Source organism: Ostrea edulis, chromosome 5 (assembly GCF_947568905.1).
Source record: "Ostrea edulis chromosome 5, xbOstEdul1.1, whole genome shotgun sequence".
Classification (NCBI taxonomy): domain Eukaryota; kingdom Metazoa; phylum Mollusca; class Bivalvia; order Ostreida; family Ostreidae; genus Ostrea; species Ostrea edulis.
In genome coordinates, this window is record NC_079168.1 from 4,417,908 (window position 1) to 4,562,086 (window position 144,179).

Sequence of the window (144,179 nt, forward strand, 5' to 3'; positions counted from 1 at the left end):
ATAAACATTCTAATGAACATACTCTCCATCAAAGTTTGGAGAAATTACAAAAGCTTTCAATTATAGTCTCAAAAGTATTCAGTTTTCCTTTGGAGACATAGGGAATGGAGGTCAGGACAATGCTAAATTCTTGCTCTGTACTGGTACATGTATAGTTAAAAATCCTACTCTTTGGATATGTAGCATTTACTCAGTGTAAAAGACTAAAGTTTTCATGAGTGTATTTTTTTATGCTTGTTACCTCGTTAAAACCACTTTTAAAATATCTTGTACGTACGACTTAGTGTATGTCGTTTGTACCACTTATTATCTCGTTATAACGACTTAGTATCTCGTTTTTACGACTTATTATCTCGTTATTACGACTTAGAATCTCGTTATTACAACATATTATCCCGTTATTACGACTTAGTATTTCGTTAATACGACATATCATCTCGTTATTACGACATAGTATATCGTAATAACGACTTATTATGTCGTTCGTGCGACTTAGTGTTTCTCGTACGTACTAGTTAGTATCGCATTCGTACGAGTTATTATCTCGTCATTACAACTTAGCATCTCGTTATTTCCACTTATCATGTCGTTCGTGCGACTTATTATCTCGTAAATACAACTTATTATCTCGCCATAACGACTTATTATGTCGTACGTACGACTTAGTATATGTCGTTTAGACGACTTAGTATCTCGTAATTCCGACTTATTATCTCGTACGTTCGACTTAGTATCTCGTAATTCCGACTTATTATCTCGTACGTTCGACTTAGTATCTCGTTCGTACGACTTAGTATCTCGTTCGTACGACTTAGTATCTCATACGTACGACATGGAAAAACTTATATCAATTGGCAGCAATACGCTTCCGTACTAAATACATACCGATGCAATGAATAATTTTACTGTAGTCATTGGAGTAATATTGTTGGTATTTTGTTCTCTGACCACAAATAATGACTGCAATATTTTCGTCAATTTCAGGATACTTCGATGATTCTAAAAGAGATCGGAAAAAAACCCACCTTAAAATAATTTGATTTTGAAAGTACACATGATTTTGTACCAGTTAATGTTGAATTGAAAGATAATACTGACCGTCAATAATGGATGTGAATGCATTCTTTAATTCTCTGAAGCCTTGTCCTCTGATGCTTGCAGACGTGTCTAGTATAAAAATAACACAAGGTCCTCTTCCTGCCTGATGTTTTAGTTGTATGTCTGAAATTATACTACCGATATAAATATTATCTTTTTTACACATCACGATTCTTCTAACTTATATTGATTTGCTTTCAAGTGCAAGTCAAGTAATTTGATCAAAAGTAAAAAAAAAAAAAAAAAAAAAAAAAAAAAAAAAAAAAAAAAAGATCGTTGTTGATCCGCCTATGTATTTTGTTACACCAGGTTCTGCACGGGGTATTTGCTAGCTGATATATTTTTGTTAGAGAGAACGTTCGGGTACATACATGTATATATTGTTGTTACCTTGGCCTGTTACACATTCGTCTTTCTTTTTAAGCAGGAACCAATCAACAGCAGGGAGAACCTTGTTCATTCATGAACCTTTCAATTGCATTGTTCGTTTAATTGGAATGACAGATAAACAAGTTATACTTACGAAGTCTTTTTACCTCCTTGGCTTCGGCATACCAATACAACTCCTCTTGACTTGTTGGGCATAGCCCACATTTGCATTTTAGATCATAAGTTACGCCATCAGATGCTGCAAGGTGTCGGTCCATTGCAGACAAGACGTTTATGATTTCTCAACGACATGAAATATTATACGAATCTAATTAAAACTTGGTTTTGATTTGCAATGTCTTAAGGAAGTAATTTCCACACGCGTCTATCAATAGAATACAGCAGGAAGTCTAATTTCTAAATGCGTTTTATCTGTTTATCGTACAAGCATTTAGAAAAGTACAACTTATCTTACAAAACACTGTTTTCCCCTAAAATAACTCTTAGGGCCTACAAGTTTACTGATATTTTGGATTTCAAACACTCCGGTTGAGCATCACTGAAGAAACATTGTTTGTCGAAATGCGCATCTGGTGCATCAACATTGGTACCGTATAAGTTTTACATTTAATAAAGCAAAAGTAATCGTACATCAAACTTTTAAAGTAATACAACTTATCATACAATAAATATTTAGAGAAGTACAACTAATCGTGCAACAAACAATTAGAAAAGTACAACCTCTTATAGATTTACAAATTGCAATGATAGCCATTTCCCCATTCATGAATGAAATGTGCATATATCGAACTGTGATCAATCTCACAACTCCTATAAGCAATACAAAATAGAGAGTTCGACAAACACAACCTCTTGATATACCAGAGGTGGGATCAGGTGTCTAGGAGGATCAAGCATTCCCTGTCGACCGGTCACACCCGCCATGAGCCCTATATCTTGATAAGGTAAACGGGGTTATCCATCGTCAAAATTAGTGTTGCAAGAACGGTCTAAAAATCGGTACGATACACGTCAGATAGCATTTGACCCAATGATATTGTACTGGCAAACGAGATTGTTACAATTACCATAAAATATGCGAAATACTGACTTTGAACAAGACCGTTTAAAGGCCTGCACCATCAACGTGTTTGTCAGTAGCCTGTCTCGATTTAAAAATAGACCATACGCAGAACACACTCTTACGTATTGAATCAGGTGAAAGATATAAACACCATATACAGGTGATAATGGATTATTACTACATAAATATGGGAAGTTGACGATGGAGAAGCTGAAAATTTCCCATTTGTCATAAAGTTGAGTTGTTTGTTTGCCGTTAATTTTATTTCTTTTCAATAAAATATCTAATTACGAAGTAGATATGGAAGACTTTCTTTTATTTCGAATTTACAAGGAAATACATGTAACTAGTAGATATATGAATGAAATGATTATTGTTCAAACATGTAGATAAAACGTCCTCGATATTTCTGAATATCGACTTGAAGGCCAGTTCCAATATGAAACCCCTATTGCGGCCCATCCTACTCTTGGGGCCACATTCTGAAGAATATTGATATGACTAATCATGGCCCTGTTTTTCTTGAGATGAGTTTTGCTATATATCCCCTTGTGAAACTTTGGTCCTCTGCACCCTACTTTCGGGATTCACAATTTGAAGAAACTAAATTCTGTACTTCTTGGGAATGCTTGCATAGATTGTAAAAAAAAAAATATTCTGACCCACCCTAGCTCCAGAAGCCAAGATTTGGACTTTGAATCTAAATTATGACAAGAAACCTTTAGGCAAATTTCCACTTGTCTGGCCCAGTAGTTCTTGATAAGGTTTTCAAATCCCCCACCCTATTTTTGTGTTTTCGTGGATATCCCCACTTTAAAGGGAGCATAACTTTATTTGAACAAACTTGGATCCTCTTCACTCAATGATTTGCGCCAAGTTTGATTAACATTGGCACAAAGGTTCTGTGAAGATGGAAAAGTGAAAAGCCTACGAACAGACAGACGGAAGTCAGACAACGTGTGATCAGATAAGCTCACCTGAGCTGAAAACTCTTTTAGTTCAAGATGAAATGAGGTGGAACAATAACTCTTTTAAGTTGAATATTATGTGAAAATAAATGCCTAATACCCAAGGCATTCGACATTTAAAAACATAGGGAGAGTCTTGTATCCACAAACACCTATGTTCAGAAACAAAAATTATGGATTCTACTATTATTCGACTAATTTGTTGTAGAGGGGTTGTTTTTGTAATAATATTTCTTGAAAAAAAAAATTCTGAAATTATCATAAAATGGACAGACTAACAAAACGTGAAATTTATTTTCTATATCTGCTTTTGAACTCCTTTTACAAATTCTCTCATTTATTGGAACATTATACTATCTACCTTGTTCAACCATCTATGTGATACTGATATACATTGTACGTATGCATTTGGAATTGCTTTTGTTAAATACAACCGTAACTTAATTCCATCATTTACATATTTGTATAAGTAACATTTTGATGAATTTTCAAAAAATGCATTCATTTCTTGTAAAACCACGTCATTCAGTCTTTGTTTTATTTGTAATAAGAAGTGTTTTTCGTTTATATAATGGGAATCCCATATATTTCTAAATCCTAAGGAGAATATCAAACCTTATACATGCAAGGTGAAGATAACGAACAGTGATCAATCTCATAATTCCTACAAGCAATACAAAGTAGATAGTTGGGCAAACACGGACCCCTGGACACACCAGAGGTGGGATCAGGTGCCTAGGAGGAGTAAGCATCCCCTGTTGACCGGTCACACGCCGTGAGCCCTATATCCTGATCAGGTAAACGGAGTATTGCTACACAAATATGAGAAGTTGACGACGGAGAAGCTGAAATCATCCCGTTTGTCATACAGTTGAGTTGTTAGTTTGCCGTTAATATCTACTTTCAATAAAATATCTAAGTATGAAGCAGAAGTGGACGACTCTGTGGTGTCCTTTATTTCGAGCTCACAGGGATATATCAAATCGACATATGAATGAAAGCTATCATTGTTAATAGACAAAACGTCATCGATATATCTAAAAGTCGAATTGAAGGTCACAGCGAGAGATTTTTTCTTCTCACGTAGAAGTTTTTGAATAAATTCTGCTTCATGTGAATATAAAAACATGTCAGCTAACAAAGGAGCACAATTCGTGCCCATGGGAATTCCAACAGACTGTTGGAAGACCTGATCACCAAAGACCACAAAGATATTGTCAATCAGGAACTCTAGCATATTTTTTATTTCAACTTCAGAGTACTTGTGCGTGGAATCGGAGTGGTGTTTAACAAAGTAAGTTTTTGAATGACTGATCACTAGATATGAAGATTTCCGTTTTCCGTTTTTGTTGAAGAAGCAACTGTCTATGATATCAAAAAGTCTAGTCTTTAATTTATCGTGAGGAATGGTCGTGTATAGTGTTGAAAAGTCATAGGTTTTAATGCTATTGATTTGGGACAAATTCTGTGATTTCAAGTTTACTAAAAGTTCTTTAGAATTTTTTAGAATCCACATTTGATTAACACCACTTCTGGCATATGTTGTTGCACAGTAAGTTTGAAGTTTCTCCTTCACAGCTGTTAACATTTTCGTGAGGAGCAAAGATAGGGGCTTGGTAGAGCACTTACTGGATCCAGCAATGTATCTTTGTTTGTAAGAGGTTTTATGTAGTTTAGGAATCCAGTATAGGTACGGTAACTCATATTCATTCGACCCATTGACTGGAATATTAAATGTGTCTAAAACTGAAGCATGATTTTGAAGAATTTCATCTTTTGAAAGGGCAGTTGGAGTATAAGTATGATTACCAAAAGTGGAATTAATGCCAAGTTCGTTTAAAATACAGTTGTAATAATGAGCCTTACAAACAAAGACAATGTTGTTACTAGCTTTGTCAGCTGGAACCAAAACATATTCCTCATGTAACCTAATAGTATCTAATTCTTTTATCACTTCTGGTTTACTAAACACAGAAGGATAGATGGTACGTACTTTTGTTTTCATGTTTCTAATGCGGGATTTTAATATCCCTCTTATGCTTTTAACACATTCTGACAATGTATCAAGTTCTTCTTTTTCATATTCAACCCATCGTCTGGCATAATCTTCCACAGAACTCATAATAGAGATGAAGTTCTGTCGCCAATTAAGAGGTCCTCATTTTCAACAATATCAACATCACCAGTAATGACATGTCCAGCTGGACTATAGTTGAAAGAAGATGAAGAACAAGAACATGTTGGTGGATTACGTATAAGATGTTCTATATCTAATCACTGCAAAGTTTGTTTATAATTAAAAAGTTTGGATGCAATAGTAGAAGTATAGCTGTAGGAAATACAGGGTGTAGACTTGAACTTGAAATAAGTTGGAATACACGACTGAACCCTTTTATGACGAAGAATGTTGCTTATGTTGACGGCATCTATTCCTTTGTTTGTAAATTTGAGCTTAAGGAACTGACGGTATGATTTGGAAGGAATAACATCTGACATCCAACAGGTGAAAACTTCTGAATTACACATTTCTAACATTTCATGATATACACAATTCAAACTGCATTTATCTGAGTTTTTCAATTTCAACCAGTATTTAACCAGTAAAACCTATAATTTTACCATTTATTTTTTGAAAATCAGTATCAGTGGCATGTGGCATTATGCGGGGTTGGTATTATAACGGGGGTGTTAACATGCGAGGAAATATGTTCTTTAAGATTTTTAGGCACAAGTGGGGGTGGCATTATAACGGGAGAGGGGCAATATATAGACTACAGTGTAGTTGAAAATGAGGACCTCAAATCACTTATTCTAAAAGGTCCAAAATACAGAGAACCTCGGTCTTTCAATTGGCGACCGAATTGCATCTCTATTATGAATTCTGACGAAGATTATGCCAGAGAATGGGCTAAATATGAAAAGAAGAACTTGATACATTGTCAGAATGGATAAAAAGTGTAAGAGGAATATTATAATCCTGCGTTAGACACATCAAAACAAAAGAGCGTACCATTTATCCTTCTGTGTCTAGTAAGCCAGAGGTGATAAAAGAATTAGATAGTTTCATGAGAAATATCTTTTGACTCCAGCTGACAAAGCTTTATCTACAGTGTATTTGTAATACCTTTATTTACAGTGTATTTATAATACCTTTATTTACAGTGTATTTGTAATATCTTTATCTACAGTGTATTTGTAATATCTTTATCTACACTGTATTTGTAATATCTTTATCTACACTGTATTTGTAATATTTTTATCTACAGTGTATTTGTATATCTTGATCTACAGTGTATTTGTAATATCTACAGTGTATTTATAATATATCTATCTACAGTGTATTTGTAATAACTTTATCTACAGTGCATTAGTAACACCTTTATCTACAGTGTATTTGTAATAACTTTATCTACAGTGTATTCGTAATATTTTTATCTACACTGTATTTGTAATACCTTTATCTACAGTGTATTTGTATACAGATTTGAGAAAGATGAATATGCTATCCAGTGACGTGTCAGTGATTGTATACAGAAAGATGAAGATATTATCTAGTGACGTGTCAGTGACTGTATACAGAAAGATGAAGATATTATCCAGTGACGTGTCAGTGAATGTATACAGAAAGATGAAGATATTATCCAGTGACGTGTCAGTGAATGTATACAGAAAGATGAAGATATTATCCAGTGACGTGTCAGTGACTGTATACAGAAAGATGAAGATATTACCCAGTGACGTGTCAGTGACTGTATACAGAAAGATGAAGATATTACCCAGTGACGTGTCAGTGACTGTATACAGAAAGATGAAGATATTACCCAGTGACGTGTCAGTGACTGTATACAGAAAGATGAAGATATTATCTAGTGACGTGTCAGTGAATGTATACAGAAAGATGAAGATATTACCCAGTGACGTGTCAGTGACTGTATACAGAAAGATGAAGATATTACCCAGTGACGTGTCAGTGAATGTATACAGAAAGATGAAGATATTACCCAGTGACGTGTCAGTGACTGTATACAGAAAGATGAAGATATTACCCAGTGACGTGTCAGTGACTGTATACAGAAAGATACAGATGTTAGCGGCAGATTTGATGCATTGTGTAATGTTTAGAAACACTGAGTTATGCCGTCTGTCGTCATCTTCATGTCAGGATATTTAACAAATCTAATAAAAATCACATCTTTAGATCGACTCATATATACCACTATGTGCATCCCAAGTCAAAAGATCTGTGATCCACCACATTTCCCACACGGAATACGACGGATCGCAAAAGGTTGGGAAGATAGAGCGGATCTTACACTCTGCACACCATCGATCTTCTCGTTTCAGTAGATTAACTCTGGGTTATGAAATTGTTCAAAAACGCTGTTTGTCATCAATAAATTAAGGCCCAGAACACGCGACTGCCACCGTGGGTCTGCTTCAGAATGGTGTTTGACTGAGAGGTAGTCTTTTCAATCTCCACACAAAAGTATATGAACTCACGCTGTTCTGTCAAAATCCATTGTGGCGACAGGATTTGTTTTTCCAATTACTTCCAGGAAATGCAGCGTCCAATTCCTCCGTTACCCAGTCCTTAATACCCTAACACCCATCCACCCTCCAAAAACAATTCAATCCCACCACCAACTTTAAAATTGGAGACCAAAACATACAAACAATATCGCTATCTAGGGATAATACTTAATGAAATATTGAAAATTCCAGGAAGCAGTGGATATGCCATCGAAGGCAGGTGGGTGAGCACCCAGTTTGACCATTTCTAAAATACATCCATTCAAAGAAATGGGTTTTAAAACTTTTGAATCGTTATCTAACTCTTGTATTATACCTATACTGGATTATTGTTCTGGAGTATGTGGATATAAAAAAATCCCCATGTATTGATAACACCCAAAATCGTGCATCACGTTATTTCTTAGGACTGCACAGATTTAACCTCTTCTTGCTTTAGATGGCGAAGTCGGGTGGATCCCATCTACTCAACAGCGTTGGCTAAATATGTTCAGAAAGTGGAACAGATTGATAAGGATGGAAGATTAACGTCTGTCCAAAGAAGCATTCTACTAGGGTTATGATAGTCGGGGATCTTGGTGCTCAAAAATTGAAGGTTTGTGAGAAAATCTCGATATTAATTATAAATCAAATGCGTTTCTCAACCAGTTATCTATAAATATTACAGAAATGGAAAGTTTGCTACACGATTATAATGAATGCGTCTGGAAGGGTGGATCAACAGCTTTCCCAAAACAAAGAACATATATCACACTGAACACGAAATCTATTCTTGAACACTCCCTTTTCGCATTGAAACTGGTCGCTTCCGAAATGAGCCAATACGTGACCGACTTTTTGTCTTTGTACAATTCTGTGTGTAGAAGACGAAAAACACGTCCTTTTGGATCTTATTTAAAAACCTGCGAGAAAATTTCTGCTATTTGTTTAACGCAGAACAGTTTAATTATCAGTAATGACCATTTGTTAAATTGATTAATGGTTAATGGTTATCCTCTACCCACAGCCAGATTGGCTAATTCAGCCTACCTGTGAAGAAAACTCGTATATTCATAAATAACAAATTGCATCTGAATGTAAATTGAAATTAGAATTTATATCCATGCATTATCCGTACTGAGAATCCCATTGCATGCATTGATATTTCAAACATATAAGGTCACATGGGCCGGGGGCAAAAATGCATAATTCACTTTTATTTATGAACTTGTAATGATGCGCATGTCACTATAATAAATAATTACTTCAATCATTTATTTATTTACATTTGCAATTACATTAATCGATTTACGCAAACTCAATACATTGCAATAAACAATCTTTGAGGTTTAACTATTTTTGAAACGCAGAATTGTTTAACATAATTTTTGAAAAAGGGGTAATTTCATCCCAATGAATAGGAAGTGCTGGTGAACTCCATTATGTATAGTACAATATGTGAAGTGCTTTATCTAATACAAAAAAGGGCTATTTGCAGAGCAAAAACTGCTAAATAGAAAACATATTACACTAGGTACCGTAAATTCATTTCTAAAGACTACATATCTATTTAAAGACTGAAAGTAAAATATACTCATTTTATACGATCCATGTACAATTTAGACGTCATAAACCTCAATATTTTTGTAAGTCTTCGTTTAATTAATGAGAAATACAGGTGTAGAAATATCGATGAATTAATGAAGTCGTCATGAAGCTAAATACAAAATAATATTGAAATAAATATCAAAATATACTGATTTTTCCTTCCTGTCAAATGGTGGGTTCAACCCCCTAAAAGTAACCCCAAAACGGCGCGTTTGACAATTGCGCATCAACATTAAAGGGCAGGTTACTCGGTATTATTTACAAGCTGGCCGTGGTTTGGGAAACTTAAACCTAGGAAAGATCTAGAGAATTAGCAGCTGTCTAGGTAAGTACATTTAACATTTGTAGAGTGTAAATGTAGTATGCAAAGCAATATAACCGACCTTTGTACAACAGAAAACAATATCTAAACTCTTTTCTTAAAAGTTTATTTTAGTTTGTTATTTATAGAACGCTATCAATCAACGTCCGACAACTCTAGAATAACAAATTAATTGCCTTGGGTGCGGATCTTTAAATTAGTCTTTAGATAAAACATATTGAGTTGGTGGTATCCATTAAAAATAAAACACGATTCTGTTAGTGTAGCTTATACTGTGTTTATGTAATAATGATAATAACGTGTTCCGTATAAGCCAGAATGGGTTCACTGCAATGTGTAGATCCACGGGCACTGGAAGTTAATGTAAATATATATTATGTGCATGTATAATATGTATTTTTATATATGCACATACTATATATTTACATTAACTTCCAGTGCCCGTGTGTAGATCAGATAACTTCAGAGAACTAGGACGTACTCGATGTGCAGTGTTAGAATTAAGGTCGTACAGCCGTGGCAGTGAGGGTTCTTCACCATGACAACGCCGGGCGTGACACGGGTTTTTAAGGTTTAACCAAAATGCTCGTGACTTTCGTTTACTGGGCACTTGACATACTAATATAAATACACTGAACTTGCTCACACAGTTTACGGTTTATATGTGTAACCAAGTGATATACTTAAAAGAAATGAACTACACTTTTGAGCTGTTCATGGTCAATATGAACCCTGCCTTTTGTTAGTTTATATTTTATTGTCTGTGTAACTTTATGACTAGTTCCACATGTAGTGACTGTTTAACACTCCCATACAGCAGCGAGTAATTCTAAGATATGACATCACACGTACTTTAATCATGTGCCCCAGATTCCTATTTACTTGAGGGTATTTTATACTTCATGTACCTCAGTTTAGCAGAATTGTGGCGCTTCGTCTCGGCCGATAACATCTTCATATATTGAGTGAAATATATATGGAGAGAGAGAGAGAGAGAGAGAGAGAGAGAGAGATATACATGTCGGTATAGGCCTATGTTCTCGAATGAGCATATTGAAAATACTAGAAAGAGGAGATGACTGTGGATGTTCTTTTAACGTGCCAACGCCTGCCGCGACACGTCCCGTTTTTAAAGTCATGTCCTATTGACCCACGACTCTCTTTTCTAAATACCTTATTAGCTATCACCTCTAAAGACTTGTGTTTACATCTTAGCTTTGACGTAATCATTGCAAGAGCGGGGCTCGAACTCACAACCTCCTGTTCACATAAAGCGAACACTCTACCACTGAGGTACCGCGATCCCCTGGGGTTAACTTGTCTTGGTGGTGATAAAAGTGGTATTCTACCTATTTTTAAAACTACTAGTAGACCTATAGTCATACTACTTGAAATACTTGTATATTATGTGTAGGTTTTATCTACATATTACAGTTTGCTTTAGTAACTTAACATTTACAATAGCGGATCAAGCGCCGGGCGCACGCCTCTTACAAATATGATCAATTTCTTTAAGAATGTCCAAATGCATGTACCTGTTCAAAATATACCAATAAAGGTCTTATTTTGTCAGAGCACAGTTTGAGGGGACTTCGCCCCATGGGCTATACTACCAGGGCTTCGCCTGGACCCACTGGGGGCCTTAAGCAATACAAGCTGTAACTGACGGTAAATAAATTAAAGAATAAAAGAACAAATATTTAATAATTTTTTTATTAAATACATTCAACTTAATAGAATCAGAGTGAATCTGAAGCAATAAACCCGTCCTGTCAGTAATTTCCGATGTGCATTGACCTCGAAGGTCGTGCCATTTCGGAAAAACGCGAAAGAGAGGCGCTGAGCACTGTCAGATCACAGGCACCTGAAGTATGGATTATTACTCTCCCCCCCCCCCCTTTTCATAATTTTGTAAGCTTTAGAGATTGGCCTTCTACCGGTATAATAAAATGAACTCCAATCTCTAAAGCTTACAAAAAGCATGAAACGATTACATGAATCGAAAGAGGGATGAGATAGACTGGGAATTCACACATTTCAGAGAAATTGTTTCCACAACCAAAAAAAAAAAAAAAAATATGAAAAAGGGGTGTGGTAATAATCCATACTTCAGGTGTCTGTGGTCAGATTTGTAAACAATTTAACATGACAATTTTATAGAAAATAAATAAATGTTTATTCGGTGTATACATACATACATACAAACACACACATATATAAATACCAAGGATAACCCATGAAAGCATATATTTCCAATGGGGTCCTTTGATGCACGGATGTTTGCGCTAGGGGATCATTTATGTGGGAGGATACCGGAGGAAACCCACGTGTTCGAGCGGGCGACCGCCATACCCTCTCACTTACAACCACTGCCGATCACGGGTATCAAACTCGGGTTGCAGCGGTGAGAAACGAGAGTGCTACCTCTGCGCTACCCGGACACCCATGTCTGTGTATATATGACGCAGTGGCGGTTTATTCGAAACGCTCATTGGTATGCTCTCAAACAACATTCCCTTGTTTATTCTACTGAATTTTTCCTACTATGCTGGTTCACTATCAAAATTTCATTGAGTTGCACATTTGCGTAATCATTGCTTTCTTACACTTAGGGCCTATAGTGATTCTTGTCATTCATGAAACGGTGAAATATTTTAAACAAACGAAACGTGTAGTTACTCACGTCAGTTTCCATCTTTATGTAATATGACGTAGATTTAGGTCTCAGCAACCCGATTATGTTCGGCAATCATCGATGGTTCCCATATGTCCGTGTATACGACGCAATGGCGGTTTATACGAAACCAGCATATAGTAGGAATAATTCAGCAGAATAAACAAGGAAATGTTGTTTGAGAGCATACCTAGCGTTTCGTATAAACCGCCATTGCGTCATATACATGGACATGGGAACGCAGATTGCCGAACACAATCGGGTCGCTGATACCGAGGCTGCATTCAAGATCGTAGCGGCTACGTAGGGCTCGGTAGCGCTACGATCTTGAACGATGTGCTAGGCTATAGGCCCATATATATATATATATATATAAAACGTGATACTTATATACCACATGTATTATCAAAAACTGAAGAAGAAAATTATCTGACAAACAGATGTACAGCTTGAACACTGGATAACGGTACCGTAGTAAAAGCGAGAAAATATGATATTTTTCCCGCGATACAACATAGACTTCTACGTCGTGACGTACTTTTATATTGTGACGTCATATAGGGTGATGTGAACTGAGGTACAGTCATAGGACATAATTATTCGCCACTTTCAAAATGGCTGCCATGAAACGCACGTCCACTTGGTGAAGTTTGAAAGTTGTTTGCTGTGGATAGAATTAAAATCTTACCTCAGTATTTGGTCAGATTTCCTTTCATCCTGATTACCTCCTTTAGTCGCCCTGGTATAGAATTATAAAGGTTCTGTACATAGTTTAATGGAATGTTTTCCCACACAGTCCGAATTTCCGCTATAAGATCTTGTCGAGAGTTTATAAAATGGACACGGGTTTCTAGTGTTCTTTTCAAATGTAACCATATGTTCTCTATTATATTTAAATCTGGTGACTGTGCTGGCCATGTTGTTGTATTAATATTGTTGTCAGCTACATAATCTTTAATAATTTTGGCTCGATGAACAGGGGCATTGTCGTCCATGAAAATGTAGTTGTTCTCCGGGAAATGCCTGGCTATTACTGGCCATATATTATCATCAATTATTTGTAAATATCTTTGAGCATTAATGTTACCTAGGATATCAGTCAAAGTGCCCATACCTTGAAAACAAATGCATCCCCAGATCATAACACTTAACTTTCGTCGCGGAGCAGGACACGCTAGTTGGGGGTTATACTTTTCATCCGCTTTTCGCCACACGTATACCTTGTTGTTATCCCCAATAACAATCTGACTCTCATCACTGAAAATCCATTTACACCATTCTTGCTGAACTGTCCAATCTTTCCTCTCCTTGCACCATTTTACACGTTCTTTTTTATTCACTTCACGAACTGCCACTTTCTTCTTTGCAACCCTCCGTACATATCCTAATTTTTTTATTTTTCTTTCAACAGTTTTTGTACAAAATTGATGATTCCTATTTTCATTAATAATGCCTGTTATGTCTTTGTAAGTACGTCTCCGATTTTCTTTGATGACCCTTGAAAGTTTGTTAGAATCCCTCTGCGTGAATAGACACTTACGGCCCCTTCCCGTGCGATTTTTCACATCAGAATGCTGTTTGAATTTCTTAATAACACTTCGCACGGTAGATCTGGGTATTCCTAAAGTCTTTGATAAGTTAGAAACATTTCCGTTCACTTTGTGTGAATTAACTACGAGATTTCTGACTTCAATGCTCAGCTCTTTCCCTTTACGACCCATTTCAATCAACAATGTTTACTAAGTTTATGATCAATAGCAGACGAAAAAATGTATGTGTACACGTCATCAATTTTAGTAGCTTGACCCTGTTGTAAAAATATGAAGGGGAAATTTGTTGTCTATTTATAGCACGGGGGTCTATTTTCGGTTCCTAATCGCAAATACAACGCCATTTGCGCACAGGGTGGCGAATAATTATGTCCCATGACTGTACATCTTGTGATTTTAGTTGTACACTTTACTCTAGGGGCCTACTGTGGTAAGCCTAATTCTTATCATGTTTTAAAATGGGATGTTTTTCAATGACTCAGGTAAGCAAACTATTTGATTTATTTTACACTTTTTGTTGCAGTAAAATGCCGGAAATCAAGTTGAAATCAGACAGTGAAGATGATGACACCCACTTACGGGTTATGGATATTGATGGCTACTTTATCCCCACCTTCCCTCTCCCGGATCACGAGAAACACTTCCGGTCTATGGCGGGCTGGAGAGCCAGATCTGATGACGTAATGATCAGTGCTTATCCCAAAGCTGGTAGTATATCACAACAAAACTTAAACAGGCATGTTGATAAATCTTATTGTTCGAAATGGAATAAACAGGAATTTATCTGCTCCGTATCTAGGTACTCATTGGGTATGGGAAGTCGTAGGCATGTTGTCCCGCCAGAAAGCTGAACGTATACCGGAAATAAAAGAAACCGTCATGATGGAAGGGATATCAGAAGAAACCTTTGACAACATAGCTTCACCCAGAATCATGAACACACACATTTACTTTAAGTATCTGCCCAAAGATTTCTTCGACAAGAAGTGTAAAATTGTTTATGTCATCCGTAACCCGAAAGACATCGCCGTTTCATTTTACAATCACCACAAGAAGCTGCTAGAATACGAATTTAATGGACCCTGGGAAGGCTATGTCAAACGGTTTATTCAAGGAAAAAGTGAGTTTTGTAAATTTTGCAGCTTTTCTTCTAAACGACAAAGCATACAGACCCTTTGTACAAATTTTACATTAAGGTGGATCAATCCTCATATGACTTATCAATATTAATGGTTAAAAGTGGAAAAACTGTATTAATTTCCACTCAATATAGTTTAATTTAATCAATAACCAAAGAAAAGGTGTATGTTGCCACCTTTTTAAAGATGTCAGACATACAAAAACAGAAGTATAGATCTATATCAACATAAAAAATCACACATTTTCGTTAAACAGAATAATGAAAATTAATTTTTTTTAAAAACTTGCTGAAATGACAAATTTCAAATGTCAACAGTTTAAGAAAACTGCTAATCCATAGATATATTGTAACAGGTTTCTCTTTCCCTTAAGTAATAACAGGAACACCTGTTTGGGTTCTCGACAAGACGTTTATTCAGGAGTTACCATGCAATGCACGAATTGTCCAATGATGAAACCCTATAACAACAATGTTTAACAATTTTAAGTAATATGCTATATAAAACATGAATACTATAATTTCACATAATTACTGATGTACAACCAATATACGATTATAGCATTACATGGGTGATCTCTATCAAGGGAGATAACTCTATACCTGTATACATCACATATTAAATCTCCCAAGTCCTATAGACTTTAACTTCATCATAAAACTTTACAATAATTATCATTATAATATGTATTAACATTATTAATTATTGAATTAAATAAAAACCATATGGTGAGCATACCATTCTATGGGAATAGGCTCGAGTGAACAATATTTACAGATGACACCAAACAGGTCTGATCTATAAATTAATTATGATATCTACAATATCTTGTAAGTCATAAAACATACTTTTACTTTAAAATAATATCACAGTGAGACGAATCATATACATTACTATCACAGATATTTACATTATATAAGTCTCACTCTCACTGATCATTTATTCCAGAAATGTGGCAACAAAAGGAATTTTATGCAAAATTACAGATTTAACATTTAGTAAAGGAATTATAGAATAGTTTAGCATTAGTAATAAATTATTAACTTACCATTCAAGAGGAAAAATGTCGGTCTATGTCTAATTGTCAAAATATGTCAGATCTACTGAAATCAACTCTCTTCTTCAAAAACTGAATAAAGACTGACCACAAAGAACAGAACTCTTGGAGGGAAAATCTCCAAGACCAATCCAATGACATAAGACAAACTAAAACACCAATGAAATTAAAAGACACAAGGGACATTTGGCCAAAATATAATTATATACCCCAGGCCATTACACTGGGAAAGTGACCAAATTTATATGCTTGACTGCATGTTTAAATTACATTACCTTGCCTAAGCATTTTATTCAATGAACCGATTCTTTATACATATACCCATCATATTATACAATATACATGTATAATATGAGTCTGTCACAATATGAAAATTAATTGTGGATATTAGGGAAATCATTGTATCATAAACATGCAGTAGGGGAAATTCCAGCATAGGGGTTATTGCCCTTGACAACAGTTTTAAAATTATAAATAATTGATTATTTATGGAAAATAAAAACTTTTTCAGTATCAGAAGTTTACCAATTTTTTTATTTTATTCAGTAAATGAAATTCCTCTGAAAGATATATTTCTATCATGCGCAAAAATTGAATTTAATAAAGATTTTGCAAAAACCTATGACATCACATGAGGATTAATCAACCTTAATTGAATTTAAATTATCTTAATAATTTATATTTCTTGTGAAATTGACATTGCTTTCACCTAAGACAATGAATACATGCTGTCGCGGGTTGAGATTTTTTTTCTGCAGAGCTTGCTACCTTCATCACCCGATGAAATAACAAAGAAAGCATTTTATTGTTTAAATAAAGCTCTAATTCAAAACATAACTGGTGTGTATGAAAAATGAGTTGAATTTAATTTTCAAATTTCAGAAGTGTCCTCTAGTAAACTACTGTGTGTTGTAGTCCCTGACACGTTCCACTTTACCATTTTCTCGTTCGCTCACCGTTCGTTCAGCGTGCACTCTCCGTTAACGTTTTGCCACCGTTGATACCATACGCTGTTTGTTTAGTATGTTTACTACATCTATCCCGACCCCTTTTAGGGTGTTTGTTAATTACATGTACCCCAAACGATTTTGAGACTATGTATCATGTACAACTGTAAATTCAGGATGTCACTGCCATGTTAGTCACTGCACCAGTCTACAGCCTTTTATATCTATTGTTAAGATCTATCTTTTTTTTTTTTCATGCCTGGTTGTAATAAATAAAGTACAATGCAAGAAAAACATCCGACACTTTCCGAATAAATTGTACATCTTGCATTTACCATGTCACCGTTCACTTTGCGCTCGCATTTACGCTCCGGTCGCGTTCTGCGTTCGATCACCGTTCATAAACTGCCCACCAATGCAAATTGCGTTCAGCGTTCACTCACTGTTCGCTCTGCATGCGTTCACCGTTTGTTCATTCAAGTGGGAAAGTAGAACGTTTCAGGGACTGTATATGGCATGATAAGTCATTTGGCCGATATTGTACAGTTGCTACGTACAGTATGATGCAAGAAGTATTCGTACAAAATGGCGGCGTGTTTACATTCGCGACGGAATTAGGTCAGAATAAAAATGTTGGTATGCCGTTTCTAAAATTAATAAAACAAACTAAACTTATCTAATACTTCGTCAAATGTCCTTTCAATCTTATAACACTCAATAATCTTCGAGGAATCGATCGATATAGGCTTCTAACATAGTCTACCGTGATCCCTGTCCAGATGTCCTGAATCTCTCGGAAGAGGTCATCCCTACTCCTGATCCTCCCAACTCGTGTCAGAAGCTTTCTTTTTAGTAGCAACCACATATTCTCGATGATATTGAGATCTGGACTCAGTGCTGGCCAACTCATGGTGGTAACATTGTTTCTGTGAAGAAATTCCTGGGTGCTTCTAGCCCGGTGTACCGGAGCGTTGTCCTGCTGAAATATGTAATTTTCAGCGGGGAAATGACGGACTATAACTGGCCACAAGTTCTCATCAATGATCTCCTGATATTTCTCAGCGTTTATATTGCCATTCACAGACGTGATAGTTCCCACAACTTCCCATGTCACACACACCCCCCCCCCCCCCCCACACCCCCCCCCCCCCCCCCCCCCCCATCATCACTTCATAAGGTGACGGGTGGTTTCGTCCCAATTACATATTCGCACCTAGTGGATTCGCACCTTTACCTGTACGCCCCAAGTGGATTCGTCCCGAGTGGTTTCGCCCCCATTGAGTATGTAACAACAGTGGTCGGAACGATTGATTAGTGCATACTCTCCGTTAACGACGAGCAATTGAATTGAATTGAAATTAGGGGATGAATGCTATATATTAATTTACCGACGCCCAAGGTATGTTCATTTTGATCATTATACCAACAATTTTTGGATGTTTATATATGGCAACAGTGGTTGGAACGATTCATCAGAGCATACTCTCTTTTAACGATGAGCAATTGCATTGAAATTAATGAATGTTATACAGTATATCAATTTACCGACTTCCAAACTATGTCCATTTCTATCATTATACCAAGAATTTTTGCCATGGCAAGTTGCATTCATTGTGGAAAATCAGTAAGTAACTAGTTCTAATTGTAACGGGGACCGTTACATATGTTCCCCAAACCTTCCCCAAATAAAATGTGATGTCCTTGTGAATCTATAGCAAAAAATCATTTTATTTTAGCCTTTAATTACGTGTAGTACGTTTAATATGGTCATTTCAGTACCAAGAAATGAAAGAAAGCGTTGCACGTGCATACACGCGCACGCGTGTATGATTCCGAATTTCTGTTGATGTCGTTCAATAGGCATTTGTATCATATACCCACAGTATGAATTTCATAACATTTCCACCAAATATAAGGAAGTTATAGCGATTTTAAAATCGTCCAATCAGAATTCAGCACACGTGCATGCACGTGCTGAGCAGTAATTCTAACCACAGCAATTTGTAAGGAGTACCAAGACACATCTAAAACCTTAATATCAATAGAATTTCATGAAAAACAAAAACGTTATCGTCCTTTAAAAATCGAACATTTGAAAAACGTCGCACGCGCATGCGCGTGTGTGTTGGCATTTTTTGTTACACCAATATATAGATACACATATTGTCTACGTATGCTGTGAATATCAACTCATTTGCTTCATAAATAAGATAGTTACAAACGTTTTAGTACTATCCAATCAAAATGAAGCGCACGTGCATGCGCGTGCAAATTGGTAATTTTGACCATGCAAATCAGTTAAGGGTCTCAATATCTACCTATGATATGAATATCAAGCCATTTCAATGAACAACAAAAAAGTTAGACTGATTCCAAAGTTAGTGTACAAATTTTGTAATGCATGTGCACGCGCATGCGTGCGCGTGCAGACAAAATTACTATCATTTTTCATATCTACAAATGACATACTACCATCCTATTTAGGTTTCATATCGATCCCCTTAATATTCTGATTTTCCAATTTTTGTACCAAAATTGCAGTGCACGTGCGCGCGCGTGCATGCATGTGCAGACAAAATGACTATCACCATGCACATCTACAAACGCTATACTATCATCCTGGAAAGTTTCATATCGATCCCTTTTGTAGTTTCTGAGAACACTACCGGACAAAAAAGTACCGGAGAAAAAGAATAATAATAATAATAATAATAAGAAACAGAGTAAAAACAATATGTTCCCAAACTTTGTTTGGGGAACATAAAAATTATCATATGAAACAGAATTAGCATTATGTAGATAAAATTAGTGTGTCTGTTATGTGATTTTATTAATCTTAGATATATTTATATAAATCTCTAAATGAAAAATTCAATTTATAGCATAAACTTAAAGCAGCAATATTTATTTGAAAGTAGTTGATCATTTTAAGAAAGTGAATTTTGGGATATGTTAAATCGTTATAATTTTAAGATATGTTATTTTATTGGGGCGAAACCACTCGATTAGTACATCGGGGCGAAACCACTCGACTATATGGCAATGTTCTACCTTATGTTACCTGCATTGAAATAGGGACGAAACCACTTGGTGCGAATCCACTAGGTGCGAATATGTAATTGGGACGAAACCACCCGCATTCCTTCATAACATGGCTTACTTTGTCGTGGTGTCACTAAATCAGGCCGCCATCCCTCACCCTTATTGCGCCACACATACACACGGGAATCATGTCCTATCATGATTTTAGATTCGTCCGAAAAAATAACTCTGTTCCAATAGTTTTCTACTGTCAATCGTCTCTTTTCCCTGCACCAAGACAATCTTTTTTTCCGGTTAACTTCCTTCACAACCACTTTCTTCTTAGACACTCGCCTCGAGAAACCATGTTTATTCGAGATGAAGTTGCACGGTACGTTTGGCAACAGGTTGGTCCACATTTTCATTCAATTTGTTCGTAATGTCTAGCAAACTTTGCCTTCTGTTCGTCTTGACCAACCTTTCCAATCGTCGGTAATGGCGATCTGTCACTTTTGGAGGCCGGCCGCTTCGTTTAGTGTTTTCCGCTGAACCTCTCTGTTCAATACGTTTTTTCACGCTTGAAATCGTCGTATGAGGAATTCCTAACAGCTCTGACACTTTCCGAATAGAATTTCCCTGGTCTAAGAGATTCCATATAACATTCTTTACATCGCTTGATAACTCTTTCCCCTTTCTATTCATCTCGCTTTCACTTAATATATATTTCGGAAATATAGCAGACGATAACAATTCAATTCAATTCAATTCTTTATTGGCACTAAAGCACATTATATAAGAATGTGTTGTTAGCCATACATAGATACACATATATATTGATACATTACAAAATATCAAACTGTTGAAAACTTATTTCTAACATTAAAACAGTCTCTGATGTATAGACAGGTTTGTTTTGTAGATACAAGGTTATGTGGATTTAGTAAAGAAAATAAGGTATTAATATCTAGTAGTTTTGAATGCATTTTTCTAATATGTTCATACACAGGACAATCAAGTAAAAAATGTTTTTCATCTTCAACAATAGTTTGACAATGAAAACAAAACCATGTGACACATGGGATGCCACATGACAAAACAATGTTATAAATAACTAATGGAATCCCGACGCTATTTAAAAACTATTTCATACTCCGTAAATCTATTGGCTGCAAGCGCGAATGTAAACACGCCGCCATTTTGTACGAATACTTATTGCATCATACTGTACTAGCTGCAATAATGTAGCCCTCTCTGATTTTTTTTTTTTTTTTTTTTTTTTTTTTTTTTTTTTTAGGAGAGAGCTACAACTCCTTAGGATCTCCGTAATGGTGCAAATGCGGGAGTGATTCACTCCCGCAACATTTGCGCTCATTCTAAACATTTCCTGACTTTCTTTACGTAAATAAAATGATATTCTATGTTTCTTAGTCAATATATAAATTTACAACCTGCAACTTAGGATTTGTGAGGCTCTATTCTACCGTTTTCAACAATTTCGATAAATTCCAATTTCTCAATTCATGTTTGTGCGCCATGTTTGATGTACTGAAGTATAAAGTCATTTGCATATGCCATATAAGGTAGTATTTACATGAATGGAAAAGTATGGAGGCGAAAGCTATTTCGTTGGTATTGAAAAGGTTTGAATTTAATATCAAGTTTTAACCGAACAGCAGAGTGTAAATTCTTTCTGCAACAATATGATTTTCCTTTCTTTGTCGAAGTGGCTCGAGTAACTACATTTTCGCGCTGATTGTCAATGCTTAGGTTTTTCATTAGATCCACCTACGAGATCTCGCGATAACAAGCATGGCGGAGCAGACGAAGAATTTTGCATGCTGTACATTGTATTTAATGAAAAACACCTTTATTAGACATGCCCGAGCACAAAGTTGGTACTCCTTTCGGTGTAAACAACATTTGGGACTAATACACAGAGTTTATTATCGGTTATTCATAAAATTATTTTGCACCATTACGGAGATCCTATGGAATTGTAGTCCTATCCCGAAAACGTCAGAATTAAAAAAAAAAATTGGATAGGGCTACATTATTACAGCTACATACTGTACATGTATCGTATTGACATGTATTGTGATTTTACTCTGACATGAATTTAGTTTAGTCTGTGTTTGTTTTGAATAGTGGATTACGGTTCCTGGTTTGACTACACTCTGGAGATGGAGAGGTTTATTAAGGAGAACCCCGGATACCCCATTCATGTCGTGTTATACGAGGACATGAAAGAGGTGAGCTTCCTTAATTCATGTTGTGTTATATGGGATTATATTTACATTTGCCAATGTATTTCCTTATATGACAATACTAATGAAACTGACATTCAATTTTGTATAACATGAAGTTGGTTACGTGATCAGTCTTTTCTTGCGTATGAATACAATCAATCACCGCTTCAAAAGTAAAGTACTTTCACCTGGTTTCTTGCTTATGCAATGCAGATGGGGATTTAGGGCCCTTCCTCTTTTCGCCACAAATTAAACAAAAAAAGAAATAGTTCGATTAAAAGTCAAAAGCTGAGTATTTTGGCTAATACTCTACTGTTACACCCCCCCCCCCCTTCCTCCTTTCGGAAACTGCAATTACATCATAACAAAAACAGAAGTAAAAAATAAAGTATCAGAATATTTATCCAGAGTTTATTTTGTAAACAGACAAGAATTTAATCAATTAATGAAACAGTAACATTAAACGAACCGGTTAGCTGTTTTATTTTAAATACTGCCTGCAACTAAGTACTAGAACAACTAGGCCTAAACTGCAACATGGCGAATTCATATGATGGCTTTGATATTGGAAGCGAAGTATTAGATCTATCATGTCTCTAGGGATTTATGATGATGATAACCTGTTGTTTCCAGGCAATAGCCATCACGGCCATGACTTGGCATGAGCGAGGCTGGTTGAGGCTCGAAAAATGATGTCCATATCAGGCCACCGCTTCGAGTCTTCATTAAAATCCTACAACAGAAATCTCTCAAGTGAACAAAAACTGTCAGTTCGTATTTGTTTTCTCTTACACACCCTGGAGGTAAAAAAGCAGCTTACCTGCACTCCGTCTAAATACAATGCATGTTCTAAATGGCTACAACTATGAGTCCTAACGATGAACATGCCGTTGTTCTCTACCAAAACTTGCACAATCCTGACCATGAGCTTAACATTAACTTGATCCATCTATCCTCCTTCAATGCCCTCAGATCCTTTGAATTTCTGTCGAAATCTGTTTTCAACTTCAAGTAGGTCAATGTCACAGTTTCTCCATCGCTGATCGCGACCAAATCACATCACGGATGTAGTTTACTCCGCTCTATTTGTCTTCAATGCAGTTGACTTTACGCTCTAAAGTACCGTTATTTTACACCTGTTTCGTTTTTTTAACCTTCTAAATTAAATATTTATATCTTATATTCTGTTAGATGTATTGTTCCTAATTATTTGTTTGATAAAAATATAATGAACTATAGTTCGTGTTGTAATATCGTTATTTCGATCATCTACTACATATGCATGGAAGCTCGGTAAGAACATATATCAAAATAGAAATGTAAGAAATGAAATATAATTTTTGAGCGTTATTGGGATATGACATAAAGTTGGTACGTGATCAAATCTACTATAACACCCTTCGGGTGTTATAGGATTTGATCACGTGACCAACTTTATGTCATATCAGCCCAATGACACTCTAAAATGATATCTTAATTAATGAAAGGGGTGAGATTCCTTAATTCATGTCATGTTATATGAGGACATAAAAGAGGTGAGCTTCCTTAATTGATGTGTTACAATGTATGCGAGGACGTGACGGGGGTGAGATTTCTTATATCACTCAAGAGATGTCAACTATTTACGGAAGAGAATTCAAGTGAATGTGAAAATTTATTCTTCAATGATCTTCCATATGAACTTGGGAATGCATTGTATGACTCGTCTGTAGGTAAAATGTCATAAGTTTATACCTACCCATTGCGCTTTGGGTCTTAGCATTGAGAGTTCTTAGAATGCATCTGTTTAAAACATCTCATCTGAAAGACCCAGGATTTTCCTAATGTCCGTGACTCTCCTAATAACCCGTGACTGACTTTTAATGACTCATGGCTCTCACTTCTAATGACCCGTGACTCTCACTTCTAATGACTTGTGACTCTCACTTTTAATGACCCATGAGTCTTACTTCTAACGACCTGGTGACTCTCACTCTTAATGACCCGTGACTCTTACTTTTAATGACCTGTGACATATTTCTAATGACCCGTGATTCTCACTTCTAATGACCCGTGACTCTCACTTCTAATGACCCGTGACTCTCACTTCTAATAACACGTTACTCTCATTTCTAATGACCCGTGACTCTCATTTCTAATGACCCGTGATTCACTTCTAATGACCCGTGACTCTCACTTCTAATGACACATGACTCTCACTTCTAATGACACATGACTCACTTCTAATGACACGTGACTCTCACTTCTAATTACCCGTGACTCTCACTTTTAATGACACGTGACTCTCACTTTTAATGACCCATGAGTCTTACTTCTAACGACCTCGTGACTCTCACTCTTAATGACCCGGTGACTCTTACTTTTAATGACCTGTGACATACTTCTAATGACCCGTGATTCTCACTTCTAATGACATGTGACTCACTTCTAATGACCCGTGACTCTCACATCTAATGACCTGTGACTCACTTCTGATGACACGTGACTCTCATTTCTTATGACCCATGACTCACTTCTAATGACCTGTGACTCTCACTTCTAATGACCCGTGACTATCACTTCTAATGACCCGTGATTCACTTCTAATGACCCGTGACTCTCATTTCTAATGACCCGTGATTCACTTCTAATGACCCGTGACTCTCACTTCTAATGACACATGACTCACTTCTAATGACACGTGACTCTCACTTCTAATTACCCGTGACTCTCACTTTTAATGACACGTGACTCTCACATCTAATGACCCGTGACTCACTTCTTATGACCCGTAATTCTTACTTCTGATGACGCGTGACTCACTTCTAATGACCCGTGACTCTCACTTTGAATGACACATGACTCTCACATCTAATGACCCGTGACACACCTCTAATGCTGGGCTCTTGATCAAGTGAGTCACTATTTATTATGTCAAACGTCTTATGTTTTATGTGGCCAGCGGGGATCAAAATATTAACGGTAATGCTTTGTTGAATTTACCTAGAGATATTGTCGGAGACAAACTTCCAACCAATTGTCACAAGAAACGTGCACGTTTGTTATCCTCGACTTTGAATCTTCTATTTTTTCATCTGGAACAATCGCTTTATTAGAAATAATTATTTATTTGATAAAAATAGCATGCTTTTAATTAAATTCATAACATCATGTGAAAAAAATTTTAAAGGTGTAGCGTAAATCAATTTCGAACTTTGAAAATTTTTGGGTTTTATTTATTTTCTATTTCTCTTTTTATTTGGTTTTCCATGCAGGACAGCTTAAGGGAGATTAAAAGATTAGCAGACTTTCTGAAGGTGGATGTGAGTGACGAGATGGTCAGAAAAATTGACAGTCTGTGTCATTTTGACAAAATGAAAAAAGAGAAAAATGTGAATGAAGATCCATCAGAATGGAGAGACAACAACCCAGGGATGTACAGGAAAGGTAAGAAATAAAGAAAGAAGTCAGAAAAGGTAAGAACTCGGGAAAGGTAAGAAGTCAGGAAAGGCAAGAAGTCAGGATAGGTAAGAAGTCAGGAAAGGTATGAAATCAGGAAAGGTAAGAAATCAGGAAAGGTAAGAAGAAAAAAAAAAGAAGTTAGGAAAGGTAAGATGTAAATAAAGGTAAGAAGAAAGGTGAGTCAATACAAGGATGATTTTAGAATGAATAAAATCCCAGTGATTTTAAAAGACCAGGGGACTTTGAACATTATTAAGATTACACATTTGTTTTACAAAAATGTAGCTGTGAGAAGCTTGATCTTCGACCAGACGCCATACTAACTTTGTTCCGACTTACATGTACAGGTCTACAAACGTGACCAAGACGGAGAAAAACAGCGTCAACAGCTTAGGCCTACTTAAGGATAGCTGAGGGCGTGTTGTACTGTTCGGCTTTGTAGAAAACACGTTCACCATTTTAATATCCTTCTTCTGAAATGTAAATTCATAGAAGATAAATTCAAATTATACCCTAGAGAAAAAGATATTCGAAGTTGTGAGGAGTGATGCAAGACCCCAAGCATAAAATAGTTTTGGTTATTAGAGCAATCTGATATAGACTATGATAATAATATATCCACTCATTCCCATGATTCTCTGTAATCCCCTGTTTGTATATATTAGAAACGAACAGATCTAACATCTCTTTTTGATCGGGATTAAGAAATAAAGATTGCGTTTTCGTGTATATTGCAGATTAACCTCCTCGGTCTCGAAATGTTTTATAATTCAAACAACATTTCGAAACGGAGGAGGTTATCCTGCAATATACATAAAAACAAGAACTTTATTTCTATTCTACTATAATCCCGAAATATACAGTCAGCCGGTCGTTTACCTATACAGCTACGAATTAGGTCACCGTGACGTCATGACATTTTCCAAAACGGGCTGTTCTTGGTCTTGCGTTGTCCTGCTTGATGCGTACATGTAATTATTAGGAAAGTCAGAACATGTATACACTCCCACTTTTCTTTTGTTATGAAATTGTTATCTTTTATCAAAAAATTGCGCAATATACCAATTACAATACATGTATATATTTTTCAATCCATAAAATCATATCTTTTTTTAGGACAAGTTGCAGACTGGAAGAATTGGTTCACCATCGCCCAAAATGACATGTTTAATACAATTTACAAGGAAAAAATGGCGAGTTCGAAAGTTGAAATAAGATTTTCTCTCTAAATACACAAACATACTAAAATATGCAGTTTTTGCCCTATGGATGTTCAAATGAATGTTTATTTGAAGATTACAGTACTATAGTAGATGAAAACAGATCTCAGAATATCATTGAAATTAATATTTTTAGAAATATCTACTTTTGCTTCAGAGTTAAGCTAGTACAGCAAAAGACCTAAATTTTCAATGAAATATGAACCAGGGGGACAAATGAAAGAGTTACTGAGATTACAGAAATGAGACACATGATCTCCTGAAATAGAAATTTTTGACAAAGTCTCAAGTCTGTTACATGATCAGAAACAAGAAGTAGTCTGCTTTTCTGCAAAAGAAATATGATTTCCTGTCAAAGAATAGTTTTATTTGTATTTTAAATATGGATTGTGTCAGATATTAGAATAATTTGAATCCGAAGTGGTTCTGTAGAATCTGTGGTGAACAATCCAAACCGAATGCACCAGGGTAAAACGTGTATCTACTCTTTGCATTTGATACAATCAACTGATGTCGAGGTATAATTGTATATGTATATAAGTGAATAAGCAAACGAGAAGTGGGGAAACTTATAACATCACTCAGGAAGTTGTTCTCATTTTGTAACTCATATTCGATAAATGAATATATTTCAGTAGCAATATTTCTTCAAGAATTGTTTGATGGGCTAAAACTGTATTTGGAATGTGTATTCTTTAGGTACTCAGTGAATGACGTGTACATTATGTACATATAGAACTAGTTGTAATGACGTTATGGTACACTGACGACGCTATGGTACACTGACTGTTAGAATGACATTCTCTCACCAGAGGGCGCGTTACGCAAGCTTCACATACACCTCTATCAATGCTTGGAATCACGTGACAATATAATCACATGATATAAACATTCATTCTCGGTAGGTGATACATCAGGCTCTTTTTATAGCCCACTGGCACTTTGATAAGTACATATTTACCATTTAGCTGTTTGTCCTTTATTTTACAATTTTACAAGTATTTTTACAGCCTTTCTTACTTTCGATTCAATGTTTACATTAAATCTCCACCACGTGAATGTTCTGCATTCATACGCATATTACGAAGTAGTTCCAATTTTAGGATTAGAAAACGGCGATTTTAAACAATTTACAGTAAGCATCAATTTAATTGCACCAAAACATTTCATAATATGACTAAATATTTAGTCGAAAACATAAAAGTTGGATATTAGAAACTTTTACAAGATTTCTGTAAAAAGCCGTTGACAGAGGTGTAGTGCGAAGAGCGCACGGAACTCTGGGTAGAGAATGTTACAATGACCTCATGGTACAATGATCACGTTATGATACACTGAAGAAGTTATAGTACACTGACGTTATGGTACACTGATGACGTTATGGTACACTGATGACGTTATGTATTCAGGTTACGGAGATCCCTCTTAATTTATTTGAATAATTCTTTTTACTAAACGTTCCGATACACTGACGAAGTTATGGTTCACCGACAACGTTCCGATACACTGACGACGGTAGAATACACTGATAGCCCTCATGCCTTGAAAACATTATGGTACATGTACACATTATGCAATATTAAGAATATAAATTATACATTTCTATGCAGACTTGAACGTCTTCCTAATCTATGATAATCAATATTTTATGCATTTTTGTACATTGTATAGAGAACAAGTATTATATTATTAAAGTTATATATTGTAGTCGTATACAAGAGGAGGTTGTGATGAAATATTTCAATAAATGATACATGTATGTAGACATCTTCAGTGTGTTCCATTTTATTATTTTGGCCGTAACCATTGGTAACTGCAGCTCAACATAAGAACACTTGCTGATGGATAGGTCCTGCCAATTGTTTACGCTTTTGACACTGCTAGAGAGATGACGAGGTGAAAAGTCAATATAATTAATAGGATTCCGAGTCAACTGTACAAACACACATGTAACTCAATGCATTTCTCGGGGGTAAGTCCTAGATAAACAGTATTCCCAAAGTTCACGGTTCTGGTTTTTCTGGTATTTGTAGTCCACATTCTCAATTGTTTTCTTTAATCTATCAAGATGTGAGCGGATTGCTCGCCGTTGTACACGTTTTGAGAAATAAGGTGTGTGATCTGTCCGACGAGACACATTCATAAAGAAACCCAGACACCTTCTGGGGTGGATAGACCTTACTGTCAGCACTTTTCATGTTCCATAATTTGTTTTCTTCAAACCGCATCGTTATAAAAATGATTCGATATATACCTGTTGAAAGTTAAAAACTTACTTTGACCTTTTCTATAAATGTACTAGTAGGTCCGATGGAAGCGCCCGTCAGGAGTCTTCACTGATTTTGTGTCCGATGGAAGCGCCTGTCAGGAGTCTTCACTGATTTTGTGTCCGATGGAAGCGCCCGTCAGGAGTCTTCACTGATTTTGTGTCCGATGGAAGCGCCTGTCAGGAGTCTTCACTGATTTTGTGACAGTGCTTTCCCTGGGGGGTCCTTCTAACCGCCGAAATGCTAATTCTTTTAAAATACAGATATTTCTCGCTATACTTTTTAAAATATATTTCTTCATATATACAAATCGTTTTACGCTTTTTGTAATCTTTGGCGATTGGCCTTCTACTGGTGCATTTTCTATGATCTGAAAATTGTGAGAGAAAAAAGTGCATTTTATTATACCGGTAGGCCAATCTCTAAAGCTTACAAAAAGAAGGAAACGATTTAATAAATCGAAATTGGGATGAGATAAACAGGGAATTCACACATTTCGGCGATATCGCCGCCAAAAAAAAATTATGAAGGGGGGGGGGGAAGCAATACTCCAGGTGCTTGTGGGGAATACCTTACTTTTCTGATATTTTTCTCTTACCAAAATTATTTTTTTCAGTTCTTACATATTTAAAAAATAAGGTTTAAAATCTTACAATGTATATAATTACTATACTTTGTAGATCGGCCTGCTTAGCTGATGTGTTGAGATCACCAACCTACTAATGCATGGGTTCGATACAAGATTGTTCTAAGACACCCCCCCCCCTTTTTTTTTTTTTTTACTGTGTTCATGTATACAACTTACTGTAATTATACATCATCGTCGGAAACACACAGTTGATTACGCTCGAACGTTCCTCTCTCCATCACAGAGGAACGAAGCGTGATGAACCGTGGGTTTCCGACGATGGTAATACACTAGAGCTGACTTACATATTTTTTTTTACAACAACTGGGAACTATCAAAATATGCAAACTCTAAACCAGACATGGTAATACACTCCCAATAATTTTTGTAGAAACGAGATACAATGCAAGTGAATTGTACATGAAATGCGAGAGAAAATTTATATATAATTTTTGAGAAAAGTTGCGCATGTCTTTCTGAAGACTTTCATTCAAATGAACAAGTCATTTACAATTGACAGCAAAATTCATCAACTTTCATGTGGCCTGATCAACACCATAAACAGCGGATTGTTTCACATGGCCTGATCAACACCATAAACAGTGGATTGTTTCACGTGGCCTGATCAACACAATAAACAGTGGATTGTTTCACGTGGCCTGATCAACACCATAAACAGTGGATTGTTTCACGTGGCCTGATCAACACAGTGTAATGAAAATCATAAAGATGCATGTATATTTAATGTATTTCTGTTCATACAAATCTTCGAATTCAATGAACTAACAGTCCAAACACAGGAATTGTTGTCTTTCTTTAATATTTCATGTCAATTATATTTAATTTACATATTATATAAAATCAATAACAATGTTTATATACACTAGCTCTTTCCATTCATCATGATTGGTGAAAAGTGCAAAACATAACAGGAGGCTGATGGGCCACATCACTTACATGTACCGGTGACGGAGTCACCGTGGCCCTGCTGTTCTGCTATTGTGATTTTGAACAGGTTTTTTTTTTGCAATCTTTATTCTCATGAAAAATGTTGACTGCATATTGTGGCCTAACCTAGCTCCATAGGGTCCCAACATAACCATGATACATAATATTATGAACAAGGTCACTGGGTACATGAAAAAAATTTAAGGTATGAAATATAAGGTCTTGCCACAAGGAATCTATACATAAGATATGAGAGTCCTACCTAAAAAAAAAGTTCAGAAGATATTGTTTAGGGAACTTTTCATTTTTGTACAATGTAGGTAAAAAAAACTCTGGTACCAAAATGGAAGGTGTTGTCACAAGGAATGTATACATGAATTATGAAAGACGCATCAATCCCCCTTCAAAACTAATCTGCAAACTCGGTTAAAGTTTTGGAATTTGGGTTAAACTCCCAGGTCACAAGGTTAAACATCATAGCATCAAATGAAGTTTCTTGCCATTAATAAGGAAATTATATACAAAATATGAAAGCCCTAAATACTTCAGAAAATATTGCCTAGGTTACATTTTCTTTAAAAGTAGGTCAAAATCAAACTTCACAGTCACAAGGTAAATAACTTTGGTACAAAATAAAGGCCTTGTCAAAAGGAATACACATATGAAATATGAGAACTCTATCAATTGCAATTCAAAATTATCAAGGATCAAGCTTCTGACAGATGGGATGAATACAATAAGCATCCATACGATAAGCATGATACTTTGTGGCAAATTTGGCTGATATAAACCATATGGTTCTGGAGAAGAAGTCAAAAATGTTAAAAGTTTGCAATCAGATGCTGGACAAAAGTGATCAGAGAAGTTCACTTAAGCTGAAAGCTCATAGGAGCTAAAAATATCTTTAGCATGAGCAATCCCCTTTGCTACACAAGGATCTAACATACCAATCCGATCACTTGAGCGCGACCTTTTTGTCACCCAATGAAACTGCTGCTGGTTGTTTGGAGGACTGGTGTATCTTACCAAAATTTTCATGTGCGAAATCTTTTTAACAACACAATAGAGATGAAAAGATCAGAATTTCACTATTTGGTAGAGACATCCTTACTCGTCCAAGATTTGATGATGACATCGTACATTGTAACTATGAACACAGACTCTCAACAGACATCCATTAATCCCAGTAGGTCACTGAGTGACTGAGGCGATATGAAGATGTCAACTGAATGTGCAAACAAAAAGTAAAAACAAATCTTCAATATTTGCAGTCATGTGATTGGCTGGTGAAGTCTCATAAATATCCATTGCCTTGGATCATTAGAATGTGACCTTCAATGTGATGTCGTTAAATGCTTGCAAAGTGAGTATGTGAAATGTAATTAGAGTTAGACTGATGATTCCCTGGCCCGCTTCAGTCTACACATTACGCCCTGTAGTTAACAGCTGTCATGATGAGCTTCAGATATTTCTGGTTCTGTGTATCTACTTCTTCCCCAGACTGCCCGCTCTCATACCTGTGAAACAAACAGAACTCGCATTAAAACACCCTGTATAATCTCGACTGCCCGCTCTCCTACCTGTGAAACAAACAGAACTCGCATTAAAACACCCTGTATAATCTCGACTGCCCGCTCTCCTACCTGTGAAACAGAACTCACATTAAAACACCCTGTATAATCTCGACTGCCCGCTCTCCTACCTGTGAAACAGAACTCACATTAAAACACCCTGTATAATCTCGACTGCCCACTCTCCTACCTGTGAAACGAACAAAACTCACATTAAAACACCCTGTATAATTTCGACTGCCCGCTCTCATACCTGTGAAACAAACAGAACTCACATTAAAACACCCTGTATAATCTCGACTGCCCAGTCTCATACCTTAATCTCAATCAGAATTAAGTAATGTTCTAGACTAAATGATTTTTGGTCACAAGAACTTGCAAAATACCTGTGAATAAATAAATATTATATTCTATATTATTACAAGCTTTACTTCAGAAATGAACATCACTTTTGAGCTGTTCATGGTCCATATAAACGGATTTGGATTTGAGGCATATTCTGTGATTCACAGAGAATTTGCCTCAAATCCAAATCTTTCATATTGACATGAACAGCACAAAAGTGATGTTCATTTCTTATATCTATATTCATTTACTTAATCACCATTTGTTTACATTGCTTGTATAAGTTAGGAAATATTTTGTTGCATAAAACGAACTCCTAAGATCCACCTATGTCACAGTCGTATTGTGACGTACGTCAAACATAGACATGACGTGACAGTTCGTCTCACCCTGCCTTTTATCAACATTGCACGGTGCTCTGTATTTTGGAGCTAAGAGACCACAAGATTGGGATGATAATCCATGTAAGTTCACAATCTTAATCCAGGGTGCGACTTTGCAAGATCTTTGTAACACATGTTGCATTTTTTCAAATCATTACGCTCTCTCACTCGCGTGTTTTAAGCTAGTTCATAATCCGTTCATAGTCAATAAATATGAACGGATTTTGTCGCATGCTGAAATTGGTTGGTTCATAGAAGAAAATGCGATTTGTAATATAAATATAGGCATTTGAAGTAGATCCTGATTGAAAGGGAAAAACCAATTTACATATTATCGAACTTCTAATGTGAAGGTCTGAACATGGGCTTATGTTCTTAAGTTTATGTTCAATGGAATGATTCATTGATGGCCTACAATCCATGTTTGCGTTTGGTGGACTCCCCCTTGCTGGCAACCCCCCCAACCCCCGGAGAAATACTTCAAATCCACATTACAGTGTACATCCTCACTGCATGCAGACATTACGGTATGTTTAATCTACACTAAATAAGGATGCATGCTTACATATTTTTAAAATATTGTAAATTGTACCATTTTGGTTCCAGACGAGTTGATTTTTATAGGATTGTGTCATACATGTATATTCTTAGATAAAACTGTATAGTAGTATTACTCATATTATGGCCAACGTGCCAATAAAGTGAATAAATCTGAACCTTTGAACCAATGAGTTTACATTTAATTAATAGCACATCACTTTAACAAATTATAGTATTGTTCTTACTGTCAGAGAAAATTTAAAAAAATATTTTTTTCCGTATATCTATGTAAACTTTAAAACTTCTTGTGAAATGGAAATCCGTATCAATTGGGACTCAGTACGGATTTCCATTTCACAACCTAAATGACTCCATATTATGTCCCAAACTGACTGTGTAATGAATTTATCCCACTGAAGACCTTTAGAAAATTTGTTAAGATTTCAGTGACATCTTTGATAAACATCATTCAATTATTAAATTGAATTACATAAACATGTGTCACATTGAAAATCATATAATCACAATATCAAAACATCACAGTTAAAAATTTGAACACTAACATTGAATACACAAATCATGTACATGTATGTTGAAACTGAATGCTGACACACAGTGAAAGCTACGTTAGCCCTCAGACTACCCTGCACGGAGATGGTACATTTATATTGAAATTTTGGGGTGTCATATGATTCGTAAGTGACGTCACATTTGCTGAACTCACTGAATGGAGACGGTGTATTGAAAATTTTGGGGCGTCAATGACATGTGATTTGTTAGTGACGTCACAGTTGTCAAACTAATACACCTTCTGTACAGAGATGTAATATAAAAAATTTCAGGGTGTCATGTGATTAGCTAATTGATCATCCAATCAATTATCTACAAAATTGTCTGAAGCGGGACAACGAGATATAAAACATGTTGGATAGACCTAAAACTGTGTATTTAGAACGTCGTCAAAAACCTATCTAGACAACCATGACAATAATCGGTAGCGAATCTAAAGCTGTATACAATATAATACATGTAAAGGACTTACACGAAAAAGAAGCGGGTACACACATAATCCGACTCCGGAGACACCCAGATACTGCCAGACTTCTTCAGGGATGGATGTGTGATCACTACAACAGAATAGCATTCCTGTAAATACGACCGGTATTACTATCATACAATTACATTCATACAACAGATAATATAATAATTGTAAAAAGATATCCCTAAAACAATTTACCATTGATTTTATCATATCATCGAGGTTACTGTTACCTAGTTTCAAGTTATGACCTTAATGGTCTTATCATATCAAATTCAACTTATCGCTGAAAGTTGCATGCCATGCTGCTGGGGGAAAAAAACCAAAATGGTGGCATGATATACCTTGTGAATAGTTTGTTCACAGATGGACAATTTTTTATTTTAATCAAATATATAAATTAATTTAAAACGTCAAACACTTGTGGGCTTATGTATGGAATGACACGTACAGCATACTGTGATAATTTTCTGGCGGGGGCATAACGACTGTCACACTTCCTTCTTGTGATTCTGAGTATCTGACCCACATAATGATGAAGGCATAGACCAGGAATATCATTATAATGGCTACAGGCTTTCAAGTGACATTTTGCAAAAAATAAGGGCCATTTTAAGGACAAAATTATCAAAAAATAAGGGCCTTTTTAAGACAAAAATAACGGTTAAATTTACAAATCAATAGGAAAGAAAAAATTGTTTTACTCACCATTTGCAAGAGCAATAATACAAAAACTAATTACCCACTCAGAAGATCATACCAGTGGTCATCAACAGCCATATTCGGCATTCAGCACAAACCCTGTTATAATTCAGGTGGACTCCCATGACTCCCAATCAATGCCGAATATAGCTGATAACCATCAAGATGTCTTCTACATTTAATCAACATATTCATTTTCTGAAAGTATACTAAGACTAAATTTAATAAATTCCAACACTTACTTTATGTCAAATTTATTTAAAACTTTCAAAATTTGAAAATGTAGGAATTTCAACAAAAAATTAGGGCTTTTTTAGGATTCTAAAGCTCAAAGAAGGAAAATAAGGGCTGTTGTAGAAAAATAAGGAAAATAAGGGCCCGCTTGAAAGCCTGTGGCTACGAGAGTGTGTTAAGGCAGGTCATACTCCATCAATGCACGTAAACTGCACAATCTTTAAGATCTGTCCTACACACAGAGAGGGAGCTGCTAACTTTTTTATTTTGGTTGTTTACATGAGAACATTTTGTATAATAACAACATGACAAACAAGCGCTTCCATACGACGTCATTTCATGGCTGTTATAAATAAATCATGAATGCACCTTAATAGAAAATGAAAAAGGAACGCACTACCCCAGGATTTAGAAAGTGATACAACTGGCGATAATGACTGTAAAACACCCATCGTTTATCAAAGTGTTGTTAGATTTCTACCACTTTCAGCAAGAAATGATAATCACACATCTAAACACGAAACCATCTAGCCCGTGTTTCACATTTTACACCGATGTTCTACATTTTTCTTTCAAAGTTTTTGTGACAGACAATTGTAACAGTAATTGCCATGTAAATTAGTTTATGACCTTACACTTGGTGTATAAAAAGGCTCTAAAAGTATATGGTGTAATGTATTACTTTTGCAGTTTTATTTCAGTGTGTGACAGAGAAAAATCGGATCGACATGCTATGTGGAAATGTTTTCCCGTTAAACAATATCATCAAGAAATGAAATCAACGTACCTTCATAATATCATTAAATTCTCAGTGTTTCACATATATATGCCATATATCCCATGACATATATTTCAGATAATCCACATTTTGTCAATATTTACATGGCACAGTTAACAAATTCTTTATATATGTCATCGTCACTCGATGTATACTTGTGATGTCAATTTATTTTCATATTGATCAGACACAAATTACACAACAGCAGTATAACATTTCATATTTCTTTGGATCTTAGTAGCTGTATGGTTTATTTTATGCATGAATAAAACTTACGTGAAAATAAAATGGGAATTAGATATATATTATATAATATACTAAATATATATATATTTAGTGATATACTTATTTCCATTGTGACGTCACATTGTTTAGTGGATTTTATCCCAGCAAAGATTTTCATAACCTGCCTTGACGTACCTGTGTAAGAACATGGTTCTGATGGAATAGAGTTACCTTCACACAGATCATCATAACCTACCTTAACGTACCTGTGTAAGAACATGGTTCTGATGGAATAGAGTTACCTTCACACAGATCATCATAACCTACCTTTACGTACCTGTGTAAGAACATAGTTCTGATGGAATAGAGTTACCTTCACACAGATCATCATAGCCTACCTTAACGTACCTGTGTAAGAACATGGTTCTGATGGACTAGATCATTCAGTTACCTTCACACAGATCATCATAGCCTACCTTGACATACCTGTGTAAGAACATGATTCTGATGGAATAGAGTTACCTTCACACAGATCATCATAACCTACCTTGACGTACCTGTGTAAGAACATGGTTCTGATGGAATAGAGTTACCTTCACACAGATCATCATAACCTACCTTAACATACCTGTGTAAGAACATGGTTCTGATGGAATAGAGTTACCTTCACACAGATCATCATAGCCTACCTTAACGTACCTGTGTAAGAACATGGTTCTGATGGACTAGAGTTACCTTCACACAGATCATCATAACCTACCTTAACATACCTGTGTAAGAACATGGTTCTGATGGACTAGATCATTCAGTTACCTTCACACAGATCATCATAACCTACCTTGACGTACCTGTGTAAGAACATGGTTCTGATGAACTAGAGCTACCTTCACACAGATCATCATAGCCTACCTTAACGTACCTGTGTAAGAACATGGTTCTGATGGACTAGATAATTCAGTTACCTTCACACAGTGCAATGCATGTCATGCTGACTCCGTGATCGAGGAAACGTGCCTGGGACTGAAAAACACAGGAGTATGATTACTCATTACAACAAATATCTACACAGTCACATCTGATCAAAAAGTACCCCCCCCCCCCCCCCCCCCCCCACCCAATCATTTGATATTTTACACAGCCACATTAACAAAAGTTTTTTTTTAAATCATCGACAGCATTAACTACACCAGGAATGCATTTTGTGAACACAGAAGGGCTCACGTGAAATTGGTAGATATTTGTCAATAGGAAAAATGACACCAGTGGAGGACCAGTTTATTTGCAGTCCTGAGACACCTTAAGGATGACTTTGTTGCTGCAGTCAATATTGTATAACCCCTATAACTTACCAATCGATTCTGTGGAGTTTTTTTGTAGCCATAGCCCATCCTGGAATATCCAAATGATGTCGATGAGTTAGGGCTCAGATAAATTCCTTTTCCATAGGCGGCTCCATTTACCTGAGAAACAGACATACATCTTAAAAATGCTGATCCTGGAGTTACCATTACATCTGCTGTATTTGTATTCAATACAATTCCTCATAAGCACGCATATCTATTGCCACTCATACACGATTCTTTTGTTGACTATCAACGATTCTTGTACTGATTTTTATCCTTCAATATCATATGTCATATCAGCCCTCGGGGCCACTCGGGTTGATATGACATATGATATGGATTTTAGCATGTGATATTCTCTATGCATCGTACTACATTATAATTATGAATTGTATGCTGCTATCTGGTTATGTATCACACATAACGGATCTGATCATACAACTGAATATCATACTGCTGTCAGACAAAGTATGATCAGAAAAGTTCACATATTAAACTTTCAGCTCAGAAAGATAGGCTATATAAAATACTATACACACCTGCAGTTTTGTTCCGGAAGCTACTATCAAACCTTCTCTGATGATGCAATGCCAGTTCTCAATACCAGATCCACTGCAATTCAAATCAGACACTCATAACTACATGATATTATTGATATTAAAGGACATAGACTTATGATGATTGTGCTAGCTCTGTGGTTGCTCTCACTGGTCCAAATACTAATACTATTTATGTTCAATGTGTGTTCCGACTCACTGAAAGGCGAATGTGCTCCCATGCTGTTTTTTCAGATCTCTGAAGACCTTCTCCTTTGCTGGAGGACTGTTCAGCAACAAATACTGATGAGGGGTTCTCATGAACTCCAAACGCTACAAAATAAGTCAGGTAGAATCTGATGAGGGGTTCTCATGAACTCCAAACACTACAAAATAAGTCAGGTAGAATCTGATGAGGGGTTCTCATGAACTCCAAACACTACAAAATAAGTCAGGTAGAATCCCTGGGATTAACGTGCACAAAAATACAAATTTTATATGTACCAGTACCACAGTATTACTATTTACTAATGACTGATTCATTAAAAGGCTTTAGATCTTCACTACAACACTAATACAACCGTATACAGTAAAACACACTTATAATGAACATGCTTATAACGAATTCATGTTCACTGCAAAGTGATATTTATTCCCCTATCAGAGGAAAATAACTAAAACTGTATTGGATATTGCAAAGTTTGGTTATAACAAACTCTTTTTCTTTGGCCCCGGGGGATTCACTAAAACTGTGTTTAACTGTATAATGAAGTTTAATTAAAACAAACTGTTTTTCTTTGGCCCTGGAGGTTCACTATAACCATGTTTTACTGTACAATGAACTTTGGTTATAATAAACTTTTTTCGCTGGCCCTGCCGGTTCACTATAACTGTATTTTAATGTATAATGAAGTTTCGATATAACAAACTGTTTCACTGGCCCTGGAGGTTCACTATATCCATGTTTTACTGTAACAGTATCAATATTTCCTAGAAACTGATTCATTATAAGTTTTACATTAACACTAACATAGCATGGGTTTCTTACACAGAGCTGTGACATACATGTACTAATTCAAAACAAACTCACCCTCTCCTTTGGTAGCTTTACAATATGAGATCTGTTACTTGAAATCACCCTGCAATATTTGGGAATTTTTATAACATAAGTTCATAGTAGGGGTGAAACGATACAGCACCTTCTCGATTCGATTTTCGATACTTTAGTCTCAATTCGATGATTTTCGATTCGATACAATAGCATGTACCAAATTCTTTATAATGCTAAGATTTTTTTATGTTTCGTTGTATTTTTTGCTCTCTGAAATAAATTCTACATAATATAAAACCGTTTAACATACAGCAACACTCTTATCACTTGTCCTAAAGCCAAAATGTTGCCATCCCCAGGATTTATACATTGGGGGTGCATTTTTCAACTCGACTGCGTCCATTTTGATACAGTAAAGTTTACTCGTATGTTGATTGGGCAATTTTCAATTCCATTGGCTAATCAGAAACTGTGTTATCAAGAGCAATGTGTGGTATGATTTTAGAACCATATTGAACCGAAACAGACCCCGAATAAATCGAACATCGAATCGAGACCACTACATCGCGATTCGTCCGCATCGCGATGCATCGTTTCACCCCTAGTTCATAGTGTTTCAATATTCAATTTTCAATATTTCAATATTTCAAAACATTGTAAAATGATCTTTAATATATCTGCCTAGTATAGAATGAAAAATTATTGTTTTCACCGATTCAGAGATTGTGGAAAAAATTATGCATGTTTTGACGACCTGATTTGATAATTGAAGAATGGATGGATTATTTAAATTTCTGAATATTTCAATACCCCCAAAACAACCAGAGTCTATTAATGTACAGTATACTTCATGTATTTTCACTCAGGCACCAAGATTACCACTAATTCATCAAACTAAAGGATTTTAACATGAATAGTAAGACTAAGAACACTATTTCATAAAACTAAGGACTTTAACATGAATAACAAGATTAACACTAATCCTACCACTGAAGTAATGGATAAGCCAGTTTGTCCTGTTCATCCAAACTCTTCTTAATCTTTGAGGAGTCGGTTTTCACCAGTTGTTCAGTCGGTGGGATGCACTGCAGGATCTTTTTTACTTTGTCGTAATTTTTTTCCTGAAAAATAATCCTTGTGTACGTAAACAACTTGACTGCGGTGATTAGTGGTTTATTGCAAAGTGGACATTTTTGTAGGAAATTAAATTTTGTCCATTATATGCTTTTCCTATCATCCAAATAATAATTCTGACAGGAGTACATAAAACACCTGAGGTGTGAAAATTAACAAAAAGAAAAGTTTAGGGTTATCTGATGAACACTACAGCCAATCTTGCAGCCTAATTCTAACCTTTGGATTGAGGGCCAGCTCCGTGGAACGGGAGGGATCAACCACTGTGGGATATGGTGAAAAAATGGCATTTTTTCTCGGTGAATTGCATGCCGCCCGGGTCATGGCAATCAACAAATCTACTACCTAAAACAGGGAATATATGTCTTACATAGTGGTATACTGTTAATCCATTCAGACATGAAGTACAGAAATGTCAGTTGATGCATGTCACGTCGATTAGCGTTGTATATATCTACCTCTGCTCCTGTAGCTACAGACTCGGCAGCGTCCGCCATAACACCGAGCGTTTGAAAAGCAAACACACACAGTTCCCGAGAACACACCGATGGCTAAAACATCAAACGTGATAATGTAAATGTATGTGTAAATAATAACATTAAACATGATATGTACAGTACCCGCAACGTTATTCTTGACATTCCTATCGTGTTCTATCGTGCGTGTATCCTATCGTATCGTGCGTGTATCCTATCGTATCGTGCGTGTATCCTATCCTATCGTGTATCAGGTTTTCCGTTTTCTATCGTGTTTTGCGTTTATCAGGTCTATCGTGTATCGTATTTTGCGTGTATCAGGTTTTCCGTTTATCGTGAAAATCGTTTATCGTGTAGCTTCGGAAACTATCGGGATCGTATATTAAATCTAATGAAAAAGTAAGATACTTTCCGAAAGCTTTATTCGTTTTGTTAAAGAAGCTATTTTTAGGAATCGAGGAAAGACAGTATATTTGAAGGAGAACAGAAAGCTGTTGATTTTAAAGCAGAAAAAGAGCTATATGTCTATCCAGAGAGGGTGAAAATTTATCGCAATTTCATTCTGTCTAGAAAGTATGCAGTGGTTTGTCGAGCAAACCGAGGACAATAAAACTGAAAGCTCCTTCATCTGGAGTTCATAAACAGTTCCTTGTCTAGAAACAATTATTTGTAATTAACACTAACAGAGAAATAGAAAGTTCCGATCTGAAAGGAAAAATCAGTAAATTACATTGTTTATTGCATATATTTTAATAATGGTTCTTTTTCTTCCGATTTTGTTCACCTGTATTCAACTTAATATATATCAACTACTGAACTTGTGCGCGTTCTTATCTATCTGATTTTGTGTATCACCCGTGTTTTGACAGTAAACATTCTCAGGGGCATTGTATTTCACACATTTAGAAGATTAAGTTTTAAAAGAGTGCAAAGGTATATTGCATCTCCCACAGTTCTGCTCAATTGGGCACGATTCAGCTGTCATCGGTTTTTTTTTTTATTTGTACATGTACATGTACACATATACCAATAGTCGTACGTGTAGATACTGGAAATGTATGCCGGTTTTGATGATTATTTGAATTTTTTACATGCTAAACACAATATTTAATTTAAAGCGTTTCTAAATTGCGACTTTAAATCAAGCCGGGTTTCGTATATGTTTTTAATAGTTTATTTATTTTTTGTTAACAAAATATCAATTCATATGAATATGTTCCAATTACTTGTGACTATCAATTATCACTCATAGTGTAGAAATATCTAACATATGAGCATATGGTGTAGTGCGGTGGATTGAATTTAAAGCGGTCATTATGAAAATAATTGTAGTTGTTGAAAGAGCGGTGAACTCGGAGCTTGATGCAAAATAACCCCCTCCTCGCTACACACAAAATATTACTTAGTTTTATTTGATATCCAAGATAATAGACAATATTAATAGAATAAGAGAGCTATTGAAGCATGATAACACTACATTATATTCCATTTTGTTAATTCCCTGTTTAATTGCTAAACACTCGGCATCAAGTGTGAATACCACGGGTCCTCGGAGATGACCTTAAAAACACGCCCCGTGTCACGGTAGGTGTGGCACGCTAAAAAACCCTCACTGCTCAATGGCCGTAATTGCCGAGCATAAGCCTAAATTTAAAAGCTCTTCACCGGTCATGGTGACGTCTCCATATGAGTGAAATATTCTTGAGCGAGACGTTAAGCAAGATAAAAATCAATCACTCCATTTATGATTCATATATTAAACATTCAAGGTGACAATATACGTTTTAGAATCATTGGCTGAGAAAATTCATATAGATATCTAATAATGAATTCAATACCGTATATAGTTTAGCTTCCGGATTTTAGCTGTAATGACGTTAAAGAAAACATAAATAGAATTTTTTAAAAATAAAAAATAAACGTACAACCGTGGATAATTACATTATATGCTCTAGGTATATATTAAGTATTGAAATCCTTCAATATTATTATCAACATAATGAAATTATTTTGTACGTATCAAACTTTCGTTCTGTCTAAATTGTTTCTAAATTTACAACATTTCTATCAGGTTTTCAGTTTATCGTGAAGATCGTTTATCGTGTTTTGCGTTTATCAGGTCTATCGTGAAGATCGTTTATCAGGTTTTGCGTTTATCAGGTTTACCGTGTATCCTATCGTATCGTGCGTGTATCCTATCGTATCGTGCGTGTATCCTATCCTATCGTGCGTGTATCGTGTTCTATCGTTTATCATGTCAAGAATAACGTTGCGGGTACTGTACATGTATGTGTAAATAATAACATTAAACATGATATTTGTAAATAATAACATTAAACATGATATGTACATGTATGTGTAATTCAATAACATTAAACATGATAATGTAAATGTATGTGTAAATAATATCATTAAACATGATATGTACATGTATGTGTAATTCAATAACATTAAACATGATAATGCATGTGTAATTCAATAACATTAAACATGATAATGTACATGTGTAAATAATAGCATCAAACATGATCATGCGTGTGTAAATAATAACATTAAACATGATAATATATGTGTAAATAATAACATCAAACATGATCATGCATGTGTAAATAATAGCATCAAACATGATCATGCGTGTGTAAATAATAACATTAAACATGATAATATATGTGTAAATAATAACATCAAACATGATCATGCGTGTGTAAATAATAACATTAAACATGATAATATATGTGTAAATAATAACATCAAACATGATCATGCATGTGTAAATAATAACATCAAACATGATCATGCGTGTGTAAATATTAACATTAAACATGATAATGTATGTGTAAATAATAACATTAAACATGATCATGAATGTGTAGATAATATCATTAAACATGATCATGGATGTGTAATTCAAAACTGCACAAGAAATTTGTTGTAAAGAATTAGAACAGTGGAATTATCATCTTATCTTCAGCTGGCGTTAATTTGGATATGAAGAGGATATACTAAGGGCTGTATTCTCCTACCTTTAACATAGCTCCGTTTTGAAAGACATGAGCATCATCACAGACAACACAAAACTCATTAAGAGTGGGTAATCTTTGTTTAGCATATTGGTACACCTGAAATATAACACACAGGTAAAACACCCATTTCTTGTACACCTGTAATATAACACAGCACGGCAGCATTTTCATTTTTAAAATACATGTACACACGTTTCAATTTCCTTTATCTGGGTCAAGTTATGAAGGACAGTTCTGTATTATTCATCACAGACCAGACAGACATGAATTGAACACAAATTTGCATACAAACCAAGGGGAAGAATTCTCGTAAGTTCTGTCATTTGTGGAACCAGAAAAATTTATTCCCCACATTACAATTTAACTATCATGAAATAGTATAGCATGGCATGCAACTTTTCTCTTTAAAAAATGCTTTCCTCCGACAATGTATCAAACATAATTTTTTAATTGTTAAAAAATCTTTTATAAATTGAAAAGAAAAACTCTTTCACCTGGATCAGAAACCCTAAATTTGGACTCGGGACTCTTTTGGAATTTCTCCCAAACCATGTGGATGTAGGCATCAAATTTAGGTCATCTCCATCCCCAGTCAAATCAATGACCTCCGGCTCAACAGATTTAGGTTCCACGGAGTGCAGTCGACTGACTTTCTTGATGCGTTTTTTGCTGAGGGGGGTAGATATCTGGCGATGATAAAGTAATTGACCACTGGGACCTGAAGATGTGGAACACTCGGGGTTTGATGCTGTGCTTGTTGATCTGTAAATTTCAAATTTCAACTGACATTTTCCGCAAGTTTTACAATTAATTTTATAGGCCTTACAACACCCCAAACCATCAAATAATGCTGTAACATTGAACTAAAAGCATCAAACTTTGTGTTGAGAAATTTTATTTCTTTTACTTTGTGTTTCCCCAGCTACTCTCAATGGCCTACATTTTTCATAACACTATGCGAGTTATTTCCCCCTGATTACAGAGGGCGCACAGCAAATTGCGGTCCTCAGTTGACAGTGCCATATAAGGAATAAATAGAAAATTTACAATTGTTGATTGCAATCAATTGCCAGTTAAAGAATTTTTCTAAGAATTAAGTGTAATGACTTAAAAATAGTATAAATGAACAAAATATTTTAATCCCTAATTACGTTTATATGTGTCCCTTGTGTGGTTTTCTCGCAAGCAATGTATGGTCATGATGTAATAAAGTATGTAAATATTACCTAGTCCTCGGTTTCTTTAGATCAGAATCATGATGTCCTTAGTATATCAGCAATTCTTCATTATTAATTTTTATCAATATTTTCGACAACCAAAACACACACAGACAAACAAAAAACAAATAAAAAAAGCATGCAATAATATATGCCTAAAAACACATGATGTAAAACCAACACATAGCCTACATGTACATTATCAATTTATCTCTTCACACTGAACAAAACTACTTGTTACTAAATGTACACCAGGTGCCAATAAATAAAGCATGTTAATTATCTTGAATTGGTATTTCTATAGTAATATTTTTGTAAAAATATTTTTTTCGCATGTGATTCAATCTTTTGAAAGTTATATTTTGTGTACATCAACTTACACCTCTTCTTGCACTTCAATTACACAAATGAGCACAAAAACAATCAGGCTTCTAGCAACAATGGGTCTGCCTCCTTTACTATTACATACAAACTTGAGGGGGGTTGGGGGTTACGTGCAGAGATAGTTCTATAGTCTGATAGGCTGCCCCCCCTCCCTCTTTAAAAAAGCATTGTCGTGAATGGTAGTGGAAATGTAAAACTTAACCAATGCATGGAACTGAAAAATCAACCCTTGCCACCTTCCTTCTCGAGCTTTGGATGGGTTTTTTTATTTATTTGTCAAGAGATTTTAGGCAATACTATGAACTCCCCCCCCCCCCTCCAAAACAGATTACTACATTATAACTTGGACAGAAATAACGTCAAATACACCTATAATCCCCCCCCCCCTTCCCCAACTCTACAATTTGATGAAACACATACTTTAAAAAGTTTTCTCCTTAAAATCGAAGAAATTAAACCTTGTTTTTGTCATAGATATATTATAGCCTGTTAAAACCTAGTATTCTAAAGAATTTGGTAACGTGAACTTTACTATACACTTTTTGTTAATACTATTTATGTGAAGCTTAGGACCACAATCGTAAGAGCGCCCCCAACTTCCGGTGTAAGGGGAGTAACTGCAAAAATGTAGGCCATTTTGTATTCTTTATAGGATTTATGAAATTGAACACTGTTCATCATGTACACTTTTTCCTATTCATCCTTGACACAGGGGAAATGATTTGCCCATTTGTGCTATGGTATTTTCCCTCTCTAAATTTAAATATGTAAAGCTTTGTAGAATTGACATCATTTAAAGTGTACCTTACAATGATAGACCTAAATACTTGAAATATCCAAGAAATCTCCAGCCTACCAATGTAAAATGTGATACCACATACAGACAGAGAACAAAATGATAGTCATGTGATTAATCATGTGTCTGCAAGCAACAAAACGACACACAAACATATTATTATCTACATTAAGGAGGAAAATCAATTGCTTATATATTGTTTAACATTTCTCTGGAGAATTTTTAAACATTCATATGGAAACATCACCATTGCCAGTAAAGGGTTGCAAAATTTAGGCCTATGCTAGACACTTACGGTCATTGAGCTGGGAGGGATCTTTATCATGCCACATCTGATGTGACACAGGGCCTTGGTTTTTGCGGTCTCATCCGAAGGACCGCCCCATTTAGTCACCTCTTATTACAAGCAAGGGCTACGGAGGACCTATTCTATCTCGGATCCCCACAGGAATTAAGGATTAAAACACCAAAAAATCTGATATGGATGAAAAGTGGAGAATATGTACAGTAATTTTGAAATCCAACTTTCCAATTCACTTCATTTTATAAAAAAAAAATGCACTTTAAGTAGAAAGTAAGCTGGGGAAAAAAATAAAAATCCTGCTGGGCTCAAACCCGTAATCTAAAGATCAGCGGTCTTCATGTCGACTGACTGAGCTACCCAACAAAAAAACTAAATTTAAAAGGAATTATACCAAATAATTACTGATATTTAAATTTTCATTCATGTTTTAAAAAAAAGTCAGCCATTATGACAATGAGAAGAGAAGGATTTTTACGAAAGGCAGGGTTAGAGATAACCTTACTAATATTTTAATATCGGCACAACTTTTTAAAACACCATTTCGGAATAATTCACTTTGATTTCATTGTCATTCTTTGAACATCAATTACTCTGTTTATCATGATACAAATTAACCAACAGAGCACAGTTCTTATGAACAGCACCAATGTACCATTACAGTATAAATGGACAAAATCAGAAATTTGGATGCCCATACAAATGAATGGAACCATACTATTTTTTCCTTTTGTTGTTCCAATACCCACCCCTGAGAGCTGACTCGGTGACCCATCAGGTAATTGACAGCCAATAACAGGTCTCCATTACTGACAGCGAGAGCGTTAAGAGCCTGGTCAGCTGTGAACCCCATCTCCATCAGACGTGCGATGTTTTTATCATTGGCTGTCACCACTGACTCCTCTGTACTAAAGACAAGAAATATCATCAACATACAATATAACCTAAACCAGCTCATATCACACATGAAATTTTCAAATTGTGGAAATTTAAGGACAAATTTGGTGTCCAATGAAAAGAAAATTCTCCAAGTTAATTTCAATCAACTTAAAATCAATACACTGCAAATTTCAAATTTCCACATTCATTAGACTCAAATTTGAATATAGATAATGCAATGTTCCACAGTTTACAAAATAATTTTGCAGCATTTATATATTACTAAGTCTTAATATGTTCTTAAACTGGCACACATCTGAGAGATGATTGACAGCTTTTCCCTACCTTGGCTGTGGTTTCTGAATGGTTGTCTGTGTCTTCTGCTCTGCCTCCAAAAACATCTGCTGTAGTGAGGAGTTACTAACACGAGGCCATTGGTCATTGACGAAGTAGCTCAAAATCCTACAAATCACAGAATCTTTACCTTAACCAAGTCTAAATCCTACAAATCACAGAATCTTTACCTTAACCAAGTCTAAATCCTACAAATCACTGAATCTTTACCTTAACCAAGTCTAAATCCTACAAATCACTGAATCTTTACCTTAACCAAGTCTAAATCCTACAAATCACTGAATCTTTACCTTAACCAAATCTAAATCCTACAAATCACTGAATCTATACTTTAATCCAAGTCTAAATACCACAAATCCCTGAATCATTAGCATGTGTAATCAAATCTAAATAGGTCTCAGTGGAGTTTCACTGTAGCAAGCATCTATAGAATACTTTGATTTTGGAATTCATGACAGAAGAAACAAGGCTTACTTTTGCAGCTGACTGACAATGCCACTTTTGGAGGAATGCAGCACTTGTACTTTAGGAGGACCTAAGATAAAGACAAAATTCAAATGTACGATATACCACCGCCATGATATTCAATAATTAACTACATGTATATGAATAGTGATAATAACTATATTTTATAAATACATCGTATGACAAGCATTTTCTGCGAGTGGAAATTTTTGCGATTTGATCCCTAAAAGATAACAAATTATATTCTGTACTTCCAATTTCTGCGGTTGCATCGATTTTTATTTTTGAAGACTTCTACCATCCGCAAAAATTACGCACAAAAATGGACAACCGTTATACAGCAACAGCAGTCACTGTGTAAACATTATAACTGACTTCTGTTGAGTTTATGCATGATTGTACGTATATGTACGGATGATATATTAAGGAGAATCATACACCGTTATTTTATTAGGTGATGGAAGTGTGTACGTATATGTACGGATGATATATAAAGGAGAATCATACACCGTTACTTTATTAGGTGATGGAAGTGTGTACGTATATGTACGGATGATATATTAAGGAGAATCATACACCGTTACTTTATTAGGTGATGGAAGTGTGTACGTATATGTACGGATGATATATTAAGGCGAATCATACACCGTTATTTTATTAAGTGATGGAAGTGTGTACATATATGTACGTATGATACATTAAGGAGAATCATACACCGTTATTTTATTAAGTGATGGAAGTGTGTACATATATGTACGGATGATACATTAAGGAGAATCATACACCGTTATTTTATTAAGTGATGGAAGTGTGTACATATATGTACGGATGATACATTAAGGAGAATCATGCACCGTTATTTTATTAGGTGATGCATGATTGTACGTATATGTACGGATGATACATTAAGGAGAATCATACACCGTTATTTTATTAAGTGATGGAAGTGTGTACATATATGTACGGATGATACATTAAGGAGAATCATACACTGTTATTTTATTAGGTGATGGAAGTGTGTACGTATATGTACGGATGATACATTAAGGAGAATCATACACCGTTATTTTATTAGGTGATAGAAGTGTGTACGTATATGTACGGATGATATATTAAGGAGAATCATACACCGTTATTTTATTAGGTGATGGAAGTGTGTACATATATGTACGGATGATATATTAAGGAGAATCATACACCGTTATTTTATTAGGTGATGGAAGTGTTGGCTTTCTTGGAAAATAATGTAAATTCTCCATACACAAAATTATCAAATTTCCCATTAAATCGAAATTTTGGCAATACTTAGCATGCATAGAATCAAAATCTACCTAAAATTACTGCTGCTGCACGTAAACAAAGAGGAACCGATGATGATGATTGACCATTACTTACTGGGAGTGTCCAGGTACCTGGTCAGTGACAGGTTTAGTCTGATGACCACCGGTTGCTTCTGGTCCAGATTCCATGCTTCAGCCACCTCTCTCTAAGGGAACATTTATTCTTGTGAAGATTAAACCAAAGTACCAATTCGCATTTTATTAACACCCAGCTTTGAACTGCATTTGTTTAGATTGTTCAGTCACAAGATACATATATATCATCAATCATGATAAAACTAGATAGTACAAATCTAATTCACTTGAAAAATACCAAGTGTAACCGTGCAATCTTATCTTCCCTTTATGTGTAATTCAGAAGGCTAGAACTGTTAATAAGATTTTATTTTTCAAAACTGAAACCTCACACTAATTGTTTTAAACATGTCATCTAACCTCTAACAAGGACGAAAGGTTGATTTTGATCTCAATGTCAATTTCATCAATGGATTCTAAGGCTCTGAAAAATAAAAACAAAAACCACAAATTATTTTAATGACTTCAGATATGTTCATACCTTGTTGAAAAATAGGATATAATCTTTAACAAGAGGCCCATGGGCCACATCGCTCACCTGAGTCACCATGGCCCATATCTGAAGACTTTCCATATATATTTGCATACAAAACCTTAGTCCCTATTATGGCCCCAACTACCCCTGGAAGCCACGATTTTTGCAAACTTGAATCTACACTACGTCAGAAAGCTTTCATGTAAATGTCAACTTTTTTTGGCCCAATGGTTCTTGAGAAGAAGATTTTTAAAGATTTTCCCTATATTTGTATGTAAAACTTTGACCCCCCCCCCCCCCCCACTTGTGGCCCCATCCTAACACCCCCCCCCCCCTCCCCCTTGGGGGGGGGGGGCATGATTTGAACAAACTTGAATCTGCACTATGTCAGAAAGTTTTCTTGTAAATATCAGCTTTTCTGACTCAGTGGTTATTGAGAAGAAGATTTTAACTATATATTTGTATGTAAAACTGATCCCCCTTGCGGCCCCATCCTACCCCGGGGGCCATGATTTGAACAAACTTGAATCTGCAATATGTTAGGAAGCTTTCAGGTAAATTTCAGCTCTTCTGGCCCAGTGGTTCTTGAGAAGATTTTTAAATGACCCCACCCTATTTTTGCATTTTTGTGATTATCTCCCCCTTTGAAAGGAACATGGCCCTTCATTTGAACAAACTTGAAAGCCATTCATCCAAAGATGCTTTTGGCCAAGTTTGGTTGAAATTGGCCCAGTAGTTCTGAAGAAGAAGATAAAATTGTGAAAAGTTTACAACGACAACAACGGCGACAGACAACGGACAAATCTTGATCAGAAAAGCTCACTTGAACCTTCGGTTCAGGTGAGCTAAAAATGTTGAGGCTCTTAATGTTCAAAATTTTATTGAATAGTCAAAAGGATTTTTAAAAACACACATTACTGATACTGTGAAGAATCTCCTTTCCACTTGGTGCATACAATGCATGTGTACAAATAAACATGAAGTCTTAAAATGATTTTAAAAAAGATTTCTAGAGGCTTATGTCTGAAAAGATAAAAAATATCAGGACATGTTGGTTTTAACTTTCCTAAATCTAACAACATCTTCAGACTGATAAATGGTGGTGGTACACATTAATGTTTGGACTGGTAAAATGATTAAAATAGACAGTATGTAAGAAACAGATTTCAAAAGCCGCACTGTGATTAATTCACAGTATATTACTAATTTTGAACATGATGATAGCATTCAGTATAGCCTGTCTCTTTCTCACTTAGGCTAGCTAAAAATCAAAAGTCAAGTCTCAGACTTGACCATGTGAAAAACATCTTGAACCTCTGAGACTAAAACCACTCCAGAGTATAATTTTTGTACAAACCTGTAGTCCATCACATGATCACCATAACATCGTGTCAATTTCTCCATATCCAAGGCAAGTACAGGGTTTATTTCCACATCCTCATTTGTATCCTGTAAGGGAACATCTCAAAATTACGATAACTGTACTTGCTCATTGGCTGTTTTCAGTGAAATGCATTGCACAGTAAAAGTTTTAAAAGGGTAAATTCATTAAACTAACAAGAATGTGTCATCAATATGGAAATAAACCTATGAATACAAAGTCATTAGTGATGTTCACAAACCCACATCAGAGGACATACCAACAGTACGTGGAATTTAGACCTTTAATGCGAATAGTTAAGTCTTGGTTTCAGTAACACAATTCACAATATTTAAATGAGAATGAATCTTGAATGTCTTGGTTTCAATATCAACCCCATTGTTTACTGCCATGTATATACATATTGCCCTTACCTAAACTAAACAATCTGCCTTATAGTCCCTGAAACGTTCTTCTTTTCCACTCGTATAAACTTATTGCCCTTACCTCCACTAAACAATCTGCCATACAGTCCCTGAAACGTTCTTCTTTCCCACATGAATGTTCAGTGAAAGGTGAATGAACGCAGAGCGAATGGTGAATGCAATTTGGTGAATGGTGAGCGAACAGAGCGCAAAGTGAACGGTGAATGCAAGATGATCTATTTATTCAGAGTGTTTTGGATTTTTTCATTGGATTGCATGTACTTATTTCATAATCATTTAAGAAAAAAGATAGGTAATTATTTAATCATAGAATAATGAATAGATTATAGAATAAACTATAATCAGAAACTGCATGTTCTACTATTCTGAATATATTCAGTCTAAACAAAGTATAGTGCATAGTGTATTTTTGTCCAAGTACTAAATATAGTACTACTTGTATATTTCTCATAAAATAATTATAAATTTTGCATGATTAATGCATGCAGCAATCACTCAGAAACAAAAGCAAATTCCATGTGTACATTGTGCACAGTATTCCATGTACAGATACATGTATACATCTACACATGTACACGGAAAAGTAGAAAAATGCATGTTTGGTGTCATCCTCTATAATATTTAGAATTCTTGACCTTTTTATAATAAATCATGAATATTAGGGCATCATCTCCGTATACAATACTATTACATTTTGTTTGACAAATGATACATGGTATTTTTAATATTTTTTAATGCATTAGTACAATGTATATATGATGCATGTGACAAAGAAAATACTATACTCTATTAATTAGTAATGAGCTCGGTCGTTTGGGTTACATGTAATTAACAATCACTTCTGAAAGATGGAGTCAAGATAGATGCACCAAACGAACAGCAAGGACAGTATAGGTGCCGCGTTTCAAATCAATTTATAAAATCCAGGATGCCTTGTCTTGACGTAACAAATTGGTTAATGGTCTGCATTCTTTGAATTTTCGAAGTGGATAATCCTGACATTTCGTACTTCAAAATTAAATTTCTCAACTGATACATGTATAATAAGAAAGTTTCCTTCCTGATTTAGTAAGAAAGTTTCCTTCCATTCTTATATATACGCACACGCTCCTTTATCATTTTCGCCTTGCTATGAAGATTGATCCTTTCACTTTGATGCTCCGAATGACAAAACAAAGACAAAAGACTGAACGACGAATGCACGGTGAGCGCATGGTGAATGCAAAACAGTGAACAGAGAGCAGATGGTGAAAGCACGGAGAGCGCACTGTAAATGCACGGAGAGCGCAAAGTGAACGCACAGTGAGTGAATAGGAAAATGGTAATCAAAAGTAGAATGTTTCAGGGACTGTACCTCAAACAACCTGCCTTACCTCTACTAACTGGTAGTAATCATCTACAACATCCTCCCCATCATCTGAGCTGAATTCCGCCTGACAGTCTTCATAATTCGATTCGTCTGTCTCCATGCTCACAGATCTCTCAATGCCTCCACTGCTAACCTCTAGAAAAATTCAACAGAAAATAATTGTTCTAGTCACTCAGCAAGAAATTTCATGCATGATCTTAATAGTATATGAATATAGCAATGAGATCCTTACATACTAAAGAATGACAAATGGAATAGTAGACATGATACAAATGATTGGTTGGACTGTAATTTCTATTCCTAAATACCTTTGTAGACATGATACAAATGTTTGGTTTGACTGTACAGTTTCTCCTCACTTTTATTGTGAGCTATGATGATTGTTTTGATGGTGTCACTGCTGTGCACCGAGTCCTTCTGACTGTACACAGCTTTCCTTACCTTTATTGAGAGCTATGATGATTGTTTGATGGTGTCACTGCTGTGCACTGAGTCCTCCTGACTGTACACAGCTTTCCTTACCTTTATTGAGAGCTATGATGATTGTTTGATGGTGTCACTGCTGTGCACCGAGTCCTTCTGACTGTACACAGCTTTCCTTACCTTTATTGAGAGCTATGATGATTGTTTTGATGGTGTCACTGCTGTGCACCGAGTCCTTCTGACTGTACACAGCTTTCCTTACCTTTATTGAGAGCTATGATGATTGTTTTGATGGTTTCACTGCTGTGCACCGAGTCCTTCTGACTGTACACAGCTTTCCTTACCTTTATTGAGAGCTATGATGATTGTTTTGATGGTGTCACTGCTGTGCACCGAGTCCTTCTGACTGTACACAGCTTTCCTTACCTTTATTGAGAGCTATGATGATTGTTTTGATGGTGTCACTGCTGTGCACCGAGTCCTTCTGACTGTACACAGCTTTCCTTACCTTTATTGAGAGCTATGATGATTGTTTTGATGGTGTCACTGCTGTGCACCGAGTCCTTCTGACTGTACACAGCTTTCCTTACCTTTATTGAGAGCTATGATGATTGTTTTGATGGTGTCACTGCTGTGCACTGAGTCCTACTGACTGTACACAGCTTTCCTTACCTTTATTGAGAGCTATGATGATTGTTTTGATGGTGTCACTGCTGTGCACCGAGTCCTTCTGACTGTACACAGCTTTCCTTACCTTTATTGAGAGCTATGATGATTGTTTTGATGGTGTCACTGCTGTGCACTGAGTCCTACTGACTGTACACAGCTTTCCTTACCTTTATTGAGAGCTATGATGATTGTTTTGATGGTGTCACTGCTGTGCTCCGAGTCCTCCGGTTTGTCTTGCCTAGTAATCAGTGTGTTCTCTGTTTAAGAAATGACTGAATTCATTACAATGTACTCAATAACACTGCAGGTTTCATGGTTATTTTATACCAGTCCTTGATTTAATGTACATCGATCCTCTAAAAGAAGAACTGTACTTTCTACATGTTACAAATATAACCATTATGACAGCAGAATATAGATATTCAATTGACAGAATAGTTGAAAAATAAACTTCTAACTCTCAAGATATTGTTGGAAAATAAACATTTCACAGCTGGGACTCAATCATCATCATTTTGTTACATAAATGACAGTGATTCAGTGACCATTGACAATTTCCCCAGCATCGTGTACATGTACTGTAACAGTATATCAAATAAAATCAGACCTGTATCAACTGAGAAACACTTACCTGGATAATCCTCCGATATCCACACAGTAATGAGTTGTTTTATGTTGTTCTTAGTGAGAGCAAATGACAAGGAATTATCTGTCTGATGAAAGTCTGTAAGGAGAAATATCCAATGATTACAATCAGGTATTAATTCACCCCCTCCTCCAACCCCCAAATTTTGACAGTTTTTAAAACTAAGTAGCCTACAGTATTTTACTGAATACAATACACACTTTAAAAAAAAACAAGATGTGTTTGTGAAACACAAATGCCCCCAATAATGGACAATTCCGAAGATGGCCAAGGTCACAAGGGCAAATATCTTGGTACCAGTAGAAAGATCTTGTCAAAAGAAATGCTCATGTACAATATGAAATCTCTAATATTTACCATTTAGAAGTTATGACCAATGTAAAAAAAAAAATTAAAGTAGGTCAAATGTCAAGGTCAAAAGGTTCAATACCAATGGAAAGATCTTGTAACAAGGAATACTCATGTGAAATATCAAAGCTCTATCTCTTATTGTTCAAAAGTTATTAGCAAGGTTAAAGTTTTCAAAAAGTAGGTCAAACTCCAAGGTCAAGGTCATGGGGTCAAAAAGGTTGGTACTCACAGAAAGGTCTTGTCACAAAGCTCTATCACTTACTGTACAAAAGTTATTAGCAAGGTTAAAGTTTTCAAAAAGTAGGTCAAACTCCAAGGTCAAGGTCACGGGGTCAAAAATGTTGGTACAGCTCTATCACTTACTGTTCAAAAGTTATTAGCATGGTTAAAGTTTTCAAAAAGTAGGTCAAACTCCAAGGTCACGGGGTCAAAAATGTTGGTACCCACGGAAAGGTCTTGTCACAAGGAATACTCATGTGAAATATCAAAGCTCTATCACTTACTGTACAAAAGTTATTAGCAAGGTTAAAGTTTTCAAAAAGCAGGTCAAACTCAAAGGTCAAGGTCACAGGGTCAAAAATGTTGGTACCCACGGAAAAGTCTTGTCACAAGGAATACTCATGTGAAATATCAAAGCTCTATCACTTACTGTACAAAAGTTATTAGCAAGGTTAAAGTTTTCAAAAAGCAGGTCAAACTCCAAGGTCAAGGTCACGGGGTCAAAAATGTTGGTACCCACGGAAAAGTCTTGTCACAAGGAATACTCATGTGAAATATCAAAGCTCTATCACTTACTGTAAAAAAGTTATTAGCAAGGTTAAAGTTTCAGACAGAAGGACAGAATTACAGAATGACAGACAGGACAAAAACAATATGCCCCCCGATCTTCGATCTCGGGGGCATAAAAATTTTGATGTGAGAAAGGGGCACATATTATATACTACAATAGGTTTTTAACCTTTTTTCAGGTGGAACTCGGCAGTTAAGTAATGTTTCACTCAGAGACATAGCCTAGCTCATAGACAATGTATGCTTTTCCACATTGTCCATCTATTTAAAAATGAAAACTCGATCTCAAGAAAATTACTACAAAAACGTAAAATTGTAGAAAATGTGACATTTACAATATGTAAATAATCTAATCATCATGAAACGGTCAAATTAAAATTCATTGGACGTGAATAATCTTCCCCTCGTATGCTACCATTCTAGCATATGTAAACCATGCCTTGTCACGTGCTAGAATAAACAAAGCTAGGTTGGAAAATAATTTGCCACTAAAAAGTTAGTTACTCTAAGATTTAAGAATATCTTTTAATGGTATGTTAATATGAAACTTTGAATAACTTTTCTTGAGCAAAAGAAATAACAAGATGGCAACCAGCACATGTTTTACGAAGCCATTGTTGAGTACACTGCGCTTGTCATTTGATTTTGTCAGATACCCCCTTAGGGTAAAGATATAATACCCAAGAAATTTTTTCACACATTCTATGAAGTGAAAAAAAAATCATGCAGAATGAATTAGCATTTCTACGAATCGGCATACACTATTAGATTTTCTTTTGCCGAAAACGACTGGTATGGATAGGTTAGATACAAGTATTTTCATCTTCAAGCAACAAAATTTTAGAGGGTTGTGCTTGAATTTTTCATTTCTCTACCAAAGCATTGTTTTTACAGACAGAGCTCTTATTATTTCAGACCTATTAATGCCTTTGATCATAATAATCTTTATAAATTAACTAGAGGGTTGGTATATCACTGGTGGTGTGTTTATTACAATAAATTAAATGCTACAGTTTAATATTTTAATGTCAGTTGTTACAACATTGAATATTTATTTGAATTTAGTTTTATATTCAAGTTCCAACAAAGAAAATATCAAGTTTTTTAAACCTTTAATGCTACAAAATCTTGTGCTTTGCTGAAATTAACATGATGATTACCCAGGTATTTCCTCGAAGATATTCAGTAAACGATTACCACTTGGTCAAAATTTTTGTTGTGCATTATACACACAAAGTGCATTTTGTTCAGGCCCAAAATGAGGCTTGCGTATTCAACACAACTGCATATTATATTCGGCAAATTACGGTAAAGTAAAAACCCAATGGTCCTGTGTCTATAGTGTATTTCTTCTCAAGCTAGCATCAAACAACTTTAACACAAATAAAAATTAATTATGATTATTATATAACACTGCTAAGTACTACAAGTCTGTAAACAGTCAGTTTTACAGCTCACACAGACAGATAGCAGTCTTCTCACTTTGTGTGTTTAGAATGTTAAAGTGGTCACTCCATGTGGTCAGAATTTTAGTGTCTTCGCTTCGTGTGGTCAGAATGTCAGTGATCAAAATGTTAGAGTGGTCACTTTGTGTGATCAGTGTTCGAGTGGTCACTTCATGTGGTCAGACTGTTAGTGATCACTTCAAGACATGGATGTCAAGGGTTTGGCATAACAACAATTTGAAACAAAAGATAGAAACCTTTAAGCGATCTGTCATACTGTTCACAGGGAAATATAACCTGGTTACTACTCACCTGTAAATGGCCATTTGTACTGCTCACAGAGTGCAATAGCGGTGTTGACATCCTCTGCAAATTTCTGTTGTCGTAATGTCATCTTGTTACTGGTTTTGTGAACATACAAGTACTTATTCCTAAAAATCAGTAAGATCGGGTTAATTCTGATATTCATTTACGCACAACCAGTGCATCTGGACATCTTAATCATGTTGGAAGCACTTCCACTTATAAGGTTAATATAGATAAAAAGTCTGGCAAATCTCTTTTGTAAATTTAGACTGACTTTCCTTTATCAATAGGTCACAGCTATTCATTTTCCATCCCAAATTACACTTGCTTAGTCTCTTTGTTGTTATAAAAATGTTTGCTGACTATGAAAATAAAATGAAAATGACCTTGATACTTTCAAGAGTAAGTCTAATCCCAACTGCAAGACTGTTTGAAAATTTTCATTGGCAGCATATGTCTTTATCAAACAGTCCACCCTATACATGATATATGATTTGTTAAGATTAATTTTATGAAACCAGTTGTGATGGGGACTGGCTCTATCAGCCTGGTAGCTCAGTTGGAAGAACACATGCACCTGTTGGCATGAAGTCCTGTGTCTGAATTCTATTCCAACCAGAATTTTTCCCTTCTTATATTCTTGTTACAATTTGATGCCCAACAAAAAATAAAATCCAAAGGTGGTTAGAAAGGTCACTGTCAGGTTTCAGGAGTGCAAAACCATCACAAAGGGGGGGGGGGGGGGGGGGTGTATTTATCCTACCTAGTGCCAAAAAGCAAAAAGGTTACCATGGGAAAACCAACAAAATTTCCTAAACTTTCAAATGGAACAATCTGTTTTACATGAGTTATGATGTGGGTTCTACTGTGGAGCAAGGCCGAGCTTAAAATTTGCATTTGTTTGAACCTGAAAATTAATAATTGGTCCCCCCCCCCCCCCCCCCAAAAAGGATAAATTCTGAGAAGAATGTTTAATGATTGCAAATTGTTTTGATGACTTTTTAAGTTTTAAGGAACTGAGCACAACTGCGTAGGATGCTACAACTAAGTATTTACTGGTTCAATACTGATCCCATTGGTGCAAACATATTACATATCTATTACAGAACCCTATCCAGTTGAAAAATGCTGTGTCAATTCAAATTTTGAAGGTTTGGCAGGGACTCTGTGGTGGAAGGATTGATTAATCAGATTGCTAACCCAAGTCATGGATATTTGAGGTCAGTAAATTTTCATGTGTCAGCATATTCCCATGTCCAACGAGCATTGTGGAGAAACATCAGTTTGAAATGGCAACAAAAAAGTGCTTCGAAAAACCAGCCCTTGTGTATCTTTTTGCCCTCATTCTGTTAAATGCAAATGACTGCCACCCAAACCAATGTTTAGAACACTGTAGCTCAATAACAAGTATTGTGACCCCAGTTTTTCTATTCAATTTTCTAATTCTCCTTCAATGTAGAAATCAAAAATATACCTCCCAAAAAATTTACATTACTTCAAATCTCAGGAGTGAACCTCTTTAATAAGAACTGTATATAAAAGTAATTCTAGAAAAATAATTTCAAAGCTGCTTAAGCAAACTGAATTATCTGTGGTGTCAAGTTTTTAAACATCATTATTACACTTTAATTGACATTTTAACATGAATTTTTTTTATTAGATAATTCTATGGACAATACCCAGGCTTTTTTTTTTTTTGTTTTTTTTTTTTGAGCCTTTAAAAATTCCACACTGTAAATGATTGGGGACTGTTTTAACGCAGTGGGGATGTTGAGTAATTAACTACAATAGTATTTAGTGTTTTTGGCAAATTGTGAATGTGCATATATGTGTCATTGTAAAGGAAATGCAAAAATATAAATATGATAAGATCAACCAAATGAGCCAATCTAATGTGGGTATAGAATATATCTTCAAGTCACTAAATCAAGCCTTGGAAACATAATTTATCAGTTCATCAACAATGGCAATTGAATGTCTTCAGTCATTCACACTTGTAACTGAATTGATGAATATGAATCGATTTATATTCTCAGTAAAAACACATATTGGCCAAGGACTTTGTGGGGAAATAAATATCTGTCAAAAGAACAGGCAGTAAACTTGCAAATTGGATTGTAAGCCGGCCGATTTTTTTCAGTGGGCGTCTATATTTCGGAAGCCCACAACATACCATCTAAATTTCAACGAACTTTAAAAAAAATAAAAATTCCAAGACTGAATCAGGAATTACTTACCATTTCTAAATCTATTTCAATTTAAAACTGAATCTAACAGTTAAAATAATTAAAGTGAAAGTAGGAAGAATGCTGTAAATTCCCTGCAACTCGACGTGTCCTGTATCAGATTTTGGGCAATACACTTACCCGTTCAGCTGTTGTCCTGTGAACGATGTAATGTGCTATAATAACTAGGGTATCTCCACATTAAGCTGTTGTTACATACATGCGTATCCAATCTTTAAAATATAATTTTGTTTTAAACTTAAAAATTGAGTTGACACTGACAGTTTGAGTTTCCTCCCGGTTTGTGCAATATTTCAACTTATTTTCGGTAGCCCGAGCCCGATGTATAGGTCAAAATATTATAAAATCTATGGACACCACGTACCGGCCTCCGGTCTTCTTCGGGTGTCTACCTTAGTTACATGTATCTACATTTATATTTACCTTGGTTATCAGCTTCGGGTATCTACCTGGAGTGTCTCGAGTATCGATTGCGACAGTATGTTCTTTCACAAAATAAATACACTAAAAAAAAATCTTGAATTATGATTTTTAACACTTTTAAATGGCTCCCTTCTTAAGAAAAGATTTCATGAGCCTATCCAATGACACCATCCCCCCCCCCCCCCCCCCCCCCCCCCCCCCCCACCCCACCAAAAATAATTTTAAAAAAAGCATTCAAAAGATTTGTTTCTAAAAAGATCAATAATTTTCCCCAAACAAAGCCTTTTTAAATCAATCTTCCTTTTAATCGAATTAAGATAAGATACTTTTAAAAGATGATTGAATTACATTTCAGTTCTACACCTGGTAAAATATACATTTATATATGTATGTACATGTATCACATCACATTTTAAATCGGGGTGTGTATAAAAGCTTTGCCTCATTTGGGGTGAAAGTGACTACATGTACCGATATCATGTGGATGACTTGTCATGCCCAAAGAGATACAGCTAGTTGGGGGAGGGGGATTTTAAGAAACAGAACCAATGAAAACTAAAAAGAAGTTTATGACCCTAGTAAGAGGAATTAACAGATTTATTTCATCATAGATATGAAATAGGTAAAACGTTAACAGAATATTTATGATTAAATAAAATTAAAAGGTCTTCACTTTATCAAATAATAAGATCTCATTATTTAGATTAGAAGTTCTCGCCTATTAAGAATTTTGGAGTGCAGCGGTCACTGAGTCGATCGTTAAATATATACATGTGATAAATCAGATACTGAACTTGTTGACTTGTTGAATTTTCGCAGTTTTATACATGTCACACTTCTTGTGACACTACACCTAATTAAGAAGACACTGGTGAAGTTTTAAAAGTTTTATTAAAAGTAAAAATCCAAAAGGGCACGAAGCAACAAAAAAGTAGGTCCTATAGTTAAACAACAAAGGAGTCTACCTGGACAAAGTCAATTAATATTAGCAGAAATATTGTAACGTAGGTCTTGGAGCTGAAATAATAATAATAATAAATTTATTTTGTAAAGCGTAAAATCCATATTGCTCTAAACTCTATTTAAGGTTGATCGATCCTCATGTGATGTCATAGGTTTTTGCAAAAATCTTATTAAATTAAACTTTGCGCATGATAGAAATATATCTTTCTCAGGAATTTTATTCACTGGATATAATAAAAAAAATCTGGTAAACTATAAATACTGAAAAGGTTTATATTTCACATAGATAATCAATTAATTATCATTTTAAAAATCTTGTCAATGGCAATAACTCCTCTGCTGGAATTTCCTCTACTGGATGTCTATTATACATTGGTTTCCCTAATATCCACAATCAATCTATACATATTTATGAATTAGCCGTTTTTTAAAACTGTTGATATTTAAATTTTGTCATTTCAACAAGTTTTTTTATCTATTTCTATTATTCTGTTTAAAGGGACTGGTTCACGGTTTTTGATAAAAATATTTTTCATTTTTGATGGTAAACATTAAAAATATAACTCATTTAGTATTGACAGCCAAAATTTTGACCTTCTGAATGCAAGAATAAAAGCAATATTTTAGCCTTAAATATGTGTTATGTAAACAAAGACTCGAGTCTTTTTATGTATACAAACAAACAAGTGAAATATTGATTTTGTAATATAAAGCATCTTAATTTTGCATAGTCACAAATTTTAACGTTTAGATGACACATTTGCCCCCAAAATGCTTGAACTGTAAAAGACATGTTAAACTTAGATCGATATCCATTTCCTTTAAAAATTTCATAAACAATAACATACCGCAATCTTTGTTTACAAAACAAATAAACTCTCTAAAATAAGCTTCTTTGATAATGTATAACCTTAATTTTTATGTGAACTCTTTTAAACACATTGGACAGTAGATTTTGATCATTAAAAGTGAAAAAGAAAATTTTGGGAAAAATCGTGAATCAGTCCCTTTAACGAAAATGTGTGATTTTCTTATGTGTACTTCTGTTTTTGTGTGTCTAATTTTTGACTACGGATAACTCCGTTTACCTGATCAGGATATAGGGCTCAAGGCGGGTGTGACCGGTCGACAGAAAGAGAAAAAATCTCTTGCTATGGCCTTCGATTCGACATTTAGATATATCGACGGCGCTTTGTCTATTAACAATAACAACTTTCATTCATATGTCGATTCGATATATCCCTGTCAACTCGAAATAAAAGACACCACAGAGTCATCCACGTCTGCTTCATACTTAGATATTTTATTGAAAGTAGATATTAACTGCAAACTGACTACTCAACTGTATAACAAACGGGATAATTTCAGCTTCTCCATCGTCAACTTCCCATGTTTATGTAGCAAATTCCATTATCACCTGCATATGGTGTTTATATCCCTCAACTGATTCGATACGCAAGAGCTTGTTCTACGTATAGTCAGTTTTTAAATCGAAACAGGCTACTGACAAACAAGTTGATGGTACAGGGGTTTCAACAGTCTTGATTGAAGTCAGCATTTCGCCAATTCTATGGTCGTTATAACGATCTAGTTCGTCAATACAACCTATCATTGGGTCAAATGCTGTCCGATGTGTTTCATACCGATTGTTAGGCCGTTCTTGGCACACTGGTTTTGACTACGGATAACTCCGTTTACCTGATCAGGATATAGGGCTCAAGGCGGATGTGACCGGTCGACTGGGGATGCTTACTCCTCCTAGGCACCTGATCCCACCTCTGGTATGCCCAGGGGTCCGTGTTTGTCCAGCTATCTATTTTGTATTGCTTATAGGAGTTATAAGATTGATCATTGTTCGTTATCTTCGCCTTTCATGATATTAAGCTCTGGGAGGAAAGAACTATAGGAATCGGTGATTAAACGCATTTTTGATATATACATCTGTGGGTGTATCCAATGAAATGTTATTCTGACCCAAAACATTGTACATCAAGCTGCAGAAATTCAAGTTTCGTGTGGTGAATTACAGTACAGTGTACGTTCATCGGGAGGTACCCTGCACGCGACAAAGACGCCTACAATAACTGGTGCATGTAACATCCACACTTTAAGGAAGACTTCAACAACACACATAAATTCTATCGATTAGGCCTTTTTTATGAAGCACACGATTTTATAACAGTAAACACCATTATGTCTAACACCTGACTAATATTGTACATGCAAGAAACTGTTTAATATAGTTCTAAGACAATTCATGTAATAATTTATCATTACAATAAACGTGAGACCATCAACAGTCATCTACACGATACAAGCATCATTATATATATATATATATATATATATATATATATATATATATATCTTTTATGGAATGTGTCATTCTGATTTTCGTTACTTATTTACAACTGTACCGAATCAACTTCATATAATTATATATGAAGCTAAAGCTTTACGGAGGATTTCTGTGTTTTCTTTCATATATATATATATATATATATATATATATATATATATATATACTCTTGCTGTCTTTAGCGACAACTTTAAAGCAGTATCCTGAGTCCGATTTTATTAGAGTTTCATCACAAGTATGACCTTGAATATGAATGGTATTTGCACTAATCAAAAACATATTTGCTCTGATTAAACCCTCTATATCAAAACAAAGAAAAGAAAATTTTCAACTAATTTTATTACTAGTAATGAAACAAAGCAAACAGCCTTAAATTGACCAAATGTTTATAAACATTATTATTGCACAAGTAGGACAACTGTGTTAGAAACGAACATGGATAACAATCGCTAAAACACATCAAAGATGCGCATCGCCGAGTTGCAGTTTGGAAACTTATGTACGCTTGCATTCACGAAGTAAAAACATGCACGTATTTAATATAGTTTAGAAGTATGAAGCTTTAAATGACCGCAATAGGTATTTAGTGTGATAATGACCTTGACCTTTGGATTTCAAAAGCAACATGAAACTTGAATGTCATCTGGATTTGAAGTCTGATAAACATGCACCAGCAAGTACATGTATAAAAGTTAGAGGCAAGCTCAAATCTACAGTATATAATGAAAAAGAGACCTTGACATTTGACCTCAAAATAAATAGGAACCTTCCTCTTTTGGATGTGATCAAAATATGCAAGTCTGATAAAGACGCACCAAGTAGTATGAAAGTTAGAGACTGGATAAGCTCAAATTTATGGCATTTAGTGACAAAGAGACCTTGACCTTTGTCCTTTTGACCTCAAAATAAATAGGAACCTTCCTCTTTTGGATGTGATCCTGATATGTAAGTTTCACAAAGATATCCCTAGTAGTATGAAAGTTAGAGACCAGACAAGCTCAAATCTATGACATTTAGTGACATAGTGACCTTTTGGCCTTAAAATAAATAGGAACCTTCCTCTTTTGGATGTGATCAACATATGTAAGTCTCACAAAGATGTATCAAAAAGTATGAAAGTTATCGACCGGACAAGCTACATGTAATTGTGGACGCCACCCGCCCGGCTGAACACCCATCCTTCGCCAATTTCAAAGCCGAGATTTGCTACGCAACTCGGCTAAAAACCTAAAAATACCGTTATAGTTTGGCCACATATTATATAATAGAGGGCGAAGTCCTCTCACGGCCCGAAGGGCCGTGAGAGCGGAGCTCTCCCTATAGGTAACACGTATATACATGTTTAAAAGGAAAATATAGGAAAATAATGAAAAATTAAACCATACCTATGGAACTTTAAAAGTTTGGTACCAATGGCGTCGATTCGAATATTAGCGCGTGGACATGTATTCCTCCATTTTGAATCTCGTCTACCCTAGTTCACGTCGTTCTGAGATGTTACATAAAATCCGTAAAAGCATGTAAATCTTATTTTCTTAATCATATATAATCACTCCACGATTAACGCCATGTTTTTTGTTGTGGCTCATACGCTATGTTTGTAAATTTTCTAAATAACGACGCTGAATATGACGTCACAATGTACTGTTTACATCAATTGCATTATATTTCCCGCGTTCAATATATAGGCGGATCAAATATCCAAAATTAGGATGCTTTGATGCAGCTCCGTCCGCGTACTAACTTCGGGTTGTTTTTATCCTGTTTTGGATATAGATACTAATGCCAAAACTTTTTTGCTTCGCCCTCAAACACGGTCACGCCGTAAAACATATTAAAGGGCGAAGCCCTCTCACGGCCCGAAGGGCCGTGAGAGCGGAGCTCTCCCTATAGGTAACACGTCCCGTATATACATGTTTAAAAGGAAAATATAGGGAAATAATGAAAAATTAAACCATACCTATGGAACTTAAAAAGTTTGGTACCAATGGTGTCGATTCGAATATTAGCGCGTGGACATGTATTCCTCCATTTTGAATGTCGTCTACCCTAGTTCACGTCGTTCTGAGATGTTACATAAAATCCGTAAAAGCATGTAAATCTTATTTTCTTAATCATATATAATCACTCCACGATTAACGCCATTTTTTTGTTGTGGTTCAAACGCTATGTTTGTAAATTTTCTAAATAACGACGCTGAATATGACGTCACAATGTACTGTTTACATCAATTGCATTATATTTCCCGCGTTCAATATATAGGCGGATCAAATATCCAAAATTACGATGCTTTGATGCAGCTCCGTCCGCGTGCTAACTTCGGGTTGTTTTTATCCTGTTTTGGATATAGATACTAATGCCAAAACTTTTTTGCTTCGCCCTCAAACACGGTCACGCCGTAAAACATATTAACGTACCGTATTGATATAAAATATATGTAAAATTTGATGGAAAAGATGAATAATGTTTTTTATTAAAATGTTAGCTATTGTAAGGAAAGGAAAATGTGTCCTAAAAGAATAGAATAATTTTTTCACAGAAGTGTAGGAAAAATGCAAAAGATTAAATTTACAGTAAGAGTGATTAAAAGCAACATAATGTGTAATCTAATGTTACTGTCCTATCTAGACTTGTTTACCTAAATCGTAGTAACACGTGGACAGATTACACCTTGCACGCTGTTCAAAAACAAGTGAACGTCATTTTGTGGACAGGTCTTATTATTCTTATGTATTCCTAGCTTTATGGCACTACAAAATTAGTGATTAGTCCCACCAAATAGAAAAATCCCAAAATACAAACAAAACAAAGAATGTATTATTATATATTATTAATAATATCTTTAATTATCATTAGATCATTTCTCTGAATAATAATAGAGGGCGAAGCCCTGTCACGGCCTGAAGGGCCGTGAGAGCGGAGCTCTCCCTATAGGTAACATGTATATACATGTTTAAAAGGAAAATAATGAAAAATTAAGCCATACCTATGGAACTTGAAAAGTTTGGTACCAATGGCGTCGATTCGAATATTAGCGCGTGGACATGTATTCCTCCATTTTGAATCTCGACTACTCTAGTTCACGTCGTTCAGAGATGTTACATAAAATCCGTAAAACTATGTAAATCTTATTTTCCTAATCATATATAATCACTCCACGATTAACGCCATGTTTTTTGTTGTGGTTCAAACGATATGTTTGTAAATTTGCTAAATAACAACGCTGAATATGACGTCACAGTGTACTGTTTGCATCGATTGCGTTATATTTCCCGCGTTCAATATATAGGCGGATCAAATGCCCAAAATTACGATGCTTTGATACAGCTCCGTCCGCGTGCTAACTTCGGGTTGTTTTTGTCCTATTCTGGATATAGATACTAATGCCAAAACTTTTTTGCTTCGCTTTCAAACATGGTCACGCCGTAAAACATATTAGAGGGCAAAGCCCTCTCACGACCCTAAGCGGAACTCTCCCTATAGGTAACACGTATATACATGTTTAAAGGGAAAATATAGAAAACTAATGAAAACTTAAACCATACCTATGGAACTTGAAAAGTTTGGTCCCAATGGCGTCGATTCGAATACTAGCGCGTGGACATGCATTTCTCCATTTTGAATCTTGTGTACCCAAGTTCACGTCGTTCTGAGATGTTATATAAAATCTGTAAAAGCATGTAAATCTTATTTTCTTAATCGTATATAATCACACGATTAACGCGATAGTAGGTCATGTCTCCTATTGTGGATTTGCAAAATACCGACGCTGAATATGACGTCACAATGCGCTGTTACATCAGTTGCATAGAGTTTCCCGCGTTCTGGCGGATCAAAAACGTCTAAGTTAGAATACTTTGATTGAGCTCTGTCCTCACACGTTATAGGTGCTAATATTTCGGGATAATTTTTGTCCTGTCATGGATCTAGATAGTAATGCCAATTGCTACGCCCTCAAAACGGTCACACCGTAAGACATATTACAGAGCGAAGCTCGGACGCGCCAAACGCGCGAACAAAGGAACACGTATGTAAAAGAAAAACATGAGAAAATCAGCAAATGAATAGAGATAATCTCTACATACGTTCACTGAAAATTGTGTGATCCATATGGGTGCCGCCATATTGCTTTGTTAATTAGTTGCTTCTAGAGTTATTCGTGTTTTAATCTTGAATGCCAAAAATACAAGACTGATGTGTAATTTGTAATTCAAACACCCAGTTTGTTAAATATGAATGGTGTGATTATCATTGTCACAGTTTTAGCCAATCATCAAATAGAAAAACAGTATTACGACTAAATAGATGAACGAGTTCATGAGTTTCTTTAGATAAAAATATACGATATGCTTACGGTTACTTTTTTTTTTTTTACCATTTTGAATTTATTGGTTAATTTTATTTAGTTTTAACGGCCCTTTTAATTGCAAACGGGATGTATTATTGTTTATAATTGTTTGCTTTAAAAGAGATAATAAACAAGATGTGTTTGTGAAACACAAATGCCCCCGATAATGGACAATTCCGAAGATGGTCAAGGTCACAAGGGCAAATATCTTGGTACCAGTAGAAAGATCTTGTCAAAAGAAATGCTCATGTACAATATGAAAGCTCTAATATTTACCACTTAGAAGTTATGACCAATGTAAAAAAAAAATGAAAGTAGGTCAAATGTCAAGGTCAAAAGGTTTAATACCAACGGAAAGGTCTTGTAACAAGGAATACTCATGTGAAATATCAAAGCTCTATCACTTACTGTTCAAAAGTTATTAGCAAGCTTAAAGTTTTCAAAAAGTAGGTCATACTCCAAGATCAAGGTCACAGGATCAAAAATGTTGGTACCCACTGAAAGGTCTTGTCACAAGGAGTACTCATGTGGAATATCAAAGCTCTATCACTTATTGTTAAAAAGTTATTAGCAAGGTTAAAGTTTCAGACAGAAGGACAGAATTACAGAATGACAGACAGGACAAAAACAATATGCCCCCCCCCCCCCCCCCCCCCCCCCCCCCCCCCCCCCCCCCCCCCCCCGATCTTCGATCTCGGGGGCATAAAAAGTCGAGGCTAAATGTGACGTCCCAATGCACGGTTTACGTCGCCTTGTGTTTCATTTCCCGCGTTAAATGAATAGGCGGATCCTGTAGAACTGTTATCCCCACATATCCCCCTTTAATACTGAGATATTACTGGGTGTTTAGCGAAAGGAAAATTTCATAAAAATGTTTTTTTAAATGAATCATAATCTACCGTACTTAACGGAATTACGATTATCACTTGGGATACACCAATGACTATTTCATGCTTCGCTCGGTCCAACGGTCACACCGTATACATATTAACATGAATATTTTGTAATAGTTGTGTGTCAATTTCATTAATTGTAATTTTCTTTTGTTCGTTTTGTAATTTCTTGCACTTTGAAAATCTTGTTAAATGGTTAAATTGCACAGAAACATTTTCTTCCTTGGGTAAAACGGTATTTTAATTAATCAATGGAAATGAAGAAAATTTTCATATCATGTATTTTCTACCAATCACAAAAGAGAGGAAGTGGTCAGTCCGAAGACTGTAAATCACTTCTAACTCTGTATACCGTCTATACTTTAAGACGGTAATCACTATCGGAAATGAACAAAGAATTGAAGGCAGGTATTGAGTCAAGTTCAGCACTGAAAACTGTAAAGAACATGATATATGTATCAAAAAGATAAGAGTTCACACAGTTTCGTGTTTGGATCATAGGAGAACCAGTAACAATCGAGGCAGTTTTCTGTACACATAGCAGCACAACCCAACCGACTGGTGACATTGAGGCTAGCTAAAATAGTCAGCCCGCCCATCGACAAAGGTATGTAGAACAACTGTTGATTCCTGGAATCTGCAAAATGAAAGTTTTGCTTTTAACAATACCTGTATTTCATGATCTAAGCAATTTTTAATAGTTTCAATTATAATTTTTATAAACAAAATTTTGTTTTTAATAAATTCAATTCAAAATGAAATAATTCATATTTCTGCTAGAAATGATAAATAAAATGTCAAGTTAACAATAGACAGATGTGTAAATTTCATGATTCTTATATAGTATCTTTCAACAATTAATCCTCGATACAATCGCCGCAGTGGTTTAGAGGTGGAGCTTTCGCCCCGCATGCGGAATGTTCGAATCACGGCTGCGATTGATCTAAGCCATTCACGGGTCCTCGGAGATGACCTTAAAAACGGATGTATCGTGTCAAAGTAGGTGTGACACGCTAAAGAACTCTCACTGCTCAATGGCCGTAAGCGCCGAGCATAGGCTTAAATTTGAAGCCCTTCACAGGTCTTGGTGATGTCTCCATGAGTGAAAAATTCTTGAGAGGGGCGTTGAACAAGATAAGATCAATCAATCGATCCCTAATACATGTAACGTTTGATTGGCGGTCTGGTAAAACAATCCTAGTGAGAATAGTACAGTACTAGTCAGACTCTTAACAACACCCAAGACGCAAAATTATTTCACCGTTGAACCACCACCCCCCCCCCCAACCACCCCCCGAATCTCGACTTTGAAATAATATGTAGATGCAATATCATTTCAGTTTTGTAATCGCAAGGCGTTTTTGATGTTAGATTGATTGATTGAATATTGTTTAACGTCCCTTTCGAAAATATTTCATTCATTTGGAGACGTGACGTGACATTTCCGGCGAAGGGCTGCGAAATTTAAGCCTATACTCGGCTCTTACGGCCTTTAAGCAGGGAGGGATCTTTATCGTGCCACACCTGCTGTGACACGAGCCGGGACTCGGTTTCTGCGATCTCATCCGAATGACCACCCCATTTAGTCGCCTCTTACGAGGACCTATTCTAACCAGGATCCCCGCGAGACTTGATGTTTAAGATGCACCATTGAAATGCATTTCAGTTTATTTTAGATGTAACATTTTCTCAGCGATGATACATAATAGATAAGCGATTTTTGATAATGAAATTGAATAAGCTCTGTGTCCAATGTAATGAAAATTAGCGAAGATTTTAAACTTCAATTAATTTAGAAGTTTGTCTTTGGTATAAGTAATGACGGTTTCTGGATGGCTATCAAAAATATAAATCAGTGCAAAACAGTCACGCATACTTACAGGTATTAAAGAAGTGCACACCATTCGCACGTCACTGAAGTGAAACACGTGACGGTACTGAAACACACGTGCGAATTATGATATGTAATGCTAAATATTACCAAAAGCGTCTTATGATTTCTTTATATACATTTACTTTTCTATTTCTTACAAATTGTTAGACCGTTCTTTACATACTAATTATTCCCCTTCAAAGAAGAGGCCTCAGGGTCATATTGGTTTGCACCTGTCGGTCGGTCGGTAGACCACATGTTGTCCGCTCAATATCTTGAGAACCATTTATTTCATCGTAATGATATTTCATCTGTGGGTTGCTTACGACTAGAAAAGAACCCCTTTGATTTTCAGGTTAAAAGGTCAAGGATCAATCTACTCTGGACATAAGAAGATGCTCTCCGCTCAATATTTTGAGAAACCTTTCCTTGACAGACTCTAAACTTGGTATATTTATACATTGAGGAGTATGTGACCCCTACTGATTTTGAGGTCACATGGTCGAAGGTGAAGGGTCAAACTGGACTGGAATATACTGACCACTCAATGTTAAGAGATGCCTTTGCTTGACGGACATCAAATTTGTACACTGGTACATCTTCAGAAGATGAATTTTATTGATATTGAGGTCACATGATCAACGGTCAAACTGGACATAGGAATAAACTGCCCGTTCAATATCTTGAGAACCCTTTCCTTGACAAACATAAAACTTTGCACACTGGTACATCTTCAGGGGCAGATGACCCCCATTGATTTTTATATTAAAGGTCAAGGGTCAAACTGGACAGAGGAATATACTGTCAGATCAATATATTGAGAACTCTTTGCTTGACAAACATAAACTTGGTACATTGTTACATCTTACGGAGTAGATAGCCCTATTGATTTTGAGGTCACATGGTCAAGGGTCAAACTGGACATAGTAATATACTAGTATTATCTCCTATATTTTAAGAATCATTTGCTTGATTGACACCAAACTTGGAACACTGGTACAGCATACAGAGTAGATGACCCCTATTGATTTTATGTCACATGGTCAATCCACTCTTGACATAACAAGATATTGTCTGCTCAATATCTTGAATTGGTTTGTCACTACTATCAATTAAATGATGCATGCGTATAACACTTCAATTTTGCACCATTGGGACATATTTGTTTTACAAACATTTCTTGTTTTGAAGATTATTTATTCTCAGTGCACACTTTCTATTACTTAATCATTTATTTATCATGCATATGGATTCTTAAAAACACTCATTTTTAGATCGACGATACAACAATAGGTGCGTCTCCTCGGCGAAAGTCGGGAACTTCGGTAAACATTGCAAGTATGACTAGATACGACTTCTATTAATACATACAACCATCCCCAATGCTCTCTCTCTCTCTCTCTCTCTCTCTCTCTCTCTCTCGTAATGATACATTCTCGGATGTAGACTCTGACGTCTCCATTATTTCTACTACATGTACTTCTCATATTATCAGGAATATTCAAAGGATCGTCTAACAGAATATCACCTACATACTTTATCACATGCTAGGTTCACTTGACAGATGAAAATTGCCCCTTTAAAAAATAAAATTCCGATAGAGAAAAATAAGTCATGTTCAGAATTCTTAAAAGAAAAACAAACACGAGGGAGAAATGATTTACCGATAGTAAAACTCCCTTTTTATTGGCATAAATAATATCTTGCAAAGTTTTTGATTTTTACAGTTGGAAGGTTGAACTTTTCAAGGGAAATGAAATATCTTACAGGAAATTAAAAACAAAATCTCCTAATTTTAGAAATTTGTAAAATCTAACGATCTAATCTAAACTACAAGACATTACTGGGTCGAACACTGTCTGACGTGCATCATACTAATTGTTAGGACGTTCCTTACATACTGATTTTAACTACATATTACTCCGTTTGCCTGATCGAGATATCGCGCTCACGGAAGGTGTGACCGGTCAGCAAGAGATGTTTACTCCTCTTGGTATCTGATCCCAGTTCTGCTTTGTCCATGAGTCCATGTTTGCCCTACTCTTAATTGTACATTCTTTATCAATAAAACTTACGAGATTGATGGCTGTTCGTCGTCTGCGCTTGTTGATTAAAGGCTAATTCTCACCTGTCACGCGGACGCCATTTTGACGATGGTAGATCTGCAGATCTTGGTCTACTCCATAAGAGTGTGCAAAAATACTCAGTGAACAGTGAAGACGAACAGGTATCAATCTCATAAATCATATACATGTATTAGTGGTACAAATAAACACTCAATGTTTACCTTTAAAAAACCAACGTGTGTGTAAACACTGAATGTGCGCACAAACACTCGGTATATATATAAACAGACAGTGTGTGCATAGACAGTATTGATAACCCTTACAAGAAGTACATGTGCCTGTCCCGAGGAACATACTGGGCGGAGGGTTCCTTGATGTGATGCTTTTCGTGGTTACACTACTGACAGCTTGAGTTTGTGTCTGTCCTGTCGACATCGTAGTTACTGAATCCGTTGTTACTGAATCCGTTGTCACTGAATCCGTTGTCACTGAATCCGTAGTTACTGAATCCGTTGTTACTGAATCCGTTGTTACTGAATCCGTAGTTACTGAATCCGTTGTTACTGAATCCGTAGTTACTGAATCCGTTGTTACTGAATCCGTTGTTACTGAATCCGTAGTTACTGAACCCGTTGTCACTGAATCCGTAGTTACTGAATCCGTAGATACTGAAAATAGATCAGAATAGTTTGAATTCATTTTAATTATTCTTGCAAAGACTTATCTAAAATAAGACATAGAAGCATGGGTCGTAGATAATGTAAATAAAAACTATATAGAGGAAGTTCAAACTATGGGCATTTTTTTCATTAGATTATGTGGATGTTTACTTCAATCTGTTTTGCTTAATGTTCCCCCCAGACCCTTATCTTTGCTTCTCACGAAAATAGTAACAGCTGTGAAGGAGAAACGTCAAACGTACTGTGCCACAACAAAATTGAAGAACTTTTAGTAAATTTGAAATTGCGACACTTTTCTCAAATCAACAACATCAAAACGTATGGCTTTTCAGCATGCATTTTACACAACCACTCTTTACGATAATTAAAGACACAAGACTTTTTGACATCATAGACAGATCCTTCTTCAACAAGAATGAAAAACGGAAATACTCGTTTCTAGTGATCAGTCATTTAAAAGAATTACTTCGTTACACACCACTCTGATTCCACGAACAAGTAATCTGAAGTTGAAATAAAAAATATTCTGGAGTTCCTCATTGACAATATCTTCGTGGTGTTTGGTGATCAGGTCTTCCAACAGTTTTTTTCAATCCCCATGACCACGAATTGTGCTCCATTGTTAGCTGACCTGTTTTATCATCTTATGAAGCAGAATTTATTTAAAAGCTTCTACATGAGAAGAAACAATCTCTTGTTGTGGCCTACGATATATCGACGACGTTTTATCTATCAACACAAATCATTTTTATTCATATGTCGATTTGATATTTCCCCGTGAACTCGAGATAAAAGACACCATAGAGTCCTCCACCTCTTTTTCGTACTGAGGTATTTTATTGAAAGTAGACATTAACGACAAACCACCAATCCAATTTTATGACAAAGGGGATGATTTCAACTTCTCCATCGTCAACTTCCCATATTTATATAGCAATATTCCATTATCACCTGTATATGGTGTTTATATCTCTCAACTGATTTGATAGGTAAGAGCTTGTTCTGAGTGTGATCGCTTTTAAATCGAGGCAGGCTACTGTCAAACAAGTTAATGTAACAGGAGTTTCAATAGTCTCGTTTAAAGTCACCGTGTCCAACCGTTACTTTGGGGGAGTCGCAAAAAAGTACGAGGGAGTCGCTTTTAACGCCAGAGGGAGTCGATTTTCTTCGCTTCGAAATTCGCCGAAAGGTAGGTCATGGCTTTTTGTTGCATTTATAACTAGTATTTGCACAAATGCTATATTGCATGGAACAATACGATAAATAAGCTACATTTACATCGGAAGTTTGCAAGACTTAACCAGCTGGTATGCTCAAACACTTCGGATCAGTTTGCAGAATTCATAACTTTTGCTACATTGATGACAAAAATACGCATTAATGAATATTTAAGCAGTATGACTAGATAGTAGGTGATCTAAATGTATTATTATTTGACAATCTTTATTGCTTGACAATCAGAATTTGGAAAATACTCGTTTAAAGAATGCAAGGCGACGATTTCTTATTTCAATGCTAAGGTAACGGAGGGGGGAGTCGAACTTTGTTAATGATTAAGAAAGGGGGAGTCGCAAAATACTTCGGATTCAAAGAAAAAATATGGTGCACAAATATACTTTTACCTGTTTATTTGATTTAAAGATACTTTTTACTTTGTGTTTGCATGGATTATTTGATGATATAGATGGAAGAGCATGTTATGATTAGCGAGATGGTGGAAATAATATCACAACAGGCTTTTGAAAGCGCAATTTGTAAAAAGACTTATAAACTGAAAGGTAGTCTGCAGAGGCACCTACAGTCCCATAACGATGGAAATCAATTCCAGTGTCATTGTGGGAAATAATTTTCACAGAACTATTTACTGAAAACACATTAAAAAAACCATGATGAAGTAAATAAAAAGAAACTTATCTGTGAAGTGTGTGGAGCTTCATATACAAGTTCAGGTGCCTTGAGTGACCACAAGAAATTCAAGCATAAAAATGAGGGATATTCGTGTACCCAATGTGGGAAGAGTTTCAAAGACACATACCAATTAAGGAGGCATTTAGCAACTCATTCACAGGAGAGACAAGCTTGTACCAAATGCGGAGGTCACTTCCTAGATCTTGATGGTCACAAGAAACGCCGTGGCAGAAAATTGAGGGGCCATCTGTTTCTTGTGAGATTTGTGGAAAATAATTTCCTTGAAAGGAAATATTTAAAAGACCATATTAAATACAAGCATTCGGCTACTGCAACCATTTCTTGCCCAAAGTGTGGAACGTCCTTCCGCCATAGAAAGTCTTCATAAACCCATCAAAAGGTTTGTAGATCAAAGTAATCACTCGATAAATAATGGGTTGCAACCTTCTCTCTCCTTTGAATGAGTTACTAACGGGTAAAATACTTAAATTTTGGACGAATATAAGACGTATTTGATTAATTTGAAGTGACCTCCGCATTTGGTACAAGCTTGTCTCTCCTGTGAATGAGTTGCTAAATGCCTCCTTAATTGGTAATGTGTCTTTGAAACTCTTCTCACATTGGGTACACAAGTATCCCTCATTTTTATGTTTGAATTTCTTGTGGTCATTCAAGGCCCCTGAACTTGTATATGAAGCTCCACACACTTCACAAATAAGTTTCTTTTTATTTGCTTCATCATGGGTTTTTGATGTGTTTTCAGTAAATAGTTCTGTGAAAATTATTTTCCACAATGACACTGGAATTGATTCTACCTTTCAGTTTACAAGTCTTCTCACAAATTTTGCATTCAAAAGCCGGTCGTGGTATCATTTCCACCATCTCGCTAATCATAACATGCTCTTCCATCTATATCATCAAATAATCCATGCAAACACAAAGTAAAAAGTATCTTTAAATCAAATAAACAGGTAAAAGTATATTTGTGCACCATATTTTTTCTTTGAATCCAAAGTATTTTGCGACTACCCCTTTCTTAATCATTAACAAAGTTCGACTCCCCCCTCCGTTACCTTAGCATTGAAATAAGAAATCGTCGCCTTGCATTCTTTAAACGAGTATTTTCCAAATTCTGATTGTCAAGCAATAAAGATTGTCAAATAATAATACATTTAGATCACCTACTATCTAGTCATACTGCTTAAATATTCATTAATGCGTATTTTTGTCATCAATGTAGCAAAAGTTATGAATTCTGCAAACAGATCCGAAGTGTTTGAGCATACCAGATGGTTAAGTCTTGCAAACTTCCGATGTAAATGTAGCTTATTTATCGTATTGTTCCGTGCAATATAGCATTTGTGCAAATACTAGTTATAAATGCAACAAAAAGCCATGACCTACCTTTCGGCGAATTTCGAAGCGAAGAAAATCGACTCCCTCTGGCGTTAAAAGCGACTCCCTCGTACTTTTTTGCGACTCCTCCAAAGTAACGGTTGGACACGGTGAAAGTCAGCATTTCGTAAATTCTATGGTCGATTTAATGATCTAGCTTGCCAATACAACCCATCATTGGGTCAAATGCTGTCTGACGTGTTTCAAACCGAATTTAGGCCGTTCTTGGCACATATATTTTGAGTACTGTTTACTCCGTTTCAAGACATAGGCACCTGATCCCACCTCTGGTATGTCCAGGGGCTCGTGTTTGTTCAACTCTTCAATTTTTATTCCTTATATGAGTTATGAGACTAATGACTATTCCTTATCTTCACCTTTCATATACTAGTATTCCATAAAATGAAATTAATAAATGCTTAAAAGTGCTATAAAAATGAAATTAATATATGTTTAGAAATGGATGAAAGGCGAAGATAACGAACAGTGACCCACTGTATACTAAAACGAAACAAGGATAGCGACTACCTACATGTATCACCCTTTTTATAAGTAGATCACTATGAAACCGACAAGTTCTCCGTTTATCCTTCAAAACGTGAGACGTGTTCAATAAAAAAAAATAGATCGAATGAAATCAGCCATAACCACCTTCTACCGAAAATAGCCAAATCTCTATTGTTTCAACAACGTTAACTTTACTGAACTGCTCATATGACGGAGGTTGATTTATATCGGCTGTTTCAATTGATCGATTTAACCATGTATATAACAAGTTGATGGTGTGCAGGGATTTCAAGTCTCGTTTAAAGTCAGCATTTTTGCAAATTTCGTGGTTGTTACAACGATCTAGTTTGAAAATACAACCTATCATTTGGGTCCATTGATGTCTGACGTGTTTCAAACCGATTTTAGGCTGTGTGAAGTTTTTCAAACCGATTGTTAAGCTGGTCGTGACACTCTGATTTGACTACGGATAACTCCGTTTACCTGATAAAGATATAGGGCTCACAGCAGGGGATGCTTGCTCCTCCCGGGAACCTGATTCCACCTCTCCACTGGTATATCTAGGGGTCCGTGTTCGTCCAACTCCTTATTTTGTATTGTTTATATGAGTTATGAGATTGATCCCTGTTTAGGGAGAGGGTTTACATAGACTTATTCTGCTGCCCAATCTCATTCAGAATTTGATACAATGTTGTTTAAATTAAGTACCAATTGTTTGGCCGTTATTTAAGAAATAATTTTGGCTACTGATTACTGTTTGCCTGATCAAGATATACACATAGTGCTCAAGGCGAACGTGACCGGTCAACAGGGGATGCTTACTCCTCCAGAGCATCTGATCCCACCCCTGGTGTGACCAGGGGTCCGTGTTTGCTCTACTCTTAATTTTGTATTCTTTGTAGGATTGGATGTATGTTGTTGAACGTCTCTCTCGAAAATATTTCGATTATATATAGACGTCACCATTGCCATTGAAGGGCTGCAAAATTTAGGCTCGGCGCTTACGGCCTTTGAGAAGGGATGGATCTTTATCGTGCCACACCTGTTGTGACGCGGGGCCTCAGTTTTTGCAGTATCATGCAAGGTGAATATAACGAACAGTGATCAATCTCATAACTCCTACAAGCAATACAAAATAGATAGCTGGGCAAACACGGACCCCTGGACACACCAGAGGTGGGATCAGGTGCCAAGGAGGAGTAAGCATCCCCTGTTGACCGGTCACACCCGCCGTGAGCCCTATATCCTGATCAGGTAAACGGAGTTATCCGCAGTCAAAATCAGTGTGCCAAGAACGGCTTAACAATCGGTATGAAACACGTCAGACAGCATTTGACCCAATGCGAGATTGTACTGACGAACTAGATCGTTATAACGACCATAGAATTTGCGAAATGCTGACTTCAATCGAGACTGTTGAAATCCCTGTACCATCAACTTGTTTGTCAGTAGCTTACCTCGATTTAAAAACTGACTATACCCAGAACAAGCTCTTGCATATCGAATCAGTTGAGATATATAAACACCATATGCAGGTGATAATGGAATATTGCTACATAAATGTGGGAAGTTGACGATGGAGAAGCTGAAATCATCCCGTTTGTCATACAGTTGAGTTGTTAGTTTGCCGTTAATGTCTGAAAGGACGCCCCCATTCAATCGCCTCTTACAACAAGCAAGGGGTGTTGAGGACCTATACTAACCCGGATCTCCACGTCTTGTAAGAGTTATGAGATTGGTCACTATCCATTTACATCTTAGATTAGAACAAAGATACGGTATCAAATCTAAGAAAGAAGTATAGCGCACTTGGTATGCAATTTCGCCTATATAAATACTTTTTCTTGAATATAATTTTTACAAATATTCTGGTATACAGTGTTAGTTTATACTTGTGTTTACCCAAATTACTCAATAAAGATATTTATACGTTGATAGTATTTTTGTTTGATAAGCACAAACATCACCTTGACTATATAGAGTATATAGTAGGTGACCTAAGAAATTGCAAAATGTTTGAAAAGGCCACCCTAAACCAGAAATAAAGCACTGCATTTGTTTCACTTGAGTATGACTGTACATGTGTAAGTCCATTTGGGGAAATTTGGTTTAAGGTGGCCCTCTTGTTGAAAATGGCTAAAATATGAAAAATCGTTCTCAAAATTTACCTTGACATTTAGCAGCCTGTCAAACGTGAAACCTATAAACTTGCATGTCTGGGTGGCATAGTGGTTTAGGTGCTCGGTAATCTTGCACATGAAGCATTACTTGTTTGTTTTCCTGGGGAGGGGGGCATAAATGTGATACACATATTTTAACAAATATTAGTCATTTTCATCATAACTTCCAATATTTGCAAGTTACGACTTAAAGAAAAGGAATCTATTCTGAGATCACTGTAGTTCCGTTTGTTTACACTAACCTGTTCCTGTGTGCACAGGATTTGCAAACCGTAATGTGGCATGGTGAAAAACTAAACAAATACTACAAGAAAAGGGGCACAAATGCACAGCATGGAATAAATAAAAATAGGTCAAGGAAGGAAAATAGTTTTCATACAGTTATAAAAACTCATGTAGCAACTGTCATATGATATTTAGGCAAAGCCAAACTCTCAAATTATCAACCAAAGGCAAATGAACTGATGAAAATTATTAAAGGTGCTGCAGCCATGTCAGAAAAAGACATTGAGCTAAGTAATGCCATATCTATAAGAGTTGTTGTGTGATATGAATACACCTATGAAAATATTGTACTGTTCATCATTCCACATAGGAACATGGTTTATTGAATAAAGAACGACTCATATAAATGTCAGTAATGCCAAACTGCAGCAGTTATTTATCTTGGTTAACGGAACATTAAAAACGTTGGTCTTATATTTAAAAATAACACTCCAGTCTACTATTGGAAACCGGTGTTCTGAGTCGGCCGTTTCGTCAGCAAAAGCGCTATACATGTACCTCTTTTCCTTTAGGTCCTATTGCGAGATCTTTCCTCGATAAAAATATTGTTGGACGTGGTTTGGGGTGTGGTTTGCCCCTGGTAATCCACGTCACTGATGTTTTAAATACATACCCATTTCCTGACATTAGTCACCACAAAGATGAAATTACCCATCAAAGATTTGGGAAAACGTCGTAACACAAATTCTTAGGGCAAACGTAAAGTCTAGTGATCGATTTTAAATCAAAACTCTGCTTATATTCTCTCTCACTATGTTCTTTCGAATATGAAACAATTACATGTACCGTATATTCTAAGAAAAATAGAAAAAACTCAGTTCTCGTTGTGTTCGTTATAGCCTCTAATTTTAATTACATATCATAAATGAGTTACAATGTATCATATATATTGTATCATGATATGATAATCGTAGTATTCGTAGCTATACCGTATAACGGGTATTTTCTGCAAGTGCTAATTTTCGCGATCCGATACTTAAAAGATAGCAAATTATATTCTGCGTTTCCAATTTCTGTGGTTCCATTATGTTTGTATCGTGTCGTGATTAGCAATTCTTGCATATATTGACAGTATTCAATGCATTAAAACAGAAGTTAACGTCACTCGAGAATTTTTCTATGCTCGGCGCTTACGGCCTTTGAGCAGGGATGGATATTTTTAGTGCCACACTTGCTGTGACACGGTGTCTAGGTTTTTGCGGTCTCATACGAAAAGGACAGTTGATGATTTGAACATATTTTATTGTATACGTGCATCATACTTAAAAACAACAGTTTCAAATTTGTGGTCAGTGATTGTAAGTTGGAACTCTGCCAAAGGTTTTCTTTCTGATTTAAATTATGGTTAAGATCAAAGGAAAAAGTACCCCGCACCACGACATCTCTCTCTCTCTCTCTCTCTCTCTCTCTCTCTCTCTCTCTCTATATATATATATATATATATATATATATATATATATATATTGTTGATATTAAGCCCTTGTTGACCACAATCTCTCGATCAATAACTGAACAATGATCAAACACCCCTTTTCTCCATACGGAGTTTTGTTTTTACATCTTATTTCAACAAATGTTTCACGTCAAAAAATGCAAAAATATTTATCATAATTGGATCGAATTATTGATTTACAGGTATGATTACTCTTTCAAAGTTCTTCTTTTCTGAATGGCTAATTGTTATAATGATTTTTAAAACAAATGACCAACATTGGACCAGTAGCATTATTATTGATATCGATGGCACAACAGTATTCGACATTTAAAACTTTTCACTCACCCAAAATGCCACAGGCTTGTTCATGGTTTCAAAAATAAGAATCATCATGATAAACTTTTGATAATGTCCCATAGTGTTTCCCGGTTTGTCATTTTTCAAACAGGAGAGACCTCCTTTCTACTTACATCTCAGCATCATATCCCCTTAAGAAATGTCTTGGTTTTGATTAAATGATAATTTGAAATAAGTTAGGTCAAAAGGACAGCATAACAAAATGCAAAATAACCATCTAGAATAGTGATCAATTTCATGATACTTACAAAGAATACAATTAAAAATTTGAACTCGTAGTAACTTCTGGGGGGTTTTGTGGTTTTTTTTTTTTTTGGTTTTTTTTTGGTTGTTTTGGGGTTTTTGTTTATGAATGGAATGGAATTTCTGTTATTTCGTTACTCATCTTTGAAGAGGAAGGCTCTGTCATTTTATTTTGATGAACAGTATGTGAATGAGGTTTTTCTCTTTTCCTTTATAAAAATGGTGGTAATTCTTATTTTGACGTCATATATATTAAAGTTTTCCCAGATTTTGAAATTTTCATGACAAATTGCACATTTTTGTAAATTGTTCGTTTTCCTCTCAGAATTCTTGAACAGGACTAGCAGTGTTACTATATTCTAGTGAGTTTCTTACGGAGATACGCCAATGGTACACGTGTTAATTTTGTTTACAAAGTTTACTTTTAATCTTGAAAAAGGAGAAACAAAATGTTTTCGTCAAAAGAGGACATTAAACGATAATAAGATGTCGACAGGCCTTATCGGTCACCTGAGTTTTAGTTAAAAGCATCATTAGTCCCAAGGACTTTGAAATCTATAATGAATTTCCTGTTCATCCCCCCATCGAAATTGTGCATACTGATGAAAGACTTTACATCACTATATGACTGTTTTGGACCCGTCCTAGAGTCAAAACCATGTGTTAGCGAAATTCACACTTTTGTACATCCATTTATGTTTTTCTTAAAAAAAAAAAAAGCATAGAAGTATTTTAAATGAAGAAGACAATATTCAATATGATAATAGTTTGGCCCCACCCTGGAACGAAAGGGCGGCAAATGGCGTTCTGCTCCTAATTATCCACTTAGTTTCAATTTAGCGTCAATAGCATTAAAGATGAACTATTTAAATATTTAACACATTGACCCCGCTCATGTCATGGCCGCTCGATTGCTCGTTCGTCAAACGCTCGGCAGTAAGAAGTGAGAATCACGGGTCTTTCGGATATGACCTTAAAAACGGAGGTCTCGGGTTGCAGCAGCCTTTGGCACGTAAAGAACTCTCACTGATACGGCCCTGTGCGCTAAGCACAGACTAAATCTATTGTACTTAACATACATCTGGTGACGTCTCAATGAATTCTTGACGGGGCGTAAAACAAAGATTCAATGTAGTATCATTAGCAATAAAGAAGATTTACAAATAAACACTACATACCAAGTTTGGCCCTGTCCTGGAGTCAGAACCTCTGCCTCGGGGGTCATGAAATTTACAATGTTCGCAGAGGCCTTCCCACTCTGCATGACAATCCATGCAGTTTTTCTAGAGATGTGCGGTTGTAGAGAAGGTTGTTTGAAAATTTCTTAATTTTTGACATGTTTTACTCATCTCTCACGGCCCCTTGGGTGCAAAAGTCCTGGAACTGAAAATGTACACTCCCTTGTCCTAAAGATGCTTCATACCAAATGTGAAAAGAATTGGAATGTCGGTTATCGAGAAGAAGTTTTAAAATATTCAATTAATAGCACACACATTTAATTAATATGACCATTTCCCCCAACCCCAATACAAAACCCCCTACACATGGGATCATGAAATTTATAATTTTGGTAAATGGCTACCTGCTCCTTCTATTCAGTTTTAATGCAAGATCACATTCATTAGAGGAGATGTTATTCAAATGTTTTACACATAAACACTATATACAAAGTTTGACCCCACCCTGGAGTCAGGAGGAACATGAAATTTACAATTTCGGTAGAGGCCTTCCTGACTTTCATGACTATACATTTAGTTTTTCTTATAGATCTGCTGTTATAGAGACGGTTTTTAATTGCAATATTGGCAGTTTTTGCCCTGCTCCTAAGACCTCAGGGGTGCAGGGGTTACAATTTATATTCCTCTTGTCCCAAAGATGTTTTATGCAAAATTTGAAAATGATTGGAAGGGTGGTTATCAATAAGTTAATAATTGCTCATGCACGACGCACGACGGAAGCAGGCCGATATAAATATGTCACATGAGTGACTCAAGTGACGCAAATAAACGTTTTATTTTGACATTATATTGCGTAAAATGGTGCAAACCTGAAGGTAAATTAAACGTATTTCATGCCTACATGTATGTCACGTTAGATTAGATGATCGCATATAATTTTGTAATTTCGATCTCATTGAATTCACTTGAATCATCGCATTGTGTTGGTCTATAAGACCAAGCCTATACACAATACTTTGCTACCCATTAAGGTCTTGGGTTCGATTCCCATTCGTACAATATATACCTTGGTCACATTTAACAAAAGACAAAACAGGTAGAAACTCCTCCTTTGCTAAATGATCGAAATGCTATGTTCCATGTCAAGAAAAGAGTTAGAACAATAAAGAATCGTCAGTGCCACACCCCTCAGCGTCATGCCTTGAATTTGCGATGTTTCATCTAAATCCGGTGACGTCACAATGAGTGCAACATATCTTGAAGAAACGTAAAACAAATAAACAAGCAAAAGAAAACAAACAAACAAAACACTGCTACACAGTAGTGCATTCAGATACTACAAGCATTTTCATTGCCTAATCAATGATAATTCAATCTACGATTCCAACGAGACTCGACAAACCTGCAGTTGCTGTATTCATTAGACACAGGTAAAGCAGTATTCCAACACAGGATGCCATTCTTAGCCCTCCACGAAAATAACACCTGTAGCTTATCATCGCAGTCCGATATCCGTACTGACTAAATTCGTACAGAACCATTTAAATAGCCATCAGTTGAATATTTATTGATGTCCTGCATGTCTGACACGGTTGAGTTATTCAATAATCATAATGTGTTGTTGATATTTTGAATTATTCAATAATCAGAATTTGTTGTTGGCATGTTGTTTTGAGTTATTTAATAATCAGAATTTGTTGTTGGTATGTTGTTTTGAGTTATTTAATAATCAGAATTTGTTGTTGGTATGTTGTTTTGGGTTATTCAATAATCAGAATTTGTTGTTGGTATGTTGTTTTGAGTTATTCAATAATCAGAACTTATTGTTGGTATGTTGTTTTGAGTTATTCAATAATCAGAATTTTTTGTTCGTAATTTTTCAATCTAATATAGACATTATTAGCACTAGGTTAGTAATTTTTCAATCTAATATAGACATTATTAGCACTAGGTTAAGTGCCTCGCATTAACCGATGTATGTTGACTGTTTTCCGCCAAACTCAACAATTTTTCAGTTATCTGATGGTGCCCAGTTTTTATTGGTGGAAGAGAGAACCCAGATACAATGTAACTGGGAAGAGACCACCGACCTTCCGAAAGTAAACTTTCTCACTTACAGGAGCGAGCGGGATTCGAACCCGTGCCGACCTGAGGTAAGAGTCCGTGTAATTTTGAGCGCGATGCTCTATCCACTCGGCCACGGAGGCCTCCGATGTATGACATTGAAAGTAATAGCAATGAGGGTTTTTGATAGCGTACTAACGCCTACAGTGAATTAAAATAAGAGCATATTATATTAGTATGATTTACTTGACTTATGCCTCTTGATTCCTTGGGATTGAACATAGGTCTGCAACAACGCCCCTATAACGGACGTGGATTTTGGGACATCGGTGAAGCTAAGAAGTTTGGGTTTTGATGAAGCTGCACATTTGTGTACATCGTTCAATAACTGTAAAACGTGTGGCAAATATAATGTAGCATTTTTATTTGTCTTTGTCTAAACCTTTCTTCAGCATTTTACCAGGTATATGTGTATGTCATGTGCAGTACCTTGCACAGGGACGTAGCTGCCTATACGCCATCAAGCCATGGCGTGCACATCGTTTGGTAAAAAAAAAAAAAGGAAAGTTATACGAAGCATCCATAAATCAAGCAGTTTGTGAATAAATTCACTAAACACTTTAAAAATCATCGAACGATTAAGTTAGTTTAATTTTTAAATTGGCATTTCCGAATCTAGATTTTTTCCACAAGAAACACTAACATGCAAGAGCTTGCGGGTTCCTCGCCCCTGAACCCCTACCAGGGCTTTGATCTGGGACCACTGGACGCTTTAAGGCGCCTTCCCGATCCCTATCTTTTTTGGCGTGGACATCATTTCGTTCTAGCTACACCCCTGCTTCTGTCTTCCATAACCATCGTCCCCTGATTAATAAACACATCCGGAAGCATAAGTGCAGGAATGCCGACAAGCGGTTTGCAGTGGCGGATTTAAGGAGGAGGGGGGGGGGCGCAACCGGCCCCCACCAGAGCTTCGCACTGGACCCACTGGGGGCCTCCAGACCCCCTGCCTCAAAAAGTGGCGCCCCCCGTAACCGCGATTCCTGGATCCACCCCTGGTTTGTTTCGGACTTAACACACAACACCAGCATTGCTGTGCAATTTGACCATCGTCATCATATAATGTAGTAGGAATATTGTTATTGTGAACCTTTAATTGCCTGTGCCGCTAACTAAGTGAGAAAGGATTATCCACAAAAGGATTTCGTCGGAGTTGCAATAACAATGTATTTTGCATTAAACAAATCTAAGTCCAAGGGCTGTAACTTTTTCAAAAATAATGGGACAGCATTCCCATTGTACTATGCACATCTACACATTGGGATCTGCCTGTGTACTAAGTTTCATTGAAATCCCTCAAGGAGTTGCGAAGACAAGGAAAAATCAAATGCACTAAGTCTGGAATAAGTTTTCATGTAATTTTGTACTTTCCTGCCCAGTGGTTCTTGAGAAGAAGATTTTTAAAGATTTTCCCTATACACATGTAGTACGTCTCGAACTCGGAACCACATAAAGTTAGAACTTAGTTGGACCATCACTTTAACCAATGCACCACGAAGGCATTGATACTAAAAAATAAGTTATGACAGGTTTCTAGATCTTAGAGTAAATACGAGGTTTAAGATTAGTCTTATATATCTTAAATCATTTTCAACATGAAGGCCACCTTTCACAAAAATTTATGCAATGTGATTAAGAACAGTGACATCCAAATAAAACAATTTAAATGTTTTAATTCTAATTGAAAGTGGCCTTTCAACAAACTGTTATGGTGTGGACGAAATATCTAATATATACTCTATACAAACTCCGTGAATTTCGTGCCTAATAGGAAATAAAAGATATATTGTCGTTCAAATATAATTATTTGTGTAATCTGGGTTCACACATGTAAAGCGCTTTTGAGAACTAATGTTGATAGGACACTATATCAATCTTTTAATTACAATTGTAATCATGAATAGTTCATTAAAGGTACACATATGGATTGAATGAAGAAATTCACAGAAAAATATAGCATCCCTAGAGGAATAATTCCCTTCAGTACATCAATGTTCGTTATCTTCACCCTTTAGGTGTACACATACCCATCTTACAACTTCAGTCTGCAATAAGCAGTTTCTAATCTCGCGTTATCATTGTTTAGGATCACCGTCTGCATATCGTTCATAGGGTAATGAAGGAAAATCACCGTCTAATGATTTTATATGCTGTGGATTTCCATGTGTCCCCCTTCCATTATTGCTCGTTCTCGGGTCTTGGTTTTCTGTTTCATAATGCTTCATTCGTGGCCTGCTCAAGGTATCCGTGATCCCATTGGCTACGTTGTGGTTACTTATCGTCTGCTCCTTTGGTGATGTGGGCGATTGTTGCGGATTTGAATGTGTCGATCCCTTGTTATATTCCGCAGTGGGTTTTCGAACATACTTAAGAGCCGATCTAGGTGGTAGCATATCATACTTTCGCTTTACATTTCCAGGCCTGTTGTGGGTTAGTTTGTTATTAGAATTATTCTTTGCATTGAACCATTTATATTTCGCTTTATTCATTCGATAATTTCCGTGAAAGGAAGTATTTGCTCCATATCTGAAATATGGTTTCTTTCCCCGACCATAAAACGGCTTTCTTTGATGTAGTTTGCCAATGTCAGCGGTTGGACGTCCATCTGTAAACATCGAAGATTTGGGTTTAAAAAAGGGTATAGCACCGTCCATCTGGGTGAGACTTTTATTACTATGTATCAATTGGCTTTCGTCTTCGTTTTCCTGAACATCGGGTAGACCATGGACCCACAAAGAAGTATCGGTTTTAGGATCTGGTATGGGTGTTGTTGTGCTGATTTCAGAGGAGTCTCCGATACTGCCACTGGGGTAGGAAAGCAGAGCATCATAACACGTACATACTAGATTACGTTGGCTGTGAATTTTCTTTGCAATGTGGGGATAATGATCTTGAAGAGCTTCCTTGAATGTTGAAACATAATGCTCCCCATTTACGGAATTGGAAATTGTCTTGAAAATGTGTTGCCAAAAATTATCTGTATTTGGTCTGTCTCCCTTGAGCACATCTTCAATGATATTTAGTCCAATAAACTGATATTCACAGAGATAGTCTACAATCCGCTTGATTTCCACGTTTTTAATAATGAAACACTGGACACATTCAGAGTGTGTCTCGTTTTCATTCAGCTTCTTCTCATATGATGTCTGTAGATATTTTGCAACATCTGGTTGGAAGTCATCTTTAGAAATTATAGTCAGAAACAATTGAAATTTGCTTTTGCTATTTCGTCCCAAAATGGAAGCCAGTTTTCTTGTTTTGTCCAGCTTGCTTAAATCCTTTATTTCATAGTATTCAGATTCAGTCAAGCATTCATTCGCCAACATTGCATCAAGAATCAATCCATTTGAAAGATCTATGTCTGCTACTAGCCTTCTTAAATTTTCTCGTAATACTTCTGCATGAATACACTCGTCCACAGATGATCCTGATAAATAAAATGAATCACTCTGAAGTTGTCTCTCCCTATTTTTGAAAAACATTTTTTCACTTAGTGCATTAGGTAAACTTTAAAAACATAGCTGGAAAAACACTCGTTACTGTCAATATGATAAATCATGTTAATTTAAAAAACTGTAGTCTTTTTTCAATTATAATTGTCAAATATGTGGAAAGATCATAGGAAACTATATACCGGTATGGTATACCTGGGAATTATTGCCATTTGGATCTAACCCCGAGCGGGAGAATGCAAATCTGGGAAAATCTATTAAACATAGATGTCAACGGCAAACCAAAAACACAACTTTATCACAAAAGGAATGATTTTAGCACCTATGTTCCTATATTTGTGTAGCAATATTCCATTATCACCTACATCGCCTGTTTTAACAGTCTCATTAAAAGTCAGAATTTCACATATTCTATGGTTACAATTATTTAAATGCAAGTACCAGCTAATACCGGGTCGAATGATGTCTGAAGTGTTTCATATGTTTTTGACTACGAATTACTCTGTTTGCTAGATCAATATATACACGTAGAACTCATGGCAGGTGTGACCGGTCAACAGGGAATGATTACTCCTCCTAGGTACGTGATTCAACCTCTAATATGTTCAGAGGTCTCCGTTTTCCCCTTTCTTCATTTTGTATTCTATATAGGATTTGTAAAATTGACCACTTTTCGTTATCTTCACTTGTTCAATTTTATCACTAAAACAGGCTGGGTTGTGGACATAATTAAAATGGATTTTGTCCTTGCGTCTGTGGACGAAAATAACATGTGGCAATATTGTTCAGGTAAACATTTACTTTTCTACGTTTCAATGTTTTTTTTACCGGGTAAAGTTGGCTTTGGGAGGTGCCGTTTTGGGAGAGACGGTGGTTTTTTATGTAACAGATCTTCAAGCTTTCCAATCCTTCTGTTCGTATGTTGTTGGTTTCTTTGTACAATTTTTATCTGTGTCTTCAAATTATTCTGCTGTCGATCTAATTTTCTGACACTGACATCTATAGTCTGTAAATGAAATGGCACGAGTTATATATCAAATGTAAACATATGGTATTTACATGTAATTGAAATTTTATTAATCATTGGCACACCATTTTATTGTAATTACTTTGGTTAGATGCACAGACTTTCTGCACTTTTAATCTTGCAAATTTGACATAAATATTGATTTTTTAAACCTTATGTACATAGGGAAGGGATGATACAGTCATATTTTTTCGTATATCATATGAATTGATAATATACAATGTATAGGGGCTGTAAGTCTCGTTTCTCGTCACTTCCGGTGAAGCGTTTCCGGTGACAAACAAATCCGATTCAGTATTACAAGTATAGAATATGGGCCAAATACACGTCCGAAAAACCAAAGCTTATTAGTAAATCAGAGAACGCTGTGTACCACAACCATTTGTTATGTCCCTGTTTAACAAGTTGGCATGCATTGTCAATGCAGTGGTTCAAGTGTCGATGGAGAACAAGTTGTATAAAGTAACCAGGTAACTGCAAGTATACCTTCATCTTCATGAATGATTATTCGATAATTACGCAATTCATTTATACTTTTAATTAAACTTACTTCTCTTTACTAGGCCTATTATTGTTAATGATTGACATACAAATGTGCAATGTAACTGAGGTAGATAATTTTGTGATGTTGCTAAAATTGGGGGGGGGGGGGGGGGTATGGTTATATTATGGCCTATCACTTCACTGGGTTTGAGGGGGGGGAGGGGTCATTATCATTTAAGCAATTTGGAGAAATTGGGGTATTATTAAGAGAACTTTATTATCTATGGCTTGATTAAGTTTGTAAATATTTTGCAAGAAATTACAGGGGGGGGGGGGGGGGGGGGGCAGTTCTTGTCTAAAGATATCTGGAGGCAAACGCCGGAGAGAGTAATTTCATAATTTCAGTGGCTGGTTCCAATAATGTGGTAGAAAATTTGTAGAATGTGTATCTTCAGTATAATTAATGCCTGTTTACAGCCAGAAAGAAAAAAAAGTTACATTGTAAGCATCAGAAAATTCTTGAATTAATTTCTGAGGTCACAAATATTTTCTTTGTAATATTATTTCTCATGTACGCTTCACTGTACATTATATATAAACCTTTTATTACATTTAGAATAGAGGAAGAGTATTTACTCCCTCAAGTCCAGACATCCTTGCTATCATCAGATATAGGGCCAGCTTTTGTGCAATATGAATTATTCTGTCTCGATTGTTTGGACTATAGCCGACTGCATGCAAAATTATCCGGATCATCAAGGACTCTTAGTGGACAAAGAACATTGCAAAGTGATAGAATTTTATTACTGCAACTTAATTATTCGGACAACAGCTGACTGCAGAATTATCCCGGATCATAAAGGACTCTGAATGGACACAACATTAAGTCATTAACAGAATTATTCTTTTAATATTTCCATTCCTGAATGAATTCAAAATCAACATGTATTGATAAAACATACTTAGTAAAACAATAACAATCAATAGTGCATTTTTTATTTATACTAAACTATTTGACACACGAGTTTTATTTTAATCATACAGGATTTGCAAATAATAATAATAAATGAAGAAAAAAATATTAAAATACCCCCCCCCCCCAAAAAAAAAAAATCCGAGTGCTTAATTCCTGAAGATGTGAACATGTAGAGCATTGTACTTAACAGTCACTCCAGAAAATGTTTTAAAAATATTACGGTTGAATAAACAGTTATTAGAATTTAATATACTGTTTAATGCATCCCATGCACATATTTATCTTGGTTAATATTGGCTCGCAGACTGCTGGCATGTGGATTTTATCCTTTCGTTAGCCCTCTAGACGTAAATACTCCCCTGGCTAATATGTAACACAGTTCAACTTTTTTAAAAGCCAACTGTCCTCTCAAGGATAAAAAGCTGGAATGTTCAAGGACACACATTGTTTTAATTGATCACAGATGGTTTCCAGCTTTGGGTTTTGCTGGAACTTTTCTGTGGAGTACATGTTGATCCCAATACTCAAAGTTGAAAAATGAGTGATTGCACCATTCGGTGTTACACAAGTCACTGCTTTGACGGTATGTCAGCACTTACAGGAACTGTATGTCATGGCCTGGGTATCAAGGTGTCCGGGAATATTTCAAGAGAGTAGTCTCAATGGGATCGATCCATCTAACCTAAATAAAAAATTGGAAGAAAAATCATTTTCATGCAATACATTTCTCTTCATCTGAAGGAAGATATTGTAAGTCTTAAGTAAAAGCCATATTCTTGAATTTAGTAAAACTAAGAATTTTCTATACACAAACTGTATTTATACAACCTGAAACTGGTTTAGGGAGAGAGGATAGAAAAATTCAATGCAGGTGGAGAAGGTTTGTTTAATAATAATATTCCCAGTAAACCATCAATACTGTTGTATCATGTTATCAAATTATACCCCCTCCCATCCACCAAGTGCCAATCGAATCTCAATAAATCCACTTTCTAAAACATTTATTGTTTTATAATATCAAATACTATCACTTGTTTTTGAAAATTGTGTAAATATTACATTTATCAAGGTTAAAGGCCAGGAGTAACCTAGAAAAATTTACACCCCTACAGCAATTAAGCATATATGGCAAGAGGGCAGGGCTTAGCAGTGTTATCAGAATAAGCAGCAATCTGATGCTTGACTCTAAACGTGCTCTGTAGCAGACGATATTTTGAAAAGGGAGACTGGCATGATTTATCAAAATAAACTAAAGTTTTCCCGCATTTTTCTACCACTCTGCTCGATCTGTGAGGCACTGAAAGGCTATGTTTTTACTTTAACAAAACTTCACCCTAGGAACTACAAAATGAATTCATCATTGTTTTATCCATGTCTTTTAAAACATGTAGTTTTTTTTTTTTATAATATACACAAATATTGGTATATATGATATACTAATACTTATGATTTTCCTCTTGGTACCTTTCAATTATGAGAAGAATTTGGGGGGAAATTGTAGCTGTGCAATGGAGAACATGTGCATTGAAGGGTTATTAAGAAACATTTTGTCCATTATGATATTTGGAGACCTACTGACATTGTAATGTTCACATGTAAGAGTCCAGATTGAGAGTAATTTTAGAGTGATGGTTGATCAATTGGACATTTGTCATCATTGGTGAGAGACAATTAATGGGAGTTACACAACTGGCCTAGGAGATTGTTGCTTAATCAGACAAACATCATGCTTAACATTATTCGAGAAAAGGTACCAGCAATCCTGCAAAACTCTGAAACAGTGATCAGACTGAACAGTCCTAATGAGTTATTTTCATAAAGTTAACCAATTTTTTTAATGGAATGTGATTATATATAATTAAAAAATAAAATTTGGATTTACCAATGATATATGAGTAAGTACTTTTTTTCCACGTTATACAGTGATTTGATTACATGTTGCCTTTGGTGCAATCCCTCTTATCTAGAACTAGACAAGCATGCTCCTGCAATATGTGAGTCAACATCCGGTGTAAACAATAACAAAAGATAATCACACCCACAAACTGCCAATCTCTAGTTTGAAATACAAATTTAGCCCTGCTTCAGATTTTTGAGGCCAAAATTAAAACTTCATGAGAATTTATATCTAAAATAGATATGGCCAATATATGTACATTTATGAGGGGAAGAAGCATACCTATTTTAAAATTTCAGTACAACAGCTTAATCTTTATTTTTGCAAAATAAGTGCTGCAATCTGAATGTGACCAGAAAATTCATATATTCCACCATTTTCACCGATTGGCTGCTTTTATACCCAATTGCCGGCCTTTAAGCTGCTATAATGTAGCCCTCTCCGAGATTTTTTACTCTGACGCCCCCCCCCCCTTTTTTTTTAAAGGAGAGGGTTACATTATTACAGCTAAAGAAGGTCATGCACGCGCGACGCCAATAAGAAATCAATGATGAAGTTTTGTTGTATATGGCATGGAAAGAGCTATTTAGCAGTACTACAGCTGCCGTGTCTAGGGATGTTTTTTGTAAAAATTCTCTCTATAGATCGTAAAATCATACTCCTCCCTCTATAAACATTTGATTTATACAATTTCAAGCTTGGCTGCATGTGATGTGTAACTGTGTACATCTTGACTTGTGGATTGTAAATAAATAAATGTAAATCTATTTAGTTATACTTGGGCGTATATGTAACTAAAGACTGATGATCGGTATGAAGGCCCTACAGATGTGGTGACAAACAAAACCAAAATATTTATCATTTAATGGAAATCAAGTTTACTACCGGTATTAGAATGCATTTATACTTACCTGCACAACTTTCCCCATAACGTCCACTTCTTTGCATCGACCAAAAAACAACGATAAAAACTGCAGGATATTTCCAACTGGTGGTATGATTTCATGCAAACCGTAAAGGTTTGTTTGTCACCGGAAGTACTCAAATCTCGCGTCATCTCGTTTGCGAGCTTACAGCCCCTATTGGTTGTATGGATTTCCTATTTGTATTATATTACTATAAGGCCTAGAATTATTTTGGGGTTTTCTGTTTTCATTCATTCCTAAATACACATGTATCTCCAAAGTCACTTGAAATACCTGCAATGGTTGTAAAGCTTTCATGTAATTGCCCATTTTACACATCTAAAAACATGCTTGGACCAAAGATATCTCAACAGTACACTGTTTTGAAAGATCGCTATAATTACAGCGATGAATCGAGTATTCGATGATTCAATAAAGATTAAGGAGCGAGATCAAAAGTTCAATGTCTAACAAAAAAACTAAATTTACATAGTTTTCACCAAGACCACCCCACCCCCCAATCCCCTTTAAAACTCAATATGATGAATGTTGAAACTAATCGATTACCGAGTAAAACACGTCAGTATAAATATCACCCTGTATACCTTTACTACAGTTTATTCACAAAGGAAAGTATACATTAAAGCTATTGAATGTTCACTAAAATATAATATCATTATGTGGTTTTTAACAGTCACGTCTTTTTTCTTTTCCCACTAAAGTGTAATCGTTGTCGGATGACAGAAACTTATAGGAGTTGTTATATCCCTCCCCCTTGCTATTTGAATTTAGATTTCTATCCGACATTGATATTTTGATCTCGCCCCAAAGCATGTTTGATTTCACTTTTTCCAATACACCCAGGTCATAGTGCTCGTTTCTCCGACGAATAATTTCACATGTCTAGAAAAGGGAATATATATTTCAAATCCACAAAATAGCCAGTTTTCAAATTTTAAAAACTCTCATATGATTACTTTTTTTACCCCCAAAATGATTTGTTTGCTCAAAATGGAAAGATATAATACGTTTAGAATCATTTTAGATAGATAATCAGTATGTCTGTGGACTGAGCACCTTCAATAACTTGAGTATTTCATCGTGTACCCCCAGCACCCTGTCCTTGGCTGCATGATCTGGAGACTTTTGTACATCCGCGACGTTCCTTCTCTTCATATCGTTTGGAATCCTTCCTTCATCTTCGATGTTATTATGTCGAATGACTTCAACCATGACATGCTTTAGCCTCTTTTTTTCATTTCCTGTCGTGTGACTATTTTCCGATCTCCACAGAGTACTCCTGTTAATGGAAGATTACTGGCCATTAATGACGATTCAGATTTTTATAACACATATACATGTACATGTACTATATTAGATGTATACGTAATTAAGAATAATTATATTTGCGAGTTATAGCGAAGCGCTGGCTCGTACTGCGGGCTCTAATGACTAGAGCACGGGAAATAATCCGAGCTAAATCTAAACCTCTAACAAGGAATTTTTTTTTACGCCAATCCTAGTCTCGTGCAACCAGACGCTCTGCTTTTTCCGTAAATATCTCTGCTCGTCGGAGATTTACGGAGACAGGCGTACGAAAGCCCAGAAGGCTCATTCGAGATTCGAAATTCAAAATACGAGATTCGAATTTCGAAATTCAAAATCCAAATTAACCAATCAAAATGTAGGTCACAATAGATTAAAGGTTAGAGGGTACATGCATATAAACTTAAAATATGACAGAAAGCTTATTCTTCTAATATGTTTACCAAACAACGAAACATTTCTTTTAAAACTATAAATGTTATGATGTATGTTTAGCATGCAGACAGGCTCGTAGAAAGTGGGAAGGGAGGGGGCAGAAAACTTGTTCAAGCTTCCACTAATTTAACTCCGTATTGTGTGGTAACCAGGTCAAATAATGACGAATACACCTGGTAATATACACTGTACCTTAAATTGAAATCGTGTATGAAGCCGTTACCGATGATACGCCTCCAACAATTAATTCTAGTTTGGGTTTTTTCAGTTAAGTACTAATCAATAGCTTAAGTACTAGTATACTCCATCCTCTATCTAGAGTCTCAGCACAGGCACCTGAAGTATGGGTATTACTCCCCCCCCCCCCCCCCCCCCCCCCCCCCCCCCCATATTTTTGATAATTCTTTATTGTGGCAATAATTTCTCTGAAATGTGTGAATTCCCCGTCTTTTATTAGACCGGTAGAAGGCCAATCTCTAAAACTTACAAAAAGCGTGAAACGATTAGGGCCTACATAAATTGAAAGAGGATGAGACAGGGAATTCACACATTTCAGAGAAATTATGTCCACAAAAAAAATTATCAAAAGGGGGGGGGTCGTATTATCCATACTTCAGGTGCCTGTGGTTTCAGAGGAAACACTTTTATTACTATGTTTTCATGTAGGCCTATTTTTTCTTCTTCTATTAATTTCATTACGCTTTATTTTCATCTTAATCCATTTTATTTTATTTATCTATTTTCATTATGAGATCTACCAGGAGGTGATATAGTATAGACCCCTACTATTATTATATTACAGTATAGACCCCTACTATTATTATATTACAGACAAAATTACCGGTTCCTGTGGCATAATATTCATGAATCAGTGTTAAAGAATCTTCGTTAGCCAAGGGTTTTCGGTCCACTCCGGGAAGCGGAGTGAACCGAAAACAGTTAGCGAAGATGTGGGATAAGATAATTTTTAAATCGTGTATAGATTAGTATTCTGTTGAAATGATACATGTAGTTAAGCTTCCTGAAACCTAAAAAAAAAAATGTAAAAAGATACAACATAGATCGGAAAGAAATATTCATTCATGGTTCGAATTTTCTCCATTGTAGATAAGATAAGTTTATTCCAATTTTGGGCCCACAGGGCATAACAGTAAGACAGTTTATAAAGAAGGAAATTCAAAAAAGAAAGAAAGTTTACAACATTAACTACAGGTTACATAGACTGCAAACTGCATGTGGATGCAACATGTTGGGGAAACAAGTACATTATCACTCCCACCAAAAATCCTATGGGAGAAAAAATATAATTTCTCCCATAGGATTTTAACTCCCATATTTAAACTTAATATGGGATACAATGTCCCATAGGAGGAAATGTCCCATAATGAACATGAAATGGCAGTAAATATCCTATTTGAGCATGAATGGGAATAGATATCCCAAATAAAACACAGGATGGGATTTTTATTCCATGAATATAACAATAAAACAGAAAATTGTATCTTAAAAAGTGTTGTTTGTCATGATTCTTAAAATGTACTTAAAAGCCAAGGCATGACATTAATTTTTAAATATATATAGTAATTATAAACTCTTATGTGTAGGCCTATGTGTTTGTGAATAAATGTCTAAAAAACATGAGAGATAATAAAGGATATTAGAGCTCTGCATTACTAAACTTTTCCCCATGCAATTTTAATTGTATACATATAACCCTTGCACAAAAATATTCATATAAAATTGGACGGGACTATATTATTGCAACAAGCAGACAAGAACACTATGAAATACTCATTCACACACGGGCACTGTAAGTTAATGTAAATATATAGTATGTGCATGTATAAATATATACACATGCACATGATACTACATGTATCTATTTACATCAACTTCCATTGCCCGTGCATTCACATTCACTATTCACAACCCTTCATATGTCGTCAGGTGTTAAAATATGTTCACAGGAACCGTTAATTTTGTCAGTGTATTAATAATAGTGTGGGTATATACCATATACCGTACCATCCCCTAATCAGCTGCTATGGGGGGGGGGGGGGGGGGGGGGGAACCTACAAGGGCTGATACTTCACTCAAAACTTCGTTTCAAAAAGTTCTTAAAATTATCGTCACCCACCATCCTTGTGGTTTTATAAAGGGTAGCAGTATTATTACTACATATTAAATTAAAAGTTCCTGTGATATGTTGTTGAATTACGGAATAGGCCTAGCTTACAACTTGTTTACATGTTCTAAAATTAGTGTTAAGTGCTTACGGTGAAAGATGAACTCTGCTAGGTGATGCTAAGTTGTTTAGTGAACCGAATCAGACATCTCAAATAAGATTCTCGATTATTTAACAACACAAGAATCGTTTTACAAAATGCATGCTTCGGTCCATCTTTCCCTCCCTTCTACAATCGTATTCATTCTCAAGTCAAAGTACTTTCTCCGATTGCTATCATTACCTTAAGCGTCGAAAAGACTTCAATGACAGGCGTGTCCGAATAAACGGTTAACAGACGTCTCGACTCTAGGGAAGTTCGGCTCTAAGTGTTCTAAACATCTCGAGCGATTTTATAGTGATAAACTTCTATGGTTTTCGACATTTGTGTATCAATGTTTTATGAATATTGTAGACTATTTTACTCATAAAGCAAAGCAATGTTATCGCAAATTTTTAGGTCTACTTACAAATGTATTAACCCCGAGATCCGCCACTAATTAGTTACACAAGTTGTGTGGTTACAACAGTCTTATCATTTTAATTTCATTGGATGATAAAATAGATGACGTTAATATTTTGAATACCTTGTATACGCAAAAGAATTTAACTATACGATGTTTATTTTTCAAATTATAACTTCAGTGGCGAATGGTCGGATCCCCCGTCCCATTCCCATCCCTCACGCATAGTACTAATTATTTCCCCAGCCACTTAATGACCAGATATACACGACTATTGAATGTAAAGCACTGTTCAGTCATTGTGTACTCCCAATTAATTAACAATCTACCCTCGTAAATCATAATCGTTACGCTTCGTTGGACATGAAACCTTAAATCAATCCATTGACACTACTTAGTCAACGATTTTGTATTGTGATACATTTCTATGATTTCGGACATTTATATATCAGGATTATCTGATTTATTTATCAGTGTTCAAAAAGCAAAGTACATGTACCGTTACAACGATTTTATACCTACTTCTTATAATAACCCCCTGGATCCGCCACTAGCTAAATTAATTCTGGTGATGCCTATAACAGCGGTACATGTACTCACCTATCATTCTAACTTATTGAAAGTTAAAATAAATGTAGATATAATATAAACATTTTGAATACTATATATATATATATATATATATATATATATATATATATATAAAGGCATGCCTTCATCATATGATGTTATGATGTTTATTAACTTTAGTGGTGGATAACCGAGAACGACACCCCACCCCTACTTCGCACAATTCAATTTCTAATATTGACAAGCGGCCCATTTTGACCAGATAGACATTACCCTTGAACGTAAAACACTGGTCAGTCATTGTGTATTTCTAATTAACAAACTTCATCATTGAATACAGACCGTTAATGTTGCCACTGACACTACTTAGTCGTGAGTTGATTTTGTACGTGATAAATTCCTATGATCTTTACTCGTATGTTTCATTGCTTATTTAGAGTTTTTATTTGTTTGGTTTTCCCCCCTTCTTCTTCTTCTTCAAGAGCAAAGTATTGATATTGCAGTTTAACCCCCCCCCCCCCCCCTGGAACCGCCAGTTATTAGGTAGACGTATGGTGTTGATCTACTAATTAGGTAAATGAAGTCAATGGATATCTGCGGTAATATTTAGCGTTATTCACTTAATATTAGCTTCCTAACTATATTGAAAGTTGAAATAAACAACGTTAACATTTCGAATACTTTAAATATCTAGGATACATAATCATACGAGGATTATTTTTTAATATTTTGAAATTAGAAAAACAACTTTAGAGGCGGAGGAGCGGAAGCCATCCCTCTTCCTGCAGGATTTATGGTCCAAAATTGACAAAAGGCTCGTTTTGACCAGATAGAAATGGCACTTTCAAACGGAAAATATTGGTCAGTCATTGTGTACTTCCAATTAAAAAAACTACTCCCATTGTAACTCTACTTAGTCCCTGGTATTCTACAATGTACAATTTGAATATATCATATCTGTATGGTATAAACAGTCACACGATGTTTAGTTCGGAAATTTAAAAAAAAATGTAGTGGGGACACTGGTCAGTCATTGTGTATTCCCAATTCACAAACTACCCTTTTAAATCCTACTCGTTACGGTTCGTCAGACATGACAACATATCCGAACTAGTCTTGTATATATGGATGTACTTGTTTATTGTAATTAAAGTCTGCTTCGCAATGAAAACCTGGTATCATTGACAATTAATTTTTATTCCACTTAGTCATCGATTTTTTATGTGATACATTTCTATGATCACGGACATTTATATATATATATATCAGGGTTGTCTTGTCGGGGTTTATTTATCATTATTCCAAAAGCAAAGTACTGTTATCACGATTTTATGCCTACTTCTTACCCCTCTGGATCCGCCACTACCTAAATAATTTTGGTGATGCCTATAACAGCGGTACTCATCTATCATTGTAACATTACAGGGCCGTAAATTAACCTTCAATTTGGAGGAGGCAGGAAAGAAGTAGGTACAGTTTCTACAGTCATCTGGCCCAAAATATTGATGATTTTACTTGAAGCTCAAATCCTGGCATTCAATTAAGGAATAGTTTAGCAAACCCAAAATTCACTCAGTTTGATCAGTAAAATGATTTGTGTCATATGACGAGAGCTTGAAGTTGGCATAAAATTGCAAAAATGCCATTTTCAATGAAAATATCCACAAATTCAGGTGGTTTTCCTTTTAGAAAACATACAGCGCATGCGTCGAGCAAATTCATATTGAAGCATGTTTTTCATCTCAAAATAATACACAATATATATATCATTTTCATTTTGCTCGACAAATGCGCACATCTTTTCCTGAGCAATAATTTGTATGACATTTCACAGTTTTCAGGCTTATTTTGAGAAAAAGGCGGGAAATGTCTTATTCATGATGTCATAATGCTATCCATTTAGGACTATCATTCTGATTTTGTTGACATAATATACCTGGCATTTATTTTAATTTCTTAAAACACTGATTAAGGTTAATTCCAGACACATTTTATAGAGAGAATTTTTTTGGGCCTTTTTATGTATACAACCGTACCTTGTTCTTAGGCGGGGGTCTGGGGGCCGCTCTTCATGTGTTGAAATAATATTTTTGAAAATCATGTTTTTATCAAAATTTGCATTTTTTGCTGTTTTTGGCATACACACTTATTGTATATCATCAGATCTTTTTTAAAATATTAAATCAATTTGTACTGATTTGAGAAACTATTTCCCGGTGTAGTGAGCCACATTAAATGTAAACATAAAAAGACTCCAGTCTTTGTTTACATGACACAGAATGAAGGCTAAAATTTTATTCCTGCATCCAGAAGGTTAAAATTTTGGCTGTGAACACAGATTCAGTTATACTTTTCATGTTTAACATTTAAAAAAATGAAATTACTGAATCAGAATGACAATTGGGGTGGGGACGATAAAAGCAGAATTTTCGAATTATTTTGAAGCGAAGTTTTGAGTAAGAAATGGTGCCATTCCTTTGGGGTTATTTTTTTCATTGGGGACGGTACCATAGGGCCTACTATTATTATTACAGACAAAAATACCGGTTCCTGTGAATATTCACACCTGACGACCTGTAAAGGGTTGTAAATAGTGAATGTGAACAGCTGCATGTAAATAAGTTAGTGTTCTAACTGCATAATTTAATACCGTTCAATTTTATTCTAATGTTTTTGTGATAGGGTTATATGTATACAATTAAAATTGCATGGGAAAGAGTTTAGTAATGCAGAGCTCTAATATAATTTAATTTCTCATGTTGTTTAGACATTTATCCATTAACACATGTACATAGGTCTACATAATTTAGGAGTGTAATTACTAGATATAAAGTTAATGTCATTCCTTAGCTTGCAAGAACATTCTTAAGAATCATGACAAACAACACTCTTTAAGATACAATTTTCTGCTTTATTACTATATTCATGGGATAAAAGTCCCCATCCTGTGTTTTATTTGGGATATTTATTCCCATTCATGCTCAAATAGGATATTCACTGCCATTTCATGTTCATTATGGGACATTTCCTCCTATGGGACATTGTATCCCATTTTGTTCGCAAAGACATTGCTTAGTCTCGGGATCATCCAAAGGGTCTCGGGATTATTCGAGGACCAATCACACGACACGTTATAAATTCGTACTCTGTGACCTCCTTTTTGGCTGCCAGTGGAAGAGATGAAGCCCTGTCCGATCAATTCACGCAAGATTGTGTCAAATAAAAGAGATGAGATGGGTTTTGAGTTGAAGAGACTTGTAGTATGACATCTCCCCGACCTGCCGCTCGTCAAAATTCCTTAGGTAACGCTGTAATTACTTGGAAAATGTGCCCGGAAACGGGGACCCCCTGTTTGTTTACAAATTTTTGTTTCTTACCTTGTGTATTTTATTATACCGGTAGAAGGCCAATCTTTAAAGCTTACAAAAAGCGTGAAACGATTACATGAATCGAAAGAGGGATGAGATAGACTGGGAATTCATACATTTCAGAGAAATTATTGCCACCAAAAAAAAATTATGAAAAAAAGGGGGGGGTAGTAATATCCATACTTCAGGTGCCTGTGGATATTACTGGTTCTACAGGTATATATTTTGTAGACAGTGGAGGGGTGGTGGTGTGTACACAACATCTGTACACGTACACTACCCACTTCACGTGTCTGTGCATTATGCAAGCACTAGTGTTTGCAAACCTTTATAAGGCCAACGATAAAAATTGTTGAGTTTCCGCTAACGTTCCAGAAAAAAATAGGGTAGGTAGGTAGGAAATAATTTTTTTTTTTTTTTTAAATTTTATTTTTTCAAAGTATGCAAAAACATTGTAAACTCTAACAAGTGTAGCATAGGAAGGAGGAGAAAATCTTTGGCTGGACCGGGAATCGAACCCGGGACCCCTGCATTACTAGGCAGGTGCTCTAACCACTGAGCTATCCAGGCCGATATCCAGTCCGTATAGCCCCAATTACTACATTCCTCCTTCCTTAAGATCAATTATAATTTTATAATTGTCTTTCAATATGCAAGGTGAAGATAACGAACAGTGATCAATCTCATAACTCCTACAAGCAATACAAAATAGATAGTTGGGCAAACACGGACCCCTGGACACACCAGAGGTGGGATCAGGTGCCAAGGAGGAGTAAGCATCCCCTGTTGACCGGTCACACCCGCCGTGAGCCCCATATCCTAATCAGGTAAACGGAGTTATCCGCAGTCAAAATCAGTGTGCCAAGAACGGCTTAACAATCGGTATGAAACACGTCAGACAGCATTTGACCCAATGCGAGATTGTACTGACGAACTAGATCGTTATAACGACCATAGAATTTGCGAAATGCTGACTTCAATCGAGACTGTTGAAATCCCTGTACCATCAACTTGTTTGTCAGTAGCTTACCTCGATTTAAAAACTGACTATACCCAGAACAAGCTCTTGCATATCGAATCAGTTGAGATATATAAACACCATATGCAGGTGATAATGGAATATTGCTACATAAATGTGGGAAGTTGACGATGGAGAAGCTGAAATCATCCCGTTTGTCATACAGTTGAGTTGTTAGTATAAATATATCAACCCAGGTTCTTTCGCCCCTGACAGGCCAACCTGCACCATTAGGGGTGGTCAACGGCACCAAATGTAGTATGGGAAGGAGAAAATCTTTGGCTGGACCCCTGCATTTCTAGTCAGGTGCTCTAACCACTGAGCTATCCAGGCCGATATCCACGGTCCGTATAGCCCTAATTACTGCACAAGTTAAATGTTCTATTGAATTTTATACTTTCAAAATAAAATTGTGCTTAAATTGCATTGCAAGTAAACTTTCAATCATAACATTTCACCCATTATTGGCTGAGGATTATTTCCAGATGTTTTATAAGAAACTATATTTTTCAATGAAACATATCTAGCATAAAACACAAAAGTTAACTCCTCTATGCCACTATGCTCTACAAGTACCAGATATATTGTTTCTACATTTAGATTGGTTGTCATAGGAATCTTCTATTGGATATGTTTGACAGGAAAATAATGTGATGGTTTTGAAAAAATATATTAAATCATCACCAAAATATCAACATCATTAACATATTTTAAGTTTATTAATACATTTCTGAATGTATTTTCACAATCTAAATGGAACAAGGGTAGGAAGACAGTCTGGGCAGATCCCACTTATCCTAATGGGATCCAACTCTCTTACAGCTAAAACTTTTTACCGGACATAAATTTTTATTTTAAAAACAATCTGCACATCTTTTTTTCCTCTCGGCTCTCATCAGCCATCAACAACTCGGATGAGCTCACTGCTTTATTTGCGGCCCTTTTCATAGTGTTTTCAGTTAGAACTGCAGCAGAAACCAAGGATGTGCATACAAATTTGACAGACTGGACATTCATGTCTGTCAATCTGCATCATGACCTCCATATAAAACTAGGGTCCCCGTCTAATGGCCGTTGAAATGATAGCATAAGACAGTGCATGGCTATAAATAGTCACCGTCTAAAAACAACATAGGAGTTGGCAATTTTAACAAAAGAAAGTCTTCTATGAAAACATAACACTTGGCAGAGTCTCTCGACCGTCTGTTAACTTCAATTGTTAAATCATCGTTGCGTGAGCACGCATGGAGGTACTAGCCACTGGGTCAACCAACATCCATGCTGTTAGTTAGAAACATTATCAATGTTGTTTAAACGCTTGACACAATACCATGCAATTTTGTATATCATTAAAGCGTTTGAATGACTTCATCTCAATGTCTAACTAAACCGAAAACCAAGAACCGGGAATATATTTTTTCCGGGAAAATGACGATTTTTTTTTTTAAATATCGAAAAAAAAATCTAGGGTCGGGGCTATAATTTAGGGTCGGTCGGGTTAGCGGAAACACAACACATTTTATTAGTGGCCTAAGACACATGAAAGACTGCATTGAAGATAATGGCAGGGATGTCACTTAGGATCAACAAGCTCCACTTTTAATTTGGTGTCTGTGCATCAAATAAAGTATTTCTCATCTCCCACAAAATCTTTAAAGAAGAACACTATAACAAGAGATGGGAGATGTCTCTCATTATTCATGGAAATAATTATCATTAACACTATATTCTTTTAGCCCCTTAACTGGCCCTATGAAATGCAGAACCACATGACCTCTACCCTTGCCCTTGGTGACTAGGTATACAGACTGTTGAATAGCAGTTGACCTTTGCTGTTCACTACAACAACCTTTTTCCAAGACCACCAATTCTTTTAACACAACTTCCAAGAAATGCAATAAAATTGGAAAGTCTAACAGATTGAAACACACAAGAGTCAATGTACTATAATCATGATTTTATGCTTGTTTATAAGGAATTTATTTTATAACAGTCGATTTTAACAGTTCCCGGTCCAACAGTCGCCAGAAAAGTCGAAATGTTGGACTTATTTTTGTAAGGAGTTATATAGGAACTGTTTTATAGGGGTATAACAATGTGCATTGCAGACACTCAAAATACAGATAAAGTCATTTAACAGTTGCACAAAAATATAATTAATATACAACTTATAAGCTGCACATGACATGGGATTAAACGTCTCGAAAAATCCACATTTGAGTATGGTGTCAATCGCTGCTGATATATAATAATAAAAAACTATTTCCTAGCTCAAATATGAATCTGAAAATAAACGAAGGCGAGACAAAAGTTATGGGGAGAAATGTGTGTTTCGTGAAATGTTAATACGCTGGCTATGTCCCTGCGACTTTTTGAACGAGATATATATTTCACTGATCATATGTTTACGGCGTGTAAATATCAAACGGTGGTAATGGCTACAAAAGATGTCAACTTTTCGTATTGTATGCATTTCTCAGTAAACAAGGTGACTTAACTACCATTTATACTGTAAAGCACGAATAAGGTTTTTGTTCTAAATTCAACTGTAAATTGTGAAAATGAACTCAAATTTCCATCAGTTTTCTTTAAATTTTATCACATAATTATTAGCTTTTGACATGAAGGGACCTACAAGCAAGCTTACTGTACTGCCTTCCATGTCACTTTTATTAAAAACACAACACGGATTACAGTGAGATAACCAGAACTTTGCAGTTTATTTGCCACAAACAGTTCACATATAGGAGCGGATCCTAAATAGCGCGTGTGTGTCCCTGTTTTAGTGGGTATACGTATGTGTGTATACGTATGTGTGTGCGTATATGGTAAAAAGCTACAATAAACAAATCAAGTCTATAAATGAAATGAAATACAAAGTCATAATGAAAAAGTAAATGAAGTTAGGTTACATTGCTACTATAAAATTAGATGCATGTAATTCACTACCTTAAAGTACACATGAACTTTACACTGGTATTTAAATTGCAGCTCTAAAAAATAAAGATATTAGAACTTGTAAAACTTACATCGTGATCGGCCAATGTTTTCCTAAATTTTAACGTTTGTATAGTTGATCGAGAGTCTTTTACAGGAATGAATTGTGTACGTGTAAAGCACACATAAATAGCCAAACTTACACAGGAACCCGCATTGGTTCATAATTAAGATAAATATCAAAATGCAGACCCTACCCAAGTTAAATAAACATAACGCAGCAAATTTGACTTTAACATAAACAGCAGATGCGAGCTAATGGTCAGTGCACTAAAATCAAGTGTGAGAATATGATTATAAAAACAATACAAACAATGAACAATTGATTCAGCTATTCCAAACCTGATACATTTGTCAGTGCATAAAAAAACCCGAATGAAATGCAATTATAAAAATTATAAGATGAATGCACGACAATACACTTACCATATTCTGTCCTTTTGATATATGTCCAGGTATCCGTGTTTGCTTAATTCCTAATTTTGTATTCCTTATAGGACTTACGAGATTAATCACTGTTCGTTATCTTTGATTTTTTTACGTAGTGCAAATGGACAGTCACGCCAGTTACTATAGTGTACTGAATGAACTTCATGTGTTTTTAAAAAATCAAAGTTCGTGAAACGAAAGTATGTTACTCCGGATTAAAATACACCATGCTGCGTGCGGTGTAAACATTTGATAGGCATTACGGACGGTATTTCCTAGTTCGTCTGACAATTTTTAAAAGGCTGCAATGCTAAACACCAAGGTCATTACTTTATTTATATGTCACTTACAAAGCCGATTCTGGAAATGGAATATTGCTATACAATGGTTAAAATTCACAAAGAAAGAGAGACAAGTCAAATTGATATTTGTAAAACAAAAAATACATACCCATGCTGCTTGCACGTGTCTGTATTAATCCGGAAATAATTTGCGTTTACGTGTTACACGCGATTTGATTGGCTGAACACATTCGGCAAACCTCGGCCGATTCCGGTACCCTACATCTTAGATGTAGGGTACCGGAATCGGCCGAGGTTTGCCGAATGTGGCTGAACATACATGTGCTGATAAAAGTTTACATTATGTAATGTACTTGGATATACAGGCCCGTACCCAGACTTTTTCAATGGGGGGTGCATAAATTTACGGCGAGCGGTTTGAGGGCCGCTTAAGGCCCCCAAGCGGGTCCAGGGCGAAGCCCGGTGGGGGGTCCTGGGGGGGGGGGGGCGAAGCCCCCCGGAAGCAGTAGCGAAATAGAGAAAAATAAGGGTAAAAATGCTCTATCCTGGATGCAATTTTTGCTTTTTATTTACTTATTTAATACTCACAAATATGAAAGGGGAAACATACTAAAATTGGTCATCGCATAGGCAATATGTATTGAATTTATTTCGTGATATTCCTTACTGTGAAAGTAAAAGCTAGGGATTTTAGAAAATATTTGACTTTAATAGTGTTTGATGATTTACACAACCGACTTTAATAGTGCTTAATGGTTTTCACAGGGGGGTGCGTTTGCACCCCCCGCACCCCCCCCCCCCTCGGTACGGGCCTGATATAGGGACACGACCCATTGACAACCCACGACGGCACTACTTTTTCTTAAATTTTACATTGTCTTTTCAATGCAGCACTGTTATTATAAATTGTTAGGCCTTATGTGAATTTAAAAACAACGGAACTAAAAGTGCACAATGAAACACATTTTGTTAGACAATTCTGTTAAACAAGACATTTTCTTGTAAATAAGTAACGTTACCCAAACACAAAATACGGTAAAAATTCAATACAATTCCTGATACAACGGTATTATATATTACGTACGAAATAAATGTATTATCAAATATTCGCAAATTTTGCTGTTTCGCCATGAAATATATATCCACTTGGTGGAACTGTTTGATCCGCCTTTCAAAGCATTGTTTTGTATTGTCTATTCCCTAAAGCAGTACTGTTTATAGGTTACAAAGAACAAACAATAATAAAATCAATGAGGAAGACCACAATAATATATATAATAACAATTTGTAAACACGAAATACAGCATGCGTCTCGTTTCTTAACATGTTGAGGATAAACCTCGTTATGTTGTGGCCTCTGATTAATTTCACAAAATTACACAAATTATTTGAATTTGTATTTGAGTACAGTTGTAATAATTTATACATTGACGAGTTTCATAATAATACTTATCAATATATAATGTTCTTAATTTTTCATATAAAGGACAAATAAATATAAAATTATATTCATCTTCAACATCTCTATTTATACATAATTTACACATTCTGTTACACTCAGGTTTATCAAAATAATATTCGATTTCCAGCTTATGAGATGACAATCTAAATTTACTAATACAGGAATCGGTTTTGTTAAATAAAGTTGCAGATCCGACCCATGGTAAATATACCTACACATACGACACTTAGATGAATTATTGAAAAACTAATCATATTTTGTATGAATATATTTTACTTGTAATAACACCAAATTTTCATTAACAGTATTTTCGTACCAAACATACCCTAGTCCAACAGAAAACAGCATATCCCTTACAATAGATAACCAACATTTGGCCTTCACTTCCAAAAGACATTGTTAAAACATTTCAGAAAATATATTACGTAAAATACAGTTACCAGTGTTTCTCAGTTTGAAAAAAATATTTTGCCATTCTGAATTTTCTCTCTAATAAATCATTGTCGAAGCTGTGGATTTTCTTAACATCTAGGACTGTCTTACATTCAAATGTAGACTTTCTTATTATTTTGCAAGGATACAACCTAACACTACACGATTTTAATTCGCAATACTACTCACATATGTGTCAAATAATTTTAACTTTGTCGAGACATTTAAGTTGAAGTGTAGATGGGTAATGTCTCACACAATGTACTAGGTGATACCAGGGCTCACGGCGAGTGTGACCGGTCGATAGGGGATGTTTACTCCTGCTAGGCACCTGATCCCACCTCTGGTATATCGGGGGTCCGTGTTTGCCCAACGCTCTATTTTGTATATTGCTTATAGGAGTTACGACATTGATCACTGTTTGTTACATAGCCTTTCATCAACATGTGGATGCTATCTGTCAATTGCTAACGGGATTGACTGTATCGGATTTAATTGGCGACAGTGCTGCATCCTATGGTAAGTTATATCGTAGTTATATTTTTCATAAAATTAAAAATCGCATATTATATTGCGAATTCTGATACATGACGGGTTTTTTTATCAGGTACGTAGTATGATGTTTAACAAGGAAGCCCCCCCACCCCCCACCCCAAATATGATAAGTAAAAAAAACTCTCTTATTTATGTAATTCCATGTACATTTCATACAACTCCTGAAAGCTGGTTGTAACTGACTTAACGTACAATTTCGGACACTAAAGGTCATTACTTGAAAATTGTCCAAAGAGGGGTCACCGATATTCTTTTGTTTGCACAAATTCATTTCATGATCAGTTTTTTTGTCAAGGCAGGCTACTGTCAACCAAGTTTCATCTTTGTCCGTGTGCAGGGCATGAGATGGTTCAGTTTCCCCTGAGGCATCCAAATCCTAAGTAAGATTTTACCCTTCGAATGTTGCTGAAAGACCTCTCCATGACTACAATAGTGGCAGGAATGAACAAAATTAATCGATTTATAATTGCTATTTGGCTAAATAGATCCCACTTATTCCCCTCAACCAAATAGTCTAAAATCATTCTGAACGATGGCTTCTCTGAACAAAATTTCGAATCAATATCCATGGTCTCAAGCTGTGTTTAAAGATTATATTGCCAGAGCTGCCATTTTGCTACCTTCAGCCGCAGTGACTTTTTTTTCTGCCGTGCTTGGCTTAGGTTGCGATTGTTCACCAAGAATAGAACCGAATAGAAAGTCGAATGTCTGCATGTAAAGAGCTACACCTCTAATTAGTCCCCTACCGATGAAGTCGAAGTGAACTTTAGGTTTGCCCTCAATCCGTCCGTCAGTCCGGTAAATCAGTTTTCAACACTTTTTTCTCTGTTCATGCATATATTTACTTCAATTCTTTGCCATAACAAGTTACAGATCAAGTTCGAATTTTGTGTCGGTCCGTTCACCAAGTTACAATGTATTGGCATTTGGGCTTAGAAAAATAGTATTAATTATCAGTTTTTCAAACTTTTTTGCTATGCTTGCAGATATTCATTTGATATTTGGAACATTGCTTTGTCATAACTAGTTTCAGATCAAGTTCGAATTTTGTATCGATCCGTTAATTTTTCACTAAGTTATGGCCCTTTGACTTAGAAAAATAGCATGAATTATCAGACTCTTTTGTTGTGCTGGCAGATGTTCATTTGACATTTGGTACATTGCTTTGCCATAACAAGTTACAGAACAATTTCGAATTTTTCCTGGTCTAGTCTTTATACCTGGTACATTGCTTTGCCATAACAAGTTACACATCAAGTTCGAATTCCATCTTGGCCCATTGATTTTTCACTAAGATATTGCCGTTGGACTTATAATAGCATGAATTATCAGTTTCTGGACATTTTTGTTATGCTTACAATTATTCATTTGATATTTCGAATTTTGCTGGTCTAGTCTTTGTACCTGAATAGTACTTGATTTTCAGTCATTCCTGTCCTGGTTCCCCAACTGTCAGATCAATTGCACTGACCCGAAAGGAAACTCCAGACTTGGATCCAGACATAGCTGCTGCCGTGTCATAACACTGACCACGAACACGGTCAAAAGATCCTTGAAGTTTCACTGCCATCAATATGGTATATTGCAACAAATTGTTTTCACCCTAACAGATCCAGGAGAAAGGGTTTCTACATCCTCTGGAATCAACGTAGTTGTCAGATCGTCGGTTTCAATATGTTTTCTGAAAGCTCCAAATTCAATACCTTTTTCTTGGACTATCTTAAGTTTTAGAACAGTTTCAGTTTCCTTGATAGCTTGGTGCAAGTCAATAAATGTACATGCAATACCCCCCCCCCCCCCTTCAAAATGATATAAAACCAAGCTGATCCGATTGTAAATAATTTACATTATCATTGTAACCTAGCGAAACAAATGGTTTGATTCTGAAATGGCAATAATAATGTTTACCTGTACGTAAGGAATACTCTGAATATGAATTAGTTACAGTAGTATATAACACTCGGAAAATATCTCCATATGAGTGAAAACTTCTCGAGAGGGACGTTAAACAATATACAACCAATGAATCAGAACACAACTGATCGGTGAAAACAAGCAAAATGAAGTGCACGATTAGGTAGACTGTGCGCAGTCCCACTCGTGCGAAGACGTTACCAGATGCCGATGATCGAAGGGCTCCGGCACTTAGTATGATTGATTGTATACTGTTTAACTTTCCTCTCGAGAATTTTTCATTCATATAGAAACGTCACCATTTCCGGTAAACTGCCGCAAAATTTAGGCCTATGCTCGGTGCTTCTTTCCTTTGAGCAGGGAGGGATCTTTATCGTGCTGTGACACGGGGTCTCCGTTTTTGCGGTCTCATCCGACGAACCGCCCCATTTAGTCGACTATTACGACAAGCAAAGGATACTGAAGACCTATTGTAATCCGGATCCCCCACGGGCTTCATATAAAGAATGTACAAAATCATATCATATAGAATATACCAGCGCATAGCATATAGTGTACAGACTCTTATATCTTATAAAAATATACAAACTATAGTGTACAAAATCTTATTGCATTCAACGAGTGTAAAGACTTCTCATTTCATATCAAGGTTTACAGATTCTTTAAATCATTATACAGTGTAGTTTGTAAAATCTTACTACATCATTTAAAGAGTGTGGAGATATTGCATTGTTTAATCCTTCAAATCGATATTTTCCCAATGATTAACGTATATTCTGAATTTCTGTTTTACCTCCAGCATCAGAAATGAGCAAACTGTAGAGATTAGATTGATCCTCATGCAGGCATGTTTATATACTAAAGAAATGATAGTCGTACATTTACTCCTTGTGGGGAATTCCAGTGTAAATACTGAATCAATTTACGATCATCGTAATGTTTTAATTCCAATAATTATCATGCATGAACGCATAAGTATTGTCAACGCCGTCATCCAATCCAGTCGTTGGTTTTCCTGGAATAATACCAAGTCTGTGTTTGATATTGAAAACACCTTTTCCATGTCTTTTGAAGGTTGAATTAATCTAGGTATTTTCAATGTAAAATAAATATATCAATAATCTATCATGACCGTATCATAGTTTCCTTCCCTTTACGAAACCGTCTATCATCAGTCACCTCCCTTTACGAAACCGTCTATCATCAGTCACCTCCCTTTACGAAACCGTCTATCATCAGTCACCTCCCTTTACGAAACCGTCTATCATCAGTCACCTCCCTTTACGAATTCGTCTTTCATCAGTCAGCTCCCTTTACGGATTCGTCTTTCATCGCATCAGTCGTTTTGATACTCTACAGTCACCGAGGAGAAGAGGAGAGATTTTCAATAAACATTTTATAAAGCACAGATTTAGAGACTGAAATTTATTCTTAATTAAACATAACTATTAATGCCCCCCCCCCTTCTCTCTCTCTCTACACTCTTTGTACACGATGGGGTCGCGCCTAACTATGTAAATAGGCAAACTTTTTTGATATTTTGATTTTTCAGTTCGAGTGGAGCTTTTCATATATATATATATATATATATATATATATATATGAATGATGGTAGGTCTTTACATAAGTGTAGTGGGGGGAAAATTAAGAAATCTATGTCACCTGAATCATGTTGCGAGGAAAATCAAACATTTTTATATTAAACGGAACTGAAGTTCTCTGATGTATTCCAATTTTCCCACGAGAGCTACAATCTGCACCTAGTTTTGCCATAATATTTGTTTATGTTGATGTCGCTTTCCCAAACTAATACAAATAATATATCACCTTTGGTTTTGCTACTATGAAAATAAACAACTACTTGAAGGGGAGGGCGGGGCTTGAAAACATCGTGTTCTATTCTTTTAATATTGAAAGCATATTAAGCTATATTAAGTTATCACGCTTGGAGAGGGAGAATAACTGAACAATGTTCCAGAATGTGGACTACATGTAGATGCTTTGTACAAAGTCATCAGGTAAAACGGTTGTGTTGTATCTGTTGTGTTCCCCATTCCTTGTGTTTGGACATCACAATTTCTCTTGAGTGTGCAAAGATATGCGATTCTAACGAAGATGACCGAAAATACTGTTATGACAGCTTCGCAAAATGTTCGGTTTGTATTCCGGGCCGTTCGGTTTTCTTACGGTAGGACATAATCGACAGGCGAGGTGCATATTGGGCTCTTTTAATGGAGTTTCATGCATTTGATAGTTGATTGATTGATTGTATCTTGCTTAACGTCTCACTCGATAATTTTTCACTCATATGGAGACAAAGGCTTCGAATTTAGGCCTATGCTATAACCATTGAGCAGTGAGGGTTCTTTAGCGTGCCACACCTTCTGCGACATGGGGCATCCATTCTTAAGGTCATCTCCGAGGACCCGTGACATTCATACCTAGATACCGAGCGTTTGGTGATGGAACTGTCACTGCTGTTTTAACGGTCTGCCGCGGCCGGGATTCGAACCCTGGCCTTCCGCATGCGGGGCAAAGCTCTAACCTCTCGGCAACCGCGGATAGTGATTTCCAACAAACTTACAACCAAATATAAATCTCAGGTATCTCTCCGCTTTACAAGAAGTAATTAATAAAAGCATCAGATATGAGAATAAACGGTTTCTCCACTTCAACCCCCTTCTGTAGCCATATATGAGCAACCTTTTGACCAATTATTCACTCCTTCATTCTTCTGAATAGACATAGTTATACTAAGAAAAGCCTTGTGCATTTAAAATATATAAAACTAGTGATTGTTTTTATGAAAAACAAATGTCTCCCCGGCTCCAAAAATTGGAAGTGCTCCAAATGAAACCCCTCCCCTTAATGTACAGCATGTTAAGGAGAAGCATGAGCAGGAACATAGATATTATGAACGCTGATAAGCCATATAGGAGAGGTGTTCTCAAACTATTTTACACCCTCCACCCCTTAGATCCACTGTAATCGTAGGAAAACCATTGGATCATCCTGTCCCAACAATAGGAGCATCTGCAAATGGCAATGAAGTACTGTAAAAAGTTACAAGTCTATTGGACAAGTCATATAGGAAGAGAAGCGTTCACAAGTTATTTAAACATCCTACACCTCTCTTAGAACCACTATAACTCTTAGGAAAATAATTAGATCCTCCTGTCTTGACAAAATGCACATCTACATATGGCAATGAAGCACTGTACAAAGTTTCAAATCTATCATATAAGCCATATAGAAGAAAAAGTGTTCGCAAGCTATTTTAAACCCCCACCCCTCTTAGACCCATTTTATCTTTCAGGAAAACAGTTGGATACTCGTCTCCTATTCCGACAATATGCACATTTATCACGCCTCAGACAAAATTGTTGAAATCTAATTGGTCAGATCTTGGTCACATGACGCCGTGAAAAAAACCGTATCATGCGAGTAAAATCCGTATTGGGCGAGTGATTTTATTTATCGTCGGGTTCGACTTGCAGCCGTGTCAAAAGGAAAGACATTTGACCAAGTTGTATGATATAGACCCCAACATATACAGTTAGAGGTCTTCGACGTGATAAATTTGTTACACAGTTAGTTAGTGACCTGGTACGGAAAAATACATGATGTGAAAAGAAAACCCGTATCGGGGCTCGGCTTCACCTCCCCCGATACGGGTTTTCTTTTCACACCATGTATTTTTCCATATCAGGTCACTAACTAACTGTGTAACTAATATTACATGCGGCAATCGAGCATTGTACAAAGTTTGATTTGATTTGAACATATTTTATTGTATAAGTGCATATTACATGTATACAGACGGTTTGAACACAAGTTCTTTCCACTTACGGGGTTCTCACCTTAAATACAACTATCAATATACTAATTAATATTATAATTATACATAATCATTTCTTAGTTGCATTAAATGAATGAATATAGATACATGTATTAAAGGTCAGATATTTGAATAAAGCATGGTGATAGGCAGTAGTAACAGTAAATCTTCCAGAATCTCTGAATTGAGCTTTTGAACAAAGTTTCAAGTCTATCCGATAAGCCATATAGAAGATTTTGTGACAGACAGACGGACGAACAATTGCAAAACGTACAAAAAACAATATGTCTGCGCCTGAAAAAGGGAAGACATAATTACACAATAGTAACCGTGGGTTATTTTCCCTTTGTTTAGTTACACAATATGATTTGATGGACTTTTTATATACGGTAACTTTCAATTCAATTTCAAAAATTAAAGAAATGTGGAAGGTGTGTACCAGTGTTTTTGAAAGGTTTTCATACTTTATAGCATTCTATTTTTCAATTGGATGAGAAATAAGAAACCTCTTTACGTGATATGATGAGGTAGATATATATCCGCCTGAATCATCGATCCTAAATCAGCGATGCTAGTTCAACTACACCGATTAGTTACTAGGTACATAATATTATATTGTCCAAAAATAGTTTTCTTCAGGATCGTTTCAGAAATATCCGGGAACATTATATATGGATTTACATCTGATACCCTTCCTCTGTAGAAATCTATGGTACAGTTACCGTGCTTCCATACATACCCTGTGCATTCTCGAGTTCTGCAATAATATCCTGTTACCAGAGGACGTTATCTTACTTTCTGACGTCTGCCTTGACGAGTTGCGTTGTTAACCGTGGTAATAATTAATTTGCTTGTCAATTTCTCTCAGTCGCTTTCTCTCCCAGCTCTGTGTCTTAATATCCGTCCGTGCATCTCTTGTGTCACGTGCTTGACTACCAGGACACGAGAAACGTTTCTGTTACATCGTGTTAATTTCAACTTCTTGTGAGGAGAGCAAATTTACATCACCACGGTGCTCCCTATGCTTGTTTTCATACGGGTAAACGTAAACCTCGACTTAAGCATGCGAGAATGTCTTTATCTTATTTTTTCAACAACAAAAAACCTCCAACCAATCAGACAAAAACATGTCATATGAAATCATTTTTTAATCCTCACGTTACAAATAGCAAAGATCGATGGGAATACAGATCGATAATATAGAACTGCAACTAAAATAATTTGTAGAGCGAAAATTCTCTTGGCCTTTTATACATGTATGTGTATCAGAGCCCTAAAGTGAGAGAGGGGACAGAAAGTTTTATCAGTGACGGTTCTCTATAATACCTGTTAATTGTTACAGAAAGTTCTATCATACCTGTTTATTGTTACAGAAAGTTCTATCAGTGCAGGTTCTCTATCATACCTGTTTATTGTTACAGAAAGTTCTATCATACCTGTTTATTGTTACAGAAAGTTCTATCATACCTGTTTATTGTTACAGAAAGTTCTATCAGTGCAGGTTCTCTATCATACCTGTTTATTGTTACAGAAAGTTCTATCAGTGACGCTTCTCTATCATACCTGTTTATTGTTACAGAAAGTTCTATCATACCTGTTTATTGTTACAGAAAGTTCTATCATACCTGTTTATTGTTATAGAAAGTTCTATCATACCTGTTTATTGTTACAGAAAGTTCTATCATACCTGTTTATTGTTACAGAAAGTTCTATCATACCTGTTTATTGTTACAGAAAGTTCTATCAGTGCAGGTTCTCTATCATACCTGTTTATTGTTACAGAAAGTTCTATCATACCTGTTTATTGTTACAACTTATAACAACTTTTATTCTTCACCACAAGTATACACCGGTCGTGGTAGCTCAGTGGTAGAGTGATTGCTTCGTACACCGGTCGTGGTAGCTCAGTGGTAGAGTGATTGCTCCGGGAGGTGATGAGTTTGACTCTCGCTTCGTGTTATGCCTAAAACCTCTGTACACGTGGGTGATCGCCAAACGCTCGGCATTTAGAAGTCTAGTTTACTGAAACCTTGAGAGACAAATCACTGGTATCATTATATGACAATCAAGTAACAATATATTAGTGAGTGTAGTCATGTGAAAATATTAATTTGACCAAATTTGGAGGATGAACAAACATATATAATCTTTACAAGTTTATCAGGCTCAGTGCCTTTATCAAAATCTTTGCTAAATTACATAATGTTTTTCTGTTTCCTATTGAAAAAAGGTGCACAAATTTAAACATGGATGGTCGAGTAAAATAGTATGTTTATTTGTCGTAGATAATAAGAACATGACATAACAGAATGGTATTCGTCTTCAATTTCGTTTAAATTCTCATAAATAGATTATTACTCATAGGCGGATCCAGAAATTTGTGAAGGGGGGGGGGGGGGTCCTAGCACTTGGTCTTTTAGGTACTTTTAATAACTTCCACCCCTACCCTATCTACACCCTTTGCTTGTGTACATAACATCTTAGGAAGGTCTTGAGAAAGTTCTTATACATGAAAATGTTTAGCTTATATAATTTACTACTTGTTTCCAAAGTTTTCGTCATTCTAATCGCCATACACAGATCTGATTTGCAACAAAATAGAGACAGCTGATTTAAAGGTTATGCCCAATAGACCGGTGGTCTATGCGGCCCCCAGAAGCTCTGCGGTAAATGGTGCAAAATCCTGTATTCTGAGTATTTCCTGGCACTTCTTTTTAACTTTTGAACTGTCTTCTTCTCAAATAAACTTTTATGTTACATATACTTTTTAAGAATTCTTTAGTGATACATGTACTTGTATCTGACGAAAATATCCTGAATGTCTATCAGTGTTTTTATTTATTTCTTATTTATCCTAGAATTAAACAAGAGGTACTGTGAGCAATGCTCACTAAGAATACCCCCCCCCCCCCCCCCCCGCTTACCCCAATCTCCCAAAGGGTATTGTTAATAGGTATAAATTACCTCTTTGCTGAGTGTAAAAATATGGTATGCCTTTGTAGAAGAAAATGGAAGATATAGTCCGAACACAAATCCATGGCATAAACCTATAATTTTGACCTTGAAATCAAAGGTCAAGGTCATAAAGAGGTCATAAATGTACATGACACATAGTATCATGGTGATACACCCATGTCTTATGGTATGACTATGTCAAAACCCTATAATCAATTTTGACACTGAGGTCAAAGTTCATGGTCATATAGAGGTCATGAAGGTACCTGACACATCGTCTCATGGTGATACACTCATGTGTCAAATATGGTATGCCTATGTCAAAGAACAAAGAAGTCATGACAATGACACGAATCCATTGTAAAAATCTTTTATTTTGACCTTGAGTTCAAGGGTCAAGGTCATATAAAGGTCATGAAGGTACTCAACACATCGTCTCATGGTGATCCACCTGTGTGCCAAATATGGTATGCCTAAGTCAAAGAACAAAGAAGTTATGGCCCGGGCACGAATCTGCACAGTCAGACAGACGGACGGACGGACAGACAGAGTGATTCCTATATACCCCCCTGAACTTCGTTCGGGGTGTATAATGATATAGTGGTGTTGATAAATTTGAATGATGCAGTTATATGCAAGTTCCATCCTTTCATATAATTTTGATTCAAAGTCTCGTTAAAATTAAATGACCCTTAAACTTTGTCCTCCGCAAAAATGGAGGGGAGGGGGCGGAACCCCTGGACCCCCTCCCTCTGGATTCAATGTTCAGAGGCGTCTCCATATCAGTGAAAAATTCTCGAGAGGGACGTTAAACAAGATACATCAATCAATGTTCAGGTGAAAAAGTGAACATAAAGAACAGTGACCAATATCATAATTCCTATAAAGGATACAAAATTAAGAATGAGGTGAATCAGGCGTCTAGGAGTAAGCACCCCCTGTTGATCGTTCACTACCACTGTGAACCTTATACATGTATCTTGATCAGGTAAACGGGGTAATCCGTAGTCAAAATTAGTTCGTAAAGAACGGTCTAATAATCGATACGAAGCACGTCAGACACTCTTCGATTTGGTGATAAGTTGTAATATAAATTTTGTAAAGTAGACGTTATAGCGACCATAGAAGTTTCGAAATACGTCCTGTATTTCTGAAGGCCTGAATGAATACGTCAACATGAACGGCCCATTCATCCATACTCATCATTATTAAATACCATAATTGTATGGAGCGCCAGATTAACATATACTCAAATTATTGAAGATATCTTTAATCATTTGAAGATATCATCAAATCAATTATTGCTCTCATCAATTGAATTAATGCGCGCATTAATTAATTATGCAAAATAAAATTAACTATTTGGGGACCAAAACAATAATTGCTTCAGCATCTGCAATTCTGAGAGTCAAATGTATTCAACCGGGGATGACACTAGTCCAGTATGACAACTTCTTCATATCAAAAACCCAAATGCCAGATACAACGCCTCAGAGATACTGCAATATCGTAGTTCATAACGACAATGGTTTCGACCTCCGGCGTAATATGTTTACATTATATGTACGAATGGGCACCGAAACGAGGCTTCCCTATGACGTTAGGAATTTATTGGCCACCTAGAAACCAAAATCATGGACCTGGTCAAGGGACTGAGTCTACCCAACGTTTACTACTGACCAAACAAAAACAACACCCATTTTATCAAAAATCTTGACTCTCGGATAAAAGTGTTTTTTCTTTCATACTTAAAAATAACTCCAGTGCTATTCTGTCTTTAGTAAGATGCAGGTGGTACAATTGTGTGAAATAGACCACAGTGCAATTACCTATCCACTGTTTCACACAACAGTCTATGGAAAGCCAAAGGGTTCAATATTCCATCTTTGTAATCATGTATTTGTTGTTCCTAAATGCGCCATTGGTTCAATGTAAATAGAAAAATGTTAATCGTTATCTTGACATTTGTAATGTATAACGGTATATTCGTCATTTGAATTGCGTAAGATGTAAGTGTATGTTTGTGTAGATGCGTAACAAGTGAATGCATTATTTATTTAATGTAAATTTGAAATTGGGTCTTCGTCATCCGTAGTTGAGTATTTGCACATTGTAGTTTGTTAAGCCTATGCGAGTTGTGGTAAATGTGTTTTGGTAATCCGTCCGATGTTAGTTCGACATTCGCATTTGCGCAATTCAACATTTGTAAATTGTTCTACCATTGTGACGACAGAGGGCGCGCGCTACATCGTATCTTTTGGGAAACAGACTATAGAATCATATAGGAGGACCAGTTAACACTCGGGACTACTTGGGTGTCTAGCACACTCAACATTAACCAGTTGGCGCCAAAAGTCGTTGAAAATGTGCTGCTGAAATAGTTTGATCAGAGACTTGATGTAGAACATTGTTGTAAGCATCAATATAGATGACTGGACTGATTTTTTCCACGATCCATGAGTTTTCTTTAAACAAACAGTGTATGCCATTTAGTAACCATATACCACCAGGGACGTTACATTTATTTGTGCGAGACCAAAAACTCTTGTACATATTTGCTTTGATTGGGATTGATTTTCGTTTTCGCGCCTCTTCCCCACCATTTTTGCATTGCTGTCACTGAAATATGTAATTCACAATATTAAATAGTTAATATGTACGTTGGGTAAGAATTCTAAATAAGGCAAAAACTATTCTGGTTTAATAGGCGTCGGAAAGGGGGGGGGGGGCTAAACCAAGAAAAAAGTTTCTACGTCGTTTGGGGGGGGGGTATTATGTCTATAATGTCTATCTTTGCAAAAAAAAAAGTGTGTGTGGGGGGGGGGGGAGGGGGGCTAAGCCCCTCCCTAGTCCCCCCCGGTTCCGACGCCAATGAGTTTTTATATTTATAAACAAAGTGAATCAGTTATCATTTACCAGCTGTTTTCATTAAATGACAGCCAACCTTGAATGTAACATATTTAAAGTTTTTATGTATTAAATAGACCAGTCGGGCTATTTTTCCATAATTTTTACTAGACCAGTAGCCTGAGCCATGGCCTAGATTTGAATTTTACATTATTTCCACAAGCACTTGTTTCGTATCTGATCAACCCCTTCTTTTTCTCTCCACAAGATAGCTAACTCAATTTCAGACACCCCAATTTCAAAACTCCTATTTTTGTTAAAAATGTATCATTAATCAACATTACCGGGGGTATTTTGATATAGTTTAATTTGAGATACTTTTCTCTTGTCAAAAAAATTGTTCCAGTTGTCCTCTGTCAAGCCTCTTTATTGTAAACCACTCCTTTTGTATGTTTAAAGCAGAGAAAGAAACATCTTTTTATTTCATAGTCTAGCTGTTAAAGGTTATTTATAAACCTTGTTGGCCACATATAGAGTCCTTGTACATATATGTAAATATACGCTTCCTAGACTCTAAATATTTAGAGGATGTAGAAGTACACTTACACTTATTTTTTTTACTCAAAGCAAACACGAGAATAGAGGGGAAACAACTGAAAATCCCATGATACAGTTAATTACACTAAAAAAGAGTAACAATTCCATTTTTAGTGTAACAATTGCCCTGTTAGGGAATTGTGTCCAACCTTTTAAACAGTCGTAGTGATGAACCATCGGAATATTTTTTCATGATTGATAATCAGTATAATCGGACGCACTATAATTGATTAATAATCGATTAATTTCAAGTATTAAATTTGTTTATTATTGAATGAAGAATGAATTGGTAAAAAAAATTTGGGGTGATTTCTGAAATGCATTTTTGATGTATTTTCTATCATTGGATTCATTTATCAAATTAATACTTATGAATTAGTTACATTCACAGAAAATAAATCAAGAAAGGATGAATATAAATTACTTTAAGTTATATTTTGATTAATCAATTATCAAAAATTTTAATAGATTATCTATAATCGGGGGCCCTTTCGATTAGATAATCGAATTTTTCTATTAATCAGTACATCGGAGAAGAAACTCTACTTATGATAAACAGAAGGAATGAAACTCATAGTAAAAATATGGTATGAATTTGCTTATCAAAATATCTTCCTTGCACAAAATAAAATAATTTACCTCGGACTTCGAAAGGCCGGGAAAATAATAGTCTGTTTCCCAAAAGATTCGATGTAGCGTGCGCCCTCTGTCGTCATAATGGTAAAACAACGAACAAATGTTGAAATGCAGTAAACGAATGAGCAAATTCGAATGTCGAACTATCATCGGACGGATTACCAATTTTTTTTACTGTAACTCGCAACTGCAATGTGCAAATGCTCAAATACGGATGACGAAGATCTAATTTCAAATTTACATTGAATAAATAATACGTTCACTTGTTACGCATCTACACAGACATTACATTCCTTTACATCTTACGCCATTCTAATAACGGATATACCGTTATGTACTACAAATGTCAAGATAACGATTAACATTTTTCTATTTTACATTGAACCGATGGCGCATTTAGTAACAACAAATACATAATTACAAAGATAGAATATTGAACTCTTTGGCTCTCCATAACAGTCGGCATAAATCTATGTAACAGCAGAGTTTGATATCAATAATCTCGAGATATGCAATATCGCGAAATCTGTCAGTCAATCTCGAAACGTGCAATATCGGGAAATCTGTCCGTCAATTTCGAGACGTGCAGTGTTTTGAAATCTATTTGTCCAAAAAAAAAACAAAAAAAACCCCGGTCTTTCAGTACTTCTGTGATGCGCGATGAAATGACTGTGCAAATGGTTGCTTTTGAATACTTATAATTTTGCAGACTTGGTTTTAGTTGGCTCAGGTTAGATTTTATGACATTAGACATTTTCACTGTACACATGTACGAGTAAATCAATAATAAAATATTTATTAAGTAGTGTTTATTTTTTATTACAGTCATGTATGTTTATATAGGAAGTGGTCTGTGGACTTTATTTCCAGTTCACCGACACGAGAGGTAAGACCTTGACAGAGTTGCTTCTAAACGGTAGAAGTCAAATTATCATATTATATCGAAGTTCTCCCCGAAAATTGCAAGTGATGTACATAGCATAGTATAAAAAAGAAAATCAAAATGGTGGCGTGATATCCCTTAATGTAAATAGTTATTTTTTAGGAGAAGAATTTGGTCTGTTTGGATGATTGCTTTATTTTTTGGATAAAATCTTTACAAGATCTACAACACTTCCACAACATGCTGAATCACCTACACGATAACATACGATTTACAATGGAAATTAACGAAAATGAATTACCATTTTTAGACATCCTGATTGTAAAGGAGGGGGTGAAAATCATAACAGATCTCTACTAAAAGAATACATATTCCCATCAATATTTGATGTTTAACTCATGCCATCCATCTCACACCAAACGAAACATCCCTTTCAACATGAATTTGCACAATAGTAATAGATGAGGATCGCAGAAATACAAGATTATCTAAACTTAAGATATTTTTATGCAGACGGAAATATCCACCAAAATTAATTGAAACAGTTATACAAAAGGCTAAGGAAACTCCCATCACAGAATTGCGAACTACTAAACAACATGAAGAAACCAACAACAAAATTCCTTTCGTTCTTACACACAACCCGAGAAATCACAACATATTCAAAACAGCCAAGTAGTTATTCCCTATTCTTCAACAATCAGAAACATTAAATGACCTCATTCAGCCCACAGATATACTCCACAGCAGACGTCAACCACCAAATTGAAAAAAATTCTCACTAAAGCCAAATTTACATCACACCCCCCCCCCCCCCCCAAAAAAAAAACCCCAGCAGTCTTCAAATGTGAGGATCCACGATGCGGTACTTGCTAATTTATACAAACCGTCTACTCCATAACTTTCAAAAACGGAATGAACTTCAATGTAAATTCAACTATGACGTGTAAATCTAAAAATCTACTTTATTGCATGACGTGCCCTACCAATCGTAACTACCCGGCTATTTCCGTACCCGCAAATGAACCTCGTATGTGGATCGACATCATCAGAGTTGGTTGCTACGTATACATAAACGTAACTATGACGTCAGAGTCGTACGCTACACTATGAAACGTGAGCTTTCAAATGCATCTAAGATAGCATACACATCTAAGGTATTGTACCACTATCAATTTCCACTTGTATGTTTATAGATTAGAGTGAATAAAACGTTAATGATACCTAAACTGAATTTGTGGTGAAAATCTAAATAACACATTATACAGTCCCGTGGGGATCCGGGGTAGAATATGTCCTCAGTATCCCTTGCTTGTCGTAAGAGGCGACAAAATGGGGCGGTCCTTCAGATGAGACCGTAAAAACCGAGGCCCCGTGTCACAGCAGGTGTGGCACGATAAAGATCCCTCCCTGCTCAACGGCCGTAACCGCCGAACATAGGCCTAAATTTTGCAGCCCTTCACCGGCAGTGGTGACGTCTCCATATGAGTGAAATATTCTCGGGAGGGACGTAAAACAATATTCAATCAACACATTATACAGGGTTTCGGTTCTGGCCTTTTAACCTCATCCACGGGCGCGCTTCCGGCGAAGAAATGCATCGATTTGATGCAATTCTTGCGCCGATCCACGTCCGAGTCTTCTTACCGGTTACGGAAAAAGACGAGCGCGTGATCCGATTGGTGCCCTACATGTGGAGAAAACTATATAGGATAAACAGGAACCAAATTGGCTGACCGTGTTCGTGTACATAAACAACAGATCAGAGATCCTATACAATAAGAAACACACAGTGTATTGCGGACATTTTGATTCGTGCGTGGAAGGCAGTTTTTATATTTTCCCATTTTACAAAGTAAAAGGGGAAAGTGAACAATTACGCAAAACCAAGGAAAACTATTTCATAAAACTGTTTAAGCCGAAACTAAACTGTTAATATTTTTACTTCATGTTATTTAACATGTACATTTTACATAGAATGTCTCCTTTAATGTACAGGAATTTAGAGGCGCTTAAAACTTATAGACTGAACTGTTTAAAATATGTCTGTATAATTCCAATGTTATTTATTACAAGTGTTTTGATTGGACAAAAATAAAACTGAACAAGAGTTTATACATCAATAAATCCGAAAACGCGATGTATTCATACACGCCTGTAAACAAATAACATAGTGCGGGGAAACTATTCAAATTTTTGCAATATTGTTAATGAAGTGAATGAATTGGAATTATAAGAATTAAACATTCTTTTTGAAGAATTTATCGATGTGTAAACTCCAGACATTTTACTCACAAACTTAACATAAAAGTGCTTCGCACTTTTATTCAGTTTGTGAGTAAAATGTCCGGAGTTTACACATCGATAAATTCTTCAAAAAGAATGTTTAATCCTATAATATTTAAAAGTGCCTAACATTAACATTGTATAATGTTCTGACGTCACAATCATGATTGTGTAGCGGTCGGCCGGGTTCGATCACAGGTGGCCAGTTAGCTCAGTTGGTAGAGCACCTGACTAGAGATTCAGGGGGCCCAGGTTCGAATCCCGGTCTGGTCCGTTGCATTTTCTCCCTTTCCTGTTACAATTGTATTATGTTTAACGTTGCCCACATAACGTCACGAGGATGACATCATAACGGAACTTGTTTACATTGTTTAAGGATATGCCAAACTTCCACCAGAGTTCGTTTGCTCACAAACCAAACTCTTTCACATAGGAGAGGTCTATTCGTAGGTAACGTAATGAGGCCTCGACGGGGAGATTGAAGGATATGCGGGACGATGATCACGTGATGATTGCGAATTTATTATAAATTTAGAACCGGACGCAGCGTAGTTAAAGTTTCCCGAGAAAAATCACAATGCTCTACAGACACACTATATGACGTCACAATAAAAAAGTACGTCACGACGTTGTATCGCGGGGAAAATGTCATCATATTTTGTCGTAATTTGCTACCGCTGCCAAGTGTCATGTGTAAATCTGTTGATTGAATTCTTGTTAAATGATAATTTTTATTTCTATTTCATATTGATTACAAGTCTCCCTTTTCATATACATTGTATATATATTATGAATACAGTATGCGCCACAGTATACAGATAGTATACAGCCTATTAGTCACCAAAATCGCTCCTACATGTACATGCAATTTGAATCTAGGCATTTACAAAAACAAAGTCAATCGTACGTAGCCAATGACCCGGTGCAAGTGTAAGATGATGATCGTTTGTTGGTATTTACTATAGTAGTGTGAAATTAGAACTGGACACACATTTCACCGAATCTTGCTTGGGAAACGTACGAACTATTCTGGTGCCTTTATAATCGATCATTGTTTGCGAAAAATAACCCCCCCCCCCCATATGCCGAAGATCGATATTTTTGTCAAATCTTAACGTCCATGCTAGGAATGTTTACTTTTCCCAAGCATTTTCATGTAAATCTAAGTACGTTTTATTTCTCAAACTATTTTATATTACAAAGAACAAGGTACGGTTGTATACATAAAAAGGCCCCAAAAATTTCTCTCTATAAAATATGTCTGGAATTACCTTAATCAGCGTTTTAAGAAAGTAAAATAAATGCCAGGTATACTATGTCAACAAAATCAGAATGATAGTCCTAAATGGATAGCATTATGACATCATGAATAAGACATTTCCCGCCTTTTTCTCAAAATAAGCCTGAAATCTGTCAAATGTCATACAAATTATTGCTCAGGAAAAGATGTGCGCATTTGTCGAGCAAAATGAAAATGATATATATTGTGTATTATTTTGAGATGAAAAACATGCTTCAATATGAATTTGCTCGACGCATGCGCTGTATGTTTTCTAAAAGGAAAACCACCTGAATTTGTGGATATTTTCATTGAAAATGGTATTTTTGCAATTTTATGCCAACTTCAAGCTCTCGTCATATGACACAAATCATTTTGCTGATCAAACTGAGTGAATTTTGGGTTTGCTAAACTATTCCTTAATTGAATGCCAGAATTTGAGCTCCAAGTGAAATCATCAATATTTTGGGCCAGATGACTGTAGAAACTGTACCTACTTCTTATTTTACTAACTTTACGAAACACTGCTGCGAAAATGGTAACTAATGTAATAAATATGATACACGTCGGAAAGCGAGAAGCAGACGTGTGAAAAAGAAAAAAATGCAAAGTCACAACGTGTGCGACACATAAATTCCTTGAAAAATAGGATGGAGACGATCCGAGTCATAAGAGACACTAGCTACATGTACCCTGGCCGCGGAAGTACTTTTGATCTTGTAAACGAAGTAGTAGCTTATATTGACGTTAACTAGATCTAACCCTGTGGTTTGAAGGAAGACGAATTGTAGAGCTAGACGTTTTGTCCAAAGTCATGTATAATATATACATGTATATTTAAAAAAGATTAAAATTTTAATTTGATTTCATTAACTCAATTTTTGTTCCATAATCATGAACATTCTAAATATTTCAATAGGTTCAAAACAAATATAGTTTCTAACAATGTATTCCATAAATCGGGCACAAAGAATTAGCCCCCCCCCCCCCCCCCCCCCCCCCCCGTCTTTGACAGTGAGCATTGTAAAAAAAATGTAGTGAAAATAAATTGGGACTATCCTCTCCCGCATTACTTTTAACAGTAGTTGTACATGAAACGAATATAAGCTTGAAAGTTATTAAAAACAAATATTTCGCCAAGCCTAACCCCAAGTGAACATATCAATGTATAACTTCAAGGACGTCTACCTCAAAATCAAGATTAGCTTCACCCCTTCATATTTTTACAGGAAGTTAGGTATATGAATAGCTTTTAATTGCAGTGTTTGCAAAAATATTCATTGACAAGTTTTTGAGCAGTGCTTCATTTAGTATCTGAACTACACTGTTTTTGAGTACTAATTTCCACCCCAAATCCTTAAATTTTCCAAATTTCTTATTATACGGTCATGTTTAAGCATGTTATTATTAAGCACTGAAAAGGCCACGACACTATTGGTTATTCAAATCTCTTTTCGACGCAACCCGCGTCTTTATCAAGAGACATGATTATATATATCTGCACTTTTCACCTCACCTCTGGTATTTGTGAATATTGTACTTTTCAGGTACCTATAAAACAATGGGATTGACCTTACAAATGTTCATAATTGAAAGGTTTACAATTGTGTCCTTTGATATCTGTCCCATACATTAACACACTTTATGTAACGAGATTAATCATTGAAAAAGAAGTACACATGACCTGAGAATTCTGACAAGCATAAATGCCATCCTTGGAAACCATTCACCTTCTGGTAGTATGATTGACGACACAGATGTAAGGTTTATACTTTATTGAATCATAATCAATGCAGAAAATAGTATAAAGGCCGCATACAATTTGTTTTGTGGGGAAGCCGACCAGTGAGCCCAATTTAACTACCCACGTAGGGGACACACTGGGGGCTTCTGTGAGCATGAACGGGTCTCCGCGTTTTGAGGTGGGTGGAGAGACCTGATTTGGAGATTTACCTGCACTGTAATAGTGACAGCAAGTTAGGGCTTTACCTACATCAACAGATTTTCTAATTGAATTACCAAAGGGATGGATGGGGGTGTGCAAGTTGTATTAGCCGACACATACAATAATCAATACTCAGTATCAATCTCTCCTGATGAGGTACGAGGGCCTTGCGCAAGCGATATTGCTCGTCTTACTTGTACCAGGTTTGGGACCTGCTGGCTGCAAGGCGAATATCATTAATGTATTTGAGCAATTCTTGAGCCTTGTAAGCATGCTTTTCCAGCATGATGCTGGAATAAATTTTAAAAAACTTTTCGATTGGCAAGAACGTGTTAGGTTTAGACTGGGTAATGCACATTTTACCATTGCAAATTTGCAAGTCGCCCAGGGACTCTAAACTGTTTAAATCCGAGGGAGATTTCAGCACCAGTGAGAATTCATATATAAATTGGCCCTCCCAGATTTTGAACTTGAGTTTGCTGGAGATACGTTCCCAAGTAGATCGTGACAGGTTTGTTTGCTGGGCAAGAGGGACTGGTAAAATTGTAAACTGATCTGAGGGTTGAAGTACTCAACCTGGCTGCCTTAACACGTGCCATCCGTTGTCTCCACGTGGGTAGGGGGAGGTAATGCGGGTGCCAACGCAGAGACGACGGACAGAGTGTAAGCATCCTCCGACTGGTTGGGGTGGGAATCACCAGATTGGTCAACCTGGGTGGTGGTGGAATAAGGGAGGGGGGGGGGTAAGGTACAACCTCCGCAGGCCGCTCTGGCTGCCTCTCTGATCGGAGCCTCCTTCGAATCCCCCATCCCCAGGAAGGGTGCCAATTGTGTGACGGCGGCGTTTGGACAGCACGTTCCTCTCTGGGGTTCTAACTGGTGGCATTGATATTGATTAGCCGGTTATATGGCGATGGATCATGCAGATGTCGGCGGATTAAAAACTCAAACTTTTTGGCAAAGTAATTAGTGTTGATGCAAGTCACTTCCGATGTTGCAGAAATTGATTAGTTTGTACCGATAACACCCGCACTAGACAGTAGCAATTGAATGTAAATATTAGAACGATGCAAATATTGTGCCCAAAATTAATTTGGACTATTTAATATAAAATCTAATAATCCTGATAACTATTATTGAATAGATGAACAATGGGGCTTTAATGAATATTTGAAGGTATGTTTAGACACAAGTATAGTAGGAAAATATGTTAAGATTTTTTTTTTATATTAAATTTATGAGACAGCAACTCAAGAGTACAACAATATAAGGCCTCAACCGTGCGCAGCTTTTTGTGCGCCGTAAATCGAAGGTTTTTATAAGGGGTGGATCTGTAGCTCTGTTATGTCAAAATATTTTTTCAGAGAGCTACAGTTCTGCAGCTAGATATGAATATACTAGTAATCCCAGCTCAAGCAGACTGTCATCTTCTGGGCACACTTTACTGTTACACTACTGAAATTCCCTACTCCTGAGTTAGAGGCTGTATAGAAAAAGTTAATAATAACGGACAATAATCAAACTAATTGAAACCGTGTTGGCTAAACTGTATTAGCGGGTTTTTCGTTATATTTTTTTTAACTTGTAGTTTGTGAAGAATTACCGCTTGATAACATATCTCCAGTCTTCGTAAAAATAATAAAAAATATTATTATAAGATTGAATAATCCCTAGCTCTCTAATTGGCTGAGATCCAACAATGTAGAAATCATACTACGTTATGTTTACCTGCACGTGACCTTCCAGGTGAACATAAGGAATTATTTTTTCCACATAGGACCAAAAATAGACCTTCCAGGTGAACATAAGGAATTATTTTTTCCACATAGGACCAAAAATAGGTCGTTGAAACTTACAATTAAAGCAAAAAACAATCTTGAAGGGTTTTTTAATCATTTAATCATATAATACAACAATTATTGCTGTTTTTGAGGTCAATACGATGATTTAGCCACCTTCGAAGTACAATATTCACCTCGCCCTTCGACGGTCACATGCCAGAGATGACAAAACTTTTTATTATACCTCAGTATGAGAATTCTATGCAACGCGTAATCTGATTGGTCTAGATGGTCACATGCCAGGGATGACAAAACTTCATATCTCCCTCTCAAACATCATATCTCCCAATCGTAACTACTCGGCTATTTCCGTAACCGCAAATGAACCTCGTATGTGGATCGACGTCATCAGAGTTGGTTGCTACGTATACATAAACGTAACTATGACGTCACAGTCATACGTTACACTTTGAAACGTGAGCTTTCAAATGCATCTAAGATATTATACACATCTAAGGTATTGTACCACTATCAATTTCCACTTATATGTTTGTGTATTGTGTATTAGAGTGAATAAGACGTTAATGATACCAAAACTGAATCTGTGGTGAAAATATAAATAACACATTATTCAGGGACTCGGTTTTGGCCTTTTAACCTCATCTACGGTGGCACTTCCGGCGAAAAAATGCATCGATTTGATGCAATTCTTGCGCCGATCCACGTCCGAGTCTTCTTACCGGTTACGGAAAAGGACGAGCGCGTGATCCGATTGCATATCTCCATATCATATTTACCCCTTGGGCAGCCTCGTGCATTTTCCATAAATTTAACGTCAAGGTAGACGAAGTGTATTGTGACGTCACAATAAGTCCGAGTCATTCTACGTTCATAGTTCGTAAGGCACAAAATATTCGGGTCTCTGATACACAGTTGAATCGCATGGTTTTGGTTGATACAAAAACAAGCAAGTAAATTAGCATTCAAGGAGAATGGAAATACAAAAACTGGTTATCATATCACTGTATTTCGTTGTTTGTACCTTCTACCGTAATACGTTGACGGCGCGGTGTTACCGTTAGGACGATCTCAACTACATCCAATAGTTTACGCCAGCACCGTTTCTGGTTTTAAATATTAGTCACGGTTTATGGGGGATACTGAAAACGCTTTATCAATTAGACGCTTGAAGTAAACAATGGTGAAATATTGTTGTGTTCCACTTTGTGGTGGTTTTGGGGGTCACAAGTTTCCTACAGATCAGGAATTACTCTTGAAATGGAGGGTAGCAATCAAACGGATGGATAGGAAAACAAAAAAATTATGGAACCCAGGAAAAGAAGACGTTGTTTGCCATATACACTTCACAGAAGGTGACTACAAAATCACCGAATCAGGTTAGATCTAGGTTCTATCAATCAGTTATATTAGCTGCATTGTCAATTGATTTGTTGAATTCTTTGAATTTTTCCTTCTTTCAAATATTGATTTTATAAAGTTTCTTCATGTTGTCTTGTATTCGTGTATTGATAACGTTCTTTTTATATTCTTGAATGCGTTGCTTTGTGGTATTTTTTTTTTTTTACTCTTTTTCAGGTACAGCTACTGATATATGGTATGTATCACAGTATTCATTTAAGATAATATTAGGCTATATGACGAGACATATACTGCTTTGATAAAACGTTACAGGATGAAAGAGTGCTATGATACCATATATAATTATATATATATATACACACATATAACCAGCTGAATCCTGGTCTCCACACAATCTAATTAAAATTAGATCTTCAATCCACTCCCCAGTTTTCGATACGCGACGTATCGAAAACTAGGGAGCGGATGAAAGATCTAATTTTAATTAGATTGGGTCTCCACATTAACAATCACCATTTTCTGGTGTTATTTTCATATATTTGGTGCCCCCCCCCCCCCCTAATATTTTTTTTTACAGTAGAAGTGACTGCTAAAAATGCAAGGTTGAATTTGCTACATGACTATTTATGTAAATCAATTATAACAAATCTAGTTTATGATTAGCGAATCTTAAGCTTTTAAATATAAAGTATAACTTACAACCAACATTCCTGTAACATATTCATTTTGTGACAGGTGAACGAAGACGACTGAAGTATGGAGCTGTGCCTTCTGTTTTTGACTTCAAGAATACCAGTAGTACCCAGGAATCTGACAGAGCTAAGCGAAAGAGGTTGCGAGAGTCTACTCAAGATACATGTACTCCAATGATTGAAGACCTGCCCATATTTAAGAAATGAACATCACTTTTGAGCTGTTCATGGTCAGTATGAACGGATTTGGATTTGAGGCAAATTCTGCCTCAAATCCAAATCCGTTCATATTGACCATGAACAGCTCAAAAGTGATGTTCATTTCTTATATTTACTGTATATTCATTTACTAAAATACCGTTTGTTTACATTATTTCTATTTTGTTGCATAAAAACGAACTCCTACATGTAGCCTCTGTCACAGTAGTTATTGTGACGTACGTCAACACATAGACATGACGTCACATTTCGTCTCGCCCTGCCTTTTATCAACATTGCAAGGTGTATTGTATTTTGGAGATAGGAGACCGCAAGATTGGGATGATAATCCATGCAAGTTCACAATCTTAATCCAAAGGTGTGACTTGCGAGATCTTTGTAACAGATGTTTTATTTCTTTCAAATCATTACGTTCTCTCAGTCGCGTGCTTTAAGCAAGTTCATAATCCCATAGTCAATGTGAACGGATTGTGTCGCGCGCTAAAATTGGTTGGTTCATAGAGGAAAATGCGATTTGTAATATAAATATATATGGATGAATTGATTGTACATCATGAAGTTGTCGTAGATCAGTCATCTCCAAGTATGTCCACATCCAGAAGAAATGTGCTGAGAAAGAAATCCAGTGACATACCTACCTTAGGTAGATTTTCAATTAAAGGTATGAAACTGGACACTAAGATGATTTCTTATTACACTGGTTTGTATGGTGTCCGGATAGGGCCATTTGCAAAAGTGTGACTGCGCGTTAGTCACAACACGCCGTCGCGCCAACAAGCAACGCGCCTTCGCGCTCTCACGCCAACAAGCAACGCACCTTCGCGCAGACAAGCAACGCGCCTTCGCGCTCTCACGCCAACAAGCAACGCGCCTTTGCGCAGACAAGCAACGCGCCTTCGCGCTCTCACGACAACAAGCAACGCGCCTTCGCGCAGACAAGCAACGCGCCATCACGCCAACAAGCAACACGGCGCGAAAAAAGAGTAAAAAAAAAAAAAAAATACCACAAAGCAACGCATTCAAGAATATAAAAAGAACGTTATCAATACACGAATACAAGACAACATAAAGAAACTTTATAAAATCAATATTTGAAAGAAGGAAAAATTCAAAGAATTCAACAAATCAATTGACAATGCAGCTAATATAACTGATTGATAGAACCTAGAAGGTGTGTTGCTTGTTGGCGTGAGAGCGCGAAGGCGCGTTACTTGTTGTCGTGAAAGCGCGAAGGCGCATTGCTTGTCTGTGCGCAGGTGCGTTGCTTGTTGGCGTGAGAGCGCGAAGGCGCATTGCTTGTCTGCACGAAGGCGCGTTGCTTGTTGGCGTGAGAGCGCGAAGGCGCGTTGCTTGTTGACGTGACGGCGTGTTGTGATTAAGGCACAGTCACGCTTTTGCAAATGGCCCTATCCGGACACCATAGGTTTGAATGCCAATGATCATTTCATGCTTCTCTTGGGCCAGCAGCTTTTGACTTGGATTACAAATGTGGCTTATTAAGTCCACAAGATCAATAGTTTTTATACCCCCTGCAACAAGTTTGGGGGGGGGGGGGGTATACTGGAATCGGGTTGTCCGTCTGTCTGTCTGTCCGTCTGTAGACGCAATGGTTTCCGGGCTCTAAAGCATTATCCTTTCCACCTACCGTCACCATATCATATATATGGACTACCTATGGGATGAAGATGTTCCCTATCGATTTTAAGGTCAAAGGTCAAGCGCACTGGACATCGAAGTAGCAATATGGTTTCCGGGCTCTAAAGCGTTATCCTTTCCACCTACAGTCACCATATCATACATATGGACTACCCATGGGATGAAGATGTTCCCTATCGATTTTGGGGTCAAAAGGTCAAAGGTCAAGCGCACTGGACATTGAAGTAGCAATATGGTTTCCGGGCTCTAAAGCGTTATCCTTTCCACCTACAGTCACCATATCATACATATGGACTACCCATGGGATGAAGATGTTCCTTATCGATTTTGGGGTCCAAATGTCAAGCGCACTGGACATCGAAGTAGCAATATGGTTTCCATTTAAATTCTTTAACGGCTTTTTTCATCGCATGGAGATGCTGTGTTCCTAGATAATCCATTTCTCCCTACAAACGAGAATACCCAAGGTTTGTCATGCCATTTGTTTTTTACACTCAGAAAAGAGGTAGTTTATAGCTATTACCAACACCCTTTGGGAGATTGGGGTAAGCGGGGGGTATTCTTACTCTAATAAAACTCAGACAAGCAAATGAAGATGTGGAACTTACTATACTCTTTAAAGTTTGTGAATCTACTGTTTCTAAAATTGTAACAACTTGGATTAACTTTTTGTATTTTCAATTAAAAGAGTTAGAGGAACAATTCTGGCCTTCTAAAGAAATCATTAAACATATATATGCCAACAGATTTTGCTAAAAAGTTTCCCAATACACGCGTAATATTAGATGCAACCGAGCAACCAATTCACAAACCATCAAATGATGAGGCACAATCCAAAACTTGGTCTTATAAACACAAAAACACGTTGAAAACCCAGGTAGGTGTAACTCCAAATGGAGCAGTATCATATGTATCCTCTACTTATGGGGGCTCTATGTCTGACAGACAAATCATTGAACACTACTCTGCTAGATGTAGGCAAATTTGATGCTGGGGACAGCATTATGGCAGATTGGGGAATTCTTGTTCAAGATTTATTTGCGAATCAGAATGTTTTTATTAATACACCTACGTTTTTCAAGGGCAAAAGCCAACTTGACCCCGAAGAAATAGTTAGAGATAGGCGAGTTGCCTCAAAACGTATTCATGTAGAGAGGGTGATTGGGCTTGCAAAGAGGTTCAAAATTTTGAAACATGAGCTACCAATGTCAAAAATCCCTCTAGCTTCCAGAATTGTGTATATTTGTTTTATGTTGTCAAATTTTAGGAATTGCATTGTTGATAAAAGTGCTTAAACATGTGCCAGTAGTATATCAAAATGTACATGCATACATGTCTAAGGTTAATAAATGTATGCCCTGCACATACAGTGAATCCCTGGAGAGTTGTGTTCGTATTTCTGCTTACAAGTTTTAGATGTATTGTAGTAATTAGGGCTATACGGACTGTGGATATCGGCCTGGATAGCTCAGTGGTTAGAGCACCTGACTAGTAATGCAGGGGTCCCGGATTCAATTCACGGTCCAGCCAAAGATTTTGTCCTCTCTCCTATAGTACATTTGGTGCCGTTGACCACCCTTGGTGGTAGACTACCAAGGGCGAAATGAACCTGGGTTGAGATTGGAAGACAATTATAAAAAAAATATATAATTGATCTTAAGGAGGGAGGAATGTAGTAATTAGGGCTATACAGACCGTGGATATCGTTCTGGATAGCTCAGTGATTAGAGCACCTGACTAGTAATGGAGGGGTCCCGGGTTCGATTCCCGGTCCAGCCAAAGATTTTGTCCTCTCTCCTTTACTACAGTATCGTACATTTTTTGTATCCTTTATGCAACATGTGCTGTCAATATTCAAAGGGGTACAAGGATCTTGGTAGACATATCAACTTTTAAGTGTAAAAGCTATTTACTTTGAAAGGGTCAATGTACAATATCTTTTTTAAAAAATCAATTTAAAAAGTTTAACATTTTATATAACCAACATCTATGCATTGTTACATGTATATTGTCAATACAGAACATTTCATATCACGGATATGCAATGTATTTCATCTGAAATTGATTGGCATTCTGGGCAGAAACTTAGGCAAAAAAAAACCCATAAAGAATCATTTGCAGACTCTAATCAAATCATGAATACAAAAAATAAGATTCTGCATAAAAAAAATGAACTGTCTCGATAAATCATTTGGAAGAAACTTTTACACAAGTTTGCATGTATGCTTCCACTTTACAGCAAGGATAACAAGTACATGTATGGCATGAAAAATTTATCATAGAATACATCAAGCTTTGGAAGAAGAGAATTCTGGCAACATTCTAGATCAATATGTACTTTCTGGATGAACAATCTTTGAAAGTGTATACACCGAAATAGCAAATTGGGGGGGGGGGGGGGGGGGGGGGGGTGGCAATAAGCATTTGGTCTTGTATTTGGAAAAAATATTTAGAGGTGGGTTTCAATTGCATTTCACCAGTTACAGAGTCCATTGTTAGAAATGGGAAGTACTTTCCAGGCAAAATCTTCTCAAAGCGACCAGCAAAGGGACATTTGACTTCAATTAGTGTATCATTGCCAACGAGTCCATCCGGTGATGCCCCCAAGTAAGGTCGATCCATATCAACAAAGAAACCACATCTTTGAACACCTTGGCCAGTCTCTCTTTCAAAGGATCTGTAATGAGAGATAAAAATAAGAAAAGGCATATAATACATGTAAATAATGATTTATTGATTTGACCAATGCTTAGATAGAGCGTTAAGATTTACAAACCAGGTCTCTGCTGTACATGTGATTGTCTGACTAGCTCACACTAAAACATACCTAATAGCACGTGTCTCGTAGGTACGTCCATGGACTAGAGCTTCACTGCGAAATACAGCAGCAGAAGGCTGGTAATGAGACTCGCAGAGTTTCTGCCTATTACGCCTGTCTGTAGCTAAACAGATATCTCAAAATCTTGAGGCTGTGATCCGCCATGATCTCTCCTTGAACCAATTATTTGAGCTGGCTTGTCCACGTGTCTGCTCCTCAATGGCAACTACTTTATCTGCTGTAACCTTTCAAATTTGTATATTAACAAAAACTATATATCTTGTACTGTGTTTTGTAGTATAAAATTGCATGGTATTAGTAATACATATGAACATGAGAAAAAAAATCCTTGCAATCAATTTACATTGCACATTATATCTTATTTTAACACATATACAACATTTGCACAAATGTCATAAAATTTAATTTTGTTGAAATGCAGTTTGAGCCAATTAACAAAAGACCTACCTCAACAGCTCGTTGAACCCAATACTCTGTGAAGGGTCTTTCCAAATAATCATGGTCCAATACTGCTGCCTAGTGAAACAAAAGGTGTTACAGTTTGTTTGTTATTAAAAACTTTATTTTATATGTGCAGTTTTACCCATTACTACTTACTGCTTTAGATTAACAGACTTATAATTTTAAAATCAACATTTTATATGAATTACTAATATAGCTTGCTGTAAGTTCACTAGCGAGATACTTTTGACTTGACGCTGCTCATAATTAGCGATGTACAGGGACATTAAGTGAGATTCTTGCTTGTGCGAGTAATGCATTTTCATGCTTATGTTTACCTGAATATTTGCTTTCTCGATGAGATATCTGTATGTCAGATTGTCTGAGGTCTCTACACAATGGTTTAAGACCATATTGCGAACCCTATCCGGGTAACCAGCCACACCTTTTAGATGTTCAGAGCGGGGATCATTTAAAAAATCATCAGTCAGATTCCGCTTCCTGGGCAGATCTTCAGCTTTGACTGGTGAACCTATATCAAAATTTGAATATGTTACACATGTGGAAAAAACACTGGAAATAAATTATTGTACTTCATTCAATATATGGTCATAAAACTATTGTTTCTGTTCATCAAGGAACATCACATAATATTCATGTATTTTTACCCGAGTATGAATGTTTGGGTTTATGAAATGTCTACAGGTTTTCTGTGCATGGTTTCTGAATCCTCAAACCTTTTCCTTCAGAAAAAGAGAGTAAAACTAAGGCAACAGCAGCAAGATGCTTGCAAGTTCCATGGGGACCTCGTCCTGCAGGACACTCACAATGGCTGTTCAAGATGTCTCCCGAGTTTTTGTCAAATTTTAATTTGAAGTTGTATGTTACCTTTAATTTGAAGTACATACATGTATTCTGAGTAATATGATTTTTTAAAGTTATTTTTACAGAAATATCTCAGTACAAAGTAATAAAATAAGAGAAAATAACAATGATCACATACATGGTACATGTACAATTAGTACTACAATGTATATTATATTCACAAATTAAATGTAATACTTGCCCTTGTTTTCATGGCTGCGCCAACAATGCCTGTAAAGAACAGGGAATCATCTTCCTTTAAATATGACACAGCCAAGACTCTATCACTTTCAACAAGCAGCCTTCCTTTCTCGATAGCCTTGCCATCACCAGTGCTTTGTCTGTCACCTACACATAAGTACAAGCTCATGATTTTATAATTTATTTACTCATAAACACATAATTATATATATGTACAAATTATTTTATAAAATATTGCACATTCATTAAATGACTCCTAATGTTAAATGTTGTTCTTAATCATATGAGTAAATTATATGAACAAACCTGCTAATCTATGTACAAAATACATGTCTATCTGCTCAATACATATCTCTGAGATTTCTTCTTTATGTGATTCCTGGAGCTGTTGAAATCCCCTCGTTGGCCAATCAACTTCCAAAGGCTCAGGTATTTGAATTGGGTCATTCTTGAAATCTTTATTTCTATCATATGCCTTAAGCCTACAATAAAGTATTGTACAATGTCCACTTCCCATAAAAAAATATTAGGACAGGTACCAAGACGTACTAGTACTGTACATGTCAGTGTATGCCATTGTATCATGTATTACAATAACAATAGTCCGTATAGTACTATAATTATTACGTATAATTGATGACATAAATATAACTTATATCACATTAATTTATTGAGTTTTGAGGCATTTTGATAAAAGAATTGTCGCACTAAGCATCAAAACAACCTCTAGGCATAATCATGCCGGCGTAAACATCCTCCGTCGTCTGCATAGGTGCAGAGCTACGAATTTGTTGAAATATTACAAACGAAAATAACGGCTATGAGGTATGAAAATACATACCTGTCTATAAGGTCGGTTTTTCTGCCTCTCGTGGTGGCTCCTTTTTTCTTTAACTCGTATTTGAGTCGAGAGACGGAAAACTTTACGTAAGTTTCTCTTTCCATTTCAGTGTCTACAAGCGTCTAAGTGAAATAAAGCGTTTTAAGGGATACCCCCATAACGACATAAATTTTAGAACCGGTAACGGTCGTCGGCGAATACCATTTATAGATGAGCGGACTCCAATTTCAAATGCACTTTTGAGTCTTGCTTTGTTTCGGTATAATAAACAATTTATTGCATGAATGTTCGGGAGATATGAAGATTTATTCACCTAAGAAAAATCATATTCCCCGAGGGCAACGCCCTTGGGGAATATGATTTTTCTTGGGTGAACAAATCTTCATATCTCCCTCACTATCATGCAATAAATGTATAAAATAAAACCATTTCCAAAAGAGCTTTCAGTCACAATGAGTAATTTCAAAACAGGAGTTTGTGCCGAAACAAACAGCACGGTGACAGCTCAGAATAAGCATTTGCTATCCAAAAAAATTGTCTACTTTTAGTGATAATAAGAATTGTCAGAAGACAACGTACATTTTAGCTCGCCGGGAAATGTGACTCTACTTAATAGCCTATCCTCCTTAGTTCAAAAGATATAACCAAGGCTAATGAAGGTTTTTGAAAAGTAGGTCAAAGTTCAAGGTGAAACATTTTGTACCAAATAAAAGGTCTGGTCATGAGGAATCTATTTGTGAAATATCAAAGTCCTATCCTCCTTAGTTCAAAATATATACCCAAGCTTAAGATTAAAGTTTTTCCATAAAGTGTGCCGCCGACACCGAATTCTCGACAATACATGTAGTTCTTTGGACATTTGTTCCGGCGAGCTAGAAATATCAAAAGAAGATTATCTGTTTATACTCTTTAATTACAAACAAGAAGGTAGATATTTAAAACATACAACAAAGAATCAGTGTCCTGTTTCTGGTGCGAGTTATTTGAGCCATAATTACAATATACTTTATTCCATTCTCTAAAAAGAGTAATCATACATGTATACTGGCGAACTACACATTGTAAATTCTGTGAGTAAATAGAAAGTCAGAGTATGAGACAAATCGCAAGCGAAAAAATCAAATTGTTCAATAATCCGATGTATTAGTTACGTATTAGTTTTTCATTTTCTAAAATAGAAAGAAATGATAAAAGATTACCTGACAACCTGTGCCAACTTTTTTCTATACTTACGACTTTGGGCGACTTCAGTATATCCAACCTCCAACCCGACAACATCAAACCCCCTCCCCATGCTGTGTTAAAGATGGTGCTTTAGCTTTTCTCTTAAAATGCCAGTCCTAATATCATTTCTGTTAAGCGAGATTTCCTTAAGCTATATATCCCTATCAAACAAGAGAAAAATTGATTTGCACATGTCGATCGATCTGCCAGTGGACCAGGCGGTGTCCGCTCATTATCTTGTAATCATTATGCCAAACATCAAACTTAATACTCTGGTTAAACATAATTAGCGGGTGATCCCATTAATTAATGTAGCCTTAGTCCAAAAGTCAAAACCCTTTCTGATTTTAGGGTCACCTTTCACATAAAGTCATGAAACTTCATAAGCAAATTGATTAAGTATATAACCCTTATTCCTTTTCATGTCCACGGGTCACCATGAATTTCAATATTTCAGTTGGGGGAAGGGGCATATGATTTACAAACATGTTTTTTGTATTATTCTTGTGTTGATGATAATTAGACGCATTAATTACGACGGCTCCAACTTATACATAACGTACCATTTACTTATACATGTACCAAGATGTGGAAATAATACATACAACAGTGAACAGATTCACAGAATTCTTTACTTCACAACACAATATCCCAGATTTACTCAAAATGTCGTACAAGATACAATGTTCACACACTTATTACTCACGTAACAACATGTCAGGGCAAGTGAACCTGAAATTTCACAATGATTTTTATTCATGTTTTGAGTTCATTCGTTTTTCATTTGGTGAAACTTTCATTTGTTTGTGTATTCTTGGTGGACATATTGAGAGGGATTTCCTCAGTAACGTCCTCAGGGTCCACGATCATATGAGTGGTTTGAGCAATTCCGTGTGCATTTCCATTGTCCTTCTCTTGATCTTTGGTCAAATGAAATATTTTTAAGCACTCCAGGCGAATTGACTTGTCCATTGCCCCGTAGACGATTGGATTGCAACAATTACCTATTGCAAAGAAAACCGTAATCGCCACATAAAAATCGGCACTTAGTTGTAATTGTTTGTCAATGGACCGCACTATTCCGTAGGGCAAGTATCCGATCACTATCAAAAGAAACACCATTCCAAACATCTTTGTAATCTTGATTTCCCGCTTTAGCCACTCCTTTTGGCGCGAAACTCTAAACGCTATTGATGATTGGTGGACTTTAATAAAAATGGCTATGTAGCAGACGACGAGAATGATGGATGGGAGGATCATTAGAAAGACAATGACGAGGAGGTTGTAGGGGCCGTGATTCTTCTTAACGATGCATCGCAATAGTCTAGATTCATAATACGCCATCTGTCCTAGCGATGGTTGTGCTAAAAACAAGAGAGGTATTACTCTAGCAAACACTAGAACGAAACACGTGTACGCTCTCTTGGATATTTTCTTGTAGAAGTCATTAAATACGACAACTATTAGTCGGTGAATGGCAATAAGCCCCGTATGCCATAATGAGGAACCCATAAACAGGACCGTAAAGTGTGTTGCTAGTTCACATCCTAATATACCAGTAGGAAATTTCCCCAGAAAATAGGATAGCATCACCAGATTGTTATTGAATCCGAGGTTTATTATGTCGTTGATACAGAGACTAATAATAAAAATGTTAATGATATTGCTCAAGTCTCTCTTTGTAAAGATGACTATCAGGATCAGTATATTGGCAAACAAACCCCACAACAGAACAATCAGCATGACAATGCCGCCGATGTATAGGGCCGTGTTGGAAGGACCAGCAACATCCGAGGCGTTGTTCGTAGAGGCGTTTGTTGTAGTGTTCAAGTAGGAAAGCGCTTCGTACACTTCGTATGTCAAATTATCCATGGTACTGACAGCTGTCATTTTCGTTCTTTAGTCTGAACTAAATCCCAAATACCGTCGATATAGAATAGAACTCAGGCATATTGGTATTTTAACTTTTTCGTATGAATGCATGCGTGAATATCCATACTCAATGGCCTCTTTCTTAGAAAACGTTGCTGATTCATTATTACTTCAAATACGTTTTTCCACATCTTTACATATTAAAAGTTTCATTCGCAATAATTATTTGTGTTGTAAGACTAAATTGCAATCGCTCCAAGTAATATGACGACGGGCGCAGAAAACAGTGGGATACATTGCTGTTCTTGGATTCGATATTTTTGTAGAGATAAAGTTTCACGAAGGCTATCAAATGACGTGAATTGTATTCTTTTTCGATGTGACTGACAAATAACAAAGGTACCGTAATCCCTCCGGATGGCAAGATTGATGGTTTCCCAGATTTGGATTAATGTTTCAGCTGCAAAGAGATTAAAATTATTAATTATCATAACATTCCAAATTAATTCCAGTTTAAATCTTACGTCAATGAAAAACATCTAGAGGAGTTCTACAGCTAAATATATATTTTCGCTAAGCAAACCAACACTGGAAGATTTCAAGTCCAGTTTCCTTCAAAGTGACATTCCCTATAGGCT

The 144,179-nt window shown here is 36.1% G+C and overlaps 5 protein-coding genes and 2 long non-coding RNA genes across 11 annotated transcripts in view; 1 reads left to right on the top strand and 6 right to left on the bottom strand.

Annotated features, from left to right (window-relative positions):
* LOC125649050 (uncharacterized) overlaps positions 1–1,842 on the bottom strand; it is a 27,631-nt gene extending 25,789 nt beyond the window's left edge. The window contains exons 1-3 of the mRNA XM_048876259.2: positions 1,622–1,842; positions 1,099–1,221; positions 886–999 (exon numbers count right to left, since the gene is read on the bottom strand). Of these exons, the coding sequence (XP_048732216.2) occupies positions 886–999; positions 1,099–1,221; positions 1,622–1,745 (361 nt within the window). The 5' untranslated portion in view covers positions 1,746–1,842. The remainder of the gene's footprint in view (positions 1–885; positions 1,000–1,098; positions 1,222–1,621) is intronic.
* An 8,002-nt stretch (positions 1,843–9,844) lies between these two features.
* LOC125649052 (sulfotransferase 1B1-like) lies at positions 9,845–29,022 on the top strand. 3 transcript variants are annotated; one of them, XM_048876265.2, is made up of 7 exons: positions 9,850–9,961; positions 14,706–14,890; positions 14,982–15,302; positions 22,492–22,595; positions 25,847–26,018; positions 27,150–27,226; positions 27,634–29,022. In XM_048876265.2, the coding sequence occupies exons 2-7, from the start codon at positions 14,710–14,712 to the stop codon at positions 27,664–27,666; spliced, it is 888 nt and encodes a 295-aa protein (XP_048732222.2). In that variant the 5' UTR covers positions 9,850–9,961; positions 14,706–14,709; the 3' UTR covers positions 27,667–29,022. The 3 variants fall into 3 exon arrangements, with proteins under 3 accessions (XP_048732220.2, XP_048732222.2, XP_048732221.2); XM_048876263.2 differs by having other exon boundaries at positions 9,845–9,961; positions 27,150–29,022; XM_048876264.2 differs by lacking the exon at positions 9,850–9,961 and adding an exon at positions 10,512–10,529 and having other exon boundaries at positions 27,150–29,022.
* On the bottom strand, positions 22,977–23,668 carry LOC130055210 (uncharacterized). The gene is made up of 2 exons (XR_008803496.1): positions 23,413–23,668; positions 22,977–23,325 (listed from the first exon to the last, which is right to left on the bottom strand). It is a non-coding gene; the product is annotated as an uncharacterized LOC130055210 (long non-coding RNA).
* A 1,929-nt stretch (positions 29,023–30,951) lies between the features above and the next one.
* Positions 30,952–61,127, bottom strand: LOC125652488 (protein mono-ADP-ribosyltransferase PARP6-like). 3 transcript variants are annotated; one of them, XM_048881718.2, is made up of 23 exons: positions 60,933–61,127; positions 58,573–58,691; positions 55,661–55,753; positions 55,197–55,286; positions 53,942–54,072; positions 52,120–52,211; positions 50,648–50,711; positions 50,268–50,358; positions 48,882–48,942; positions 48,399–48,515; positions 47,924–48,082; positions 44,971–45,238; positions 44,477–44,572; positions 41,436–41,528; positions 41,197–41,322; positions 40,831–40,964; positions 39,883–39,931; positions 39,013–39,125; positions 38,796–38,868; positions 38,263–38,373; positions 37,876–37,933; positions 34,978–35,062; positions 30,952–32,613 (listed from the first exon to the last, which is right to left on the bottom strand). In XM_048881718.2, exons 2-23 carry the CDS (start codon positions 58,652–58,654, stop codon positions 32,523–32,525), a joined length of 2,277 nt encoding a protein of 758 aa, XP_048737675.2. In that variant the 5' UTR covers positions 58,655–58,691; positions 60,933–61,127; the 3' UTR covers positions 30,952–32,522. The 3 variants fall into 3 exon arrangements, with proteins under 3 accessions (XP_048737675.2, XP_056023040.1, XP_048737676.2); XM_048881719.2 differs by lacking the exon at positions 30,952–32,613 and adding an exon at positions 32,626–32,920 and having other exon boundaries at positions 60,933–61,112; XM_056167065.1 differs by lacking the exons at positions 55,197–55,286; positions 55,661–55,753; positions 58,573–58,691; positions 60,933–61,127 and adding an exon at positions 54,379–54,422.
* Positions 61,128–87,883: 26,756 nt separating this feature from the next.
* On the bottom strand, positions 87,884–108,089 carry LOC125652489 (uncharacterized). The gene is made up of 4 exons (XM_048881721.2): positions 108,051–108,089; positions 95,847–96,069; positions 90,310–90,487; positions 87,884–89,456 (listed from the first exon to the last, which is right to left on the bottom strand). Exons 2-4 carry the CDS (start codon positions 96,000–96,002, stop codon positions 88,105–88,107), a joined length of 1,686 nt encoding a protein of 561 aa, XP_048737678.2. The 5' UTR covers positions 96,003–96,069; positions 108,051–108,089; the 3' UTR covers positions 87,884–88,104.
* On the bottom strand, positions 102,081–108,036 carry LOC130055211 (uncharacterized). The gene is made up of 2 exons (XR_008803497.1): positions 107,124–108,036; positions 102,081–107,010 (listed from the first exon to the last, which is right to left on the bottom strand). It is a non-coding gene; the product is annotated as an uncharacterized LOC130055211 (long non-coding RNA).
* A 33,248-nt stretch (positions 108,090–141,337) lies between the features above and the next one.
* LOC125652490 (melatonin receptor type 1B-A-like) overlaps positions 141,338–144,179 on the bottom strand; it is a 15,477-nt gene continuing 12,635 nt past the window's right edge. Inside the window, exon 2 of the mRNA XM_048881722.2 lies at positions 141,338–144,001. Coding sequence (XP_048737679.1) covers positions 142,450–143,559 — 1,110 coding nt within the window. The 5' untranslated portion in view covers positions 143,560–144,001 and the 3' untranslated portion in view covers positions 141,338–142,449. The remainder of the gene's footprint in view (positions 144,002–144,179) is intronic.

Coding starts and splice junctions, on each gene's coding strand:
- LOC125649052 (XM_048876263.2), top strand. CDS start 14,710: ATGCCGGAAATCAAGTTGAAATCAGACAGTGAAGATGATGACACCCAC. Junction 15,303..22,491: donor ACGGTTTATTCAAGGAAAAA/GTGAGTTTTGTA, acceptor TGTTTTGAATAG/TGGATTACGGTTCCTGGTTT. Junction 22,596..25,846: donor TATACGAGGACATGAAAGAG/GTGAGCTTCCTT, acceptor TTTTCCATGCAG/GACAGCTTAAGGGAGATTAA.
- LOC125652488 (XM_048881718.2), bottom strand. CDS start 58,654: ATGACATTACGACAACAGAAATTTGCAGAGGATGTCAACACCGCTATT. Junction 37,934..38,262: donor AAACTCCACAGAATCGATTG/GTAAGTTATAGG, acceptor TGTGTTTTTCAG/TCCCAGGCACGTTTCCTCGA. Junction 32,614..34,977: donor TGTACCCGCTTCTTTTTCGT/GTAAGTCCTTTA, acceptor TTTGTTTCACAG/GTATGAGAGCGGGCAGTCTG.
- LOC125652489 (XM_048881721.2), bottom strand. CDS start 96,002: ATGGTTGAAGTCATTCGACATAATAACATCGAAGATGAAGGAAGGATT. Junction 90,488..95,846: donor AAATACTCAAGTTATTGAAG/GTGCTCAGTCCA, acceptor TTTCATTTACAG/ACTATAGATGTCAGTGTCAG. Junction 89,457..90,309: donor CCCAAAGCCAACTTTACCCG/GTAAAAAAAACA, acceptor TTTATTTATCAG/GATCATCTGTGGACGAGTGT.